This window comes from Mustela lutreola, chromosome 9 (assembly GCF_030435805.1).
Source record: "Mustela lutreola isolate mMusLut2 chromosome 9, mMusLut2.pri, whole genome shotgun sequence".
NCBI classification, from domain to species: domain Eukaryota; kingdom Metazoa; phylum Chordata; class Mammalia; order Carnivora; family Mustelidae; genus Mustela; species Mustela lutreola.
Window position 1 is genome coordinate 105,136,018 of NC_081298.1, and position 115,890 is coordinate 105,251,907.

A 115,890-nucleotide genomic window follows, 5' to 3' on the forward strand; every position below is an offset into this window, starting at 1 on the left:
GTGGGGCTCGATCCCAGGACACTGGGATCATGACCTGAGCTGAAGGCGGAGGCTTTAACCCACTGAGCCACCTACGCGCCCCTCTGCAGCTGATTTTTAAAGGAAGGAGTAGAAACTTACAGGCACAGAGGCCCAAAATGGTATGACCTTACCTTCCACTTTGGGAAAATGGAGGTCATGAGGCAGGACTGTCACAGCTTCCCTCTGTAACCCAAACTGACTTTATCTCCATTGACAACTGTCAGCAGAGGATGAAGTGTGAAGGCAAGCTTCATCTGGGCTCCTCCCACTCTATCCTTCCCCTGCCCCACTTGAACACTGACATGTTGAACACAACATAGGAGCACACCTCTTCCCCTCAGCCTCTAAACATGCTGGTGTCTCTCTGATTTCAAAAACAATCACAATCAGAGCTGTTCGTTTCGCTCTAGACTGCGCTCCACTTACCACCTTCTACCTCTTATTTATTTCAATGACAACCTTTATTTTTTGTTAAGATTTTATTTATTTATTTGAGAGAAAGAGAGAAAGAGCTTGAGCAGGGGGAGCAGAGGGAGAGGGAGAAGCAGACCTCCCACTGAGTATGGAGCCCAACTCGGGACTCAATCCCAGGACCCTGAGATCATGACCTGAGCTGAAGTCAGATGCTTAACTGACTGAGCCACCCAGGTGCCCTTCAATGCCTATCTCTTTTACTAAACATTAAAGGAGAAAAAAGAAACGAAAGAGCAATGAAACTAGTATAAGTTCATTATAGAAAATTTCAAAACTAAGGCCCTTCACACCTGCATCAGGAGCTCTCAAAATACTTATCAGAACAGTGAGTCAATTCAATTAATTTTGTCACCAGAATGTAAATATCTTGAGGATGGGAACATGGTTTTCCTTCTCATCCTTGTGTCCTTGGTGGACATATAAACTCTTGATAAGTATGTATTAAACAAATAACATACATCATTCATGCTATGCCCCCATAACCATATTAAGAATCTGGTATGTATACAGTCTATATTTTTAAAAAATGGCATAATGCCATTTAGAAAAGGATCATATGTTTTTGAAACCTGCTTTTCTCACTGAAAATGTACCACAAATATACTTCTAGCTGCTTTGGGCTTGTATAAAGCGTAATTTATTTAGACTGTCTTCAGTTTTAAATATTAAAAAGGAACATTGTGATAAACTTCCTTGTATCTACTTTGCATGTATCAGTCATGATTCAAATAGGCCAAATGTCTTGAAGCGGGACTGCTGCACCCAAGAATGGGAAAGAGCCTATGGCTCTTGAAATCCTGTTTTGTAATGGTTGTAACAATTCTTATGAATAAATATTAAGAAAAGAAACAGGACTGGCGGGCTTGGGTGGCTCAGTTGGCTAAGCATCTGCCTTTGGTTCAGGTTCTGATCTCAGAGTCCTGGGATCGAGCCCCGAGTCGAGTCCCTGCTCAACGGATAGCCTGCTTCTCCCTCTCCCTCTGCTGCTCCTCCTGCTTGTGCTCTCTTCCTTTCAAATAAATTTTAAAAATCTTAAAAAAAAAAAAAAAGGAACAGGACATTTATTTATTTATTTTTAAAGATTTTATTTATTTATTTGACAGAGAGAGACCACAAGTAGGCAGAGAGGCAGGCAGAGAGAGAGAGGAGGAAGCAGGCTCCCTGCTGAGCAGAGAGCCCGATGCAGGACTCGATCCCAGGACCCTGAGATCATGACCTGAGCCGAAGGCAGCCCCGGAACAGGACATTTAAAAAAAAAAATCAGTGTGTAGGAGGAAGACATCTTCTATGAGATAGAATGGTTGGGAAAGGTTTCTCCAAGATGACCTTAAGTTAAGCCTGTCACAGGAGGAATTAGCTACAGACATGCCAGAGAAGCAAATGTGAAGTCCCTGAAAGGAGAAAAGGAGACCACACTGAGCCAGGGCAACCCACTTAACACTGACTGCGTGGTGGAGAACACCGCCCCTAGGGCGGGAACCAGTAGACCGCTGGAGCAGTGCAGCAGGCCTATAAAGACTTTAGACCTTGGTGGGCATTTGGGTTATCGTAAGAGGGAACATTGAAGGTGAGCCGTTGAAGGCTTTAAGCAGTGGAATATGATGCAGTCCGTGATTCTGAACAATAGCCCTAAGAAGGAAACATCTCAAAATATAATTTTTTAAAAAATCTCTGGGTGCTAAGATTGTATGCAATTTTTAAAATGCTTTTCTGTATTTTCCAAAACTTCTTCAAAGAACATGCATTACTTTTACAGATTTTTGTTTTATTTAAGTGGGCTCTGCTTCCAACATGGGACTTGAACTCATGACCTTGAGATCAGGAGTCACGTATCCTGCTGATTGAGCCAAATAGGCAACCCTTACAGATTTAAAAATTTAGTCAGAAAATGAAAAAAGGCAACTGGAAATGGTATGAAGGACAGTGGATGGGAGTGTGATGAGTGGTAAGAAGTCAGGATCACTCTGAGTCTCAGAGAGGGATGGGAGTGGCCTGCAGTGGTTTGGCCACCATGCGCATGGAAAAAGGAGTGAACCTGACCAATGTTTCATGAGTAAAATCTGCCGGTGACTGATTGGCCATGAGAGGTAAATGGGAGGGAAGTCTAGGAGGACTGCTGGTTTCATCTTGGGTGACTGACGAGGCTGATTGTGACTCTGTTCAACTCAGTAGGAGATGGAGGAAGAGCACGGACATGGCAGGCAGTGTGAGCAATGGTGTCATAGATAAATGAGAGTGACTCACAGCCTTAGACACCCATCAGCCAGATGCATCAGGTGATAAAGTTGAGAAGTGATAGTTCTTCCAAGAAGTCTGACTGTGGAGAGAAACAGGACAGTAGCCAGAGGGAGTATAGCATTGGAGTGTTTTTGGACAAGGGAAATGAACCAGGGAGGCTGAGCAGTTGGAAGTACAGATGTTAAGGGGGTGGCTAAAGGAGAGTGAGCCAAGAAGGGTTGAAGTGGAATCCTAAGCAGAGGTGGGATTGAACCAAGAGACATCTCAGTTCTTCTGGGACAGGAGCGAGGGTGTGAGGCAGCAGGATACACATGGACAGATTCCCCTAGGGGCTCGTAGTGCCAAGATGCTCTTGCTTTTTATTTATTTATTATTAATTTATTAAGATTTTATTTATTTGACAGAGAGAGATCACAAGTAGGCAGAGAGGCAGGCAGAGAGAGAGAGTGGGAAGCAGGCTCCCCGCTGAGCAGAGAGCCCATGCAGGGCAAGATCCAAGGACCCTGAGATCATGACCTGAGCCGAAGGCAGAGGATTAACCCACTGAGCCCCTTCCTGCTTTTTATTTATTTATTCTATTTTTTAAAATATTTATTTATTTATTTGACAGAGATCACAAGTAGGCAGAGAGGCAGAGGAGAAAGCAGGCTCCCTGCAAGCAGAGAGCCTGATGCAGGGCTCGATCCCAGAACCCTGAGATCATGACCCGAGCCGAAGGCAGAGGCTTTAACCCACTGAGCCACTCAGGTGCCACCTGTTTTTGCTTTTTAAAACTTTACTTTGTGATTAGAAGGTGAGGTTATACATTAGGGATATAAATGCATAAGCAACTGAAGGCAAGTGAAGGTTTATAGTAATCTGAGAATGATAGATGGCTGATTAAAGACATGGACTACTGAACAGAGGTCCAGCTGCAGTTGGACCCACTAGATTTTTTTAACAGCTCTCCACCCCACCCCCCCCAATACGTTTCCATCATTTTTTAATGCTATGTTCTACACCCTAATCAGATACAGGCGGGGAGAAATGGAGTCATGCAAGTGATTCAGGACAGGAAGTTTGCAGAGCTGATGTAGCTTGAAAACGAGGAACTAGGGGCGCCTGGGTGGCTCAATGGGTTAAACCTCTGCCTTTGGCTCAGGTCATGATCTCAGGGTCCTGGGATTGAGCCCCACATCTGGCTCTCTGCCTCAGCAGAGAGCCTGCTTCCCCCTCTCTGCCTGCCTCTGCCTACTTGTGATCTCTGTCAAATACATAAATAAAATCTTAAAAACAAAAATGTCAAAGGTCATGAATGAGAATACCTTGAGTTGCAGATAGGGCACCTGCTGTATCAGGAAGAGTTTGGGGTTAAAAGAAAAAATAAGGGCCAAATGGCAAATCTGAGGGTTTGGGATTCTAAATAAGTAAAAGTATACATATAGTGGTAGATTAAGAAAACTGAAAAAACAGGAAGTTATAATAAAACAGGAAGTTGTATATCCAAGTTCCGGGTATGGTCATGAGATGGGACTAGGTGAAGCGTAGGTACACATGGCTAGATTTGAAACCAAGGCATTGCAAGGCCATGCTTGAAAGTACTCAGGATGGCATTATTTGAAACAGTAACAGTAAAGCAGGGTTGCTGGGGTTGCTCGATTGGTTAAACATCTGCCTTCAACTCAGGTCATTATCCCGGTGTCCTGGGATTGAGCCCTAGGTCGAGCTCCTTGCTCAAAGGGGAGCCTGCTTCTCCATCTCCCTCTCACTCCTGCTCCCCCTGCTGTGCTATCTCTCTGTGTCAAATAAATAATAATAATATATATATTTTTTAAAATTGCAAAGCAAGTTCAAGGCCTTAGTGACTCTTGCAGTGACTATGAGGTTAGAGAGCGTACAAGGGGTGAGGTTACCAAATAGCACAAGCTTTTCTGAACCTTTCCAGTCCTCTAAGGAGGTGGAAGAAAACTAGTTAGTAGCAGAGCCTCTGGCACCACAGCGGCTCAGATCCTGGCTCTAGCAGTGACTAGGTATGTGGCTGTCAATTAACTTCTCTGTGCCTCACTTGCCTTATGAGTAAGATAAAGATATACTAGCACCCATAAAGTAACTAAAGGGATTATTTTTAAAAAAGATTTTATTTATTTATTTGACAGACAGAGATCACAAGCAGGTAGAGAGGCAGGCAGAGAGAGAGAGGGGAGGAAGCAGGCTCCCTGCTGAGCAGAGCCCGATGTGGGACTCAATCCCAGGACCCTGAGATCATGACCTGAGTCGAAGGCAGAGGCTTAACCCTCTGAGCCACCCAGGTGCCCTAACTAAAGGGATTTTAACAATGCCTGCTACCCATACCAGAGCACTACTAATCGTCCATATCATTATCTCTCATTCCAACGAGGGGGTTGTAAGAATCTCTACCTTTAGAGATTCTTAAGTGTTTTGGTTTCAGAATCACTTTACACTTTAAACGTATTTTTAAGAAAAATAACAATTTTCCCAAACAAAAACATTTGGAGGTGTGACAATGTTTGCTGGTTTTACAAATATCTTTAACGTTTGGCCTAACTGAAGATAGCTGGGTGACCTTATCTGCCTCTGCATTCAATCTATTGAGGTGTGCTGTTTGAAGTATATAAAATCCAAGCATTTTCACTGACCTTCTAGAAAGGTCTTGAGGACACTGGACCACACTTTAATAAGCATTCTTCTAGTTTTCAATCATTCATTCATTCACTCACTCACTCACTCATTCAACGCTACTGGATCCCAGAGATAGAAATGAATCATATGAGTGCCTACCCTGGAGTTTAGCTGAGAGATGAAATCTAATTAAAAATTACAGCACACAGTGAGAACGGAGCAGAGGAAGGTACTACTGTGCCTAATGGGAGGCAAGGAAGGCTTAACAGAGTACAGGGAATCTGAACTTGGGCCTGAATTTCCTGTGCTCTCTTTAAGTGAAAGGAAGAGCACGTGCAAAGGCTCGGGGGCAGGAATCAATAGAGTATAAACAGCACAGGGTACACTGGCAGATGGAGGATGTTGGGCCTTAAACAAGTTAAATTTCATTCTGATAGGCCATAGGAGGCTGAGGTGACAAGAGCTTGCTTTCCTATTTTTCAAGTCAGTTTTGAGGTATAATTTATATAGAAGTAAACTTTACCCTCCTGGGTGCGTAGTTCTTTAAGCTTGGACAAATGTATTCAGTAACACTAATACAATCAAGACTTGGGATGGCTGGGTGGCTCAGTTGGTTTAGTGTATGCCTTTGGCTCGGGTCATGATCTTAGGGTCCTAAGATTGAGTCCCACATGGGGTCCTTGCTCAATGGGGAATGTGCTTCTCCCTCTGCCTGCTCTGCCTGCTGCTGCCCCAGCTTGTGCTGACATAAATAAATCTTAAAAAAAATAAAAATAAAAAAAAGACAATCAAGACTTAAAATATCCCCATCACCTCTCAAAGTTCTCTCTGTAGTCAATCCCCATCCCAGGCCCCTCAGTGGCAGGCAATTATCTGATTTGTCTACAATTTTTAACCCAATGAGCCACCCAGGCGCCCCTGATTTGTCTACAATTATTTTTCTCTGATAATTACACACACAGGAAGTTGCAGGGAGGGCCCACGTATACTCCCCTGACTCCCTCCAATGGTAGTAACATTTTATAGGACTACAGAAAATTATCATAGCCAGGAAGTGGATGTTAGCACGATACAATTAACCAGACTACAGACCGATTTCAGATTTCACCAGGGTTTCCATGCGTTAGCTTCTTTTAACTGAACAGAATTGGGCCATGGTATGGAAGATGGGCTGGCAAGGTAAGGACCTGGAAGAATGCGAGGAAATACTGGGAAAAGAAAGGACTGGAGGGACCATTTCTAGAGAACAGAAATCATCTGATAGATAGTTTGGTATAAGCACTTCATCTTTTCAGAAATAAAATATCCCATATGGCAGGACAGCAAGCAGGTTGTTTTCAATTGAAGGGCCTGACCTTCAACTGAATTGAGAAAATGTTTCCTGCAGCCAAGAAAACTCTAAATAACTATAATATTCTTGCTTAGTCTTATGCAAAGAACAGCCCTTAGTCACTTTTCTTTCTTTTGACGAACTGAAAACAATGGAGTAACTATCAAAGATCTGATGTTCCCGTGAGTTTTAGACACTTACCTGTTTGCTCTCCTAAACAGAATTAGATAACCCTCCAAACAAAAACTAAATCTCTATACTTACTCTTATTCCTTCCTGAGTGCAATATTTTTGTTCATTCTCCTACCTACTCCAGCATGCTTTGACTGTTATTGACAATGCCTTAACCTCTGTGTCTTAAGATATTTACAGACATCATTCACTCACGAAACTGTAGGGTGGTGTTGTCCTCACCTTTACAGCACAAGAAACAGAAGCCCATGTTTGGTACCAAGGATCAGACACACCAATACTGTAAGTGCTTAGGAAGATGCAGGTAAGCATTCAGTTTAAGTGTTAGCCAGCCCTGTTGGAAGCACAGTTCTCTCTATTCCACTAAACCCCAATTATGGCCTGGATGGACCGCTTTCTTTAACCACTGTGCTGGATTTAATTTAGGCAAAAGCTCCCAAAGTGCAAAGGAAATATTTCTGGTGACAAAGTTTTTGTTTAAATCCTTGTTTGTTTAAACCTTATTTGGCTGATATCTATCACTAGTTACTACCAAATACAGTCCTTGCATAGATCTGAGTGTCCTAATAGCTATTTCTTGACTTAAAGATGAGCTTTTCAAAATGTTTGAAATCAAAAAGTGCCTTAAAACCAAATTTAATTAAATTTGATAACAAACACTATTTTTATTATGTCCTGTGCTAGATATTGCATGTACATTTCAGCACTTAATCCTCCAAATACCTCCTCATTACTATCATTATTAGACACAATATCATCTGTAATCATGCTCAGTTTAAAGATGGGGAAATCAAGGCACAGGAAGGCTGTCATTTGCCCCGGGTCACACAGCTAGTAATGCGGGATTAAGAGTAGTAGCCTTAGCCTAGAGACAGGATTAATTTTACACACACACATGCACACCAAAAAAACCAAGAACAACTTCAAATATAAAAGGATAAATTAAAACCAAACATAGTACAATGAAACGGAGGCTCAGCAAGGTTAAATAATTTGTCCGAGGCTACACAGAGGATATCAGAACCAGAATCCGTTGGCTGATCTGTCTTGACTCCAAAGCATGGGTCTATTCCCAACAAAACCACGCTACCACGAACACGTGTTAAGGGGCAGTATGCATGTTCGTTGAATTAATAAGCCTGAAAACAAAGTTGACAAGAGGGTAAAAGTGTGAAAGAGAAATGAAAACGGTAAAGTGGTTCACGGTCAGGGGGAAAAAAAAAAGGAAAACACCCCCCGCCCCCAACAGTTTTCCAAGCAGCGCACTGAGGGTGAGCCAAAGTGCTGGATCAAACTTTGCGCGGGGGCCGTCGGACACCCAGACTGGCGGGGGCAGAGTCTTCAAAGAGATGGTTCTCGAGGAGCCTGCCTCGGAGCACAGTAGCCAAGCCCGGCCGCCTCCCGCGCCCTCCCGCGCCCACGCCCTCTCTCGACCGCGAGAGACCGGCCGGGCAACACCCGACGACCACCGGAGGCCAGCAGCCTCTCCGTCCCGAGCAGCTGGCTTAAAAAGAAACACAAACACATGTCCCCAGGCAGTCCGCAGCCTCTCCTCGGGGTCGGAGGCCGCCGCTCGCTTCCCCAGCCGGCCGGACAGCCACGCTCCCCAGAACCAGAGCCCCTCGGGGCCCGCAGCTCGTCGCCGTGCAGCGCCCGCCGACCGCGGACAGTCCAGCCCAGCCCGGCCCAACGCAGCGGCGCGGGCGCCCGCTGCCGGGACCCCGGAAGGGGCCAGACGGAGCTGGGGCGGCGGGGCAGGTGGGCGCCCTTCGGGCCACGCGGACCGGCAGTACCGGCGAGCAGCGGGCGCCGGCGGCCGGGCATTTCCTCTTCCTCCCTACGCGCTGCGCGGCGGCGCGCCGGCGGCCAGGCCAGGCCGAGGCCGGGCTCGGGCGCCCGACCGCGGCCTGCTGGCGAGCGCGGGGAGGCGCCGCGCCGCCCCCGCCGCGACCGCCGGCCGCGGGGCCTGCGGGCGGCTGGGCCCGGCGCGGGCAGCGAGAGGCGGGGCCGGCGTGCGGGCGGCGGAAGGAGGCGGAGGAGGAGGAAGAGGAGGAGGAGGCGGCGGCCGGGAGCCGGGGGAGAGGGGCGGGGGGTGGGCCGGGGGAGGGGAGGAGCGGGATTTGCGGAGCGCCGCGCCGCAGCCGGGAGCCGGCGGGCCCGAGAGTGACCGAGTCACGGCGGGCGCCGGCGGAGCCGCGGCGTCGGACCCGCCTCCTGGAGGAGCTCAGCCCCGGCCAGGCCCGGCCCCATTCCCGCCCCGCGCCGCCTCCCCGCCGCCGCCGCCGCCGCCGCCGCCGCCGCGGGAGCGCTCCCCTGCCCACCCCGCCCCCGCGGCCGAGCCCGGGAGTCGAGTGGGAGTCGGCCGGCCGGCGCGGGCAGCGCCGGGACCCCCCCCGGGGACACTGCAGCCGGAGCCCGGGAGGGGCCGTGCCGCCACCGTCTGAACTAGGATGTCCCGACATGAAGGTGAGAGGAGCCCCCGCCCCCACCCCCACCGCCCGGGCCTCGGCCTACCCCGCCCGGGCCAGGCGCCGCGGAGGGCGGCCGGGAAGCGGCGGAGACTTCGGTCGAGCCCGAGCCGGGCCCGAGGCGCCTGGCCTGGGAGCGAGCGAGCGAGGGCGGAGAGCCGCGGCGGCACGGCGGCCGCCGCCGCCGCTGCCGCCGCCGCCGCCACGGCCGCGGCCCTGAGCTGGGCCTGGTGCCGGAGGCGGGGCGGCCGGGCCGGCCGGAGGGTTTGCACTGTCATGGGGCGGGGGAGGGGGAGGGGAGTCGGCGGGGCCCGTTACCGGCGGGAGCCCGGCCCTCGGGACTGATACCGGACGCCGCGGCCCGCCTGGCCGGCCCCGGAGCCGCGGGCTCCGGCGCGGCCTAGCGCTCCCGCCGCCCCGGAAGGGCTCTGTGCGGCCGCCGAACGGGGCCGCAGGCGGCGGCGGGAGACAGAGGAGCCGTCCGTGGACCCGGCAGGCGCGTCCGGTCGCCGGGAGACGACGGCGAGTGCCCCTGCCTGCGGGCAACCGCGGGGCAGGCGGGAAGGCTCTGCGGCCGGGGAGCGAGAAGCCCCCGCCACTCGGAGCCCGCCCCGGCCTCGCGGCTAGGCCTCGGCGCGTCCCTGGGCTCGGGTAACCAAGTTCCCGGGGCGGATCCGGCCGGGCTGGGGCGAGTAAACTCCCTGCTCGATCACCCGGTCAGAGCGGGACTTGCTCCGGGCGGGTCGCGGGCCCCTCGCCCTGCCTGCACTACCTACCCAACCAGGTTTTGGTAAATGACCGTGGTGAGGTCTGTTAATGGTCAGGGGGCGTTTTGGACTTGTTTTTCGATCTAAAAACATGATTGGGGTTCAGTCAGATAAGCAGACAGTTCTCACCCAGTCCCAGGGCACAAAGAGAAACATGTTTAGGACCGATGTATAGGCGTTGAGCCGGTAAAAAATAAGTTAACTTCAATTTAGTGCCATATGGTTTAGAAAAAGGGGGAGGGGGTTGTGTTTTCTTTGTTTCACTACCACAAGTCTTTAAATAAACAAAAAAGTGTTAAGAGACTTGGCGAAAAGTTTATCCTGGTAAGGTTAATGCAAGATTGTAGAAGTGGCTTGCAAGTATTGTGTACTCCTGATTTTAAAATCCTGTATAGGTGATGTAGGAGTGGAGAAAGTTTAAGTGAGTCAGATTAGTGTGTGCTTCACACCACTGCAAGGGTTTTCTTAGAGAAATGCAGGCCTTAGAATTTCGAGGTTGAAAAACTCAGATTGGTTAAAATTATATTTAGAGTAAGTTTCAGAATTTGTATTATTAATTGCAGTGTTGAGATTGACTCAAAGAATATTGTGTTCAAGGATTCTGTATCTTAAAAGGCTCAAAACTAAATACCATCTTCACTTACAGTATGCAAGTGTTGGACATTTTGAGATAATAAGGTACTTAGGCTCATAGAAATATTTGGAAACTATGCCCATTTCCCCAATTTTGCCTACTTAATGAGAATGTATCCTCTATCTCTGGAATTTAAAAGAAGTTGTTACCAAAGCTCCGACCAGATTTTAATTTGGGATCTTAAAGTTGATGTTATATGTAGTTGTATGTACATTGACTACCTTCAAGACAAAATGAAACTGAGCATGGCTGCAGGCTCTTTTACTCATGAGAACTGGGATAGTTAAAACTATAGAATCAGCAGTGGAAGAATGGTTTGAGACCCATTCTTCTGGTTCAGAAAAACATCCAGATAGCTCCATTCTAATTGAATGGTGTCCTGGGAAGATTCCTTTACCCTCAGTAATCTTTTAGAGTAAAATTCTTGAATGTAACACGAATTCTGTAATTTAAGCCCATTTCCCCCTATTTGGCCCTGTGGAAAGGCATATGGTTATGAAACTTACATTACCTTTTAGTTACTTGAGTATTACTGAACCTCAGCACATTAATAGCACACTTGCTGGTAACTTAACATAATGCCAGATGTTTCTGAAAAAGGAACATTCTTATAATTGGTCAGTTGAAGGCCTACAGTACAGTATTTGACAAGTGATTATCTTTTAAGGGGCTACTTTAAGGCCTAAGGCAGGAGTGGCAGCCTCATTAAGAATCACATTTAATTCATTAGATATCTGTTTTGTGGAGTATTGGTTCAGGCTGCCACTATTCACTCTATTAACAAATGTAGAGTTTGACACCCTCACTATTGTAGTTCTTTTCCCACCTTTCTATTTCTCGGGCAAACGAATCCCATTTCTTTTAGCATTTCTTTAGTGGTATGATTTTTGTGGTCTTTTAATCATCTGTCCAACCTCCAAATTCTCTGTGGTTCTTATTTCCTTTCACACTGTGACCCAGAACTCGATGTAGTAGTCTGGTAAAAGAGCTGAAGTGTGATGCCTGTAATGTATTTGGATTATGCTACCTTTTCAGGGCCTTCCGAATGCATGTGATTTGTTACTTTGTCTTTGTGCCCACCCTAAAGAGTTGCAGGATATTATATGTAATGATGTAACTTTGGACAGCACAGCCCCAAGATGGACATCTGTCAAGCTTAGAGTCTCTACCTTGCAAAGCAGTGGACCACCTCTGAGAAAGGAGATGCAACCAGGAACGTAAAGAAATGCTCTAGCCAGGGTTCAGCGTACTTTGTCAGCCAGGTAGTAAATACTGTAGGCTGGATGTGCTGGAAGGACTCTGTCATCTCTGCCATTGTGGTCCAAAAGCAGCTATAGACCACATGTAAATGAATAAGCACAGCGTTGTTCCAATGAAAACCTTATTTTTGGATGCTGACATTTGAATTTCATATAATTTTCATGTGTCATAAAATGTGAGTCTTTGTTTTACCATTTAAAAATGTAGAAACCATTCTTAGCTTGAAGGCCATACAAACACACGTGGTGGCTGAATTTGGCCCAGTTTGGCCTGTGGGCTATAATTTGCCTACTTCTTTTCTCAACTAGAGCTTTAGAGAGTTGATGGAACTGAAATTGTTGGGAGCCCGTAAAGGGCCCACTCTGCTCGGTATTCATTCCATCATTTCCTTTGGATGATGGTAGTGGGGAGTAACTGGTTTGGTCCGTGGTCTGTACCTCAGTTTCTAGCCGCGCTGTGTAGCTTGGTAGAGAAGTAATTGTTCTTCAGGGTGGGATACAGGCTTCCCAACTTCTCAAGACGCTGTCTGAGTGGAGACTTCAGTACTCTATATATATAAGTTTCCTGCTTGCCCAGTATGACTTTTCTAGCCAGAATTCTATTTTTCCAGCTTCTACGTCTCTTTGTAATGTTCTTGTCATGTTAACAAACCTTTTACTTCAGTGCTGGGTCACTTTGTGTTCACCATGCCAACACCGTCTAGTTCCAGCAAAACCAATCATTGCCTTTTTTATTTGTATGAATATTTTTTTAATGTTTCACTACATACTTTCTTTTGAATTTGTTGAAAAATAAGAATGTTACTTAGAGCTTGAAATTCATTTAATAGCTGGGCAAATTTTAAACACGTCAAATTACTCAGTGCTTATTAACTAAAATGAAATTATCAATGTTCTTGCATGAGTTTGAGCCTAATTGATTACCTGCAGTTGAAACACATGTATTGCCTTAATTCAGTCAACCTTTTTTCAGTTGCTACTATGTATAGGGCACTTTGCTAGAAACCGGGGAATGTAGGGGTGAATGAATGAGAGACCCAGCTCCTCATCTTTAGTTCAGTGGCACAACATCCACAGACAAATGTGAGACATGCCTATGGAATGGCTAAATGAATTAATAACAAAATAATTACCAGCTTTTTTCTTAACCAGATTTCTGCACTTCAGAGGGGGAATCTGGCTTTGAGTGCCGTCTTAACTTTCTGGTGGGCTACTCTTAATTTTGGAAAAAATTGAGATTTCAGATAGAGTCCTTATCTTTCCTGGATTTGTATTTCCCCTAGCATTTAAAAAATTCTCATATGTAAAAATGATACCGAGTAAGTGAACAGGTAGGTGGTCATGTTCTGATATTATTCTCCGAAGCATCTGATACTGTTTGTTTTCCAACTGTAAAGTACAGAAGTAGGCAGGCCATTAATCTAGCTTTTAAAAGTTGTACCATTTTTTAAAATTGTGTCACTCTTGTTAGAAGATTTAAATTTTCTCTTCTCTAAAAAAGTTATCTGACACTAAAAGCATACATGCTGACGATCCCAGAGTGAAGTACAATAATTTTGTTTTCAGGATTTGGGAACTCCAAAACTAGGATTGGTAATTGGCTTGTGATTTTAATGTGGTGACTTTTGCCTTCCTGTAAGCGAAGTAAATTGACTCCCACTGAAAAGATTTTTACCAACATGTCAGATCATTTATTTTATTTTAACTATGATCTGTTAAAAGATTATGACATTCTTATTTAAGGCTTTTTCAGTTCAATAAATTGTGACTTATATTTACCTTGACTTTCAATAAAGGATAGATAAGAATGTAAATATTTTAATTTCTCTGGTCTTCAGTTTCATGATTTCATAGAAAGCTCATTTTGGATTTCATTTCCCCTAAATTTTGACATTCATGTTTAAGTTAAAATGTCCGAAAATATAATTTTCTTATTTTAAATTGGAAATTTAATCTGGAAGAAATTCCCTTCAGTTTTAGAATTTTAAGATATATTAGCAGCAATCTTATTTAAAGATTGAAAACTTTTTTTTTTAACAATAAAAATGTAATAAACTGATGTGAAACAAATCCCTAGACCAGGCTTGCAATATCTTCAAAATGAAGAAATCCGTGCACTTATGAGTCATAATTTTCAAAACTTTAGCTTTATAACATTTACCAAGTACATTTGCTGAAGTTTATGGGTTTTTTGGTGTTTTTGTTTTAAACTGGAGGTCCAGAAGCTATTTTTAGTGAAGGTTAGGTATTGTTGGATTATCCTAGAAATAGTGTTTTTTAATTACAGCATAAATATTCCTGGGGGTTATTTTCATGAGCATGAACTCAAAGGAAATATTTCCTACATTTTATATTCATAAAAGTTAAAGGGGTGCCTGGTTAAGCATCAGACTCTTGATTTTAGCTCAGGTCATGATCTCAGGGTCATGAGATCTAGTCGACTCCCTGTTGGACTCCAGACTGGGTGTGAAGCCTAATAGTCTCTCTCCCTCTCCAACCCCCTCCAGTGCGGGTACTTGTGCGGTTCTCTCCCCACCCTGAGTTAAAAGTAAAATGCTGTTCATAATTAAAATCTCTGTTTGTAAAAGATTTGTTCCGTATTCATTTTAGTGTTGTCCTAGCAGCCATGATTTTTTAGTTTTTTTTTTTTTTTAAATGATAAGGTATAGATTTTTTTTGTTGCGGAAGTTATTCATTAAAATGAGGAAAGTGGGGCACCTGGGTGGCTCAGTTGATTAAGAGTCCGACTCTTGATTTTGGCTCAGGTCATGATCTCAGGATTGTGGAATTGAGCCCCTTGTGGGCTCTGTGGCTGAGTGCAGTCCGCTTGTCCCTGCTTGCACACACACATTCCCCTCTTTCTCGCTCACTCTCTCTCAAATAAATAAAATTATCTTAAAAAATTATTTTGATTATTTTAATTAAATTTATTTTTAAAAATGAATTTGTAGAACGAACCCTTAAGAGGTGTACAATCAGAACTTTTTAAAAAATGTAATTTTTATATGTTAGCCATGATGGAGATATGTGATAAGGCAGACCGTTTTCTAAGGGCACACATTACCTAGATTCCGTGGGAAGGAAGTGGGAGATCAAGAAAAGAGGATGTTCTTGGTATGGTAAGGGCAAGAGGACAGGATGGTGTTGGCAGAGGAAAGTTTAGGCAAGTTGGGCATGAAGCTTGGAAATGATCTGTAGCCACAGGCAATTAGAAACAAAAGACCAACTTTCTTGCCTGAGGAAATGTCCTAAGGGCTGAGCACCAAGAGGTGAAAATTTGGTGTCCTGCAAAACTAGCAAGAGATGAATTTTCTGGTTAGGCACCTTCCAGGGTGCCATCCCGATTAGCTCTCTTACTGCCCTCCCACAGTGTTTGCTAATGGTGGTTTTAGTTGTCTTTCTGAATAGTAACAGAGCAGTGTGGGTCCATCCGCTTCGTTTATGTGGTCAGTGTATTTCTTCCATGGCTGCAGTGCCACCCAGCAGTCCAGAAGATTTCACTGCTGGCTGCAAGGAATATCAGAAGTATGGATGGGTCCCTGCAAGTCTATCACTGCTGCTAGAAAAAGTCAGCTGGAATCACAAGAGTGCGTCAAGTCAAGTCACCTTCAGCTAGGAGGGACAGACAATAAATGGGTGAAGCCTCTTGACATCATGACTAATTAGGTTTAGCATTAAGTCCTGCTGAATTGTGTAGGGCTTATTTTTTTTCCCTCTCTTGCTGGTACTCAGTGCCAGTGTCATGAACTTCATTTTTTTTTATAGTAAGAGGATTTTCATTAGAGTCACTTTAGAGTGCTAACTTGAGCTAGTACAACAGTCACAGGCATATTCAATTATAATTTATTTTTTGGTGTTGACTTATTTCTTTTGTTGTTCCTTATTTCTTTTGTTGTTCCCTCCCCTCCCACCCAGTAAAATTAAGGGTCCCTCTAGTGGCATGCCTACCTTATTCTCCAAGCATTTTTTTATGCTGTAATTGTTTGCTGGTTTCCCTCCCCAGGAAGCTCCCTGAAAGGTAGGTATAGTGTTACACTTACCTTTGTGCCCTACCACGGAGCCCAGTGTCCCGCCGTGAGAGGCCAGACATCTATGTGAACACTAGTGTGTGATTGTTGGAGATGTTATTACTCTTGTAAAAAAATGGTGAGACTAGAAACTGCTGTCTTTTTTTTTTTTTTTTTTTTTTTTAATCTGGGGAGCTGGTTAAGAAGGAGGGAGAATGGGGGAAAGGGGATTTGGGACTTTCATAAACGTAAGAGGGGGATAAACTACACAGAACAAAAAATCTTAAGAGGAACTGACTCTTGGGGGAATGGTTTGGGATTAGCCTCAGGTACTGTTTGGTTCTACTTCTAGCTCTAGTTTCAGATTAACTGGCTGTGGGTTCTGAATATTAATTACACCATGCATGAGTTTCCTGATTCATTCAGTTATTCATTCAGTGGCTATTTATGGGCTTCCCACTCGAGTACCACTCAAAGTCATCTCCAGAGCTTGCCACAAGTTGTTGACCCTTGCTGCAGGATGATTATATTCAGTGGCTTTGAAACACCTTTGGGAATTAAATGCTTTCCTGCTGCCCAGGCTGTGGTTCTTTTCCAGTATGCTGGAATTAGTCCTTGAAGTTTATATTTTATGATGGGGTAATTAAATCATGTATGTATTTTAATGTTTTGGCAATATTTATCTCCTCCTCCTTTTTCTTTTTCTTTTTAAGCTTATTTTTATTTAAGTTTCTCAATTACTTCTAACTCTACCTGGCAGTACATTTCTTTCTGTAACAGTATTGTCTTTTGACTATGGTAGTCTCAACACACATCTGTGTATGTTAATCTGTGTTCAAGAAGGTTATTCCTCATAGATATATAAGTATCTTTTTGATGCTTAGAGAGAAAACAGCTCAAGGGATAAAATGTTTAAATTTTGTATTCAGTTTAGGGTTTTTTGGTGCAAAGGCTTAATGGCTATATAGCAACTGTTGAGTGAGTAAGCACACAGTAACTGCTTTTTGGTATTCTTCCTCAACCAGTATTCTCCTTTCGTGTCCTCTATGGTTGTAGAGGTTTGGCACTATAAGGAAATGAGAAACTTTCTAAGTTAGGAGTTAAGGACATTGCAGTAAAACAGGCAGGGATTTGTTTGTTTGTTTGTTTGTTTTGTTTTAAAGATTTTATTTATTTATTTGACAGAGATCACAAGTAAGCAGAGAGGCAGGCAGAGAGAGAGAGGAGGAAGCAGACTTCCTGCTGAACAGAGAGCCCCACTCACGGCTCCATCCCAGGACTCTGGGATCATGACCTGAGCCAAAGGCAGAGGCTTTAACCCACTGAGCCACCCAGGTGCCCCCAGGCGGGGATTATTTATAGGAATTGTTACAGGGGCATCTGGGTAGCTCAGTCGGTTAAGTGTCTGACTTGGGTTCAAGTCATGATCTCAGGGCTCCCTGCTCAGCAGGGAGCCTGCTTTTCCCTCTCCCTCTGCCCCCACTCATGCTCAGGTGCACACACTCTGTCAAATAAATAAATAAAATCTTAAAATAAAAATAGGGGCGCCTGGGTGGCTCAGTCAGTTGAATCTGCCTTTGGCTCAGGTTGTCAAATAAATGAATACAACTTTGAAAAAAAATAAAGGAGTTGTTATAGATGTGTCTCTTCTAGAAGAATGAAATAAATACTGGGAGCTGGGGGTGTTTGAGAATTGGGAACCAGGTAGTTTTCATAATCAGAGATCTTGCATTCAACCTAAAAAGCTAGGGATTCTGATACAGTTAATTGCAACTTGAAATTAATGTAAAGTTTGCAATTTGTGTGTGTGGCTATAGCTATGGATATACATAGTGGTCACAGGGGAGGGACTGATCTTCCCTTCCCTAGGAAAAATGGTTATTAGACCTGAAGTGACAGTAGATGAACACCTGACCCATGGTTTTCCTGACGTCCCATGTCAGCCATACCACATAGCTTCATGTTCTTTTATTGCTCGATATCATTTTCTATAAGCTTTTTAGAAATCACCCAAAGGAAGAAGGAATAGCAAGTCTACTTACAGAATTGGATTAGCCTATCACTATACAATAGAAATCTAATGCAAGCCAGAAGTAATTTTAGTTCTCTGGTAGGGGGGCACCAAGGTGGCACAGACGGTTAAGGGACCTACTCTTGGTTTCAGCTCAGGCTGTGATCTTAGGGTTGTGAGATTGAGCCCTGTGTTAGGCTCCATGCTCAGCATGGAATCAGTGCTTGAGATTCTCCTTCTCCCTCTTCCTTTCCCACTTGCGTGTGTGCACGAGCTCGCTTGCTCGCTCTCTCGCAAATAAATCTTTAAATTCTCTGGTAGCCACAGTACCAAAGCCAGAGAGGTGAAATTAATTTAAATAGTTTGATACTTTAACCTAGTATATCCAAATTAGCATTTAAACATGTAATCAACATAAAAATTATGTTCTTTTTTTCCTTACAAAATTTAAAAATCTAGTGTATATTTTATACTTAGTACACTTCAGATGCTAAATTTGGATTGAAAATACTTGATCTTAGCTGAGAATCATCTTCAGACTCGTGCTTTTGGGGTCTGCTAATACATTTTTTGATCACATACAGTCTCTTTTTCTAGGTGCATATTGATAGAGTATTGCTGTCTTCTTAATGCTCCATTCATTAACATTCTGGATTTTTGTTTCTTGAATTTCTTTTCCAAGAACTTTTTTTACCTTCCTTTTTCACTTTATTTTTATTTATTTATTTATTTTTTTTTTAAAGATTTTATTTATTTATTTGACAGAGAGAAATCACAAGTAGGCAGAGAGGCAGGCAGAGAGAGAGGAGGAAGCAGGCTCCCTGCTGAGCAGAGAGCCCGATGCGGGACTCGATCCCAGGACCCTGAGATCATGACCTGAGCTGAAGGCAGCGGCTTAACCCACTGAGCCACCCAGGCGCCCCCTTTTTCACTTTAAAAGTATTATTAAACCCATGTTAGCAACATATAACCATTACAATAGAAAACTACTTTATAAACAGCTACAAATGTATATAAAGTATAATCCCTCTGTGGGCTGTTAAGATTGGAAGAGTAAATAATGGCCTCGGGGTGATTTTAATGTGAGTTTGGGGGGTTATTTTAAGTCCTCTGTGATGACAAATGTAGAACTTAAAAAAATTGTTACTAGTCCATTGCAAGTCTATTATGGTGGATTCAGGAGGTAGTTGTAGATTCTATCTGGTGGTGATAGACTTTTTATCATTTCAAGAAAGTGACCTCCAGGCTTGGTAATTTATTGGAGGGGTATATTTCATTGTAATGAGATTGGATATCTAGTATCCATCTGGAAAAGGCCTTTAGCATCTAACAATAGAAAAGCAGGCAGTTATGATTCTTCCTCAAAGTAATTTTAAGAAAATTGGGGCATGTGGCTGGCTCAGTCTGTAGAGCACGAGACTCTTAATCTTAGGGTCCTGAGTTCAAGCCCTATGTTGGGAGTAGAAACTACTTAAAAATAAATAAATAAATAAAATAAAATAAAAATTTTTTTAAGACCTGATTATGAGCTAATAGTCCACTACCAAGGTTAGTCAGCCACTGATGATTTATTTCTCTTTTGTACGTGTTTGACGTATCGTTTTAGCCAGTTACAATTGCAAGTAAAAATAGAGCATCGGGTGGTCTGTTAAAAATTAAAGACCTTTTGGTTTTTGCCTTCATTTCACTAAAGCAGCATTTCCATGCAAAGTCAATTTTATGGTTCTGTTTTTTTTTTCAGTCCCCTGCAACCAGATCACTGGAATATCAGGAATTTATGGCTTTCCTTTTCTTACTAGTACTATATAGTTTTGGGGTGCTCTTATGTACGGGTTCCCAGAGAGTACTTGAGTACCAGCACTATTAACATCACCTAGGAACTTGGCTAGAAATGCAGATTCTTGGACCCTACCCTGAACCTACTGTATCAGAGTTTCTGGGGGTAGAGCTAAGGAATTTGTGTTTTAATAGGCTTCTGCCTGGACCCAGTTAGGACCAAAAGCCTATATGTGTGAGATGGTTATTGCTGGTGACAGGGGCACATGATGGTTGCAATACCATTTTTCATGGTATGGTGCTAACCAAGTGGAAATATAGTTGCTGACTTTGGCTTCATTCTTCTTGAACACCATGTTACTGTCACCCAAGGAAGTGGAAGAGAGTTGAGGCTCCCCACTCCAGACCAGTGGACTATTAATTTATTCAGCACATATTTATTGAATTAACTGGATGTGTACTTGGGGCTAGGCACTGTTCTGGCCTCACGAATACCATAATGAGTAAAACAAAAGTTTCCTGTCCCTATGACCTCATACTGGGTGTTTTTGTTTTTGTTTTTTTAATGACCCATTCTATTAGAATTAATATTTTAGGACGGGCACCTGAGTGGCTCAGTGGGTTAAGCCTCTGCCTTCGGCTCAGGTCATGATCCCAGAGTCCTGGGATCAAGGCCCAAATCGGGCTCTCTGCTCAGCAGGGAGTCTGCTTTCCTTCCTCTCTCTGCCTGCCTCTCTGCCTGCTGTGATCTCTATCTGTAAAATAAATAAATAAAATCTTTTTAAAAAATGAAAAGAAAAAAGAATTAGTATATTAGGGGTACGTGGCCTCTGAGCCAAACCTAGCTGGCTGCTTGTTTTTGTAAATAAAGTTTTATTGGAACACAGCTGCATCTGCTCATTTACATATTGTCTTAACTGCTTTTATATTTTAATGACAGAGTTGAGTAATTGTGACAGAAGAAGCTGAAAATATTTACTGTTAGGCTTTTTATAGAAAAACCTTGTGGATCCGTGGGGTAGACCATAAAAGAATCAATGTTAATAGAGTGTTAGGAGGGGACGCCTGGGTGGCTCAGTTGGTTAAGCAGCTGCCTTCAGCTCCAGTCATGATCCCAGTGTCCTGGGATCGAGTCCCACATCCGTCTCCTTGCTTGGCAGGGAGCCTGCTTCTCCCTCTGCCTGCCACTCTGTCTGCCTGTGCTCACTCTCGTTCCTCTCTCTCTCTGACAAATAAATAAATAAATAAAATCTTTAAAAAAAAATAGAGTGTTAGGAGGCGACAAGTGTTATGAAAAACCATACAGTTGGTAAAGGGAATAGAGAGTGGGGTCTTCATACTGTGGTCAGGGAGGGCCTTTTTGAAAATGAGACATTAAAAGAAAAAAAGGGAAGTAAGTGAAGGATATTTAGAGAAGGAAGGGCATCTGCCTTGGGCTCAGTTCATGATCCCAAGGTCCTAGGATCAAGCCCTCCGTTGGCCTCCATGTTCAGCAGGGAGACTGCTTCTCCCTCTGCCACTCCCCATGCTTGTGCATGCTTCTCTTTCTGTCAAATAAATAAAAAGAAGAAAATAAATCTAAAGAAGGAAGGATACAGCTAAGGATATAGCAGGTGCAGAGATGCTGAAACTTGGAATGTTCTGGGAACGCATGGAGGGCACTGTAGCCAGAAGACCATGATTGAGAGGGAAAGGAAAATGTTGCCATAGACAGGCCAGATCTTACATACCCTTGTATTGTGGGCTGTGGTAAGGACCCTTTAACTGTGAGTATTGAGAAATACGTTTTCAGAGCCCTTCTATGGCTCTTCATGGCTAAACAAATGGCAGAGGCTGGAAACTAAATACCTAGTGTTGTAGCACATTCCAACATCTCTAAGAAACATTTCTTTACAAACTTTCCCTTATACTCATTACTCTTTAAAGCTTTGACTTCCTCAGCCCCTGTGTGTCTATGTATTCTGTTTAGCTAATTGTTCTTGTAGGGTGTGGGGTTTGGTAGAAAGCAAATATCTCTGGCTTAAATGTAAAACCTTTGAGCCTAGAAACTGGGCCATCTACATTAGGAGCTTTCAAACTTTAAATATCTATCTATCTATCTATATATATATAAAACACATATTAAGAATCTGATATTATGGGGCGCCTGGGTGGCTCAGTGGGTTAAGCCGCTGCCTTCAGCTCAGGTCGTGGTCTCGGGGTCCTGAGATCGAGTCCCGCATCGGGCTCTCTCTGGGAGCCTGCTTCCTCCTCTCTCTCTCTGCCCACTTGTGATTTCTCTCTGTCAAATAAATAAAATCTTTAAAAAAAAAAAAAAAAAAAAAAAGAATCTGATATTATGATCGAGCAGTTATGTACAGATGTAATGAAATAAGAGTTTCACAAAACAGCACTCATCTTTACTATGAGAGATGTATTCTGTTTTCTGTTGTTTCATTAAGAACAAAGGACTGACCTTTTTGTAGTTCATAAGCATGGTGATTGGCTGTTCACTGTGTATGTGACACGTGCCTCCCTCAGACCTTACTACCACCTCGGCACATTACCCATATGAGGTGGAAAAAAAATTACTAGTTGTGACGTTCTAGATTGACTTCACATTCTACTCGTGGTTTGTGACATGCTATTTGAAAAACACTGGCCAACGCTGTCTAATCCAAAACTTACAAGTCCTTATGTGCAAAGTATTGTGATAGGTACAGAGACAAATAGAAAACTCTAACAATTTTTGCTTTTGGAGGGGGCTGTTGGAAGGCCTAAGTATATTAGATAAACTAGCTATAGTATGACTGGGGCAGTAAGTGTCAAATCAGTTATTACAACTTCCATGGTGTTGGCATGTGGAATAGAATGTTATTGGGTGTCAGAGAAGGCATTCCCAAAAGGGTGGAATTTAAACTGAAGACTTTAAGAAACAACTGTGAGTTTTTTAAATTGAAGTGTAATTGACATAGAATATTATATTAGTTTCAGGTATACAGCATTGTGATTGGATGTTTATATACTTTTTTTAAAGATTTTATTTCTTTATTTGACAGACAGAGATCACAAGTAGGCAGAGAGGCAGGCAGAGAGAAAGGAAGGGAAGCAGGCTCCCGGCTGTGCAGAGAACCCAATGCGGGGCTCCATTCCAGGACCCTGGGATCCTGACCTGAGCACAAGGCAGAGGCTTTAACCTACTGAGCCACCCAGGCGTCCTTATTAATATACATTTTGAAATGATTACAAGTCTCGTTTGTTCCCATCTGTCACCATACAGTATTTTTATAATATGGCTGTATTATAATGGCTGTATCCCCCATACTGTATTACTGTATTTTTATAACAAGAGTTGGGGATTAGGGCCATCTACCAAGTGAGAGAATGGTAGAGGGTAAACTAGAGAGCTAAGAAGACGTGAGGTATATTGGAGAGAGGTGGATGGGACAACACTGAGACTGGAGTTTCTGGAAGAGAAGACTCTTGTGTATAACTGGAGGGAGTGAGGTATTCGGCAGATTGATTTACCTAGGAATCCAAGGGGGGAATGGGACAGGACCCATTTGTTCGGACTCCTAGCTTGGTGCTAGAAGTCTGTTTTCTCATCTATGAAAGAAAGATACTGATATCTGTTTAGCCTCTCTCCAAAGGTTATTTTGGAGATGAAATGCCAGCCAGGTATGAATGTTTACTGAGTAAAATAAAGCTCTGCGTAAATGTAAGATGATGATATTTTTATCCTGTGAATAAGATTAAAAAGGAAGACTGGAGCAAGGTAGTTAGGGAAGGAGTTTAGGTTGCCACACTGAAGCCAATCTCTGCCTTTATCCATATAGATTATGGGATGGAAGAGAGGGTAGTACACCAAAAGTTTTAAGCAGAGAAAGGGCTTGGTGAAAAGTGGTATGTTTTAGGAAGACGAGTGTGGTAGCGCACGCAGGATAGAGTGGTGCCTGTGGTGGGGAGACCAGTCAGAGTTTTTTTCGTGGAATAAGCTTGAAGTTAAAGGGGCCTGAAGTAGTCAGTGGCAGTAGGAGCAAAAGGAAAAAGATGACTTGAGCTAGCCTTATTGCAGGAGAACAAGGACTAAAGTATAATTTTAGGACAGCCAGCCTGTGCACTGGAAGAATAAGAGGCTCTTCTACTGAATGAGGAAGATCGGAGGGGAGAGATGGGGAACTGTTGGGGGGAGAGTAATTTAGAGCTTTTGTCATTTTCAGTTTAAGGTGATTCTGGGCCATTAGGTAGAAATCAGGAGTTGAGAAATACTACCCTGGCACTCAAGAGAGCAAAATCTTGGCTAGGGATGAGAATTTTTAGCTCCCTAATTTGAAAGCCTGGGGATTTGCTAGATTTCTCAGGAAGAAAACATTTAGAAAAGGGAGGATTGGAGATGTAAGAGAACCATGACTGTGATGTGAATGCAAGCCACAGAGACCCTTTCCTGATCACCGGTTTTTCTATAATTGTACTTGTCACGCCGGTATTAACTTACTTCTGTACGTGCAGGCTTCTTTGCATAGGCATGAGAGGTGATGTAGATGTAGGAAGGGAAAAACTAATATTAACCATTAATACTGCTATACTAATAGTGCTTGCTGTCTGCAGGCACTGCTTAGCATTCACTTGTACCAACCCATTTAAGTCTCACAACAGTCCTGTGAAATATATATTATTATCCACGTCTTATTGTTGCACTGAGAAGTTAAGCATCTTGCCCAAGGTCATACAGTCTGTCATAGAGCTGGGATTCCAACCTGGGCCTGGCTTCTCAACATTAAGTACCTCTGTACCAAGCACTTTATAGACTGGCTCCTACAGCAGAGACCCTGATTAAAAGGCTTAGTAAAATTTCAGAACAACCCAGCAAGATATGTTAACCCATTTTACAAATTAGGAAATTGCATCTCAGAAAGGTTAGGTTATTTGTACTAGGTCACACAGATAGTAAGTGGTGAAGCCACTTACTATCTTGAACCAATTTCTGTCAGAAACCAAAGCCCATGTTCATGTATATTTCACTTGGAGGTCAGCAGACTTTTTTCTGTAGAACTTAGAGCAAATACAGCTTTGGGGGCCATATGGCCTCCATTGCTGCTCCTCTACTCTGCTGTTGGCAGTATAAAAGCAGCCATAAGACTAAACATAAACAGGTGAGCATGGCTGTGATCCAGAAAATCTTCATGGACTCTGGAATCGGAATTTCATATAATTTTCATGCAGTACCAATTATTGTTCTTAAATTTTTTTTCTTTTCTAAACATTAAAAAGTGTAAAAATTGTTCTTGGCTAGCAGGCTGTACAGAAACAGGTAGCAGGCCAGATTTGGCCCATGGGCTGTTGTTTGTTGACCCCTACTTGATTTTATTTGTGGTTTGTTTTTTTTTAAAGATTTTATTTTTAAGGGGCACTTGGGTGGCTCATTTGGTTAAGCATCTGCTTTCAGCTTAGGTCATGACCCTGGAGTCCCGGGATCAAGTCCCACATCAGGCTCCCTACTCCCTACTCCGTAGGGAGCCTGCTTCTTTCTCTGCCCTTCACCCTGCTTGTGCTGTCTCTTGCTCTCTCTCTCTCTCTCAAATAAATAAAATCTTAAAAAAATTTTTTTAAGTACTCCCCACACTGAACATGGGGCTTCAACTTAACCCTGAGATCAAGAGTCTCATACTCTACCACCCAAACCAGCTGCCCCTGCTGACCCCTAAACTATTCATTTAATAAGTATATTTTGAATACCATCTCTAAGTGGAAATGTTATATTGGGCTCTGGCTCTTATAAGATGAGAGAGGTGATTATAATTCAATATTGTAAAAGTGTAATAAATTTATACTTTCAGTATATAGTCAATAGGTGATGGAGGCTCTGTTTCTTGGATGAATTCATGAAGGCATTCCAAGAGAAGTTACGCATTTGAACTGGTAGTTGATGGATTTCAGGGTGTTGTGGTATGGGGAGAGTAACCCATGGAGGGAGACTTGAAAAGGATTTTCCTTTGAGGAGAGACCATAAAAAATTTAACATTACTGAAGCAGAAAGGGCTGGATGGGGGCTAATGCCGGGAGATGAACTTTGTCCAGAGGGTAGGGTAATAGAGAGTGAATATTTGGGAAATTCTAAGCCAGGAATTAGATTTTTGTGTTCCAGAAGGATAACTTTGCAGGATTTGCAGGGAGGAGGGGGACAGTTAAATTAGCATAAGATCAGAAAGTTGCTGTAGTGCATGCAAATAGGTTATTGGTCATTAACTAGGCATGGGGCTTGTGGAAGAGTGAAAAGTCCAGGAAAGCTCAGAGTTCTGGCTTGATTAGTTGGGCATTGCTGTCACCAAGACCTGCGAAAGACAGAAAAAACATGCTTTGAGGAAGAAGATAGGAAGCAGGGGAAAGAGAATTGATTCCACTTTTAGCATGTTGGGTTTGAGGTACATGTGGGAAGACCAGCTAGAGATGTCCAGGGGCAGCTGAACATGTGGGTCTGGAATTCAGAAGAGTTTGGACTTAATCCATAATAGTGGAGTCAGTTGCTCAGTGACGGTGAGAACATATGGATTGAGAAGATGAGGGGAGACTGATCACTAAGCCGTTGGAAACATTGAACATTTAAGGAGCAGGAGACTGTGAATGGGAAAAGCCTGGAGAGTGGGAAGAGAACCAGGAGAGAATGCTGGCTGATTTTCTGGAAAGGAAGATTCAGTCAGTATTGCTCAGATAGGTCAAGAGGACAAGGAACGAAGTGTTCATTGGCTGGAGCTATTGGAGTGAGGAAGTTGTGGAACTCAGTGAGCATTTTCAGAGGAGTGGACTAGAGAGCCCAGACTGCAGGGTGTTCAATCCTCAGTGTAGGTAAGAAGTTAGGAACACTACCTAAAGATTTAGCGGTGGAGGGAAGGAGAGATGTCAACAGCTAAAGGTATCTCCAGCACCTAGAACAGGTTTTGGCAAATATTACAAACCGGGAAAGTTCGGGTACCTGGGTGGCTCAGTTGGTTGGGTTTTGCCTTGGACTTAGGTCGTGATCCCAGGGTCCTGGGATTGAGTCCCACATGTGGCTCCCTGCTTAGCAGGGGGTCATCTTCTCCCTCTTCCTGTGCCCCTCCTCCCCTGCTTGTGCTCCTGCTCTCTCTCATAAATAAATAAAATCTTAAAAAAAAAACAAAACTGGGAAACTGGGAAAATTCATTCACTCAACAAATAAATATGTGCCTGTAGGCACTCAGTATTTGAAACTGGGAATAGAGTAATGAAAGATAAGAAGTTCTTATTGTAGGGTTTACATTTTAATTGGGGGAAGAGGGACAGCAAAGAAATCTGTAGTATAATTTTGATTCATGATAAATTCTCTGAAGAAAGTAAAGCCGAGTGAGGCAGTAAGGATTGAATATGATAGATGGTGAAAGAGTAGTCAGGAAGGTCTTTCAGACGATGTGGTCTTTCCTCTCTCCTTTCTTCCCTTCCATCCTTCCAGAGAGAACTAGAGTGAGGAGGGGAGGATGGTTAGGAGGAGATTGGAGGGAGAGAGACTCCCAGACAGGCTCCACACCCAGCACAGAGCCCAATGCGGGGCTCAGTCTCATGACCCTGAGATATCATGACCTGAGCCAAAATCAAGAATCAGAGGCTTAACCAGCTGAGCCACCCAGGTGCCACAGATGTTCTCCGTGCAAGCAGATACTTCATCGAGAATAAAGCCCTGGGGTTGGAATAAAGTAGGTTGTTTGAGGAACAGAGTGGCTGGGAGCTGACTAGGCAGGGAAGAAGAGGAGAGAGGACTTGGTAGGGAGAAATTGAGTCCAGATTATATTGGGCATTTATAGGCCTGGTGAGATATTTGAACTTAATTCTTTGAATGTAGAGCTTCCAGAACTTGCTGGGTGTAGTGTAGCCAAAAGCATGTGGGTAGGAAGAGGGCCACTTACTGAGACAAGGGAGGCAGGAAGAGGGAAGGAGCATTTTGGAGGCGGCAGGGGGTGGGGTGGGGTGGGTGGGGGATTTGGGGGGGTGGGAGGGGTGAGGGGGTGGGGTGGGTAGGAGTTCTCTTTCAGACATACTAGGTTAGAGATGTCTGTTAGATGTTCAGGTGGAGGTGTGTAAGCCGTCTGGATGAGTGACCTGGAGTTGAATTGGCTGAATGAGTGAACAAACACATGCTTAGCAGGTCATCAGAGATCTGAAAGTCAAGAATTGATGTGACTGATGTGATTGTGTTGCTTGTCTCTCCAGCTTACTGTGACTTGAGTTCCCCAAACCTTTAACCAGGTAAATGTCTGTTTCAGGGCCCACAGACCTTGTCTTCTTTTTTCAAATAGCAGGAAAGAGGCAGCACAGAGGTAGAGAGCTTGGTGTGTCTCCTGGGGCAGTGCTGTAGTGATACAGGACTAGACCAGGAGAGCTCACTGTGGGAATTAGGCCAGCTTGGTAGCTGGATAATGAATCAGTTTATTTTTGTTCTCTTTTCTCATGAATAAAATCAAGAGGTAGCTGGAATAATAGACCTTTTGGTCCAGAAGGAAATCAACCTTGCTTTTTTTTTTTTTTCTTTTTTTTCCCCAAATAAAATTGTGTTCTAGAAAGGCTGAGTCATACTACTTGAGATCATAGTTAGGACTAGCATTCAGATCCTATGACTCTTATTCTACCCTATTTTTTTTTTTTAAGATTTTATTTATTTATTTGACTGACAGAGATCACAAGTAGGCAGAGAGGCAGACAGAAGAAGGGAAGCAGGCTTCCTGCGGAGCAGAGAGCCCGATGTGGGGCTCGATCCAAGGTCCCTGTGACCATGACCTGAGCCGAAGGTAGAGACTTTAACCCACTGAGCCACCCAGGCGCCCTCTACCCTGTTTTCTACTGTACATAGTGTTGAGATGAAGTGACCCAAAACTGTAGGCTTAGAGTTTATTTATTGGTTTGTAGACTAATGCTAGAGGCTAGATTTCTGAGGGGATAAAATTCTCCTGTTTACTCAAGTTTTTTTTTTTGAGATGCTGAATAGTAAATTTAAGAATGGGATTTTGTAGCCAAACTGCCCGAATTCAAACCTACCTTGTTCACTTACTGACTGTGACATCAGTAAGTTGTTTATCTCTCTGTGCATCATTTCATGAAATGGGCATAATGCTTACTAGCCTTAGGGTGGTTGGTCAGTGGTTATTATATATAAAATAGGCTAGTACCTGGCATACAACAAGCACTCATTACTTGAGCCATCTGCATCATTTTCATCTTGGGTATAGAAAACAGCTGTTTTATCATACTTCTAAATTCTTTGCATATAATTTGAGTGCTAACAATATGCAAGGTATATTTCCTTATATAAGATATAGTCCCTGCCCTCAAGGAATTTGCATTCTAAAAGAGCAGGAAGGATAAAAATACAGGAGATACCAAAAGGCTTACCTGCTTAAAATTAAAAGGCCAATGAGAGCTACCAATGCCTCTTCATTTTCTGACATTTTGTAAATAAAAGTGTACAGATGAAGGCACGGAGACTGAGGAGAGGGGATTTGAGCCAGCTTTGTGGAGAAGGGACTTGTCTCGACAGAGTAGAAGCATATAGACATTCCAGACCAATGCCATGGCCAGAAATGAGGTTGTAATGCAAAGGCCACGGCAGGAAAACACACAGGAGATTTTGTGAACAGTAGAACAAATCTGCTGAGGAAAAGGCCTATGAAAGATAATAGTGAAAAGGATCCATGGAGAATATACCAAGACCAAACTTAGCTCTTTTTTTGATTAGGCTTCTCAAGTGCTGTATCAAGGGGCACCTGGCTGTCTCATTCAGTAGAGCCTGGGACTCTTGATCTCATGAGTTCAAGTCCCACATTGGGCGTAGAGTTTGCTTAAAACAGAAAGATATATCAAAGCATCACTGTAGACAGTACCTCTCCCACATTAGGGTATATCAAACCAAGACGCTCCTTGCCCTCAGGGACAGGATGGTTTTATTAGATGACAGGACAGATGTATTAGATAATGGTGTAAGAGCTGCTCATTAGTTGAGTAACTCACAGATTGTTGATCCATAGGTTTGTGGCAACCTAAACACAACTAAGGAGATGATTCTGCATCCTTTTTTTCCTGTTCTAGGCCTTTAAAGAAGTCAACTACGATTAACACATAATTAATATATTAATATTTCTGTTACCAAGTTTCAGCACATCCACATTTTGCCATTTTTGTATCCATTTCCAGGCTCCTCCCTTTTTGGGGGGTTTGAAGATTCTAAAGCAAATCCCAGACCTGCATATCATTTCATCCACAAATATTTCAATATTTATTCCTGGCTGGTAGGGATACACTACTGTACACACGCACACATACATATGCACACATACATTTGTAAGTGAAGCTATAGTATCATTATCATACCTCCTAAGATTAACAATAATTCTTTAATATTATCTAATACCCAGTTCATGTTCAGTTTTCCCAGTTGTCCCAAAAGTGTCTTCTTAAAGTTAGTTTGTTAAAATCAGTACTTACAAGTCTACATATTACATTAGGTTGGTATGTCCTTTAAAATCTCTATTAATTTATAACAGCCCTCTCCTCTTTTAAAAATGCCATTTATTTGTTAAAGGAACTGAACTGTTTCCTTGATAGTATTTCCCACATTCTGGCTTACATTTTTGTGAAGTCATTTTAATGTATCCTTTCATTCCACATGTTTCTTTTAAGTGGTACTCTGTTCTAGAGGCTTGATTCAGATGTTTGTTTTCGGTAAGAATGTTTCACAGGTGCTGAATATTTCATAATACTTCTTATTATATCACGCTGAGAGACCCATAATGTCTGTTTGTCTCAGTGGGTTCAAATGTCAGCCTGTCTCTCCGTGGGCTGTCAGTGATGTAAGCTGCCTGGATCTGTTGTTTCAGAGTGGTTGCAAGATGCTGATTTTCCAGCACTTACCATTTTTTCTGTGTTTATGCATTGGGATTTTTCTATAAAGAACTCTTATTTGCATACTTTAAAGAAATCACTGTAATGCTATAATATAAAGGAAAAATAAAAATGAAATAATGTATAATAAAATAATGTGTCTTTCAAGATGTAAATGCTCAGGTGTGAGTATATTAGAGGAAATAACAAAAGAAGTTGTACCTATATACAGGGTCACTTCACAGTGACTGCTTCAGATACAGATCCTTAATAGACATATTGGCAGTTCACATGTCTTAAACAAAGTTGCCTTCAATGCTGTTTCTTTTTGAACAACTCATGGTGTCAAGTTCTAAACAATTTACCCAAACAGTTGCATTACTGGTGATTTCAGTGTGTGTTAAAATCATGCAAAAAGTACTTAGTATCTATATGTAGCACTGACTTAAGCTTCTAAGTTCAAGTCGTTATAGACTGGGTTTTCCATTGGGACATTTTATTTATTTTTATTTTTTAAAGTAAACTCCACACCCACATTGGACCTGAGATCAAAGTCACATGCTCTGCCAACTGAACCAACTGGGCACCCCTCCATTGGGACTCCCCCCACCCCACTGGACATTTTAAAGCCATGGGAAAGGTGGGACAGTTCTTCACTGTAATCACATTGCAAATTTTTAGAATCCCTGGTATCAATCAACCTCCCAAATGCCCAGGTGATATCCAGTCATTGTGATAACCAAATTTTCAAAATGTTCTCTCAGAAGTAACACCTCCAGTTGAGCATCACATATTAAGACAGGAAATCAAATAACTACTGCAAATAAACACTTGGAAATAAGAGATAAAATATATTTCTCTTTTTGCTAATATTTATTCCTAGAAAACTTGAGACTCTTAATAAATTATCTCGTTAATTCTATTCATTTTTTAAGTGTCTAGGTATATACCTAGGAGTAAGAACTGCTGGATCATAGGGTATAACTAATTTTTAATTAAAAATTTATGCTGCACTCACTTTTCTCCCATCACTAGAATTGCTTCTTTCTTTCTGATTATTGTTGGTCTTAGGAATTTTAAACCTTTTTGATACAAGGACTTTTTTCCTAGTCATATTTGCCTTGAATATATATATATATATATATATATATATATATATATATAATGTCTTGGCTCCTCCCAAAGATTTTCATTTTTCTTGTAGACATATCTCTGCCTTTTCTTTATGCTTTCTGGATTCCATGATGTCTAAAAAGGTAACTTTTTAAAAAAGATTTTATTTTATTTATTTATCTTATAATTCTTCTTGAAGATTTATTTATTTATTTGGTGGGGGGCACCTAAGTGGCTCAGTCCATAAGCGTCTGCCTTTAGCTCAGGTCATGATCCCAGGGTCCTGGGATCAAGCCCCATATCAGGCTCCCTGCTCAGCAGGAAGACTGCTTCTTCCTCTCCTGCTCCCCTTGCTTGTGTTCCCTCTCTTGCTGTTTCTCTCTGTCAAAAAAAAAAAAAAATCTTTTTTTTTTTTTAAATAGAGAGAGCGAGCACAAGTAGGAGAGGGAGAGAGAATCTCAGGCCGACTCCTTGCTGAGTGCAGAGCCTGACTCAGGGCTTGATCTCATGACACAGATTAGGGCCTGAGCTGAAGCCAAGAGTCAGACGCTTAACCAACTGCTCCACCCACACACCCCAAGATTTTATCTCTACTGGGTCCCTAACTCATAAGCTGGAGATCAAGAATCACATGCTTTACCAACTGAGCCAGCCAGCTGCCCCTATAAAGGTCACTTTTTTGGCCTTTTGCCATGCCCATAACTTTTTCTTTGTTTATTTACTTGCTTGCTTTTAGGACAGAAAAAAGGTAAAAAATAAATTGAAGGGGTGACTTGAATCCATTCCTGTGGGAGAGAGAGGGAAGAAGACATGGAGATGGGAAATAGATTGCAGAATGCCCAGGAGGGGAAATGACCTTGTAGGAGGATTGTTGACCACTGCTCTGTACAGTTACTGGGGGAGGTGGAGAAGGAAGGGACTTTTTTAACAGAGGCTTGCAAACTTATTTGGCCCTGAATTGTAGCAAGAAACACTTTTTTTTTTTTTAAGATTTTATTTATTTGACAGAGAGATACAGTGAGAGGGAACACAAGCAGGGAGAGTAGAGGGAGAAGCAGGCTTCTTGCCGAGCAGGGAGCCCGATGCTGGGCTCAATCCCAGGACCCTGCAATCATGGCCTTAGCCACCCAGGCGCCCCAAGGAACATGTTTTTCAACACTCAGAAAACACACACATAAGGGAAACAAAAGTTTTATGAAACTACCCTATTTACAGTATACTGTGATAATTTTTCTGTTTTATTCCATTTGCAAGAAATTCTGCTTAAGATCCACTAAATGAGTGATCCTCAACCCTATCAGACCCAGTGCCTTAGTTATTTGTATAACAAATATTTTAATACTCTGTTGGTTATTCCTAAATAAAGTCCATTGAAAAGTCATCAACTACCTTAGATGTTACAGTGAAGTACATCATTGAGTGCCTGCATCTATTTACAGAAAATATGTTTGGATTTAAATAAGATCAGGAAACCTATTCTATAAAAAGTGTAGGAAAATGAAAGAGCTGAAATATATGTAGATAGTAGAATAAAAACTGTTAGAATGAAGAAAAATGAAATAAGAGGAAGTTTTAAAAAGAGGGAAAATGTAAAGAAGGAAATGATCTTACTTGATGTAGGGATAATATAAGATAAATTAGATTGTCAACATATGGGGGCACTTGGATGGCTCAGTTGGTTGAGCAACTGCCTTGGGCTCGGGTCATGATTCTGGAGTCCCGGGATCAAGTCCCGCATCGGGCTCCCTGCTTAGTGGGGAGTCTGCTTCTCCCTCTGACCTCTCCCCTTTCATGGTCTCCCTCTCTCTCTCAAATAAATAAATAAAATCTTAAAAAAAAAAAAAAGATTGTCAATATATGTAAACAAAAGTAGCAGTATATACTCATCAGTGAGTTAGGCCTTGTTTATAAGTGTCGTGTCAAAATATGGGACGCCTGGGTGGCTCAGTTGGTTAAGCAGCTGCCTTCGGCTCAGGTCATGATCCCAGCGTCCTGGGATCGAGTCCCACATCGGGCTCCTTGCTCAGCAGGGAGCCTGCTTCTCCCTCTGCCTCTGTCTGCCATTCTGTCTGCCTGTGCTCGCTCTCTCCCTCTCTCTCTGATAAATAAATAAAATCTTTAAAAAAAAAATAATTCTCTATGAAATGACTTGGTATGGGACAAGGAAGTGATGTCCAACAGAAAACCTTATGGAACCTACCATTAGCAACATCCATTTATTTTCTAGTCTTTAACCCCCCTAGAGAGTGTATCTTGATAGATAATAGGGAGTAGAGTCTAGACTGGAAAAAGAAATAGTGACAGCTATGTGGTAGACTTTGGGAGACATTATTTGAGTAAAAAAGAAAATAACAAACCTAAACAAAATTTAACATTTAATCTTCACAACATAGATTTCTAATCATTCTGCCACAAAAAAATTAAATGTATATAGGGCAAATTTGATGTGAAATACTTTCTTTTACAAGACTTACTTACTCATTTTAGAGAGAGAGTGGTGGTGAGGGGTAGAGGGAGAGTGAGAGGCTCTCAGACTCCATGCTGAGTGCAGAGCCCCAAACCAGCCCCCAGTCCCGCAACTAAGATCATAACCTGAGCAGAAGCCAGGAGTCAGACACCTAACCTACTGAGCCACCCAGGCGCCCAACTGTGAAATACTTTTTAATGTTAATACAATTTGGAAAGAACCCTCTTGCATAAATCCCTACTCAATAATGTTTGGAAATAAATCTCTTCAAAGGAGTCTGTATTACTTATTCGAAAGTATATCTATAAAAGCTGTCTGGTATAGGTATGCTCTACTAGAAATTCAGCTATTACAGCTTCATCAGATTTTCTGAAATGCTAGAGAGCCTTTTATAAAGTTCTGAAAAGCACAATGGTGTTACGAGATAGTGACATACCTGGAAAATAAGTGTTTGCTAAAGCTGCAAAAAATGCTTTGTGTTTATGGGGGAAATGAAGTTTGGTAGTATGATTAGATAATTTTAAAGGTTTATTATTATTATGTTTTGTACTTGAATGTCTAGTGGGAGATTTGGCATATCTTATTGAGATGCTGGACAGTTTTTTACTGCATTTCCAGACACCTAGTATCTTTGGTACCTTTCCTCTGTAAACTCCAGTAGTACCCCCCAGTCACTGTGAGTTCCAGCCTGCCCCCTGGGAGTGTTACCTCCAGGGAGAGCTGTTGTGACTAAACTGATTTCACTGGGTTGTGACCTATAATTGGAAAAACACTTACAGAAGGCTTTGGGGTCTTCTTCAAAACTAGCAGAAGTGAGGTGCATGGGTGGCTCAATCGGTTGAGTGTCCAGCTCTTAATTTCAGCTCTGGTCTGATTTCAGCTCTGGTCTGACTAAGATCAACCACCCCCTCAGACTCTGTGCTCAGCAGAGAGTCTGCTTGAGATTCCCTCCTTACTCTTCCTCTCTTCCTCTGCCCCTCCCCTACTCATGTTCTCTCTTTTTTTCTCTCTCTCTAAAATAAATAAGCCTTAAAAAACAAAACAAAACAAAAAAAACCTAACAGAGTGGGTGTCTCAGTTAAGTGTCTTGCCTTCAGCTAAGGTCATGATCCAGAGTCTTGGGACAAGCCCCACATTGGGCTCTCTGCTCAGCGGGGAGCCTGCTTCTCCCTCTGCCTCTCCCCCTGGCTTGTTCTCTCTCACTAGCATTCTCTCTCTCTCTCAAATAAATTAAATCTTTAAAACAAAAACAAAACAAAACTAGGAGAATCAGTTGCAACATTATTGGAAATCTAAGATTATTTCCCTAGTGTTGATGGATCTGCTTCATTTAGCTTTGTTCTTTACATTCTGGCTTTTGGACTCCAAGGTTAGATATTAGGGGCCCTCCTAAATTCATCTGACCTCCAGTTTAAATGGTAACAGTGTGCCATGAAGTATGCAGATATCCTTTCAAAGGCGCATTTCAGTTTGTCTAATCTCTGAACACAACCCATGCATTGATAAGAGCATTGACTATGCTATTGAAAGTCATTTGTTGAACCATCTGCCTCCTTCTTTCTTTCTTTTTATAACCTTTTAATTTGTCATAATCTCAAATTTATGGAACAGTTGCAAAGGTAGTTAAGACTTTCCATATACCTTTCACCCAGTTTCTCCTAAAGTTAACATGTTACCCTGTAGTATTTGTCAAAACTACTTCCCCGACATTGGTACATTATTATTAAACTGCAGACTTACTTGGATTTTACTAGTTTCTCTGCTAATCTTTTTCTGTTGCAGGATCCGGTACAGGGTAGCATGTTGCATTTAGTGCCTTCTGGTTTTGACTTCAGTGGCGGGAGAACCAGTGCACTACTTTCTTATGGTAGCTCTGTTTAAAACTGTCACATCCCCTGTGCATTACCTACTCCCAGCTCTTTTGCTAAATAGTTCATTTGGTCTTTTAGTAATTTCTCTTGACTTAGTTTCTAGAACCTTTGCCATTCTGTCATTATACTGTATTTGTTTCTCATTTTAAAACAAGACACCCAGAACTAAATGCAGTTCTTCACATATGGTCCAACAGGAGTAAGACGCTGTGGGAATATTACAGTTATGTATCTTACGCGTTTGTTTATACCACCTGAGCTTGTTTATTTGCTGGTATTTTAGCAATCGCATCCCATCTTAAGCTAATACTGCAGCCGAAGTTCAGCTTAGTTAATTCTCCCAGAATTTTTTAGCCCATAGATTGATGTTTAATCTAAAGGCAGGACTTTATGAGATTCCCCTTAAAAATGTATCTTACTGGGCGCCTGGGTGGCTCAGTTGGTTGGACGACTGCCTTCGGCTCAGGTCATGATCCTGGAGTCCCGGGATCGAGTCCCACATCGGGCTCCCAGCTCCATGGGGAGTCTGCTTCTCCCTCTGACCTTCTCCTTGCTCATGTTCTCTCTCACTGTCTCTCTCTCAAATAAATAAATAAAATCTTTAAAAAAAAAAAAAATGTATCTTACTTTGGCACACACATTCACCTTTCTTTGAATTTCTGTTCTGTCACCCAATATTGTAGCTGTTTCTTTCATGCACAAGCTTTATAAGTATATTTTCTGTCATTTTCCAAGTCACTATTAAAAACATTAGGTAGAACAGGGTCAAGTACATGACCTTACAATGGTGCAAGATAAGTGGGCAAGTGAAAAGATGTAGCAAGTATGTAACTACGTGAGGAAGCTAAAATGTTGTTAGCAAAGAGTGAAGGCCTTGATTCGCCTGACTTCTGTGTTGACTGTGGGTGGTGCCTAAGCTAGAGCTCTTACCAAATGAGAGCATTTTAATTTTTTGGAGGAAGGTCTGGTAGGAGGAGGGTCAGTTTTACCTCAGCATAAAACCAGTTTTTGATTCACAGGCATGATAGCTTACTTTTTATTTTGCTGGTCATCCTTGAACCTTCTACTTTAAGATTTTCATAAGCCTTACTTGAATTAGGCCTTTTACTGAATGACATTGAGAATTTTGGAGGACTTTAAATACTTTTCTTATTACCAAGGATATACTTGAATCACATACTTCCTCTTCAGTATACCTGGTCATATCTCATTTCCCATTTTTCTAATTCTTTTTTTCCTGTTGGTCTTTTTCTTAATTTTTAAGAGCCCATCATTGTTTGTTTATTGCAAATATTTCTCATCTGTTGTCATTTGACTTTGTTTGTGGAATCTTTGGCACTATTAAAATTGTATACCTCTCATCAAATTTAGTGTGCTTCCTCCCACCCCATTTATGGTTTCACGTTCCCTGTATTGCTTAGACAGACCTCACTCACCAAAAGGTAATGAAAATATCCTCTTAACAGTTTTTTTTTCCCTCTAAAGATTTTATTTATTTATTTGACAGAGATCACAAATAGGCAGAGAGGCAGGCAGAGAGAGAAAGGGGGAAGCAGGCTCCCTGCTGAGCAGAGAGCCCAACGTGGGGCTCAATCCCAGGACCCTGGGACCAGGACCTGAGCCAAAGGCAGAGACTTCAACCCACTGAGCCACCCAGACGCCCCAGCCCTCTTACAGTTTTTTTTGTTTTTGTTTTTGTTTTAAGATGTTACTTATTTATTTGACAAAGAGAGATTACAAGTAGGCAGAGAGGCAGGCAGAGAGAGAGAGGAGGAAGCAGGCTCCCTGCTGAGCAGAGAGCCCGATGCAGGACTCCATCCCAGGATCCTGAGATCACGACCTGAGCCGAAGGCAGCGGCTTAATCCACTGAGCCACCCAGGCGCCCCCTTCTTACAGTTTTTAAAAGAAGTTTCTAGCTCTTTTTTTGTTTTAAGTCTAAACAATATTAATCATTTTTAAGATGCATGGCCAGTAAGTCAGTCCTTTTCTTTAAAAATGGAGTTTTTACATATGTGAGAAATGTATCAGGCATTCAGAAGGGTATATAAAGTGTGTGTATTCAGTAAAAAGATAAAACAAAGATCTTTGTTTCATCACCCATATTAAAAAGCAGACCATCTCACAAACATGTCCATTACCACTATCTGGACCTTTGTCTTTTTTTTTTTTTAAAGATTTTATTTATTTATTTGACAGAGAAAGATCACAAGTAGGCAGAGAGGCAGGCAGAGAGAGAGGAAGGGAAGCAGGCTCCCTGCTGAGCAGAGAGCCCGATGCGGGACTCGATCCCAGGACCCTGAGATCATGACCTGAGCCGAAGGCAGCGGCTTAACCCACTGAGCCACCCAGGTGCCCTGGACCTTTGTCTTGATCATCTTTTGTCTTTCTCTATACTTTAACCCTCGATATATCTATTCCTGTCTAAGTAACATATTTTTAGTTATGAAACATGGAGTAGGAAACTACAGCCTTGCAGTGTGAGGAGAGGGCAGCTTGCACTATTGGGTGAAGTCGCCGAGGACAGGAAAAGCTGAACAGTCTGCCTTCAGCCTCACTGAGTTTCTGGGAGACTCTTTGGAGAAGTCGTTGAGTGAGGTCATGCTTGAACCCTGGAAACTCAGGGCTGCCACAGCTGGGGGATTCAGCTGGCCATTGTGTGGCCCAAGGCAGATTTACGGCAGAGGTGTGGTAAGAGGATGGCTGTTCACGGTGGCCCACCTCCTGCTCTCATGAACAGGTCAGAGCGGAACACTTGGGGGAAATGAGGGTCCTCGGCTGAATCTCTGCTCTGGTGGGGAGAACACAACTTCATCAGCACACAGTCATGACCAGCCCAGTCCAGACAAGCAGCTGAGCCTCGGCCAAGACTCCCTGGGCCTTGTCCTGTTATCAGATTAACAGGAAAATGTACAATACTCTGTGATTGTGTATGTATAGTTGATTCTTACTACCTCTGGTAGTTCTGTAAAGTTTCCCTGAACACTGAATTAGCAAATACTGAATAATTGCTCCTAGGGGAAATTCAGGGTTAGGTTCCTGTAAGCCTCTGGTCACATTTTCATCAATAGATCAGTCTTGTTTTTTTTAGAAGTGATTCTGTTGAAAGACAGCTTATGTAATACATTTTGTTGATTTATGATCATAGAACTCATAGCCAAGAGCAGTGTAACTCATGCCCAAACAAAGCTTATCTAATATGTATTTTCTCTGTAAGACACATCACAACCTTACAGGGTGTAGGAACACTGGACAGCACTGCAGCCATACTGTTAGGGGCCATCTAAAACTGTGAAACCATCTGTAAACAGTCCAGAAAGATGAAATACATGGGACTAAATAGACCATGAAAAAAATACTTGTTTAAACTGTGAGGGCAGAAAAAAGAAGGGAGACAGTTAACTTTTTTTACCCTCAGCTAGTAATATGCACAAATGCCTGTGAGAACACTGTAAGTATTAATATGTGTGTACGTGTATTTACACATGTATGTCAACAAGATGGAAAATTAACATAGAATGTTAAAAGTCAAGAAAGTCACTTGGGTGGTTACTAGAAGGGGCACGAGGGAGATTTTTGGGGTTCTTGATCTAGGTGTTACACAGAATGTGTTCACTTTGTGAAAACCAGGCTGTGTGTTTATGATTTGTGAACTTATCTGAATGGTGTCAAACTTCAGGAAACAGTGTAAAACAAACACTACTGTGACCTCAGGATCTAGATGATGACCCCTTGGCATACATGGCTTTGAGTGTTACTGCTCTTTGGGGACTGATGATTATGGGGCTTCCCACTTCACCGTCTAGCTTCCTGGTGATTTTTGTTGCTTCTTTCTTTTCTTTTTTCTTATTTTTTTTTTAAGATGTTATTTATTTATTTGACAGACAGAGATCACAGGTAGGCAGAGACGCTAGCAGAGGGAGGAGGAAGCAGGCTGCCTGCCAAGCAGAGAGCCCAATGTGGGGCTCGATCCCAGGACCCTAGGATCGTGACCTGAGCCAAAGGCAGAGGCTTTAATTCACTGAGCTTCCCAGGTGCCCCTGTTGCTTCTTTCTTTTATTGGATCTTCTGATTCAGTCTTCTGATTGCTAGAGTCCATCTCCTCGTTGTTTTCCTCTCTCACTCTTTTGGTAACTTATACTCCTATAGTTTCAGGAGAAAAGATGCATGGGAAGTAATTTTTTAAAGGACTTAATGCACATTTAAAATGTTGTTTGTTATACTACCCGCATACTTGAGTGATAACTTTCCTGGTGTGGAACTTTAGTTTGGAAAGTCTTTCCTTTAGAACTTTGGTGACAATAATGCATCCCCTTTCATTGTCCAGTGTTCCTATTGCAAACATCAGATCTTTGATCTTTGTGTGACCTCTATTCCCCTCTTCCCCCAGCCCCTCTTTGGGAAGCTAACAGAATTAGAGTGTCCTCTGAAATGTGATTGGTAGGTCTCCTTTTATCCACTGTGCTGGGTATTCTGTGGGCATTTTTAGTCTGGCAGCTCATATCCTTTTATCTGAGACATTTTCTTGAGTTATTCTGTTGGTTATTTCCTCCCCTCCATGTTCTCACTTAAAAGGGTATTGAAACTTATAGACAAGTATTCCAGTTTTCTTCTCTTTAATTTATTCTTCCCCTCTCCCCAACACTGCTTCTCCTGAAAGTAATTCAGTTACCTAACTCCCAGCTCTGCCGACTTCAATACATAATGCACTTTACTGCATTGCTGTCAACAATGCCATGAGTTCCCTAGGTTCAAGACTCCCTGGTTTACCTGCTTTAACGAATAAGCTTTTACTTTCCACTTGGAGTATACTGTTGGAGAGGCAACTTAGAAATATAACTGCCTCTCAGGGCATCTGAGTGGCTCAGTCAGTTGGTTAAGCTCAGGTCATGATCATCAGGGATGTGGAATTGAGCCCTGCATCAGGCTCTGTGCTCAATGAGGAGTCTACTTGGGATTCTCTCCCCCTGATCCCCCACTTGAGCTCTCTCTCTCCCATAAGTAATAAATAAAATCTTTTTTAAAAAAAGAAATGTAACTGCTTCTCGACTCTTAAGTATAGAGAGAACTGATGGTTACCAAAACGGATATGGTGGGGATTAAGGAATGTACTTGTGATAAGCAACGAGTAATATATGGAAATGTTGAATCACTATATTGTACACCTGAAATTAATGTTAATTAACTGGAATTTATTTATTTATTTTAAATGATTTTATTTATTTGTCAGAGAGAGCACAAGCAGGGGGATCCTCAGGCAGAGGGAGAGGGAGAAGCAGGCTCCCCGCCAAGCAGGAAGCCTCATGCACACTTGATCCCAGAACTCTGGGATCATGACCTGAGCTGAAGGTAGACACTTAACCAACTGAGCCACTTAGATGACCCAACTAACTGGAATTTAAAGGCTTAAAAGAAATGTAACTGCTGGGCATCTGGGTGGCTCAGTGAGTTAAGCCTCTGCCTTCAGCTCGGGTCATGGTCTCAGGGTCCTGGGATCGAGCCCTGCGTCAGGCTCTCTCCTCAGCAGGGAGCCTGCTTCCCCCTCTCTCTCTGCCTGCCTCTCTGCCTACTTGTGATCTCTCCGTCAAATAAATAAATTAAAAATTTTTTAAAAAGATAACTACTTCTAAAGTCCTTTTACATCTTCCATCTTTCTACAGTTCTCCATCCTTTCACTCTGTTGGTACCCGATGCTGCCAGTCCTGGACATATTGTTGCATCTACACTGTAAATTGCATTGTTTCTTTGTTTTCTCCTTTAACCAGATTAGGATTTAACTGTCTTCAGTTTCCTAATTCTTGTTACCACTCATCCATCTGCTTTCCAGCTTCCAAATTTTGTTGCTATTGTTTACTCTTTATCATCATGAAATTGTTTTTTAAATTCTAATACTAAATTTTAAGAGTTTCAGAAAAGAAGAGAAGTAGATCTTACCTTTTTATTTGTTCTAGAATTTATCCTCAAAAAATTATGGTTTAGTCTCAAATGCCGTTGTCCAATACCTTGCTATACAGTGCAGTAACCACTAGCCATGTGAGCACTTGAAATGTGGCTTGTGTGGAACCGGATTTTAAATTATATTTGATCTAAAGTCACATTTAAGAAGTTGCATGTGGCTAGTGGCTGCAACTGGACAGCACAGGTCCAGTGCTCGTGAAGTAGGATTTAGCAGTAACTGATCTCTATATCTAATCTCTATATCTATCATAAGAGGATTTCTCTTTTCCGATTTCCTACACTATAAGGAATTTTCCCCCCCTATTTCCTTCTCTTTGACTTTCTTTTTTTTTTTTTTTTTTTTTAAAGATTTATTTATTTGACAGAGAGAAATCACAAGTAGACAGAGAGGCAGCCAGAGAGAGAGAGAGAGAGAGGGAAGCAGGCTCCCCGCCGAGCAGAGAGCCCGATGCGGGACTCGATCCCAAGACCCTGAGATCACGACCCGAGCCGAAGGCAGCGGCTCAATCCACTGAGCCACCCAGGCGCCCCTCTTTGACTTTCTTATTTGTATCAGTATGGACACTTGAATTTGTGTTCGGTGGGTTATAATCTAATACTTTTATTATTTATTTTGGTGTTCAGATTATCCCAGATTTGGCCAATGGAAACCTCTTTAAGTGACACCTGGGTGGCTCAATTGGTTGAGCGTCTGCCTTCAGCTCAGGTTATAATACCAGGGTCCTGGGAATGAGTCCTATGTCAGGCTCCCTGCTCAGCGGGGAGCTTGCTTCTCTCTCTGCCTGCCACTCCTCCTGTTTGCACTCTCTCTTTCTATAGCTCTCTGACAAGTAAATAAGTAAAATCTTAAAACCAAACCAAAACAAAAAAACCCTTGACGGTATCTTCTGTATCCTTTGACATGTATCCATCATTCTCTCTGCATCATTCATTGTAGAACTACATATTACAGGCTCATGCACTTGCCCTGACCCAGCCCCTGAAATTATCCATCTTCCCAGGGAGCTTTGGTTCCTGTTCATGGAGGTTAGAAACCTTGGTTTAGAAACCAAGATCGTGGTGCTGTGCGTGCTCATTGCTGCTGGGACATCACTGCTTCTAGACTTTCTCAGCTGACGGTATTTTAATGACTAGTAGCTGTTGCATTGGACAGTACAGATGTAGACGTCTCCACTTTTACAAAAAAGGAAAAGATGGTGTTACTAGAGTTTTATGAGCCGGATGCAACTGGCTGGTGATGAGAATGCTGGGGCCAGAGTCCCTCTTCTGCTGGAGGGATGCTTTCTCTCTCCCTCTAGGGCCTCCCATTGGCAGAATGTAAACATGAAGCCAGCTGCCAAGGGAGTCTGAATAATGGTTAGTAGACCCTAGACATGGTTGCTTAACCTCAGTACCATTGACATTTTGGGCCAGTGGCTATCCTGTGCTTTGGAGGATGTTGAGTAACATACTTGGCCTTCTACTCATTTGATAACCCTCCCTCCAACCCAGACATTTCCATACATTGCCAGATATCCCCTGGGGGACGGCCCCTGGTGAAGAACCACCTCCGAGAGACCCAGCTTTGCAGAGCTGCTCACAGAAGGGTAGGCTTGAAGCTGAGAAACGGCGGTAATAAGCAGCACCCTACTTTGTAATTCACATGCTCTTGATATCCTTGAAATTTGAAGGAAGGGAGGAGAAATTTGTATATGAACATATATATGTGTGAGTGTGTGTCAGCCCTGCAATATAGAAAGATTATTGTATGCTTTCTTCCCCCTTTTATTGATGAAGGAAGCAATCTCCTTGCAGTCAGACAGGATTTAGATCCTTGCCTGTAAAGTTATTTGTTTACCTGCTCTGTAATGTTTGCTCTTGGAGTTATTGCCATTACTTTTTTAAGTGGGTGAACTGCTCCTTTGAGTGTTGCATTTCAAAGTTACATTTGAAACATTGTCAGCCTGGATGCATATTCTGTATGGTGCCCTCCTCAGGAGGGTCGTACTCCTCAGAGTCTTGGCTAGAAGTGTTCATAAGTGGAGGGAAGAAAAAACACGATTAATAATTATATATTACAGCCAATGTTTTTATTTTATTTTTACCTTTGGATACTTACATTTGAACACCAGTTGATTTCTTAGAGACTTACTTCAAACTCTGTACTGTTCATTTTCCTCATTTTGTGCTTTCCTTCTTTCTGTTCCATACTATTATGTCTCTCTCCCTGATACAGGGATGTGTCCTTTCTTAAAGGGAATATCCCAAAGATCAGCCTGACTGTTTACAATATCTTTCTGCTTTCATGTTTCATTATCACCCCAAAGGTAACGTCTAAAATTGGATAAGTATGCTTCCTAAACCAGATGTAAACTGCCTCTTTTCTCCCAGTGCTAGAGCATTCTCTGCACTTTGTGTTAATTATTTCTAGTCCTCTCCAGAGTTTCAAGGCTGCTGTAGGTCCCTTTATTAAAATCAGTAAAGAACTGGAGCAGACATAAAGAAGAATAATGTAAGAGTTGAAGGGAGCATTTTTGAAGACCTGTTAGGTTTTAAATTGGCTAGCCTAGACAAGAGGAGGTAGTGACTGAATTTTTGTCTTAAAGCTATGTGATGGATTTCTTTTTTTTTTTTTAAAGATTTTTTTTTTTTTAATTTATTTGACAGAGAGAAATCACAAGTAGATGGAGAGGCAGACAGAGAGAGGGGGGGAAGCAGGCTCCCTGCTGAGCAGAGAGCCCGATGCGGGACTCGATCCCAGGACCCTGAGATCATGACCTGAGCCGAAGGCAGCGGCTTAACCCACTGAGCCACCCAGGCGCCCCTATGTGATGGATTTCTGAGAATGAGTTTAGAGTTAACTGTTCTGTGTATAGGTAACATGGAAGAAAGGGACCTGAGGTGGTTATTTCAGTGTTTTGAAGAAAAGGTACCTCAGGAACTGCATGGGACAAAGAGTTGTGTCAGAGGGAGGCTAACTGTGGGTTCTCTTGTACCCTTTCAACCGGAAGAGGTCATTTTTTTTTTTTTTTTTTTTTAAGATTTTATTTGTTTGAAAGAGAGGCTCAAGTAGGGGGAGGAGCAGAGGGCAAGGGAGAAGCAGATGCCGAGCTGAGAATGGAGCCTGATGCAGGACGTGATTCCATGACCTTAGACCCAAGCTGAAATCAAGAGTGAGACCCTCAGCCGACTAAGCCACCCAGGCACCCCAGAATAGATCATCATTTATTGTTGTTATTGTTCATGTTGGATGCATTTCCATAGTTCTTTGTCCTTGAGTCACTCTTTGAACTGTAGTTGGTTGTTTACATTTCTTTATTTCTTTAAGCACTGATTGGGTAAGGCAAGTGGTCAGAATTTTTTGTTGATTAAAATAATGTGTTTAGGTAAATCAATGCAAAATTAGCTCCTACTATTGATCCAGGACAAATGTTTTCCACTACAATAGAAAGAGCTGTCATGTGCCTTGCTTGACTAGGAATTTATCACAGGTACATGTGCATGCATTTCTAGCTCAAAGATCATTAAGTAGATACTATTAGACACTATGTGTTCTGCTCCCTTCCTGGTCATCTTGTGGTACATTAAGGATTTCCAGTTTTCTTCCCTTTTCCTTCAAACAGTTGTATAAAATTAGTTTTAAAATATTTAAATGTAGGCCAGGAAGTTCGGGAGTAGGGATGGGGGGGATGCAGTGTGTGTGTGAGTGGGGGGCAATAACTTTAAGTATGTTTTACCTTTTAGTTGTTTGAAGTTACATTCTTTTCTTACACAAGTATATATATTCTGTCTTTCCAGGCAATAAGTCCCCTAAGCTCTTTGTACTTAATTGGCCAAGTATATGATGGGAAAGCATTCTAAACGGTGCCTGCACCCTGCTGTCAATGTCCAGTGGTATGAACGTCACACTGCCTTTGCGTTGTTTAGCCTGCCCGACTCATAGACCGTGCCTGAGAGAAGTCATTCTTGAATGCTTAGCTGGACACTCAGCGACTAATTCATATTTTAGCAGGAATTAACAGGTATAGGATATAGAATCCATCTTTGCCCCCCCAAATTTTATTTCATAATTTCATGAGATCAGCTATTTTACGCATTTATACCTCTGCACAAAACCAGCCACCCTGTGTCTAAAAGTCCTCTTCCATGTTACTTTATAAGTTAAGAGGAGATGGGGAATTTGTCCATGTTGCTTGATTTTTTTTTTTAATTAAGAAAACATTTTAAACATAGAATTAAGGCTTTGCAGATATAGGTGAATTCCATTTTTTTAATTTATTTTTTTTAATGTTATTTATTTATTTGACAGAGAGAGATCACAAGTAGGCAGAGAGGCAGGCAGAGAGAGAGGGAAGCAGGCTCCCCGCTGAGCAGAGAGCCCAATGCGGGACTCGATCCCAGGACCCTGAGATCATGACCCGAGCTGAAGGCAGTGGCCTAATCCACTGAGCCACCCAGGTGCCCCTGAATTCCATTTTATATCCTTTCTTGATTCCATTCTGTTTCCTTCTATCTCTCTACCTCCCCGAGTAGCACGTCTTAGCAATTGGTATGTATCCTTTCTGTTTGCATTTCAGTATGCTTTGCACATATGTATGTGTCCATAGACTTTTGTGTACTTTTAAACTTACGGAAGTGGTTCCGTATAGTATGTATCCTTTTACCACTTGTTTTTTTTGTAGGGATTGGCGCACATTGATACAGGGAAGGATTGTAGTTCATTGGAGCACAGTGGTGTAGTATTGTAGGATGAGATTGTGGCATGTGTCATAGGCTGTCGCTTCCCATGTCTGAAGATGCATGTATCCTGGATTTCCTGACTTGTTTGAAAAGACCGAAAGTGAAAAATAAACTATATATTTGAGAGTCCTATTGATTGTTCTGCCATGATTTGAAGGAGTGAGGCCAGACAAGTTTCCAGCTTCCTGAAATTTTATTTATTTCTACATGGTAGCAAATAAAAACTGCTGAAAAGAGACACTTCTGAAACAAACAACAACAGATTTATTGTCACAAGGCGTGTCCTGGTAGGTTGCCCTGTGTAGCAGTCATTGGTCTGCCACTTAATGGCTGTGTTCTTTTGGAGCCAGGTGCTTAGTGCTTGTGTCCTCTATTTATCTGTAAGAGAACAACAGTTCAGTGACCAAGCCTTTCGGCAGGTGCCTGGGGCATCAAGGTCAGTTAAACACTGATTGGTTATTGCAGGAACCTTGCTGGGTAGAGGTGAGCTGAGGGATTGCCCTATGTCGTGTAATGCCCACTTAAGTGTTATAATTTCTTTATACTAGTTTGAAATTTAGTGTTTTTTACTAGTATTCGCCTTTCCAAATCTCTGCAGAATATAAGCACTAGATATTTTCATTAGAATGGTTGCCCTCTCTCAGGTTACTTGTTTCGGGAGGGCCAAGCACTCTGCCTCGCCTGGTGGCCCTGCCTGGGCAGGGCTCGCAAATGGACCAGTAGTTTCTCTGCAATAATTCTGCTTGTGTGAAAGCAGTTACACCGATGCAACGCATATATGTAAATGCCGGGCTTTTATTTTCTATTTGTACACATAAAACTGTGACTGACCAGAAGTAACCTGTTTCCCAACCCCAGTGACATCATTTAATACAGCTGGCAACCAAGCTCTGCTGGGCCGATGTTGCTGGCTGGTGGCTGGTGCCTACAAGTATTGGGCACAGCATTTTTGTCTTAACTCATTTTCTTTTCTCCTATAGGAAACAAGTACCTGTTGTTCAGTCGCTTTCTCTTCCCCCTCAATTTTCATCATTCAGTCATTCATACATCAAGAAGTCTATTCTAGACACATAGTAATCCCTTTCCCTTCTCTCTTTTTGAGCTCTTATCTAATTACTCTAGGAAAATATCCTCTTCTCTTTTCATTCATTCAACAGATATCTATTGAAATCCTTATATACCTCCTCTTCCTTCATTTTATGTGTGAGTCAGAAAACAGCTGTAATCATGGCTGAATGTAATAACCGATTGAGTAATATAGAAGCCTCTCTATTTCCAGATAAGAATTTCTGAAAGGCTGTTCATCAGTTCATGAGTGAGCAAGTCCATTGTTACTAAGGCTTCCTTTGCAGGCCAGGGATGCAGTTCGATGAAATAAGAGGGTAGACCAGTTCTTTAAAACCAAGCAAGCCAGTTATTTATTCCAGAGTGGACCAACTTCCGCTAATTGGAAACTTTTAGAGGTGAATTTAACTTCCCTTCTTGACAAAATGCATAAGGAACCCAGTCCAACCCCTGCCTCTCTGTCTACTTTTTGGGGCAGATTTGAACTGGCTTTGAATCTCCTTAGCCACAAAAGAAGTTTTATCACACTTTGCAACGGCCTTATAACTTTGTTGTGAAGATTAAGAAAGCAACACATGTCAGCTTTCTGGCACACAGTAGATAGTGGTAGAAGTTGCTACTCATACCAGTGGAGTATTAGCTCTGTGTAGCGGACATTTGTGTATCTGACACATAGTAGATAGATACTCAGTAAATAATGAAAGGATAGATAGATGCTCCTTATTGTTACATATGACAGAACTTGAAGAATTCTACCTAAACAACAATAAAAGTAGGAAAGTTGAGGCTACATACAGAAAAGGTTGTTGTAAATTGTGGGTAATATATCAGTTTCAGGCAGGTCTGTTAAGTGTGAAAAGCACAAGTACTGTGAACCTACTTCTCAATCTTACCCATGTTTTCTCTATTCCAGTGTTCCTCTTGGTCACCCAGTTCTGTTCCTTCTGAATCTTGCCTTCCCTCAGCTGTATACCTCTTTCTCATTTCTTCTCTTCCTCTGCCCCAGACTCTCTTTAACTGTAGGTCTTTTCTTGAATGGTATCTTTATATAGGTCTCTCTACCCAATTTTCTCTCCTTCTGACTTTCTCCCTTAACCATATGGCAGAGATTTTTTAAAGTAAACATGTACAGAGTTACATATGTATTTAATTTTTTTTGGTTTTGTTCCTAATTCTAAAAATAATTAAGTAGGGCTTTTTTTTTTTTTTTTAACTCCTAGAGTTTCTTTACCTTTGCAAGGCATGATTGATTGTAGTTCCTCTGTAATGCTTTAATAGAAAGAGGGAAAGCTTATTGCTCTTGATCTAGGCTCCTAGTTTGTGAAGCATTTTAAAATATATCTTAAATTTCTTCCTGCAGCAGTTTTGCTTGAGATGTTTCTCCAGGTATTTCGAAATATCCTTCGACCCTCTTAAATGCTGGCTCCTTCTGCTTTTCACAGCGTCATTTATTTATTTATTTTTTAAAGATTATTTATTTATTTGACAGAGAGACAGCAAGAAAGGGAACACAAGTGGCAGGGGGAGCAGGAGAGGGAGAAGCAGGCTTCTTGCTGAGCAGGGAGCCCGATGCGGGGCTCAATCCTAGGACCCTGGGATCATGACCTGAGCTAAAGGCAGCCGCTTAACGACTGAGCCACCCAGGTACCCCTAGTTCATTTTTTAAATTGCTTCCATGTTCTTCTGAGATCCTTTCAAAGGATTGCATGATTTTTCAACTACCTAAATGCAGAGTCTGTTCTTGGGAATTGTCCTTATCACCATAAAGTTGTTTTAATGGCATAGTTCTCTGTGCAGTTCTTACTATTAAAATTATCATACAGTGCATATAGTATAATATCCTCTCTTTTTAAAAGTCACACTTATTAGAAGTGCATAGGCTTATTAGAAATGCATGGTATGGGGCACCTGGGTGGTTCAGTGGGTTAAAGCCTCTGCCTTCGGCTCAGGTCGTGATCTCAGGGTCCTGGGATCAAGCCCCGCATCAGGCTCTCTGCTCAGCAGGGAGCCTGCTTCCTCCTCTCTCTCTGCCCATTGCTCTGCCTGCTTGTGATCTCTGTCAAATAAATAAATAAAATCTTTTAAAAAAAATGCCTGGTACTTAGGTGTTTTGTTAAAGTAAAAAGGTCTGCTCTCCAAATTACATGGCACTAGAAGTCAGAATAGATTGTCATTGACAGGAGTGCCTGAGTGGCTCACACTTGTAAGCATCTGCTTTCAGCCCAGATTATGAACCCCGGGTCCTGGGATCAAGCCCCGCATCAGGCTCCCTGCTCAGCAAGGAACCTGTTTCTCCCTCTCCCTCTGCTGCTCCCCCGGCTCATACTTTCTCTCTCTGTCAAACAAATAAAATCTTTTTTAAAAAATTGTCATTGACAAATACTGTATAATCCTAGGCCTTCAAATTCCAGGTGGGGTCAGTTTCCTTCTCTGTTCTTTTTCACTGTGATCCTTGACACATCGCTGCCCTTTATTGACCATCCCTTCCAATCAGCTCTTCCCTACCGAAAAATTTATTCCAGTGAAATGGGTGTATCACCTTTTGGGTGATAAAAAGTGAAACTGTAAATAGGGGTGCCTGGCTAACTCAGTTGGTAGGGCATGTAATTCTTGATCCTCAAGATTGTAAGTTTGAGCCCCACATTGGGTATAGAAAGTATTTAAAAATAATCTTTAAAAATAAATAAATCTCTGTGAATAAACAACTGTAAAAGCCTTTGTTTCATTTTTATTATTAATTTTTTTTTTAAGTATTTATTTGACAGACAGAAATCACAAGTAGGCAGAGAGGCAGGCAGAAAGAGAGAGGAGGAAGCAGGCTCCCCGCCAAGCAGAGAGCCCAATGTGGGGCTCGATCCTAGCAGCCTGGGATCATGACCTGAGCCACCCAGGTGCCCCCTTTGTTTCATTTTTTAAAATTAAGGGTAAAAAAGACGTTTAACATAGTACTTCAGTGGTTGGTTTGTTTTGTTTTAACTTATTTTGTGTTCCCACTAGAGGGCATTCTTTCCTTTGATTTTTTTAGTTCATAGCTTTTGTGTATTTATTTTACAGAACTGTTAAATAAAAAGGTAAATGTTGACCATGTGAATGTGCTCAGATATCCCTCTTACAGATAGCCGTTGTCAGATACACACATTCTCTTCATTTAAGTTTCACTAGGGCTAATATCATAATTGAGGTTAAACTGTATTTCCTAGCATTTTTATCTTATAGCTTGGTCAGATGGAGATCACAAATATCCCACCATATCATAATGATGTAGCTTGTGCAGTTACCATCTTATAAACCAGTGCTTACCAAATTAATTTATGATACACTATGGCTAACACTAGATTATTCAAAGATCAGTTGCCTGTTTTGTTATGTGGTTAATTCAGTTTTTGCAGGATATATTTAGTGTAGGGTAGATGAACCTAAATAATGTTTTTAATCCAGTAGATCTCAGTGCTACCACCCAGTGGTCCCCCAGCCTTGTCTTATAAGGCAGTATTTTGTTTGACAATATTTGAACTCTTCTTTCTTTTTTTTTTTTTTTTTAAGATTTTATTTATTTATTTGACAGAAAGATCACAAGTAAGCAGAGTCAGGCAGAGAGAGAGGAGGAAGCAGGCTCCCCACTGAGCAGAGAGCCTGATGTGGGGGATCATAGGCTTTAACCCACTGAGCCACCAAGGCTCCCCGAACTCTTATTTCTGTTGTAACATCATACTATTCTTTGGGAACGTTAATTCTTAACATCTAATTAGAAGCAAGTCCGTTCTTCCTATCAGGGAATTGGTAATTTTACATATACCTCGTATATGTTCTGTTTCAGATTTTCCTGAGTCTCCTGGTAACAAGTAGGACCACAACTGTTAACCCAAGGGACAATGCAGCAACGAGCTAACTTATTTTCTCTAATAGAAACTGTAGATTACCTGTAGTTGACGCTAAGGGAGCAAATTCTGTTAGTCTGTGTTACACAATGAATTCAGACAGATATACTTAGAAGGGACTCTGTTTTAAGTGGGAAATCTGGGCTCCTTTTCAAAGCTAAATGAGGCTTGGTAATTCTAAGTGGGAGTGGGGGAAGACGTGGCTGCTGTTAAGAAACTGCCGCAAAGCCCATGCCTGCTTCTGTGCTTTGCTTTCCAGTCAGAAGGTGGTATGGAATCTTCTGTAAAATTAGATATTGACTCATTAGGTATTGATTTAAGCTTATGTTGACAGATTAGAAGTATTAAATTAGAAGTGTTAAATGGCAGAGTTAATACAATGAGAAGGGCAGGCTGTGTGGAGAACTATGTGGTAATGAAACATTTTCACCTCAATTTTTTATTCATAGTCCACTAATCACACACACACAAAAACCCTCCCTTGAATACTTGCTACCATAGATTATTATAAAGTAACTCTTGGGTTTTAAGAAACCCTGCTAGGAACTTACCCTACATAATGTTTGGAGATTTGGCTGAAATAAGTATTTGTGTTTGAAATAATAACTTTGAATCCTAAACATTGTTGAATGTCTTAAGTGTTTAAGAAGTTAGAAAACATATACAGGTCGCCTTGATGGCTCAGTCGAGTAAGCATCTGCCTTCGGCTCAGGTCGTGATCCCAATGTCTTGGGATCGAGCCCCTAGTCGGGCTTCCCGCTCAGTGGGGAGTCTGCTTGTCCTTCTGTGTCTGCCCCTTGCTTATGCTCTCTCTCTCTTTTTCTCTCTCAAATAAATAAATAAAATCTTTTTTTTTTTTAATGTTAGAAAAGATACATTTCAGAAATGACTCCATCATGGTCACATCAGCAGCACATACACTGAAATTAGAAATGACTCCCATCAAAAAACAACAACAACCCTACTTCTTAAGATTTTATTGTTTTTAAGTCATCTCTATACCCAACATGGGGCTGAGACACAATCCCAAGCAAGGGTCACATGCTGTACTAACTGAGCCAGCCAGGCGCCCAGCAACCCTTTTTCTTAAAGGTCTGATAGTTACTGAACTGCAGCTGCGCTGTGGGTGAAGCTTCCCACCACCCCATACCCTCATCCTGCAGGAGAACTATGGGCATTTAGATTTAGGTAACTTAGAATTATATCAGAAGAGTGAAATAGGGAAGGGACGAGCATCATCAGACCTTCTGCTCAAAGTGGTGGTTGTGGAGTTTGGTGGGTGTCGCCATGCACAGCTGCCGAAAGTTTTGTTCTATTATACTGGTCAGCAGGCGCCCCCCACTATGGAAAGAAAAGCCAGGCCTGCAGGGTGACCTCAGACGGGACACAGCAAAAAGTTATTGTTCAAAGCTCGGTTTTCCTTTCTGCCACCTTTTTAGCTCAGTTCATGCCACATATGTTTGGCAAAGTTACTGTATCCAATTACATTGAACTTCCGTTGTGATCTGAATAGTTATTTACCCCTTTTCAGTATCTTTAATGTTATGTTGGAAGCATTGGCCTGCCTGGCAGCTGTTTTGAATGAGCAAATTTTGAAATATTCCATCTTTTTGCTCAAATACCATCTTTTCTGTGAAGCTTTGTTGCCCACACAATTTTTCCTTTTCTGTTTTATTTTTCTCCATAGCACTTTCTCCTGATTTGCTTTACAGCTTCATTTGTTTCTATACCTGTCTTTATCCAATAAATGTTAGCTTCACAGGGGCAGAGCTCTGTGTGTTTTATTGCTCTAGCCCCACGGCCTAGAACATGGTAGGCACTCAATCAGTATTTACTGAATTTGCTGAAAAACTGTTGGCTTGATGCCATCATTGGCTTTCAGTGTAACTTTGTGAGATCCCAGTACAACTTGGAAAATCTTAACAATCTGGAAGGGTGTTTTGAGGGCTGATTTTTTTTTTTAAGATTTTATTTATTTATTTGGCAGACAGAGATCACAAGTAGGCAGAGCAGTAGGCAGAGAGAGCGGGGGAAGGGGAGGCAGGCTCCCTGCTGAGCAGATAGTCCAGTGCAGGGCTTGATCCCAGGACACTGAGATCATGACCTGAGCCGAAGGCAGAGGCATAACCCACTGAGCCACCCAGGTGCCCCTTGAAAACTAATTTAAAAGGTTGTATACACTAGCACTTATATTGAATATTAGTATACTAGAAAATGTGATAACATCATCTTAATACATCCGAATGAAATAATGCAAGACCTTCAGGGGCACCTAACTGGCTCAGTTGGAGGAGCATATGACTCTTGATATCAGGAGTTCAAGCTCCATGTTGGGTGTAGAAATTACTTAAAGGAAAAACAAGAGTGGTACTACAGACCCCCTTTACCAGATCTAAAAATGTGTCAGTCCTAACCTTTCAAGATCACTGAGGGTACCCCTCAGAGGGAACCACTGCCCAAAATTTTAACATTCCATTTTCCTTTTATAGTTTCATTACATGTTTGATTTCCTAAACTAGATAGTGTTTTTGGACTTTAAACTGTATATATCCATTTGAGACTTTGTTTCAGTCATGTGAGATTCTTGAAGTCCTTGCCTGCGGCTATGATGCATTGTTGTCTTCTTTTTTTTTTTTTTAATATTTAATTTACTTATTTGACAGGGAGTTAGGAAGCACAAGCATGGGGAGGGGGAGAAGGAAAAGCGGAGCCGGATGCAGGGCTCCATTCCAGGACCCTGGGATCATGACCTGAGCTGAAGGCAGTCGCTTAACAACTGAGCCACCCAGATGCCGCTATGATGCATTTTCTAATTCATGCTATAATATAGACTGTTATGGGACCTTTGGGTTGTTCACACCCCACCTCCCCCATGCCTGTTGCAAAAACTGCTGTGAACATTCTTCTACATTCTTCTGATACACATAGACAAAAGATTCCCCAGGGAATCTACTTACAAGTAAAGTCTCAGACTCTTAGGAATTGCACAGATTTAACTTGAGTAGAATGTGAACAAAATTTTCCAAGTTGTTGTACTGATGTATGCTCCCTCTAGCAAAGTAGAAGTGTTTCTGTTGTATCTTCGCTAGCATAGCCTCACTAGCATTTGAAATCCTCAGATTTTAAGTTTTTGCCAGACTGGTAGTTGTGAAATGATAGCTTGTGAGTTTGTACTTCTTTGATGACTGATGAGATTGAGCATATTTTCATGTATTTCCTAGTCATTTGTATTTATTGTTCTTTGTAGTGCCCACTCAAGTCTTTGTTCATTTGCCCATTTTTCTGTTAGATGTTGGTCATTTTCTTACTGATAATGTCAGAATTCTTAATGTATTCTGAACCCCAAACTGTTGTCTGTTGTGCATGTTGCATGTGTCATCAGTTTTAGGGCCTTCTCTTTCCATCGCTAGGAATGGAAAGAGCATTTAAGGGCTCTTTTTAGGGCATTTAGAGCTTAATGTAGTTAAACTCATGGTTTGGACCTTGTTGTGTGTGTTTTAAGAAATTGTTTCCTACTCTGAGCACATAAAGATATTCCCCTATATTGTCTTCCAGAGATTTTTTTTTCCCCCATTTTCCTTCGGCATTTGTCTTTAAACCATCTGGAATTGATGTTTCTGTATGGGATCTGTGGTGGAGATCTGATTTTATTTTCCCCACATACGGATAATCACCTGTCCTGGCACCATTCATTGTCTCCTCCTTCCTTTCCCCACTAATCTTCTAGGGCCTTTGTTGTCATAAAACAGATTTCAACATGTTGTCCTAAAATAGATTTCAACATCTGTTTTGGGCCTTCTAGTCTGTTTCATCGGTCAGTTGATCTGTCTCTGTGCTAGTAGTATCCTGTCTTAATTACTGTACTTTTGTTATTTTTTAGTTTTTTAAGTCTTTATTTGTGAGACAGAGAGAGAGTGCGCGCGCTGGTGAGCAAGAATTCACAGAGGAAGAGTGAGGCAGGGAGAGGGACCAGCAGACTTCCCAATGAGGATGGAGCCCCATGTGGGTCTCCCGTCCCAGGATCCTGAGATCATGACTTGAGTCTAAACCAAGATTACGAGCCTTAACACTTAACCAGCTGAGCCACCCAGGCACCCCTAACTGTAGCTTTATAATAGCTCTTGATATGTTAAGCAGATCCCTCCATCTTATTTTTCTTCAGGAACATCTTGGTTATTATTGGCCTTTTGCAACTTTCAAAAAATTTGAGTCAGTTTGTCCTGTTCCACAAAAAGTTTTTTTGTGATTTTGATTAGAATTGCGTTGATTCTATCAATCGATTTAGGGAGAATTGACATTTCATTTAATTGAAGCTTCCCATCTGTGAACCTGATACTTTTATTTTTTAAAGTCCTTTAAATGTCTTTGAGAGTGTGTGTGTGTGTGTGTGTGTGTGTATTTATTTATTTAAAGCTTTTATTATTTTTTTTAATGTACTCCGCATCCTTCATGGGGCTCGAGCCTACAACCCCAAGATCAAGAGTTGCACACCCCACCCACTGAACCAACCAGGCATCCCTGAATATATGTGCACTTATTTGCTTCATAAAGAGCTGCCTTTCTTTGGTTAGATTTACTGATAGGCATTTTTTTTAATGCTGTTTGCAAATGCCATAATTTTTTAAAGTTATTTTCATTAGGAATGTAAATCAGAGTAACAGATCCACCATATTGTTGGAAATTCTTAGAACATTTATGTTGTTTCTAGTCCTTTTGGGAAGGAAATATGGGGTTAAATATGTATCTTAAAAATTTTATAAAAATGAAATGGCGTGTGGCCTATTACAGTTGCTAATTAATGATATTTCTTTTTTTAATAGGTGTCAGCTGTGATGCATGTTTAAAAGGAAATTTTCGAGGTCGCAGATATAAGTGTTTAATTTGCTACGATTACGATCTTTGTGCATCTTGTTATGAAAGTGGTGCAACAACAACAAGGCATACAACTGACCACCCGATGCAGTGCATATTAACAAGAGTAGATTTTGGTATGTATTTAGTTCACATTCTAATGGGTTGTCATCTGGAAATTTGTGTGTATGTGTGTGAAAAAGGAAAGGCAAAATGTTCTAAGACTCTTGCCAATAGGATACATTAAAAATAACATGAATCTTACTTCTATATTCTGAATAATTCTCTTAATCATAGCTTAATTGTTCATGAAAGCCATTCAGAGATCTGTAAAACTGACAAGGTCTGAGATGGAAAATTGCCTCAGCATAGAAGGATTAAAGCCAATGGACTGTTCTTGCCAACAGCTTACAGTATTCTTGCTCTGATTATCAGAAAGCAGACTGTTTTCTACAGTTGATTAGAAGACCTTATTAAGCCATAAGAAAAGCTATAAATGTTTCATGCTGTAATTTCTTACCTAGTCAGCACTTGTTATCTTTCTGTTTACAGCCATCACAGTTGCTGTGAGGTAGTATCTCATGGGTTTTTTTGTTGTTTTGGTTTTTTTTTAAGACTTTATTTATCTATTTGATATAGAGAGAGAGATCACAAGTAGGAAGAGAGGCGGGGGGTGGGGTGGGAAGCAGGCTCCCCGCTGAGCAGAGAGCCTGATACAGGCTAGATCCCAAAACCCTGAGATAATGACCTGAGCCAAATACAGAGGCTTAACCCACTGAGCCGCCCAGGCACCCCTCTCATGGTTTTTTGGGTTTTTTTGTTTTGTTTTGTTTTTCTTAAGATGTTATTTATTTGAAAGAGAGCGATCACAAGTAGGCAGAGAGGCAGGCAGAGAGAGAGGGGGAAGCAGGCTCCCTGCTGAGCAGAGAGCCGGATGTGGGGCTCCATCCAAGGACCCTGACCTGAGCCGAGGGCAGAGGCTTAAACCAATGAACCACCCAGGTGCCCCTCTCACAGGGTTTTGATTCATGTTTCTCTGATGGCTAATGATAGTGACCATCTTTTCTTATGCCCACTGGTCATGCAGTAGATACGCGTTGGAGAAATATCAGTTCAGATCCTTTGCCCATTTTTTAATTGGGTAATATGTCATTTTTATTATTGAGTTTTAATAGTTCCTTGTATACTCTTTATACAAGTTCCTTATCAGGTGGATGATTTGTAGAAATTTTCTTGCATTCCATGAGTCTTTTCACCTTTTTTTTTTTTTCAAGATTTTATTTATTTATTTGACACAGAGAGAGGGGACAAGTAGGCAGAGTGGAAGGGAGAGGGAGAAGGAGGCTCCCTGGTGAGCCTGATGCAGGGCTCCACAGCAGGACCCTGGGATTATGACCTGAGCCGAAGGTAACTTTTTAACTAACTGAGCCACCCAGCCCCCCAACCCCGACTTTTATTCATTTATAAAACTAGGCTCCCCGTCCAGTGTGGAGCCTGATACAAGGCTTGAACTCAGGGCCCTGAGATCAAGAGTTGGACACTTGACTGACTGAGCCACCCAGGCACCCTGTGTCTTCACTTTTTTGATGTGTGTTTTGAAGCACAGAAGTTTTAATTTTTTCTTTTTTTTAAAGATTTTATTTATTTATTTGACCAACAGAGATCACAAGTAGGCAGAGAGGCAGGCAGAGAGAGAGGAGGAAGTAGGCTCCCTGCTGAGCAGAGAGTCCTATGCAGGGCTCGATCCCAGACCCCAGGATCATGACCTGAGCCGAAGGCAGAAGCTTTAACCCACTGAGCCACCCAGGTGCCCCAGAAGTTATAATTTTGATGATGTCCAGTTTATTTTTTCTTTTGTTATGCTTTTGGTATCACATCTAAAAAACCATTGGCCAATCTAAGATCACAAAGATTTAAAACAATGTTTTCTTCTAAGAGTTTTATTGTTTTAGCTTTTACCTTTAGATCTTTGATCCATGTTGCATTAATTTTTGTACATGGAATGATGAGGTAGACCATTTTTTGCATATGGATACCCAATCATTCCAGCATCATGTGTTGAAAAAGACTTGTTTATCCAACGAATTGCTTTGTCATTCTTGTTAAAAATCAGTTGACCTGAAGTGAGGTTGGGGAGACGGGGTGATGTTGGTCACAAGGTACAAAGTTCTATTATGCAAGATGAATAAGCTCTAGAGAGCTGATATATTTGGTATGATGACCATAGTTAACAATATTGTATAACTGAAATTTTTGGAGAGGATAGGTCTTAAATCTTTTCAACACACACATACAGGTAACTGTGTAGAGGTGGTTGTTATGTTAGCCTGATTTTGGTGATCTTTTCACAGTATGTACATGTATCAGAACATCAATTTGTATACCATAAGTATACACAATTTGTATGTGTTTAAGATATGTTCGTAAAACTATTAAAAAAGAAAAGTTGGTTGACCATAAATGTGTCTATTCCTAGACTCTCAGTCTATTTCACTGATTTATATATCTTTCTTTATGCCAGTACTACACTATCTTAATTACTATAAGCTTATAGTAAGCTTTGAAATTGACAGGCGTGAGTCTTCCAGTTTTGTTTTGTTTTGTTTTTATTTCTTTCAAGATTGTTTTGGGTATTCTAAACCCTTTGAGTTTCTATGAAAGAATTTTAGGATTAGCTCATCAAATTTCTGCAAAGAGGCCAACGGGGATTTTGATGGGGATTGTTTTGAATCTGTAGATTGCTTTGGAGAGCAACGGTATTAAGTCTACCAGTCCGTAAACATGAGATGTTTTTCCATTTATTTAGGTCACCTTTGATATTTTTCAACAAAGTTTTGTAGTTATCAGAGGATAAGTTTTATACTTCTTTCATTAAATGTGTTCCTAAGTATTTTATTCTTTTTGTTATTGTAAATGGATTTTAAAAATTTTACTTTTATCTTTTTTTTTTTTTTAAGATTTTTTTCTTTATTTATCTGACAGAGATCACAAGTAGGCAGAGAGGCAGGCAGAGAGAGAGGAGGAAGCAGGCTCCCTGAAGAGCAGAGAGCCCGATGTGGGGCTTGATCCCAGGACCCTGGGATCATGACCTGAGCTGAAGGCAGAGGCTTAACCCACTGAGCCACCCAGGTGCCCCCAAAATTTTACTTTTAGATTGTTCACTGCAAGTGTATAGAAGAACAACTGGTTTTTGTACATACATTTTATATCCTATAATGTTTTTGTTGTTTATTCTAGTAGTTTTTTTTTTTTTAAAGATTTTTCTTTATTTATTCAACAGACAGGGATCACAAGTAGGCAGAGAAGCAGTCCGGGGAAGCAGGCTCCCCGCTGCAGAGAGCCCGATGTGGGGCTCGATCCCAGGACCCTGAGATCACGACCCGAGCCGAAGGCAGAGGCTTAACCCACTGAGCCACCCAGGCACCCCTATTATAGTAATTTTTTAGTGGATTTTTTTTTTTTAGCATTTTCTCTCCTTTTCTTTAATTAATTATTTTTATTAGCATATCATGTATTATTTGCCCCAGGGGTACAGGTCTGTGAATCATCAGGCTTACACATTTCACAGCACTCACCATTTCACATTCCTTTTAAAAAAAATATATATATATATATATTATTATTATTATTATTTTATTTATTTATTTATTTATTTATTTATTTATTAGGTTTTATTTACTTATTTGACAGACAGACCTCATAAGTAGGCAGAGAGAGAGGAAGGGAAGCAGGCTCCCGGCCAAGCAGAGAGCCCAATGTGGGGCTCAGTCAACCTAAGCCAAAGGCAGACGCTTTAACCCACTGAGCCACCCAGGCACCCCAGTATTTATTTATTTTGAGATAGAGAGGCAGGCAGGGGCAGAGGGAGAGAACTTTTGAGTTCAGAGCCTGAAGTGGGTCTCAGTTCCATGACCCATGAGATCATGACCTGAGCCAAAACTGAGAGACGAATGCATAACTGACTGTGCCACCCAGGCATCCCTAGGATTTTCTATATGCAAGGTTATGTCATCTGTTAATAGAGATGGTTTTACTTCTTCCTTTCCATGTAGCTGCTTTTCTTTCTTTTTTTCTTTTCTTTAAAGATTTTATTTATTTATTTGACTGAGAGAGGGAGTAGAAACGGGGAATGGGAGAGGGAGAAGCAGACATCCGCCGGGGAGGAAGCCCAATGCAGGGCTTGATCCCAGGACATTGGAATCATGATCTGAGCTAAAGGCAGACACTTAACAACTGAACCACCCAGGCGCCCCATCATCTAGCTGCTTTTCATTTTGTTTCCTTGCCTAATGATTAGATCCTCCAGAAAATAATGAATAGAAATGGCAAGAGTTGGGCTGCATGGGTGGCTCAGTTGGTTGAGCTTCTGACTCCCGGTTTTGGCTCAGGTCTTGGGATCTTGGCTCACATGGAGTCTGCTTGAGAGTCTCTCTCCCTCTCCCTTTGCCCCTCTTTCCTGAATGCATTCTCTCTCTCTCAAATAATCTTTAAAACAATAATAATCTTTAAAATAATAATCTTTTAACAAGTGGACATCTTTAAAAGAATGGACATTTTTATCTTGTTCCAGGTCTTAGGGAGGAAGACATCCAGTCTTTTCACCAATAAGTATGATGTTAGCTATGGGTTTTTTGTACAGGCCCTTTATCAGGGGAACAGGTTTTATTCATTTTTATATATTTATCCCATCAACCCCAAATCTACCTGGCAAGTCTTATGCATATAATAAATGGGTAAATATTTTTAAGATAGTCTGAATCTTCCTAAAAACAAATGTGAACAAATCTGTCATATAGTGAATACTCTTTCATTTTCTCTTCTCACAAAAATGGTCGTATCATTAAGCATTTATGTCATGTTACATATAGTTATTTATAATGGAGGGACGTAACATACTAAATATACTTGCAATTGTATTTCCTTTTGTACTACTAATGGAGAAAAATAGAACTTGAAATGTACTAATGAGGCAAACAAATTATTTGCATGGATTATCTTTAATTGGTTGGTTCTTCAGTAACCAATTTGAACAGAGTATATTGTGGTAGTGCTCCATTCACATTAGCATTTTACAAGAACTGAATGCTTTGGGTCCCTCCTGCTGTAGGAATGGTGTGTGCTTTAGACAGATAACTGTATCTGGGAGTTGGCATATTGATCGCAGTGGCATACTCTGAGCACTTGTGTTCTTGTATTAGGATACACCCTGCTGATTGTTTTTTTTTTTTCTTTTAAGATTTTATTTTTAAGTAATCTCAACACTCAGCGTGGGACTTGAACTCACAATCCCAAAATCAAGAGTCACACATACTCCACCAACTGAGCCACGAGGCACCCCTCACCCTGCTAATTCTTTGTGGTGAGATTGGCTACACATAAGAGATAAAGAAAAAATAAATTACAATAAAATTAGAACTAGATGTGAAATGAGAGCTGTTTCAAAATTAAATGAAGGGAGAGGGTGCCTGGCTGGCTCAGTCAGAAGAGTGTGTGACTCTTGATCTTGGGGTCATGAGTTTGAGTCCCACCTTGGGTGTAGAGATTACTTAAAGTCTCCCCCCCCAAAAAAAATTCAAAATTAAATGAAGATATTAGAAGTTATTTGCTTTATTTTTCTTAAGGCAATAATAGCTATATGAGTAGAAAAGAAATTTTGGAGAGGTGTCAGAGTCCAGGGAGAATAAGGATATTGTGTAAGTAAGCAGAGAGGTTCCCAAGCACTCCTTGACAAAGTAAGGTTGTTGGAGATTTCAGGCACACTTCTGTGTTACATTATTGTACCTTCTGTTTACATTTTTATGTAGTAAAAAAAAAAAAAAAAGAAAAAGGTAACAAAAACAAAAAAAATACAATAATTATTTCTTACTACAACTCCACATTATTTTTCAGATTTATACTATGGTGGGGAAGCTTTCTCTGTAGAGCAGCCACAGTCTTTTACTTGTCCCTATTGTGGAAAAATGGGCTATACGGAGACATCTCTTCAAGAACATGTTACTTCTGAACATGCAGAAACATCAACAGAAGTGGTAAGTGAAGCAGCCTTGTGTCTAAAAGGATGTGTTGAAGTACATTATTTCTACAAAAATAAAGCTAGGTCACTGTCAGCTTATCTCCTGCAAAGTGGACTGATACTGTTGGCATAATAGTTATTAAAATTATCTTTTAACAGCAAGTTTTACACATCCTAGGAGGCTGCACATGTGCAAGATAGCACGCTTCATTTGCTCACACTAGCCTTTCTTACCCTGTTGCCAAAAGTGCAGTGTGGAATCTTTTTTTTTTTTTTTTTTTTTTTTTTCCAGTGTGGAATCTTGACCAAATTCAGGAGCCCTTAGCAAATACCCTGTGCACAGGGTGAAAGCACCCCAGCCTGCAGCATAATTCTTTCTAGAGTATTCTTGCTACCTGCTTCATTTCTCTTCGATGAGGAAACCTTCCTAAGAAAATTTTTAAATCTTAAGTCATTAAGTACAGTAATCCTTTGTCACATCTCATTGTAACAGATCACTTACTCAGTTTTCCTCAGATCAAAGCTGTAAGGTCCTTAGAAATTCCTCCTACTCTAATTTTCCCCTTTGGCTAAAAACCAAGGACTTAGAATAATGCACAAAGAAAATCCTGCCTTAAAAGCCTTTTGGATATTTTATTTGACGTCTGAGTCAGCATATATTCAACTTTTAAGAAATGATAAGGTACACCCCCCTTTACCATGGGTAATAGTAAATAAAGTGAGAGATGAGAGCTGTAACTCTGGGTCTGGAATTTGGAGAATTTTGGCACAAGCAGTTGCACATTGCATCAACTAATAAGCCCCTAAGTGTACTCAAACCAAATTAGCTGAAAACTCAAGAGAAATAGTGTGTCCAGGGACACACGGCTATTAAGGGGCAGAGCCAGGTGTTTGAACTCAGCCAAAGTCCCTCCGGGTTGTAGAGTCCCTACTTAACCACTGTCCTCTTTTCTCTTGGCTACAGCTCTACTGTACACTTGTGTGTAATTCAGGTTCACTTCTATTCCCGTTTACACTGCTTAGCTGGATGCTTAAAGTTGCTCAAGAGATTTATAGTTCAAACATTTGGTAAATTTACATTACGTTTGTCCTGCAGCCAAATCTTACTACCTAACAGCTCAGAACTGCTTTCGTCTTGCACCATCTTGCAGCCTCAGAAAACTGTTGTCACGTTTTACTACTGTTCTTAATCTGTTCTTATTCTGTAAAGGTGACTTGGCTTCCTTCGGGAACAGTCCCAGGTACCAGTCTGAGGAATGTGGGCTTGATTGCATCTCTGTCCTGGTTGTTAGAGGAAATTGGGATTAATTTCTTTTTTATTTAATTTCTTTGAAGTTTGGGTACTTTAGTTATCTAGATACAGTAGAGAGGGGTGTCCCCACTGAAGGAGGCATTCTTAAAATCGTTACTAGCAGTAGGTCCTGGTACAGTGCTTTCATCACCCCACCCAGATAGGAAGGCTACTCGGTATTCTACATCTGAAATGGGAGAATCTAGCAGAAAGTTAAGTCCTTTCCATGAATGAAAGGCTAATTCTTTTGAATCAGTAGGTCTGCCTCAGCAGCTTTGCCGTTATTTTTCTCCTGAGAGTAAACACTCAAAATTTGTTTACACTCCTCTATACCTGATCCATGGTTTGAAAATTTAAATACTTGCTGTCTACAAAAGGTTTCATGGTGTGTCTCTCAGAAATCCTGTTCAGTACGTGCCTGGAAAGTTGGCAGGCTCTCGGTACATAGCTCAAGACAGTGGCCTTACTGTTTTTCAAGTGATGTTGGTAGAGTATTTTAGGGATTGCTGCCTCCTCGTCAGCCCCTAGTCTGCATGAACACTGCATCTGCCATGTGTTTCCACCCAGGCATTTCAAGTGAAAAACGGCAAGTAAGCAAGAATCTTTGATATGAAGGACAGGGTTTTTTCTTCACGTAAGTCATGTCCTCCTCAATCCCAGGCTGCACCGTGTATGGCTTCCTGACTACTCTCCATTGCTGGAGGACTGTTGCCTGTGCCACCACAGTTATTAAATATTTTCAGTGGCTCTCTGTACGCATTTGGAGCATATTATCAGCTCTTGTAACGTTATAATTGTATAAATGTCTGGGTGATGTTACTATGTGTCCCCTTGTTAGGTGTACTCCATCCCCCATTGCAGTGTTTTGCCAAAGTCATGGTTAGTCAAACATGGAAAAGTTCTGGATTTCAAGAATGACTTGTCATTTTGGTAGGGGACTGTATTCATTTAACAACTAACTGTCCCTCCTTTTCTCTTCCTGTTGTACAGTTTTCTTTCTGAATGCTCAGTGCGCAGTGTGCTGTCTTCTTTTGCCCCTGTGTTCACTGCATGTGTCCTCTAGGCCAGCTGTTTGTATCTTCCTAGAGGACTTAAGGATCTCACTCCTCTAACCAGTATCCATCTGGAACATTTAGGGGCAAGAGGCTATGTCACTGCAGATGTCATTGTTACCAGTAATAAGCATTTACTGATACCTGACACAGCTAGCAAGAAAGTCTACTGAAGGTTAATTTTCAAAACAACTTTGTAGACAACTTTGTAACCTTGTCTATATTTTTGTTTTCTTTCTCAAGTAGGGACTCTAAGGCCCCAACCTCTGATTTCCCTCCATTCTTAAGATTAATTTGCAGTTACTCAAGAGATTTTTGATTTTGAGGGTATGGAAGGGACCTTTCAGAGCCAGATACTGTGAAAAACAACATCTGATATAGAATGCATAGTGAAGGTGATGACTAGTTAAAAGTGTAAGAAGCAGATTGGGTATAATCTCAGGAATTACACCAAATATGATCAACAGTTTGATTTTGAAATTAAGCATGAGTTCTTAAAAATCCCTGGGAGTTGGTAGATGGGGCAACTAACTGGATTTTGGTTGTGGGAAGAATTAAGAGGGGAAGGAGCACAGTATGTAATTTTAAATTCCATCAATCTGGTAGTAGAGGTGAGCAATCATGGTCAAATGGGATTTGCAAATACGGATTATTGAGGAAGTGTTAGGATGGTGGAAGAAACATGGTAGGTAGAAAAACTTTTCTTTGGACGTAGGAAGGAACTGAGAAAAAACTCCTGAGATTTTCCTTCAGTCTTCCATTTGAGCTTGCACTGCCCCTAACTAGAAAGCCTTCAGGGATTTTGTTGTTGCTTTTAGATGAAACACGCTGCAACGTTTCATTAATGATACGTAGTTAATCTTCTTTCACTCCTTCCTTTGGTAAGTCTCTTCTAATTTATCTGTAGAATATTATGCTTAAAAGAGAACAGCACTTTTTTGTTTACCAACATTTTCTTCCCACTTCCAGAAATTAAAAACAGAACCGAAGGGCTCAAACAGGTCATTGCTGGGAAATTTTTGCTTTCTGTTTTTCATTTGATGTATCTATTCATTTTCCTCGCTCTCTAGAATGGGGGTTTAGGGCAGTGGCCAGCATTTGAATTCTCTTCCTTTATGTGAATGATACATTTTCCTCCCTTTTTTATGAAGACCTAGATGTATTCATAATAGAATGGAATATATTTGAAATAGCGTGGTTTTACTGTGTTCCACTTATAAGAAATCAAATTCAAGGAGAAAGAATGGTTTTTGGAAATTTCCCACAGTCTGACTTGAGACAATTTTATTTTGAGTGATAACTCCTGTGGCACTGGCTGGCTGGGTTGGAAGAGCATGCGACTCTCCATCTCAGGGTGGGTAGTTGGGGCAGATCGCATACGTAAACTTTAACAGTGACGGTTATTGTGGAGAAAAGTAAGAGCATAAAAGGACCTTTAAGTCATTTTTAATGATTCAGAATAATCGGTATTAGCTGGCATTTATTAATATTTAAATAGTTGTTTGAGTGTCATAGAGCACAAAATAGAAATTATCATCACTGTTGTGGCAGTTTGTGTATAAACGATTATATGCATTTGATCTCTAAATTAAACAAGCAGGAAAGTATTAGATCAAATCTGCAAACCAGATTAACATTGGTAGCTATGATTTATGCATGAGAGCTCTGAGAAGTACTACATGTTTTAAATTGTCTATAGGACTTTTGAGACTTACTATCAAAATATCTGTATTTCAGGGGCGCCTGGGTGGCTCAGTGGGTTGAAGCCTCTGCCTTCGGCTCAGGTCATGGTCCCAGGGTCCTGGGATCGAGCCCCGCATCGGGCTCTCTGCTCAGTAGGGAGCCTGCTTCCCCCCTCTCTCCCTCTGCCTACTTCTCTTCCTACTTGTGATCTTTGTCTGTCAAATAAATAAATAAAATCTTAAAAAAAGGGCGCCTGGGTGGCTCAGTGGGTTAAAGCCTCTGCCTTCAGCTTGGGTCATGATCCCAGGGTTCTGGGATCGAGCCCCACATTGGGCTCTCTGCTCAGTGGGAAGCCTGCTTCCTCCTCTCTCTCTGCCTGCCTCTCTGCCTACTTGTGATCTCTATCTGTCAAATAAATAAATAAAATCTTTAAAAAAAAATCTTAGAAAAGAGAAAAAAACTTTTAAAAAATCTGTATTTCATTGAGAGACCATTTTATTTTTGTTATTTTTTTAAAGATTTTATTTATTTATTTGACACTGAAAGAAATCACAAGAAGGCAGAGAGGCAGGCAGAGAGAGGGGGAAACAGGCTCCCTTCTGAGCAGAGAGCCTGATGTGGGGCTTGATCCCAGGACCCTGAGACCATGACCTGAGCCGAAGGCAGAGACTTAACCCACTGAGCCACCCAGGTGCCCCTATTTTATTTTTTTAAGATTTTATTTATTTGAGAGAAAAGGGGCAGAGCAAGAGAGAGAGAACACAAGCTGGGTGAGGGAGTGCAGAGGGAGAGGGAGAAATAGACTTCTCTCTGAGCAAGGAGCCCAATGCGGGGACGCGGGGCTCAATCCCAGGACCCTGGGATCATGACCTGAGCCAAAAGCAGGTGCTTAACTGAAGTGAGCCACCCAGGCACCCCAAGAGACTATTTTGATATGTACGTATATAGAACTAATTTCCTAACACCTTTATTTCTTTATTAGGGGCAATAATGGTGCAGTGAACCATAGTTTTTATAAATCTTCTAATTTAATTTTATATACTTTCTTAAATACTCTAATTCACATTTACCCTTTTAATTAGATAATCAGAAAAGGTAAGCATTTAAAAGCCAAATATACATTTAAAAAAAAAATAGGCTTTGTCTTCTACTGCTTGCATTCTTTATCAAAGAATGCAGTTGGATGCTGTCTGCTTTTGTGTGAACTAACAAGGGTATTTTATTTAATAATAGTGGAGAAATACATAGGATTTGAGAAATACAGTTGCTATAGGCAACCATGTTGTCACTGCTCAGCTGCATTCAGCTAGAGAAACTGTAGAAGATTAGGATTTGGTACTTTTTATCTTTTGTGCTTTTTGTTGGTTTTGACCCAAAACACTTTCTGTTTTATAAATCACCTTTTTCTATCTTTAGTGTTTGGCTGTCTTTGCATATTTTGAAATAATAGTTATTTTGAACACATTTATTTGTTTAAAATCAGATAGATCATGGTACTTTCCATTTTAAGGGTGATACAGCCATTAGCATCCCAGCAGATTTTGGGGTTGTGAATCGGGGAGGAATGATAGGAGACACCTATCTGGAGACAGAGGTTCCAGGTTTGTTCTGGGATAATCCAGTATGCATATGTTATGATGTTTTTAAGAGATGTTTCTATGAGAAATCAGTTTCTCAAGATGATATGAAAACCAACAAGAGAATTATGAAATTATTGAGAAAATGAGATAATAGCTTTTCTAGGAAGGTATCTGTGCCTGGTATTTGAGAGGCTTTTCATTACTTTCTACTTTCTCCTATGTTGAAGTTGAATTAAAATCCTGTAGGGGAAGAGAGACCAGCAGTTTTCTGAATGGAAACAATGCCTAACGTGCAGGGGGGCATTGGCTAAGACAGCAGCTGTCAGACACATTCATTTTGAATTCATCTTTTCTTTAGCCACTGATCTGGTTTCTTCTTTGTCCTCTGAAGTGTTGGTTTGTCTAGTTCAGTGTCCAAACAGCTAATTTCAGGCCAAAGAAATGTTCTGCAGGATTTGTAGGAAGATTTGTAGGGAAGATCGTATAAAGATAGAGCTCTCTGGCAACTGTTGGCAAATTATAAGGTGGCTCAGAAGAGTTTTTCAAGCAGGTTTCAGCTTTGTCTCTTCTCCCCTCATTTCTTCTTTTCCTGACCTACCCCTCAAATTTAAACAGATAAAAACAAAACAAAACAAAATAAAATAAAAACAATAAAACCACAAAAACTGATTAAAAAGATTATTTGAAGACAGGGCACTTGGGTGGCTCAGTCGTTAAGCATCTGCCTTTGGCTTAGGTCATGATCCCAGAGTCCTGGTATCAAGCCCCACATCGAGCTCCCTGCTCAGCAGGAAGCCTGCTTCTCCCTCTCTCGCTCCCCCTGCTTACGTTCCTTCTCTCGTTGACTCTCTCTGTCAAATAAATAAATAAAATCTTTTAAAAAAAAGTTATTTTTGTAAATGCCCTTTGGACACCTAACTTGAAACCAGAGCACAGTGAGCACATAGGTTGGTAGAACACAGCATGTGGTGAAGTTGATTTCAAAGCTAGCTTAGGGAAAGCCTGTGTAACTTTATGTTAGAAAGTGAGTATGGTATTAAAGAACAGAGGGAAATTCTTTGACTTAAAATAGTGTTTTGGGGCACCTGGGTGGCTCAGTAGGTTAAGCCTCTTCCTTTGGCTCACGTCATGATCTCAAGGTACTGGGATTGAGCCCCATATTGGGCTCTCTGCTCAGAGGGGAGCCTGCTTCTCCTTCTCTGTCTGCCTGCCTCTCTGCCTACTTGTGATCTCTCTCTGTCAAATAAGTAAATAAAATCTTTAAAAAAAATAATAAACTTGTGTTTTTATCTTCCTTGTGATCACAGTGTGTGTGTGTGTGTGTGTGTGTGTGTGTGTGTGTGTGTGTGTGTGTGGCAGGGAGGCAGACTTGCATAAGGATGAAAAAATAAATAGCTTTTATGAAGGTAGTAGAGCTGTGGCATGATTCTTCACTGTCTTTTTTTTTTTTTTTTTTTTTTTTTAGGATCTTATTTACTCATTTATTTTATTTAGAGAGCACATGGGGGAGGGTCAGAGGGACAGGAGAGAGAGAATCTCAAGCAGACTCGGCAGGGAGCCCAATGCAAGGCTCAGTCTCATGACCCTGCGATCATGACGAAATCAAGAGTCAGACGCTTAACTGACTGTGCACCCATACTGCACTACATCTTAATTTTGCTCCAGAACCCCTAACTCATCAGATACAAGAGCAGTACCTTTCATCTTTTCAACCATGATTAATTTCACACCTTGACCCAGAGCTATAGTAGAGGAAAAAAACAAGGAATGGGGGAAAGGAGAAGGAAAGTTCAAGTGATGACTGGACAAAAAGCAAAGAAACAGGAGAATGGGGGCTGTAGAAAGGTGTACATGAGAAAAGGTGTGGGTACCTGAGAAAAATTAACGAGTTGTTAAAACGGGAAGGGGGTGAGGGGAACACAACATTTACCCCACTTCTTTGCCTTCAGAAGGATAATGTCAGAAGAAAGTCTGTTTTAGATCATTCCTGGGTCAGTTACTCAAGACAGCTTGGAAAGGGAGATCTTTACTGGCCTTTCTCAAGATTTAATGTTCATGACTCTGAATATGTCTCTCCAAGTATTAACCAAAAGCATTATAATATGTAAAGTGTGAAATACCGTTTCCTGAAGTACCTAAATCGTGGAGTAAGGCACAATGGCTGTTACCATAACAACCTCAAAATAGGGCCTCATCCCACATGAAACTTTATGGGACATTTTTTTTTTTTTAAGATTTTATTTATTTATTTGCCACAGAGGGAGAGATCACAAGTAGGCAGAGAGGCAGGCAGAGAGAGTGGGGGGAAGCAGGCTCCCTGCTGAGCAGAGAGCCTGATGTAGGAGGGCTCGATCCCAGGACCCTGAGATTCATGCCTGAGCTGAAGGCAGAGGCTTAACCTACTGAGCCACCCAGACACCCCTTTATGGCACATCTTAAGACCAAACTACCTGATTTGACAAAACTGGAGAATGACACAGAAAAAGTCAGAGGGCTTAATGACTTTACATAGGCTTTGAAAAATGGATATGATTTCAAAAAGTGGACAAAATGGGAAAGAAAGGCATTATTCAGAGGGAAGAGACAACACGAACTAAGATGGGGTGTTGAGAAAGAAATGTAGGAAGTAGAAGGGATGGTAAGGCATTGAATGTTGTGGAAAATAGTGAGAAATAAAATGGAATCAGCTGAGCGAGGCCAGATAATAGAGAACCGTTAAAACCAGAACATTTGTCCACTTGGGTTGGTGGACAGTCAAGGGAAGGTTTGGCATTTGTACAGAGGAATAACATTATTTTCTCCATCATCATGCCACACACGTGGGCTGTTATTTGGGAGTGGAGGATGGTAGAATATGAGTGATTCTGTAGTTCTTTTGAGACAGGATGAGCCTATTCAGGATGATTGTGTGGATGAAAATGAATCCAGAAAAGGGCCCAAAAAGAAATGACAGAGAAGCTGTGCTACCATAATAAGATCATGGTTGCCAAAGAAATGGTGCATCAAACATTCGCTGTTACCAGAAAGTAACGATAGAATACGATAAAGGGAAACTACTGCCTTTTTTTTTTTAAGGTTTATTTATTTATTTATTTGACAGAGAGAGAGTATAAGCAGGGGGAGTGGCTGGCAGAGGAAAAAGCAGGCTCCCCACTGAGCAGAGAGCCCTAATCGAATAGGGGCTCTGATCCTGGGACCCTGGGATTATCACCTGAGCCAAAGGCAGCTACTTAAGCAACTGAACAGCCCAGGTTAAGCAGCTGAAATCACAGCTCTTGAACAAATACTCAAAAGAGAGTGTTTTTCATTGAGCTCAAATTAGTCAGATAAAAGAAATAAATAAGTTTATCAAGTTTGTGATCCAGAAACTTAGTCGAGAAATACCAATTGGCAAGGTAGTTGCTTCTCTTAAAGTGTTTGCTGTTAACAAGAAGCGTCGTCTCCCAGAATCTGAGTTCAAGGGCAGTTTCAAGTGGTCTGGGAGGATGATGCTTCCAGGTGGGTCGGTCAGCCTCTCGGTAGAGAACCGGTCTAGCCCTTCCCCAGCACCTTGAATGGTTTTAGTGTGAGACCCATCTCACTGTGGTGCTGCAGTCTAGCTTCAAATGAAGCCATGTGGTATGTGGGGCAGAGAGGCCGGTTTTTTAAATGCATTTTTCTTTTTTCCTTTTTTTTTTTAAATTTAGGATTTTATTTATTTATTTAAGAGAGAAAGCCTGAGAGGGGGGACGGTCAGAGGGAGAAGCAGGCTCCCCACAGAACAGGGAGCCCAATGCGGGACTTGATCTTGGGACTTCAGGATCATGACCTGAGCCGAAGGCAGCTGCTCAACCAGCTAAGCCACCTGGGTGCCCTTAAATGCATTTTTCTGTAGCAGTGAACAGAGCAGGCAAGAAACTTGTTATGAGACCTATCCCCCCAAAAAAGGAAAAAGGGAGAAGCGCTTACCACATCTTTTATTTTTGAAGTGCTGCACAGCGGCCAGAGAGAGAAGCCCTCCACGTGAGTGTATGAGCTCAAGAAAGAAGCTGCAGGGAATGTGCACTTGCTTCAGACTAGTTGGCGGTTGTATGGGGAAGAATGTGTGGAGTTCCTGTTGAAAAACAAAAACCAAGCATGCTGATTTTAGATTTTTTTTTTTATATAGATATAACCTGTCACAGGAAAAATGTTCTATAAATGTAGTACTCAGCTGGTGTGTATGAAGTAATGGCTTCTGAGGCTGTGGGCTGGACGTTGGTGACCACTGGTGTTAAGGATCCACGCTGGCCAGGGCGCCTGGGTGGCTCAGTCAGTTAAGCATCTGACTCCTGGTTTCAGCTTAGGTCTTGATCTTGGGGCTGTGAGACAGAGCCCCACGTCAGGCGCTGCCCTCAGTGCAGAGCCTGCCTAAGTTTATCTTTCCCCACGCTGACAATGGTTGCTTGCTGGCAATCATGCACTGGAGCCATGTGGAAAATTGGAAACTCCATTATGGTTTTGGCATGGGATTTCATCTCAGTACATTGATGGAAGCTTCCAGAGGGCTGCACATAAAAAGCAGGACTGATGGTGAGCTTCAGTAGTGATGAAGCAGAAGACGAAGACTCAAACAATAGCAAGGACATTTGTGATTAAAAATTTGAGCAAGGTGGGGCGCCTGGGTGGCTCAGTTGGTTAAGTTGCTGTTCTTCAGCTCAGGTCATGATCCTGGAGTCCCAGGATCAAGTCCCACATTGGGCTCCCTGCTCAGCAGAGAGCTTGCTTCTCTCTCTCCCTCTGCCTGCTGCTCTGTTTACTTGTGCTATCTCTCTGTCAAATAAATAAATAAAATCTTAAAAAAAAAAAAAAATCCGAGCAAGGTGATATTAAGTAAAGCAGCGTACCGTGTTTTGTTCCATAGGGTAAATATTTCTTACTTTTCAGTACCATTGTACATTCGATCTGTATTTGCCAAATTGATCTAATTATAAGATAATTGGGACCCTTGTCAAAAACATAGATTTTCAAATCTCCTAGAATCAGTTTTCAGGCATGGGCCTAGGGAACTGTATTTTTAACAAATGCTCCAGATGAATTTATATACTCAGCCAATTTCAGGAAGTACTGAGTTATGCCAATTCAGTGTGCCTGAATGTTGGCAAGTTGTCAAACGTTAAGCTCATGTGTTACATGGAATTTTCTTGTTCAAGTAATAGATGTTACTGTATCATGTGGCAGTAGAAGTACGATAAATATTAATGTTGACGAACTCATTATTTTAGAGTTTAAGATAAGGAGTTTTTAGAGTTTAAGAGAAGCTTATCCTTTTTGTGGAATTTTCCTGTCTTACAGAGGTATTAGGTATCACCATGTGGAAATAAAGACACACACAAAACTAAACAGAATTCCACATCCTAATCTCAATTATGCTTTTCTAGTTCATAGGAGACTATCGATCCTGTTAAGGGCATTCTTAGTATGCTTGGTGTCTGTACTTTCCCATTCCATCTTCCTTCCAGGAATGCAAATCCTCAAGGAGGCTTTTCTCATCTAAGAACACTTGTGTGTGTCTTCAACGTACTGAAACTTCTATGGCGATATTTGTGCAGTTAAAGTTGTACATAGATTTTATCCAAAGGTCAGCCTAAAGGAAATACCTTAAAAGGAATGTAGCTTTTCCTCTTAATGGTTATTACTTTCTTTGGATAAAAATCTTACAGTTGCAGTCTGTGGGGTTGTAATAAAACTGTACATAGTCCAGTACCTGTTAAGTGTTGCAAAAATATCTAAACTGGTTTATTTGTTTGATTTTTAAATAACTAGTGGTGGTTTCTGCTACTCCAAACCCGTTGGTCTTTTTTTTTTTTTTTTTTTAAGATTTTATTTATTTGACAGACAGATCACAAGTAGACAGAGAGCAGGCAGATAGAGGAGGAAGCAGGCTCCCCACTGAGTGGAGAGTCCAGTGCGGGGCTCGATCCCAGGACCCCGAGATCGTGACCTGAGCCGAAGGCAGGGGCTTTAACCCACTGAGCCACCCACGTGCTCCCCTGTTGGTCTTTTTGTTATAAGTAAGTGTGGTCACAGTTCCCAAACAAGAAACAAATCACACTGTCTTGCATTTCTCAAAAACTATTGACTATCCAGCCAGGCAAGACAGAAACACACAAGAAATAAGTGTACCAGACACTGCCTTGCAATGTCACAGCACAGGATAAAAACTAAATTCCTAGGAAATAGAGTTGGGAAGTGGTAAACTTATGAACAGTTACAGTTGCTTTTCTCTGACAGAGGAAAGAATGTCTGACTACCTTTCTGGCATCTTCTAAGAAAGGCACACACATGTCCATCTACTTTTCTCTTCATTTCCCCCACAGGCACCTTCCTTTGTGATACCCCTGCCCCCACTACTTCTTTCTCACTGTCCTGCTAAACCTAAATGTTATTTCTCAGGAGCATCTTTAGGTTTTCTTGAGGAAATGTCTCAGACTCCTGAGGCAGATGGCATCAGGACAGCTGACTGGGCATAAGAGGAACTGGGATCAAACCAGAGTCAGAATCTCAGGGACTCCTGCTTTCCGATCCCGAGAGGACGGGGATTTGTGTTGGCTTAGGCTTTTGCGGTCAGTTTTCCCTTCCGTATCCCAGCGTGGGCTTTCCAGTTCTCACCTTGCCCACGCCTCCTCCTCTCCAGCGCTACTCTCGTCTTCCCTCTGCCATGAACAGGCAGCAAACTCAAGTGAGTGCCTGAATCTTACTCCAGGGGGAAGAATTGAGGTACAGAACACATGTACTGGCAAGATGAATCACATCCCGTCCTCAGCTCTTCCGTCCCTAGAGAGACACAAGCCTAAAAATCTGTACATTTGCTGGGGCTTCCTTTGGTTGTGCTCCTTTGATTCAGATGTTCTTCTTGGCTCTGTTCTCTAAAGTTCTTCCTAACCCAAGGCTTGGCTGCCACTCTTAGAACATTATCTGCCCACTTGGATTTCTAGAAGAGAAAGGGCCTTTCCACTGAAAGTGCCTCGGTCTTTCAGTCCTTCCCCTCTTCTCCTTATTTCACCGCTTCCCTTGAAGCTGCTGTTTCCAAACCAGCATTCCCAACCTGTCAAGTCTCCCCTGAGCTCTGCCTCTGTACGCACCATTTTATCCCTCCTTTGTCCTGTCCCTTGCTTCAAGGCTCACGGGAAGTTGGTCTTCCAATCCTTGGCCTTTTGTTATACCCCCATTTTCCCTTGGAAGTCCTGTTCATGAATGTATAGAGCACATTTGCTTGTTAGTAGTAAATATTGTCTTGATATTTGAGTTTGTGTAGTTGTGTTTTAATAAGAGCTTTGCTGTCACATTCGGAGATTGGTCCTCTAATCTAGCTTACTTTGGGGACACGTATGTCTCCGTCTTTACCATTTAAGACCAGACTTAGTCAGATGAGAATGTGCACTAAATAGCACATCTTAATTTTTTTTTTTACATCTTAAAATTTTTTATGGATACTGTTTTACTAGACCATGCAAATGCATTGGCCAGGCTGTTAGAAGGCTTTGCCAGAGCTCATGTTTGAGCTGTTTGTTGAGAACTGTTATTCTGACCCTGAGAGGTGGTCTGTTTGAGTTGAAGGACCAGCATGGACTGACTGTAGTCCAAAGGCCTCTAGTGCATCTGACGAGTTCACGGTCTCTACTGCGTTTGTGCCTGGTTGAAACTCAGATTTAGTAAAATATTAATCCAGAAAGATGTCTGATCATTATTCATCTATTAAATCTGCTTTCTTGTCTTTTATTTCAGATTTGTCCAATATGTGCAGCATTACCTGGAGGCGATCCCAATCATGTCACGGACGACTTTGCAGCTCATCTTACGCTTGAACACAGAGCCCCTAGAGACTTAATATCCTTTTAAGAGGCAAGAAGGAATACAGTTGTTTGTAATGTTTGTTGTTTTGGTTATTTTTAAGGACAGTATCCCTGAAGAGAAAAAGTAACCTCTGAATTATGTTAATTTGACCTTTCCTAAAAGTGACTCAGTGTTGAGGTGCAGTTTACTTGTCTTGTTGTGTGCTGTGACTGTCACTTGAGCAGTGCTTATTAACTGAAAGTTGCTCATCATCTTTACTTCATTACAGGCAGTTTTTTTTAAGACCATTTAACTGGGTTTAAGTTTTCAGCAGGGTGTTTTCATACAAAAGAGGAAAATGCTAAGCCAAATTAGAATGTAAGTAAATATGAAGAGAATTTACTTGCTTCCCCTCCATGTCCTCTGTTGCCTTATCCTGTTACCAGCGGGCGGTATGATGAGCAGGGGTGCATGTTGTGGCTGCTTTCCCTTTTGGAGTCCCCTTCTCCAGAGACCACCATTCCCCACCCAGTCTCCGAGTAGGACAGCATAAGGTCACGACCAGCTCCAAAGTCCTTTCCCACTTTCCTTCCTGCTTCCGCTTTGCAAATCTATCTCAGCCGTTGCTGGTGATGTTCCCTGTAATCCAAGAGATGAATGGCCTACCAGAGTAATTAAGATTGTACATTCTGTGCTTCTTGTTTCAAGTTCTGAATTATTTTTCTTTGGTTATTATCTATTAACTTAGGGATCTGTTTTCATGTAAAGGTTTCAGTGTTCATTGCAGTTTGAAACAGTTCAAAAGCTAATCACTACTTTTCTCTTTGCCAGACTTTATTCTGATTTCCTTTGATTGCCTCCCAGCAATCATAATTCAACCTTAGTCCTATTGAGGAAGAAACTGGTTTAATGGTTTTCTCATTCCACAGCCCCCATCCTGTCCTTACAGTTCCTAATTTTCTAATTGGAAGTATGGTCCCTTAGAGTTAGGGGAAGATGGGAAAACTAATGGAAAGATAAAGACCTGGAACCAGCCTAAGAAATTAGAATGTCAGCCAGACCTGAGCCAATCAAGGGGCTAGTACGCACTGAACAGAGGAAACCACTTTTCCTCTCTCCTAAGTGCCGAGAGCACTGAAAGCATAATGAAGAAAGTGTGTGGTTTGGTGGTGGTGGTTTTGTTTTTTTGTTTTTTTTTTTAAGAGAATAAGAAAACCCAGATGGGCCAAGAATACTTAAGTCTTTGAGTCACTTCACTTCACATTTTACATAAAAGAACCTTATAACAATACCCGGAGGGTTATGCTTGATTGCTGTTTCACTCTATCTTCATGAAGAAGCTAGGCAAATAAGCTGTTATCCTGAACTTTTTTTTTAATCCTGAGCTTTTTCAGCAAGTTCAGGGGCTTCTAGTGAAATTGGTTTCCATTCAGTAGAATGTCTCACATCACCTACATTCATTTTTGTGCAATTTTTACAAGAATCTGTGGTTATCAAGAGATTAAATTATGCAAAATATAAGAATAAGAGGAGGCATATATTACACTTTAGATTCCTAATGAGTATTACCATGAGGTTCTGGAAAACAGAATGTTGACATTGCAGTTATCCTGGAAATATACTGATTTTTCAGGTACTTCAAGTGCTGCTGTGGGGTGACTTTATTTGTCGTGAAGGCGCAGCTTCTCTTCAAGCCTCATAAGCACCAGAGCTTTTTTCTTTTCGACTGTTCTGATGGAACTCTTCCTAAAGTGTACTTTTTACACCTTGATGCTTTTAAAGGACAAAATACAGTGATCATGACATCACTTTTTTAGAACGTGAGCATGGTCCTGAATACCATGGTAAGACAGTGCGCATTCCCGTGGCCCCTGAGGGCTTCCTAGAGCCGCTCAGCCTGTCCCTCAGTGACTCCACAATCATCAGCTGAAGACTGGGAAGCCAGCAGAACGTTACTCTGCACGATACAGATGTTCTGTGTGCTGCTTTGAAAGAAAAGTCTTATGATGAGAACTGTCTTTTCCCACACGTCTGCCAGCATGGAAACACAAGATTGTCTTCATGAGTTTGGGCGGCTGTGTGCTCTTCGGGACGTTCTTTAGTTTGAGTCAGCTGCAGAAGACTGGGGGGCAGGAGGCTGCTGGCAGTGGGACTTGTTGGGAACTGTGGTATTACTCGATGTCCACTTCTGCAAGAAAATCAGCTCTAATTATCTGTTTTGCAGCAGTGAGGACAGATTAAAACTAGTAACCAAAAGGAGTCTTTTACTCCTTAATTTAAATTATTCCTACTGTTCTTTTCTCATTATAGATGATAACTGAGATCTGATTAGCACAACTCTCCTCAGGTATTAAAATTGACGCCTCTTAATTCTGGTTATTTCCATGTGAACATATATGAAATTCAGTACTGAGGTCACGGTATGGAGACGCCTCACCTGGGTGTCTTTCGCCCCATCTGGTTATTATAGCTGGAGCCTAGGAAGAAATTTCTTCTTGCCTGGAAAGCCTTTTTCCCCTTCAAAAACATACACACACATACAGTATATCTACATTCACTCATTGCTTTCTATTTGAGAGTCTTTTTTTAGAGTTAATAGCCCTCATAGATATGGTTGTGACATCTGCATTCTAAATTAAATGTGCTATTTTTAAATGTTTACAATTTAGGAAATCTGCATATCTACCTAGCAAAGGCTCAAGTGATTTTTTATTTTTCTTTCTGTGAAACATTTGGGTTCTTTTCTTAACTTTGGAGTTATGATGAATCGAGTGGTGTTCGACATGTACGTAGAATGTTTCACCCTGGCCGGGGATTAGGAGGTCCTCGTGCTCGTAGATCAAACATGCACTTTACTAGCAGTTCTACTGGTGGACTTTCTTCTTCTCAGAGTTCATATTCTCCAAGCAATAGGGAAGCCATGGATCCTATAGCTGGTAAGTTAGTTGCACGTTCATAAAGGAAATGGCCTTTATGGGAGGGGCCTCGCTTTAAAAGTTTTTGTTGGAATTTGTGGGTGGTGGTGGTTGTTGTTGTTTTTTAGATTTTATTTATTTATTTGACAGAGCGAGAGACGTAAGCAGACAGAGCAGCAGAGGGAGAGGGGGAAGCAGGCTCCCCACTGGGCAGGGAGCCCAATGCGGGGCTCAATCCCAGGACCCTGGGGTCATGACCTGAGCTGAAGGCAGTTGCTTAACCCACTGAGCCACCCAGGCGCCCCTGGAATTTGTGTTTTTAATTTCTCATTATGCCCCTGTATTCCTTTGCAAAATTCCCCTGCTTTTTTTTTTTTTTTTTTTTTAAAGATTTTATTTATTTGACAAAAAGAGATACAGCGAGAGAGGGAATACAGGCAGGGTGAGTGGGAGAGGGAAAAGCAGGCTTCCCACTGCACAAGGAGCCCGATGCGGGGCTCAGTCCCAGGACCCTGGGATCATGACCCGAGCCAAAGCAGATGACTAACGACTGAGTCACCCAGGCGCCCATAAATCTTAGAATTATAAAATACTGTAAAAGTAGACAATGTAAAGTAGTTCATAATATTCTGGCATTTCCTTAAGTATATAGAGCAGAAGATAATAAGAAATGGTTCTGTTTGTGGCCTCTGTTGAAACCCAAGAAAGTGATATAAGATTTCAGAGTTGAAAGACCACCAGAATCCTATGGTTCAACCTCCACAAGCACACAGATAATAAGACTAATTGACACAACTAAAGAATTAAGCTCTTCTCATAAAAGAAAGTAAAGTAGGAGTTTCTCTGTTCTTGGCCTTGGTTTGAGAACTATATTCTTAGGGAACATACTGTTAGTAGCTTAGAAAAATCTTATTTAAAAAAACAACATTTGAACATGTAGTTCATAGCCAAGTCCATCAGGTCTAATACATGGCCAACCTGGGAAGCCAGCAGCAGAGCAGAGGGGTTGGGAGTCAAAATGCAAGGTCAGAAATCACGGTAGCCTGAGACTGTTAAGACACAGGAAGGACAGACAGGCAGTAAGACCTTGGCAAGCCTGTACAAGTACTGAAATGGGTGCACGTGGTGGAATATGCATCTGGAAATTGTGATGCACCTTGCGGGACACCCTGAAACACTGGTGGATGTAAATCTAATGGCAGCTAGGGACAGTTTTACTCATAAAGTGTTCTGAAAAATGTACAGATGTACAGATATAAAATCTGAATTCTGAATGTGCTGTGGGCATTTGCACATGCGGTAAGCCCTGTAAACTGAGCTTTGGGAATTTTAAAAAATACTTCTTCTTCCAAAGGGAATATTTACCTGCTGTTCTTGGTAGCAGGCTCTAAAAGTTAATTTCTAGAAGCAAAATTCAAAAGAAATTCTTTCCATTCAGTTTTCTTTGTCAGTGAAAATCAGTTTATTTTAGTGCTGGACTCTATGAAAGAATGATGTAAGAACCCTTGGGATAGAACAACAGCAAGCAAGAAAAAACAGAGATGTAGCCTGTTAATGAGTTGTAATGATGGAGAGCATTTGCCAGTGAGGGAATGTCTGTGCAGCAGACGTCGATCCCATGTAAGCTAGGGAGAACCTCCCCCCTCCAGAACACACACACACACACACACACACACACACGTGCCCATGCAAGCAAGGCGATTCCTGCACCCAATTTAGAATGAAAACTCAGGGGCAGAGGTCCACATTGCCCTTGATGAGTACAGCCTTATTGAAACAAGAGTCTGGATTGTGGCAGGCCACTAACTAAGCTAGTACAGTCAGGAGCCCGTCCGCCTCACTAGGCATTGCCAGTGCTACTCACTGCAGTGGTACGCTGGTACTCTGAAACGAGAGAAGGCAGAGGTGAGTGGTGCAAGGGGCATGGATAGAATGATCCAGGCCTCTTGGATACAGTTCTGACCATCATTCAATCATTGCATGAATGTTAGAGGCCGACTGTGTGTCAGGCACTGTTCCAAAGGTTGGGAGTATCACAAATGATAGACTCAATCCCTGCTTTCAGGGAGCTTGTGTTGAGAGGATTTATATTGTAATTGCACTGGCAGATGATCACTTTAATTTACTGAATACGGAGAGGAAGTGTAATTAAATTAGTCCATTAAGCAACAATCTGTTATGTTTTACTTAAGACAAAAATAGTTGTATGTGGGCTAGTTGTATTTGCATTCCCCATACACAACAGCTCCTACCTCTGGGAGGCATTCTGAAAGATACTGCGGGGCGCCTGGCTCACTCAGTCGGGAGAGCATGCATCTCTTGGTCTCAGGGCTGTGAGGTCGAGCCCCACGTGGGGTATAGAGATTACTTTAAAAAATAAGCAAAAATAAAAGGTATTGAGCTCTAAGCTGAAACTTTATGTTGCCATGGATACCTGCCTATTGACAGTCATTTCCATGTTCCTCTGAGTGATCTTTAGTGTTTTGTTTTCCACACTATTTTAAGGAGACATTAATCACCTTCATTTCCATTGGCAGAGCTTTTATCTCAGTTATCAGGAGTGAGACGTTCTGCAGGAGGACAGCTTAATTCTTCCGGCCCTTCCGCCTCTCAGTTACAACAACTGCAGATGCAGCTGCAGCTGGAACGGCAGCACGCCCAGGCAGCGCGGCAACAGCTGGAGACTGCACGCAACGCAACCCGGCGTACTAACACGAGCAGTGTCACCACTACAATCACACAATCCACGGCAACAACCAACACGGCTAACACAGAAAGCAGTCAGCAAACTATCCAGAATTCCCAGTTTCTTTTAACAAGGTATTTCATTTGTCAGTACAGCTTCGTTTGAGAAGTTAATGTTTCATTAAGCACTACACAGTCTGCAGTGATCTTTTATCTTTTTTTTTTTTTAAAGATTTTATTTATTTATTTGACAGACAGAGATCACAAGTAGGTAGAGAGGCAGGCAGAGAGAGAGAGGAGGAAGCAGGCTTTCCGCGGAGCAGACAGCCTGATGTGGGACTCGATCCCAGGACACTGGGATCTGACCTGAGCCAAAGGCAGAGGCTTTAACCCACTGAGCCACACAGGCGCCCCATGCAGTGATCTTTTATCTTTCGGGCCTTACATATGTTCTTGGAGATTTGGCCTTTGATCAGACCCTTAAAACTCCCAAATCTGATTGAAACTGCATATTCAGATTTCCCCAAGAATATGAAAAATAATGATTATTTTAGAGAAAGTGGGAATGTTTGTGGTCTTGTTCCAATAATAAATTATTATCGAATGTGAATTTTTCCCCCCATGTTGCCTATAAAACTGAAACCTAGGAAAAAACTGAAAACCAAAACACCATATCATTATGTTTTGGGGGCATATTAGGTCCATTTATTGTCATAATTAACCATGCTTTTTTTTTAATTGCCCATTTTAGCTGTGAAATATTAAAAGGTACAAAAGAGGATTTCATAACATAGTAGTTTTTTTCTGAGAATTTCCAAAAAAGCAGGATTTAAATTCTTATAGTTGCCACAAACAAAAGTGGTTTTAAAAAACGCTTCACCATGGTGTAAAAAATAGTACACACAGTAGATGGTTTTACTGGATCGAACAGTTACCTTCTTCTGAAAACTACCATTAGTCACCAAATACGTTCCTTTCTGTTGTCATTTTATGTCACTTTTAAGAATATAAAGGATTTTATTTTAGAAGAAGCGGTGATGAGTAGACTTAGGCTCAACAGGTAATGAACTTGGACCTATCTGGGTCTTTAATGGAGCAGAGAAGAATATAAAGTATAAACTATGAAGTGAGGGAGAAAATTCATGTAATGTATCAGTTATCTCCAGACAGCAGAAGACAGTATTATTTCTCTGTGTATTTATTTTATGTTATACCTTTTCACATCTCTGTTAGTGCAATGGCACATATGCATAGTTGTAAGTAATCTGTTGTGGATGCAGAATAAAAAGTGTTTGCAGACCTCTGTATGGAGCCCCAGTTTGCCACTCACTAGTTTGGACCTTAGGCAAGTCACTTAACTTCTCTTAACCTAAGTTTTATCATCAGTAGCCCCTGAGTTTGGCCTCTTGAGAAGGAGGAACATTTTGAGGATGAAACAAAATTTCAATGTATGTATGGTCTGTCTCAGTATCTGACATATAATAAAGGCCCAGTTAATGGTTCCCATTATGATCATTGTTACAGATCTAAGGAGGAAGTGTCAAGTGGGGGAATATACCTTTGGGTTATGTCTGCACAGTCAGTAACTATGCTGAGTTATGACCAAAAGTGTTGCTTCAGCTTAAATCACAGAGCCACCCTGCTACTATGTAACCTTACCTGTAAGCACCTACCAACTTGCCAGAGCCAGATACTGCCCACAGACAGCAGACCTAACTATGTGTATCCACTGATAGTTCACAGAGCTGTGGATGGAGTGAACGTCTTCAGAAAAGACATCTTCCCACCCTTGACCTATTCTTTTTTTTTTTTTTTTTTTTTTTTTTAAGCCCCAAACTCAGTGGACTTGATTTGGGATTTTTCTCTCTCTAGTTACTCTGCACCAGACACCCCACTCCCAGGGGATGGGATGGGTAGCCTTTGGGTTTCCTTCCTTGGACTCTGGTTGTACCTTCTTAAAGAGTCCTCTCAGTCATCTGGTACAGGACATTGCACAGTACCTTGCAGTCTGCAGACTACTTTCCCATTCTTTCATTGTATCATTTGATCATGACTCACATGATCTATTTTAGGCAATATTTCCCAAAAATGTCTTCTGGGACTTGATATGTTATTCTGAGGAACATATATAATTATTTATGTTCAGTTTTTGGTTGTTTTGTTTTTTTTTTTTAAGATTTTATTTATTTATTTGACAGAGATTACAAGTAGGCAGAAATGCAGGCAGAGGGTTGGTGGGGGGAAGCAAGCAAAGAGGCCCAATGTGGGGCTCGTTCCCAGGTCCCTGGGACCATGACCTGAGCTGAAGGCAGAGTCTTAACCACACAGGTGCCCCTTATGTTCAGTTTTTTCCCTGATGAAGAATTTTGGGCAAAACTAAGTAACAGAAGTAGTTTATTTATTGTTGAACTTCTCAGAACTTTAAATATATTAACATGCATTATGAATCTTCAAGGCAAGAGAGCTTCCAGGCTGCAGCGTTTCCAGAGAAAAAGCCTGGTCTCTGGTTACATAGCCATTACATGATGTATGTAGAGCCCAGGCCTTATCTTTGGCCCCTTTGACCAGAGACTGTTCCTGTTCATATTGCCTTGGAGCTCCTGGTGGGGAGATAGTTTCTTTTCTTTTCTTTTCTTTTTTTTTCTTTAAAGATTTTAATTATTTGGGAGAGAGAATGAGAGCATGAGAGGAGAGAGGTCAGAGGGATAAGCAGACTCCCTGCAGAGCAGGGAGCCTGATATGGGACTCAATCCTGGGACTGCGGGATCACAACCCAAGCTGAAGGCAGTCGCTCAGCCAACTGAGCCACCCAGGTGCCCCGGGGGGATAGTTTTTTTGGATCCAAAGGGTGACAGTATCGCAGCATAATGAAGGTGACAGCTTAAAGTCAGGCGTTCCAACAGTAGGTTTCAGAGTTTGGCCACCTGTAAAGCTTGCACGGGATCAGAAATCGTCGAAATTGACCCTGCCATCATTCTTTGCCACTTTACCAATAAGATCTTTTCTTTTTAACTCCTGCAGGTTGAACGATCCTAAAATGTCAGAAACAGAGCGCCAGTCCATGGAAAGTGAGCGCGCAGACCGCAGCCTGTTTGTCCAAGAGCTCCTTCTGTCCACTTTAGTGCGTGAAGAGAGCTCGTCCTCCGACGAGGATGAACGGGGGGAGATGGCAGATTTTGGTGCTATGGGCTGTGTAGATATTATGCCTTTAGATGTTGCTTTAGAAAACCTAAATTTAAAAGAGAGTAATAAAGGAAATGAGCCTCCACCACCTCCTCTTTGATGACATCCCAATTCGCAGACAATGTCCTCTGTGCTGTATTTGCCAATGAAAGTGGACAACAACTATCTTGGGTTTGTTTGGTGATTGTAATTTCAGGTCTGTCACTCTTGTTACATTGTGTACATTCAAAGGAAGAGAGAAAATATATATGATAATCATTTCCACTTAACTAATTTTTACTTCTAGCAGGTAAATGTAGGTAGCAGTGCAGGGGTGATCTCTGCTTCCTGTACCTTGACATGCAAAAGGCTCTCCTAATACTCCACATTCAAACTGAAGAGGAAAATTGAAATCTCTAATGAAGCTGCTGTGTGTATTTATGAATATTAATGAATAAAAACTGCTTGGATGGTTTACCTTAACTACTGCATGAGGTTTTTTGCAGCGTGCATGAGTTTTAGTGACCTTGTTATTTAAAAAATTAAATACAAGGAGTAAAACTTAAACAAACATAAAAAGCCCAAAGCTTTCCTGAGCATTATTCAATGGTTACGCGGCAGAAGAGTTACACGGCGAAGTAGCTTTTGAATAATGTCCGCCCGAGTCACCTTTCTTGTGTGCCTCCTACGCACAAAGCCAGCTCTGCAGCCGAGTCTGGGGTTCGTAGCCAGGGGTCGCACTCTGCCTTGTGTGGCTGTCCTGTCGCCCTGTTAGTCATCCTACCTGTGTGGAGCTCAACCTGTCTCTTTTTAAACTCATCTGTAGAAGACACACCAGTAAAGCGACTGTCGGAATCTGCTGCGGGGTGCCCGTGTGCCCTCAAAACAAAGCCTGTTCATATGTGTTTAAAGTTTTTACTTGTTGTGGTTGTTGACAATTTTTTTCAATTGTTAAATATGTTTTATTCAGGTGTAGATGAATTTCATTTATTCACTGTTCAACGAAGTTAACCTGAATTATGTTGTCTTTGTTTTTGAAAATCTCACATTCTCAATCATATTTTGCGTTATTTATGTACTTGCTTCATAGTTTGCTGAGACAGATCAGATCAGGGGAGCTTTGAGGATTTGCCTTCCCAGATTTTGTCAGTATATCACAACCAAATTCTTAATGCTAACTCTAGCACCTTTTATTTATTGGGTTTTTTCTGGCATAAAAAGTAAAGCCTTTTAATTGAATCATGCCACCTATATGCCTATATTATTAATCCTATGTGTAAAAAAAATGTACAGCTTTTTGGGGGTTGTTTTGGGTTTCGGAGGGGCCGGGATATTTTTTATTTCCTGTTTTAGTTTTTGTGCATAGACTTTCACAATAGCTCCAAGGCAGGGACAGCGGGTTTGGGGGTTGGGGGGCAGTTTTTGGAATGTAAATTTAGGACTTTTAAAAAAGGTGCGCACAGCTTCTGATAAATTTATAACTAGACTTAACCTAATCATGTCTTGTTCCAGTTCTCCTTTCTCAAGTCTCCTCTCTCTCTCCTGTCGTCCTTTTCCTTTCCCATCTGTGTCTCTCCGTTCCTCCAACACGACAAGCATACAGACTTGAACACCCTCCGGTGTTCTTCCGAGAACTGTGAAGTCCATGTTCGTCCAAATGTAACCAAAAAAGAAGTCACCCCACATGTCTAAAAACTGTTGCTTCTCCTCCTCTGAAACTTCAGACTCCAACAACTTCCAGATATAATAGCTTTGTTTTCTTTAGTTTCTGTGATGGAAAATGTTTTCAAGGAAAATTTTACACCAGGCTTCTAGTTATACTAGAAGTCAAGTCCATTAGGGATTTTCTTTTTTTTTTTTTTTTTTTCAATTGGTTGTTGAGACGTTTCAAAAACCAGTTTTCAAGCTGTGGTCTTTTCAAACACATCTTATGCACATAAGTCACACATTTCAATAAAGCATTTTCAAGACTGTTGACCACTTGAATTTCTTTGCTGTTGGTGAATTAGCCTAACCATTATGCAGGGACAGTATTGTATCTCTAATCCAATAGGTTTTTTTTTCCTTTTTATGCGAAACGTGGAGGTCCTCATTTTGTGTGAATGCATTGCTTTGGATGTGAGAAACAGGAATTGCCAATAATGTGCTTTCCCTTTTCTGCACAAGTCCTGGGAAAATGTAAGATCCTTCCTTTTTTCACATGGTTTGAGGGAACAACTGTAAGTCCATTCAGGGCAGTTTAATTTAAATGATCAGTTGAACACTTCAGCAGACCTAAAGGTTCATAAGATTCCATCTCATGTAGAATACTGTATATTAATTATTTTTTACCAGATATTTTACAAATACCTCACCTCGTCCTGTATGTAATCAATAATAATGTATTTTAGGCTAGAAAGACACAGACTATCAATATAAAAAATATATTTAAGCCCTTCAAATTCTTGTGTCCTTTTTCTTCAGTTTCCGAATTAACATCATGCTGTTGGATTTATTGAATAAAAATAATTATGAAGATTTTGAGATACAGGGGACAAAATTCAGTATACCATTGTTTGTTACTACTACACCCTCAAATTTCTAAGGACCAGATCCTGATTTTTGCAGGGTTTTTGTTGAGTTTTGAATATGTAGGGCATAAATTGGAAGTGTTCTTTCTGTAGTGCTTGTCTCTACTTCCTGGTTGGATATAATTTAAGTCTTTCTGCTCAGGGTGTTCCAGGAGTTTAATGTCATGACTCATAGAGAACCCCAAAAAATTGATAGTGAAGGAGAAGACCTACAGAGAATGTTGGAAACTATACTTCTTTCTATTTCTGTGTGAATTATGGAGTAGAAGATACAGTGTGTTTAAGAATCCCAAATTAATTCCTGCTAAACCATCATTGTGTGTAGGATAGCAATAGACATTACACTCCTGGATATTTCATCATGGAGAACGATGGAATTTGGAATTTGAGATGTAGAATCTACCTCATTACTTCCTCAGATTGTTTTTCATTCATATTTCAGCTATTTTGAACAAGTAGAAATACCTATGCTTTCATAGCCGCAGTCATAAGATTCCATTTGTGTGGTTGGCTACAGTGAGATACGTGGACGTGTATTTAGTTTGTATTGTTATTTATTTAATAGAATTGGAGCCTAGGTTTGTTACTAAGGAATAGTCAATTCTTCCATTTACTGGACTCAGGTTATATAATAGCCCTTCTCCCTATGGCACTTCCCCCTCACACCCCCCACCAAAGAAATGTAGCTTAGGATAGCAGGTACCTTATTACCATAAGAGAAGTAACAAAACATTCATCCCATTATCTATTTAAAGCAAATAAAAGGTGACTGAGAGGAAGGGTAGCAGAAGGAGGTGGTAGGAGGAAAAGGGTCTTCTGAATGGGATCCCTGCCCCTGAAATAGATTGAGTAAAATTCTAACGTAAGTGGAGGCTAATCTGGGGAGCTCTGCCCTGTGGGCCTTCACTGCATGAGAACAGTATACCAGAGGAGCTGGCACTAAGAACTCTTCAACAAATGCATCTGTCCTTTGGAGGAAAGCCTGCAGCGACTTTCGTAGGAAATATCTTGGGTTTTCAAAGTCTATGCTCGCAGAGTCTAAGCTCGCAAGCTTCATTCCATGTACGGTAATAGGTAAACATTAACTCTTGGTTCTATTTTTCGGCCTATCTCTGCTTAAATATTTGCTCTAGAAATAAAATAGATGAGCTTGGGGAGTTCCTTATGTAAGGAACCCCACAGCACATCTCAGATACAGACGTTCATTGTCACTCCCTCAACTTCGTTAACATTCAAATGTTCAAAGAGGACTGAACTCTCCAGGATGTGGGCCCAGATCAATCCCACATGGCATTTGAGGCCCCTGTTGCCAGGTGGGTTGTGCCCTAGTCACAGTCCTCAAATTACATGGTAGGGTGCTCCCTGCAAGCCTGCAGGTCTTACCAAGTCAGCTGAACTGTACAGCAGTGGGTAAAGGGCCAATCAAAAAGCCCTGCAGTATGATTTTGAATCCCCAAGGCTGCTCCTTGGCATACAGCTCGTGCACAGACCCTACTGAGTGCGCATGGGGATTTGAAAGGCCTGTGGGCCATGTGCACAAACCCCTCGAAGGACTGCCTTCCTCAGGCCTAGCCTGACCGTTTCTCTCTTCTGGTCTAAGAGGCCTTTAGTAATCCTTTACAAAGCACCAGGGACCTGGTCCTCACTTTGTTTCCTGTGTAGACAGTTGGCTGTGGCCTGTGGTTTGATGGCTGCTCTGTCTCCAAAAACCAGGGGCACTGTCCTCCCGATCTTACCACTTTTTGAGTTCTCAGGGGGTACAGAGCTTTGGGCTAAGCCTAAGCATCATTGAGAATTTGCGATTTTTACAGACATTTCCCCGCAAGAGAATTTTTCAGAAACAATTTCCTAAAAGAGCCCTTCTCCCTCTCCCAGCTGGGGGGTGTCTCAAGGTCACCAAGCCTGTTGGATTTGGTAGGTCAGGTGTCCAATCGGATCTGGTGTGTGAGCTACTGCTTTAAATCTTGCTGCCGGATTTGAGCATGTTCAGAATTCTGCTGCACACAGAAAAACATCAGTCTGCATTTAATAGCAAAGCTGGCACAAAACAGTTGGGATGTCCTCTTCTGTAAGTTGGATGGAATCCCAGCTCTCCCTTAAGATGTTCTGACCGCACCCCGCATAAAAGGTTTACTTCAGGTGGAAGCAACCATATTCCTAGGATAAGATTTTGTAAGCCTCCTAAATCAGCAAATGGACCAGGTCACCGGGAAGCAGGCCTCAGCCACTATCTCTAGGGACTGAAGACTTCATTGTTATACCCTAGTCCCATAAACTATTCTGACCAGACTTGAATGCCTTTAATCTTGCCTATGACAGACTCTCATGGCAATTAACAAGACACTAGTTTCACCAATAAAGACTCATTTTTGGGGGGCATGTGGGTGGCTCAGTCAGTAGAGCACATGACTCCTGATCTTAGGGTTATAAGTTTGAGCCATGTTGGGTGTAGAGATTACTTAAAAATAAAATCTTCAAAAAAAAAGAAAAAAAATTTGGATATGCAGTATGCTAATTAAAGTCTGTTGAATTGCAAAAGAGCATGTTGGAGCTGCCATTGGAGTATGGCCCAGTTGGATGGCAGCCACCTTGTTAGCTGACTTCTCTCAGAATTAAAGCTACCTTGGAAAATATCACATTGAGTGTACAGTAGAAATTTAGAATAAATTACAGACATTACAACAGGCTCCCAGACTACACTGAACCTTATATGGATTATCTTTTATAACATCATCACTTGGCCACCCAGCCTTTCTGTGTTTTCTGATTTGAATACATTCTTGGGTACATATATAAATAAACTTCGTGCAATACACATCACTTTCCATTTCATTCATGTGGATAACACAGCTTGACTTCAATGTCTAAATTGTATCATCTTAACATATAAGTAGTGCCCAACAACAGACTAGGACATCTGTGTACGAGGGTCTTAGCTGTTCCACAAGGAATTTCTGTAGTTTGAACCGCCCACCCCCCCACCCGTGAATATCTTATTTCTCCTTTTTGTCCCTCCCTGCTTCCTCTCCTGTTTCCTGTCTTCTGTCTATGTGTGTGTTTCATTAATGCTGACATTTTTAGCTACATTTGCCCACAGAATTTTCGGGACCTGCCCAGGTTGTTTCCCACCCATTGCTGATGTCATCTGGGATGACCAGGAAGATCAGGCGGGGCCTGATAGGTGAAGGTGTGGCCTCAGTCCTCAGTCCAGAAAAGGACTTTGAATTACTTATTACACTTACTTACTTACACTTACTTACAACTTCACAGGACAAGTTAGACTAGAAAGAGAAAATCAGGAAGAACCTTTAGAATTTCTTTGTCTGCTTGGATAGCGTTCCCATTCAGGACCAGAGGGGGTACAAGGCTTTGCTCCTTATTAATCTTTTTTTCCTCTTCAGGGTCCCTATTGGTGTCTTGGTTGTTGTCAGTTTTCCCTTTTTATTTATTTATTTATTTATTTATTTATTTATTTATTTCTTTGACAGAAAGTCATCACAAATAGGCAGAGAGGCAGGCAGAGGGAGAGGGGGAAGCAGGCTCCCTGCTGCGCAGAGAGCCTGATGCGGGGCTCAATCTTAGGACTCTGAGATCATGACCTGAGCTGAAGGCAGAGGCAACCCACTGAGCAACGCAGGCACCCCAGGTTTTCCCTTTTTGAACACCCAACTGCTTCCAGATAATAACAGCATTAAAAGTGTTAGTGGAGGGACATCTGGGTGGCTCAGTCAGTTGAGCCTCCAACTCTTGATCTCAGCTCAGGTCTTGATCTCAAGGTCATGGGATGGAGCCCTGTATCAGGCTCCCTGCTCAGGGGGAGTCTGCTTCTTTCTCCCTCTCTCTCTGCTCCTCCCCCCAGTTCATGGTCTTGTTCTCTCTCTCAAATAAATAAATAAACCTTAAAAAAAAAATTATGGCGGAGGGGTGCTTGGCTGGCTCAGTTGGTAAGACATACGACTCTTGATCTCATGGTTATGAATTTGAGCCCCACACTGGATATAGAGATTACTTAAAAATAAAATCTTTAGGGGCACCTGGATGGCTTCATCAGTTGAGCATCCCATTCTTGGGTTTCAGCTCAGGTCATGACCTCAGGGTCCTGGGATCAAGCCCTGAGTAAAGCTCTGGGCTTAACCAGGAGTCTGCTTGAGATGTTTTCCCCTCTTTCTCCCTTCCCGCTGCTCCACCCCTTCATCACACACACACACACACACTCTCTCTCTCTCTCTCGCTCTCTTTCTTTCTCTCTCTCTTTCCCTCTTTCTCTCATAAATAAAATCTTTAAAAAACAACATAAAGGGGCGCCTGGTGGCTCAGTGGGTTAAAGCCTCTGCCTTCGGCTCAGGTCATGATCCCAGGGTCCTGGGATCGAGCCCCCCATCGGGTTTCTGCTCAGCAGGGAACCTGCTTCCTCCTCCTCTCTCTCTCTCTCTCTCTGCCTGCCTCTCTGCCTGCTTGTAATCTCTGCCTGTCAAATAAATAAATAAAATCTTTAAATAAATAAATAAAATCTTTTTAAAAAAAGAAAAAAAAGGACAGTGGCAGAAATTACAAAAGTTTGGCATTTAGCCTGAACAAGCTCTTTCACTTTAACCTGGAGCTATAGGGTTTGAGACTTATGAAGTGTGTCTGGGAAGGAAGGTGGAGTGTACATTTTAAAAGACTTTAAGCATATTTCAATGAGTCTTTTATTTATTTTTATTTATTAGAGAGAGAACAGGACGGAGGTATCATCCTAGGTCTGGCGACACAGGTGTCAAAGAATCAACACTGATAAAGGCCTTCCTGAGGATCCCACCACCTTCTCATGTACTTAGTTGACTGAGCCCCATGCGGGGCTCTGCCTTGAACGAAGCGAGGAGGCCCCTGACCCTCTAAGTAACACGGCCGTCTGTCCTTGCAGCTGCTCAGGCCAGAATGTGTTGGGATCATTTTCTACTTTTCTTTCTCCTGAACTTCACATCCATTTAATCAGCAAATCCGGCCCGCTCTCTTTCCACAATTTGTCCAGGCACTGGCCTCTTTCCACCACCTCCAGGGTCGCCCCTGACCCAGGCCACCATCACCCGCCAACAGGCTCGTTGCCACAGCGTCCCCGCCGCCTCCTCCCCTACGCCTCCTCCCGCGCCCTCCCCGCACAGCGGCCGGACGATCTCGCGAGAACCCAGGAAGCTCCCGTCGCGGTGAGCCTCGGTGCCTCGTGATGGCTGCCACGTCTCCCGGAGGGAAGCCGGAGTTCTCCCCGTGGCCTGAGGCCCTGCAGGTTGTGGTTCCTGTTACCCTGCTGGGCTCGGTCCCTGCTGGGCCCAACCCCTACTGCTCTTTATTCCCTCCTCGCTGGCCTCGCCGGCCGCCATGCTGCTCCTTGGACCACAGCTTTGGGACCTCGGCCTTCGCAGCTACCGTTTTTTGAAGGACCACGTTCCCTCACCTCCTTCCCTTTGTCAGCGAGGGCTTCCTGACCATCCGAGTCAAACCAGCCATCCCAGGCCCACCCGAGGCTCCCCAGCCCCTTTCCCGTTTACCGGTAATTCCATCAGTGTCACCTCCCCAACATACACACACACCCACACGCACCCACACGCACACAACACACAGACACGCAGACACGCAGTAACATACACACTTACATACACATAAAATCATACAGCTATGCACATATATGTGCACGCACACACGGGTGCCTGCTCTGTTTTTACCACTCTATCTACAGCAGTGTTGAGCGCGTAGGAAGTACCCCACAACAATCTAAGGGGTGAAAGAATGAATATTGTGGACCAGGCTCTGTTAAAAGTGGTTTTATTATTTTCGAAGTACAGAAAAATATCAAATACACAGCCGCGGTGGAAAAGAGTCTGGCTAGAGTCTGGCTGTTCCTCAAAACATTAAGTATGGAGTCATCATTTCCTGACCCAGGGATTCCACTGGGTGGAATGGTATGCACCCAAGACACTTAAAAACATTGGTTCACACAAAAATTCCCACATGAATGTTCACAGCAACATTACTCATAATAGCCAAAGTGTGGAAACAACCAAAACACCCTTCAAGTGATGGAGGGACAAACCAAACATCATGTAGCCCCACAATGGAGATCACATGGCCACAGAGAGGAGAGGAACATGGAGCCATGCTACAACTTGGAAGGGCCTTGAAAATCTCATGCCAAGGGTAAGAAGCCAGACATGAACCATCCATTACAGGATTCCATTCCTTTTTCTTTTTTTTTTTTTTTTAAGATTTATTTATTTATTTTAGAAAGCATGAGAGAGAGAGCACACCCATGGTAGCATGAGAGAGACAGAGGGAGAGAGGATCCCAAGCCTCCCCACTGAGGGCAGAGCTCCATCCCAGGACCTGACATCATGACCTGAGCCGAAATGGAGAGCCAGACACTTAACCCACTGAGGTACCCCTGTCTATGACTCCATTTAAAATAAGTGATCAGGGGCACCTGGGTGGCTCAGTTGGTTAAAGCCTCTGCCTTCGGCTCAGGTCATGATCTCAGGGTCCTGGGATCGAGCCCTGCGTCGGGCTCTCTGCTCAGCAGGGAGCCTGCCTCCCTCTCTCTCTCTGCCTGCTTGTGGTTTCTGTCTGTCAAATAAATAAATTTTAAAAAATAATAATAAAAACCTTTAAAATAAGTGATCAGAAGAGACAAATTGAGAGAGAACAAAAGTGGACTCATGCTCCACAGGAGCTGGGGGAGCAGAGTGCAGAGTGACTGACTGCTAATGGGTAAGGATTTCTTATTTGAATTGGTAAAATGTTCTAGAACAAATAGCAGGGAATATTCTAAAACCTACAGAATTGTACATGTAAAGTTTTTCCGGCGAGATAAACACAACACCAGGCAAAGTGGGTGCAAGGCAAGATTTATTAAAAACACTCTCTGGCAAAGTTTCAGGACTCAGGAGAAGGGGAGCCAGGCAAGTTGTGCCGGGAGGAGGTGGGCACCCTCGGGCAGGTTCCGCGACTCTGGAAAGCAGAGTGGCGGAAGTCATGCCCAAGACAGGAAGAAGGGGACTTTTAAGGGGCCTCAAGGGGAGTTCAGGGGTCTTTTGGCAAGTTTCCCTTATTTGGATATTTCGCCTGCTCATGGGGTCCCTATTGGTCCACTGGAGCCCAGGGCGAAAGTCTCAGATTCCCGCTTGTCAGGGTCCCATTGGTCCACGGGAGCCCGGGACGGGAGGGTTTTCAGATTCCTGCTTGGGTCTTTGTTCTCCTGTCCGAGCTCAGGTTTTGTGGCGGGACTTTTGCCATCTTAAGTAGCCCTTTCTTTCTGCCAGCCCAAGAGTACACACTTTAAAATGGAGAATTCTATGTGAACTTTTTTTAAGGCTTATTTATTTAAGTAATCTCTACACCCAACATGGGGCTGAAACTCATTCTGACAGAGCCAGCCAGACACCCTTATGGGAGCTTTATCTTTAAAAAAAAAAAAAAAAAAAAAGGTTGGCGATTCCTTTAAAAAAAAAAAAAACCCAACCTTTTTTATTTATTTACTTTCTTTATATAAATTGAATTTTTTTAATTAACATATAATGTATTATTAGCCCCAGGGGTACAGGTCTGTGAATCATCAGGTTTACACACTTCAAGCACTCACCATAGCACATACCCTCCCCAATGTCCATAACCCAACCACCCTCTCCCTACCGGCCCCCCCCCCCCATCCCTCAGTTTGTTTTGTGAGATTAAGAGTCTCATGGTTTGCCTCCCTCCCGATCCTATCTTGTTTCATTTTATCTATTTGTTTTTTTTAATAATCTCTACACCCAACATGGGGCTCAAATTCCTGATCCCCAGATCAAGAGTCCCACACTCCTCTAGCCACAAACCCCAAAATGTGAGACAGTCTGAATCTCTCCATCTTACAGTGGATGAAAGTAAGTTTCAGGGAACAGCTCTGCCCCAGAGGGCAGCAACCTTACACATCTTTCCCCATGGAGCGGGACCCAGATCCTGGTAGCCAGCCCTGCAGTTCCTCCTGGCGCAGCAGGAGGTAAGCAACCTTGGGAGTTGCTGCCCTGGGGCTGATTCACCCACCTCCCTGTCTGTAAGGATCCTACCGTGAGGCCTTCTCCTCCCTCTACCCAAGGGCAGCACTTGCCCCTTCTCCCTGCTTCCAAAGATGTCTGCAGGCCTCTGCCTTGCCCATGAAGCCACTGGGCTAGAGGTGACAGCTGGCTTCTCCGTACAGCACGGTGGCTCACTGCCTGGGCCATCTGCTCTGGGGACCCCCTGCTCGGCGTCATCCCAGGGGACTCCGGACACAAGATGCTGACACCATGCTGACTTTGGCCGCCTGTGTAGGTGACATCCTGTCTGTCTAAACCCATGGGCACTCAGTGTGTGGAAGCGTGGCTGGCCAGCCCAGCCACAGCAGCAACAGTCCTCACAGTCCCGTTGGCCACCACAGAGCTGCCTAGAGAATGCTTAACACTAAGATGTGGAAATAAAATGGATTTTCTGGGTCTCGTCCCTGTCAAAGCCAAGCCCCTGACCCAGGTGGTCTGACTCAAATTGGACGGAATAAAATCCATCTGACATGGTATGTAATATGACAGTAAACTAAGATGAGGACACTCCTAGAAAACACAAGATGATTTGTTCTTCGAACGTTCTTCTCAAACCCCGTCAAGATTTCTGCCTTATCTTTCCAATGGGAAATTCAGAGGAGCCGAGAATTCAAAAAAGTCTCTCTGGGAACATTTAGAAAGTCATCCTTGGGAAAATTTTTGGGTAGACACTTAAAGCCACTTAATAACTTTTACAAACTGGTCCAGCCATACACATAAATTTCTTTCTCAAAATTAGGAATTAAACTGGTGGCCTTTATGCCGTATTTGAACATTATCTCCAGAATTGGAGCATTCTACAGGCTGGAGGTCATCACCCATAAAGAACATTTAAGTGAGACACCTCCCCTAGACTTTCATCAATTACCAGCCCAATTTTCCAGCTGCCTCTTACGTCCTTCAGATAGACAAGCCTAGCTAATTGCTGGGAAGGAGAGGCCATGGCTCCTGAACCATTTCTGCTTGTGTTAGTGGTTGAAAGAGATCCCTTCAGCAAGGATGGGCGCAGGGCTCCCTTTCTTGGTATGTGAGGCTGGCGATCAGTCTTCATGAATGGGCTCCATGTTGACTAGGAGGCCGGGAGGTGTTGCTCTAGTGACCCAGGGCCAAGCATGGGAAGAGCCAGATCTGGGACTCAATCCCAGCTCAGACCCAGGCTGGCTATGTGGAGCTGGAGCAGTTCATCATCCCTGAGCCTGCCTCTCCTGCTCTGTGAGACAGGGGAGACAAGCAGCTTTCCCCCCAGGCTGCCTGTTTAAGGGCAGAAATCCTGTCCAGGAAGGCACCTGGCAGTCTCCCCCCTGGGGGGCTCCAACGACTGGGGCAGGAAGGAGAGGCTTGAGGAAAAGACATACTTCCCTACCCCAGCCATGGGGATGAATATCCTTTTAGCATTACGAGCAGCAGACCCTTGGCTTGTGACAGACTTCTCTTCCTGAGTCTCAGAATCAGGGGTCTGAGCCAGGCCTCCCATGATCTCAGCAACTTCTGTGCCTTTTATTCAACAGTGGTTTGGGTAAGCCAGCAACAACCAAACTAGTCTAGCAGAATGTTTCTTAAGGAACCTTGAAAAGGGGGTGGTGGGGCGCCTAGGTGGCTCAGTGGGTTAAAGCCTCTGCCTTTGGCTCAGGTCATGATCCCAGGGTCCTGGGATCGAGCCCCACATCGGGCTCTCTGCTAAGCAGGGAGCCTGCTTCCTTCTCTCTCTCTCTGCCTACTTGTGATCTCTGTGTGTCAAATAAATAATTTTTTTTTAATCTAAAAAACAAAAAAGAAATAAGAAAAACGAAAACGAGGTGGCCTCACATTGAACACCGCTCGCCAGCTTTGGCAGCTGACTTTGCAGCTCCCCGACTGCAGCATGGGTGTGAGGGTGACAGCTCCCACCCCTGATTGATCGATGGATCAATCTATTATTCTTTAAACTTTTGTTAGTAATCGCTCTACCCAGCATGGGGCTCAAACTCGAGACCAGGTGATCAAGAGTCACATGCTCCACCCACGCAGCCCGCCAGGTGCCCCCAACTGTGCCTGAGTTAGAAAAGAACAGCCTTACAGCACCAGAGTGATGTTTACTGGGCCTTATGGATCCAGGAATTTAGCTGTATTATTTTATCTCATCATTCCATTCACTTTGCTATCATCAACCCATTTTATTATTTTTAAAGATCTTATTGATTTGAGAGAGAGCACGTGAGGGGAAGGGGCAGAGGGAGAAGCAGACTCCCCAACCAGCCGGAGCCAGTCGCGGGGCTCAATCCCAGGACCCCAGGATCATGGCCCAAGTGGAAGGCAGACCCTGAGCCAACTGAGTCATTTAGGCAACCCTCATCACCCCATTGTAGAAAGGAGAGAACTGAAGTCCAGGAGAGTTAGTAACCAGTCCGAAGTCACACGGTGCTTTCTGAGGCCCGCGGGCGTGTGCTTCCCAGCAGGGTGAGGTTGGAGGGTCTTTACAGCAAGGATCGGGAACCTGGAGGGCAGGGTGTTGGGAGACAAATGAGGGTGAAGTTCGGGATGTGGCCACATGGGGGCAGTGCATCAACACGAAACGGAAAGGCAGCCCCTTGCCCAGCCCTCAGCCCTTGAAGGGTTCCAAGAGGTTATTTTAACATTTATTTTTAAAGGTTTGGCAGGCTGTAGTGGGAACTGGGAAAAGTGTGGTGTCTGGGGCCAGGCTGCCTGGTATGCAAGCCGTCTCCATCGTTTACCCTTGCAGACCTGTTCTCCTCTGCAGTGGTTCACTCAGCAATGGCCAGAGAGGACTCCAAAGCAACAGGGGACAGGTGACGGTGCCTAACTAGTTGAAGCCAGGTGGCTGCAATGATCATAGTGTGCGGTAAGACTGAAATGGCAGCCAACAGGGTCAGCACGGAGGAGAGTTAGAGAGGTTGTTAATAGAACTTGTCCCAACCACCGGCAAAATAGTTGGTTAGCCAACAAGGGTACTCTTCAAATTGAACCATCAAAACCAAACCAAAACAAACAAAATGAGGATGATGATGATGATGAAGAAAGAGCGGTTGCTCTGGTGAAAAGTCACACCTCCTTGCCCAGTGTCTACACAAAGTCACTTTTCTTTTTTTTTTTTTTTAAGATTTTATTTATTAATTTGACAGAGAGAAATCACAAGTAGACAGAGAGGCAGCCAGAGAGAGAGAGGGAAGCAGGCTCTCTGCCGAGCAGAGAGCCCGATGCAGGACTCGATCCCAGGACTCTGAGATCATGACCTGAGCCGAAGGCAGCGGCTTAACCCACTGAGCCACCCAGGCGCCCCACAAAGTCACTTTTCAAACCCAGAACCCACTGATTGAAGAAGAAGCTGAACTCCAGGATTGAAGGACCCTGCTGCACATGGCAATTGAACTTGGTAAGGATTTCTTCTGGCCTTCTCACAGAGGGACTTCAGTTATTTACTTGGGTACTTGGGCATTGGGAAAAGGAAAATACCTAAACATTTTGAGGACAATTGGCTACAGACTCCCAGCTGACTTTGATCACCTGAGACCAAAGTGTAATCAGGGGCCCTTGTTAGAATGGGAGCATGTAGAGGGTACCTGGCTGGTGCAGTTGGTGGAGGTTGTGAGTTCAAGCTCCACATTGGGTGTAGAGACTCCTTAAAATTAAATCCTTTTGGGGCTCCTGGGTGGTTCAGTAGTTTAAGCGCCTGCCTTTGGCTCAGGTCATGATCCCAGGGTCCTGGGATTGAGCCCCACATCAGCCTTCCTGCTCAGCGGAGAGCCTGCTTCTCCCTGTGCCTGCTGCTCCCCCTGCTAGTGCTCTCTCTCTCTTTCTCTGTCAAATAAATAAATAAAACCGTAAAAAGAAGATGAAGAATAGGAGCATATAGGGGCCAGGTAATAAATGGCCATAAATGGAGTTCTGGCCAAAGCCCAGGTCAGAATAGATGCGTTGAGGCTTGTGTTACCCAGCTATCCTTTCCCCAGGCTCCCAATGTCTATTACTAATAGACATCCTTGAAAGTTGGCCTAATCCCTGCCGTTCTTTTCATTATAGCCATCTGGATAGGTCTGTAATGGTATCTCAATGTGGTTTTAATTTACTTTTCCAGATTGGCTAATACTATTCAGCATCTTCATATGCTTATTCAATATTGCTTATCTTCTTTGGTGACAGGCCTGTTTTGCCCATATTTTAATTCGGTTGTTTGTTTGTTTTTAATTAACGTATAATGTATTATTTGCTTCAGGGGTACAGGTCTGTGACAGTTGTTTGTTTCTTGAGTTCAGTTCTTTATATATTCTGGATACACGACCTTATCACATATAGAACGTGCAAATAATTTTTCTCAGTGGCTTATCTTTTCATTTTCTTAATTGCGTCTTTTACAGAGCAAAGGTTTTTAATTTTGATGAAGTTCAATGTTTTTTTCCTTTTATGGATCATTCCTTCAGTATCATGGCTAAGAATTCTTTACCTAACCCCAGGTCACAAAGATTGTCTCCAGCATTCCCTTCTAAAGGTTTTATAGTTTTACTTTATATATTTATATCTATAATCAAATTTATTTTACCACCAAGTTCTATTACATCATCCAAGAACTATACAATTAATTTTTATTGGGTTTAAATTCACATAACATAAAATTAACCATTTTAAAGTATACAGTTCAATGGCTTTTAGTACATTCATATTATTACGAAACCACAATCTCTATGTAGTTCCAAAACATCTCACTTCTCAAAACAAAACACAACTCTGTACCCATTTTTCCCTTCCTGCAACCCCTGGCAACCACCTACTTGGTTTCTGTTTCTGTGGATTTACCTATTCTGAACATTGCATGAAATGAAAACAAATAGTAAGTATTCTTTTTTTTTTTATTTTTTATTTTTTAAGATTTTATTTATTTATTTGACAGAGATCACAAGTAGACAGAAAGGCTGACAGAGAGAGAGAGGAAGGGAAGCAGGCTCTCTGCTCTGCTTGGTTGGATCCCAGGACGCTGGGATCATGACCTGAGCCGAAGGCGGAGGCTTTAACCCACTGAGCCACCCAGGCACCCCTTTTTAATTTTTTTTAAGATTTTATTTATTTGGGGCGCCTGGGTGGCTCAGTGGATTGGGCCGCTGCCTTCGGCTCGGGTCATGATCTCAGGGTCCTGGGATCGAGTCCCGCATCGGGCTCTCTGCTCAGTGGGGAGCCTGCTTCCTCCTCTCTCTGTCTGCCTCTCTGCCTACTTGTGATCTCTCTCTGTCAAATAAATAAATAAAATCTTTAAAAAAAAAAAAAAAAAAAAAAAAAAAAAAGATTTTATTTATTTACTTGAGAGAGTGAGAGAGAGCACAAGCTAGGAGAGGGACAGATGGGGAGGGAGAAGCAGGGAGCCAGATGTGGGGCTCCATTCCAGGAGCCCAAGATCATGACCTGAGTGGAAGACAGATGGTTAACTGACTGAGCCACCCAGGGGCCCAACACGTGTTCTTTTACTTAACATGTTTTCAAAGTCTGTCCATGTTTTAGCAGTTGTCAATATTTCATTCCTTTCGAGGCGTCTGGCTGGCTCAGTCAATGGAGCGTGGGGCTCTTGATCTCAGAATCGAGAGCTCGAGCCTCACACCTGGGGGTAGAATTTACTTTAAAAAAATTTAAAACATATTTAATTCCTTTTTCTGACTCATTAATATCTTATCACTTATATATGCTGCAAGTTAGTAATCTGTTCATCCACTGATGGGTACTTGGTTTGTTTCCATCTTTTGACTATTATGAATAGTGCTGCTATGAACACAGTACGTATGTACAAATATTTATTTGAGTGTTTGTTTTCAATTCTCTTGTGTAAATAGCTAGTAATAAAACTGCTTGGTCATGTGGTAATTCTGTTTAACTTTCTGAAGAACTGATAAATTGTTTTTCCACAGTGGTTGCACCATTTTACATTTGTACCAGAAAAGTATAAGAATTCCGATTTCTCCGCAGTCTTACCAACACTTGTTACTTCTGTTTTCTTTTTTTAAGATTTTATTTATTTATTTGACAGAGAGAAAAATCACAAGTAGACAGAGAGAGAGGGAAACAGGTTCCCTGCTGAGCCGAGAACCCAATGTGGGGCTCGATTCCAGGACCCTGAGATCATGACCTGAGCCAAAGGCAGCGAGAGGCTTAACCCACTGAGCCACCCAGGTGCCCCTACTTTCTGTTTTTTAAATTATCTTCATCCTAATGGGTGTGTAGTGCTATTTCATTACACGTTGGATTTGCATTTTCCTAATGACTAATGATGTTGACCATCTTTTCATATCATTATTGGCAATTTGTCTGTCTTCTTGTCTTTTTTGGAGAAATAGCTATTCACATCCCTTGATGCACACATGTTTTTAATGTCTCTAGAATCATATTTGACTTAATTTTTTAAAGTAAGGCACAGGGGCACCTGGGTGGCTCAGTGGGTTAAAGCCTCTGCCTTTGGCTCGGGTAGTGATCCCAGAGTCCTGGGATGGAGCCCTGCATCAGGCTCTCTGCTCAGCAGGGAGCCTGCTTCCTCCTCTCTCTCTGCCTGCCTCTCTGCCTACCTGTGATCTCCGTCTGTCAAATAAATAATAAAATCTTAAAAAAAAAATAAAAATAAAGTAAGGCACAAAGAGGGTGCCTGGCTAGATCAGTCAGTGAAGATGCTACCCCCAATCTGAGGCTTTTGAGTTCTAGCCCCAGTGTGGCTGTAGAGGTTACTTAAAAGATAAAATCTTTAAGATAAAATGAAATAAATAAGGCAAGCCCTGGGTGTGAGGGTGGGTGTCTTTATCATAATCACCTGTGACCAAGAAAGAATAACCAGCCCCTAAGAAGGAAGTAAGCCACTGAAGGTTTTATCAATAGAGATGTTAAAAGGATTTAAGTTCCCTGGTTAGCTTTCTGTAAAAAGACCAACCCTAAAGGCCCTTATTGGCAACCCTGTCAGGACCGCTCTCACTTCTAACAGCTTTTTTTATATCCTTGCTTAATAAACTTTTATCACTTTACTCAAAAAAATAAAAATAAATAAATAAAACAAAATCCTTAAAATAAAACAAGGCATGAAGTTTAAGCCAAAGTGAGGTTTTTTGGTATATGGATATAGAATTGTTCCAATATTATTGGTTGAAAAAATTATCCTTCCTCCATTGCACCAATGTTAAAAATCAAATCTCCATATTTCATTGGTCTGCATATCTAAACATTCACCAATAGCACATTGTCTCAATTACTTTAGCTTTAAAATGTGTTGTGTAATTACCTCTGTTTCATTCCTCCTTTGCAAGATTGTGTTAGCTATTTGCCTTTTCTTATCAAATTCATTTATTTTACTATTTTTTTTAAGATTGTATTTTTAAGTAATCTCTACACCCAGTGAGGGACTGAAACTCACAACCCCAAGATCAACAGTCACATGCTCAACAAACTGAGCCAGCCAGGCACCCCTTCATATCAGTTTTAGAGTCATTTTATCTATGTCTATAAAAAATCCTTGTTCTTAAGATTTTATTTTAATTATTTTCAATTAGCAATAATTGCGCCTCGGATAAACCTCATTGGCTACGATACTGCCACTGCAGAGGGCTTATTTTAATTTATTTTTTTATTAAATTATGTTAGTCACAGGACAGTTAAGATTTTATTTTTAAAATGTGTAAACCTGATGAATCACAGACCTGTACCCCTGGGGCAAATAATACATTACATGTTAATAAAAATAATTAAATAATAATAATAATAATAATAATAAATGACGATTTTATTTTTAAGTATTCTCTACTCCCAATATGGGGCTCAAACTCACTGCCACAAGATCTAGAGTCACATGCTCTACTGACTGAACCAGCCAGCCAGGGGTCCCTATGCTTATAAACAATCTTTTCTTTTTCTTTTTTTTTTTTTTTTAAGATTTTATTTATTTATTTGACAGCGAGAGATCACCAGCAGGAACCGAGGCAGGCATAGAGAGAGGGAGAATCAGAATCCCTGCTGAGCAGAGAGCCCAGTAAGGGGCTAAATCCCAGGACCCTGAGATCATGACCTGAGCCAAAGGAAGAGGCTTAATCCACTGAGCCACCCAGGTGCCCCATCTATAAACAATCTTGATGGGATTTTTGTTGTATTGAGTTTAATGAACTTAGGGAGAATTAACATCTTTACTATGTTAAGTGTGCCAATTCATGAACATGGTATGTTTCTCCATTTCTTTTTAAAATTTTTTATTATTTTTTAAAGATTATTTATTTATTTATTTGACAGACAGAGATCACAAGTGGGCAGAGAGGCAGGCAGAGAGAGACGGTGAAGCAGGCTCCCTGCTTAGCAGAGATCCAGATGTGGGGCTTGATTCCAGGACCCTGGGATCATGACCTGAGCAGAAGGCAGAGGCTTTAACCTACTGAGCCACCCTGGCGCCCCTCTCCATTTCTTTTTTTAAAGATTTTATTTTTAAGTAATCTCTATATCCAGCATGAGGCTCGAACTCACAACCCCGAGATCAAGAGTCTTGCGCTCTGCCAGTTGAGTTAGTCAAGCACCCCTCTCCATTTATTTAGATCTTTCTTGATGACTTTCATGTGAGTGTCATAATTTTCCTATGTGTATGTTATTAGGTTTATAATTAAGAATTTCATTTTTTAGTATCATAAATGATACTAATTTTTTTAAAATTTTGGTTTCCACTTGTACGTTGTTAGCATATAAAAAGAAATATGTTTTGTTTTTGTGTGTTGGCCTCGTATCCTGTGACCTTGCTAAATTCACCTATTGGTTTAAAGAGTGTTTTCTGTGGAGACCCTGGGATTTCCTATGCAGACAATCACGTTATCTGATAATAGGAACAGTTTTATCTCTTTCTTTCCGATATCTGAGCCCTTTATTTCTTTTCCCTTGCTACCAAGATTAGATTATGAGCCATTTTTACTCACAATATTTCTGACACCAAATGTGTGAGTTTTTTCCACACCAGCAATTGCTCTGACCAACTGGGTATCCTACAATTTAATATAATTTTTTAAAAGGTTTTATTTATTTATTTATTTATTTATTTATTTATTTATTTAAGAGAGCTAGCACACACAAGGGGGGCAGCAGTTCACAGAGGGAAGGGGGAGGGAGAGGGAGAGAATCCCAAGCACATTCCCTCTGAGCACTGAACATAGAGCCAGATGTGGGCCTTGATCTCAGTACCCCAAGATCATGACCTGAGCCAAAACCTAGAGCCAGATGGCTAATTGACTAAGCCACCAGGTGCCTCTAACTCCATTCTGACACTAAGTACCCAGAGTTAGCACAGATTACACAGATTAAGGGCTCTGTCCCACAAAATTCACCCTCCCCCTGACCCCAGATTCCAGTCCCAAGTCCAAGTGGTCACCTGCCCTTGTGATAAACCAGCTTGTCAGTTTGGATAATTTATGAGAATGGCTCACAAGATTCACGAAAACACTTTATTCACTATTGCCAAATTATTATTAAGGATACAACTCGGGGGTGCCTGGGTGGCTTAGCTCATTGGGCATCTGCCTTTGTCTCAGGCCTTGATCCCAGAGTTCTGAGATTGTGGAGCCCCATGTCAGACTCCCTGCTCAGTGGGGAGTCTGCTTCTCCCTCTGCCCCTCAACCTGTTCTCATCTTTGCTCTCACTCTCTGCCTCTCAAATAAATAAATAAAATATTTTAAAAACAAAACAACAACAAAGGATACAACTCAGAAACAGCCAACAGAAGAGATGCCTGAGGCAAGGTCTGGTGGAAGGTTCTCAGAGCTTCGATGCCTTCTCTGGCATGCCACCTTCCTGGCACCTCAATGTTTTCAGCAACCTAGAAGCTGAACTCTGAACTCTGTCATTTTGGAGGTTAATGGGGGTTACATCATGTAGGCATGGTTGATTAGATCATTGGCAGTTGGTGATTGACTTAACCCTTAGCCCCTTTCCCTTACCCAAAGGTTGGGGGGTGAGGATGGGGGTAGGGCTAAAAGTTCCAATCCCCTAATCATTCCTTTGTCTTTCTGGTGAACAGCACCCATCCTGAAGCTAACGAGGGGCATGCTAAGAATCACCTCATTAGAGGGGCTCCTGGGTGGCTTAGTTGATTAAGCATCTGACTTTGATCTCAGATCTGATCTTGATCTCAGGGTTGTGAATTCAAGCCCCACACTGGGCTCCATGTTAGGTGTGGAACTTATTTATTTATTTATTTATTTTAAAAGATCTTATTTGCTTATTTGACAGAGAGAGAGTGTGTGTGTGTGGGCACAAACAGGTGGAGCAGCAGAGGGAGAAGGAGAAGCAGGCTCCCCACTGAGCAGAGAGCCCCATGTGGGGTAGGGCTTGATCCCAGGATCCTGGGATCATGACCTGAGCTGAAGGCAGTTTCCTAATGACTGAGCCACCCAGGCGTTCCTATGTGGAGCCTATTTAAAAAAAAAAAAAAAAAAAAAGCCTCCTTAGAACAAAAGATACTCTCATTTCTCCCACCAGGAAATTTCCTGAGATTTAGGAGCTCTGTGATTTAGGAACTCTATCTCTGAATGGGGGTCAAAGACCAAATACGTATTTCTTACTGTATCACAGGTTACAGAACAGCTCTGACTTCCATCCTGGGGCTCCCTCTGGTGTTCTCACTTGCTTACTCTAGTGAAAGCCAGTTGCCATATTACAAGCTGCCCTGTGGAAAGGTCCACAAGGCAAAGAGCTATGGTATGTCGCTTCACTGGTACAGCCAGTGAAGAACTGAGACCCTCAGAACAACAGCCTGCATACAGCCACTTGCGAGAGGTCGGAAGCAGACCCTTCAGCCGCAGTCAAGTCCTGGGTGAGTCTTCAAGTCTTTCTGTCCCAAGAGAAGCAGAGGCCTGAGGGGGTGGGTGGGGTGGGCAGGGCACAGGTGGGCACGGCTGAGAAATGGTGATGTCAGAGGTGGGCCCCCAGGAAGGAGCTGAAGCCTTCACCAGCAGGGAGGGGTGGCCTTCAAACTCAGCAAGGCAAGAAGGCTGGGACTGGGTCCTAGACTGTCGTGCCCCATGGTGAGTGGTCAGCATCACTGGCTGGGCTAAAGGACCGGCGTGGTGCTGTTGGAGGATCAGGTGGTTCCAGTGAGGCTTCAGGGGCAGAACAGTCCTGTGGCCCTGGAGGGACAGGGAGGGATTCACTAACACTGGGAAATCAGGGAGCCAGGTGTGGCTGGCCAATCCACAGGCCCTGATGGCCGTCAGGGAGGAATTCACGGGCAGAGGTGGACAAAGGTGCCCAGGACCTGCAGGGCCAAGGGACTGGCAGCATCCTGGGCCAATAGCTTAGAGTAGGACCTATAGAACTAGCATAAACTCTGACATCTAGGCCCCGGGGAGGAGGAGCCAGAAGTGGATAGGGAGAGTCAGGAGCAGTGGCTGAGATGGGAGCCATCGAACCTATGACTAACCTACTTTTCATGGGCAACTGAGCTGAATATCCTTCCCTTCCTTACCCTTACCCTTTCCTTTCTTTTTCTTCTTTCCTTCCTCCCTCCCTCTTTCTTTCTTTCTTTCTTTTTCTTCCTTCCTTTCTTTCAAGATTTCATTTTAATTAATTTTTCTACCCAACATGGGTCTTGACTTTACAACCCTGAGATCAAGAATCACATATTCTACTAACTAAGCCAGCCAGGTGCCCCATGAATTTTCCATTTTTATTTAACAATTATTTATTTAGGACTTTTTTTTTTTTTAAAGATTTTATTTATTTATTTGAAAGAGAGACAGTGAGAGAGAGAGCATGAACGAGGAGAAGGTCAGAGGGAGAAGCAGACTCTCCATGCAGCTGGGAGCCCAATGTGGGACTCGATCCCGGGACTCCGGGATCATGACCTGAGCCGAAGGCAGTCGTCCAACCAACTGAGCCACCCAGGCGTCCCGATACTTAGGACTTTTTATGTATCAGTAAGCACTTTCTACTCATTTATACTCAGAGAGATTAAGTATGTTGGTCAAGGTTCCCCAAGACAGGGATCCAAATTCTGTCTGTTGTCCTCTGGAGTACTTGGCCTTGATCATCAGGAGAGAAAATAATGATCTTCCACATTGGAAATAGCTATTGTTTTCCGTGATTTTTGAAAGTAACTAAAGAGACATAAAAGTATCTGAGCAGCATAAAAGGGTATAAACAGAAATGGAAAATTAACCCGTGTTAAGAATAGAGATATAGGGACGTCTGGGTGGCTCAGTCACTAAGTATCTGCCTTTGGCTCAGGTCCTGATCCCAGGGTCCTGGAATCGAGCCCAGCAAGAAGCCTGCTTCTCCCTCTCCCACTCCCCCTGCTTGTGTTCCCTCTCTCGATGTGTCTCTCTCTGTCAAATAAATAAATAAAATCTAAAAAAAATAAAATAGAGATATAGACAGAGTCTACATCTAGTATTTTTAAAAGATTTTATATATTTATTTTATTTTATATTTATTTTAGAGAGAGATAGAGTGTGAGTTGGGGAAGAGGCAGAGGGAAAAGGAGAAAGAGAATCTCAAGCAGACTCTCCGCTGAATGTAGAGCCTGTTGGAGGGCTCGATCTCACAGCCCTGAGATCATGGCCTGAGCTGAAACCAAGAGTGGGATGCTTAACCAACTGAGCCACCCAGGTGCCCCTACATCTAGTTTTTAACGCTACAGATCATAACCAGCTCTTTGGAGATTAAATCAGCAAATCATAATGCTGAGAGCCAGGCCCACTGTGTCATAAAGCCCAGGAAGTAGGGGAAAAAGAGGGTTTGGACCAGGAGAAGAAATAGTTGACAGGGGTTCTGAGTAGCTTGTGGGGCTCCAGAATGGAAGGCAGTGATGGGCATATGCCGGGCTCTGAGGGGCCCCACAGGAAGAGGCATTGGCACTTCTGAATATTCCAGTCCATCTGCTGGGCCCTTAGGAGTGGAGCCTCTCCTTTGGCCATGGGTACAACTGGGTCCTGAGCTGGCAGGAAGCAGAGGACACCCAGCCCAGGGGGATCTGCCCGCCTATCCTCCCTGCTCCCAGCCTACTGCCTGGGTCTGGGGTTGGCAGGGAACAACTTGCTCGTCTGGATCCCCACCCAGCTTCCCTTAATGAGCCCCAGAGGAGCTCCAGCTGTCAATCACCCTGCTCCCAGCTGGACTTTGTATTAGGACAAGCATATGGACCAAGATGCCAGGGACAGCAGCAGCAGGTCTGGCCGGGAGGGCGGTGACTCTGGGGATGAGGATCCTGGGCTCTAATGAGAGCTAGGGCCCTGGGAAATCAGAATTTTTTTTTGCCCTGACACTTCCAAGATGGCCAAGCCTTCTTTTCTCCTTGGGGTCCCTACGGAGTGTGAGGTTTCTGGGGGGAGATCACCCAGCTTGCTGCTGAAGGAGGTAGTGTTCTCACGGGATGAGCAGAGAGAACCTAAAGGAGGCATGAAGCTGCAGACGGAGAGGCTGGGGGAAAGCCAGAACAGAGCAGGGTCTCAGGAGCCACCCAGAGACCTCACCGCCTGCCCTCTGTCAGCCCTTCTCAAGGAAACTGCTACCACAGGTCTGGAGTGCCTTGTTTGAGTGCTCTTGGTTTCAGGAAGGGAATTAAGTTCTGCAATCCGTTCAGGGAGGGAGACGTGAATATTTGTAGAGCCTTTTTAGAAGCTGTGGGCCACAGTCCATGTTTGGACCCCCCAAATTCATGTCCCTATCCCATGCAAAATACATTTGCTCTTTCCTGAGGTCCCCCAGAGTCTCCTTCCATCACTGCTCAAAGTCCAGAATGTCCTCACCAAAGTTAGGTCCAGGTGCGGATGAGGCTTGTCAGGTGTAGTTCACCTAGAGCAGAACAAATTCATAGAGCAAAACTGCTCTGTGAATTTGTGAAATGAAAGAGAAAAGACATTTACCCACCCCCACCCCCACAAGCACAGGTAGACAGATGGGAAAACTGCTCTAGACATCCCTGTTCAAACCCCCCCCCCCCCAAAAAAAAAAGAGAGAGAGAGAGAAAGGGAAAAAGAAAATCATTGGTCCACAGAAATCCTAAAATCCAGCTTGCTTGACATGCAAGTTTCTTGATTAGGTTTCAAGGCCTGGCAATAATTCTGCATGACTTTTGGCTTTGCCTTCTGGGCTCCTGGTTCTGCCTCTGAGCCCATCCTCTTATCCAGGAGAGGTAATACATATTTGCACCTGAATAGTTTTCTCAGCCTGCTTCCCCCAGTAGAATTTTAGAGATCTGATAGCCTTTCTTAATTCTGTACATCTCTCTTTTTCAGTTCGAGCTGGTAGTGTTTCTCCTTATATAGTTTCCTCAAGAACTTTGTGGGTCTTCTGAGAATCTTACTCAGATTCACTCTATCCACCAAAGTTAGTCCCACAGGTCTCTAAGATAAGGGCTCCTGCTGGGGGCAGCACTCTTAAACTTTCTAGAACCCATGGTTTGGTTAGAGAGGATCTATGAGGGACATCCTTAATCTACTGAAAGGTCTTTTCATGTGACTGAAAACTACTCCGATTGCTTGATTTTTCCAAGGTCTTAACAAACCGTAGTATAATCATACACTTGCCTTTAATGACCAGGCTGTGTTTCTTTGTTTGTTTCCACAGTGCTCAGAAATAATTTCTTTTTTTTAAACCATTATTTATTGATTTATATTATATATATATATATATATTTTTTTTTTTTAATTTAACATATAATGAATTATTTGTTTCAGGGGTACAAGTCTATGAGTCATCAGCCTTACATATTTCACAGCACTCACCATAGCACATACCCTCCCCAGCGTCCATCACCCAGCCACCCCATCCCTCCCACCCCTCCTCCCTTCCAGCAACCCTCAGTTTGTTCCTGACATTTAGAGTCTCTTATAGTTTGTCTCCCACTCTGCTTTTGTCATTTCATTTTCCCTCTCTTCCCCTATGATCCTCTGTCTCTTTTCTCAAATTCCTCATATCAGTGAGATCATATGATACTTGTCTTTCTCTGATTGACTTATTTCACTTAGCATAATATCCTCTAGTTCCATCCATGTCATTGCAAATGGCAAGATTTGGGGGTTTTGATGGCTGCATAATATTCCATTGCATATATACACCACATCTTCTTTTTTTTTTTTTTTAAGATTTTTTATTTATTTATTTGACAGAGATCACAAGTAGGCAGAGAGGCAGGCAGAGAGAGAGAGAGAGAGGAGGAAGCAGGCTCCCTGCTGAGCAGAGAGCGTGATGCGGGACTGGATCCCAGGACCCTGAGATCATGACCTGAGCTGAAGGCAGTGGCTTAACCCACTGAGCCACCCAGGCGCCCAACACCACATCTTCTTTATCCATTTATCTGTTGATGGACATCTAGGCTGTTTCCATAGTTTGGCTATTGGGGACATTGCTGCTATAAACATTGAGTGCACGTGTCCCTTCGGATCACTACATTTGTATCTTTAGAGTAAATACCCAGTAGTATGATTGCCGGGTCATAAGGTAGCTCTATTTTCAACTTTTTGAGGAACCTCCATACTGTTTTCCAGAGTGGCTGCACCAGCTTGCCTTCCCACCAATAGTGTAGGATGGTTCCCCTTTCTCCACATCTTTGCCAACATCTGTCATTTCCTGATTGGTTATTAGCCATTCTGACTGGTGTGAGGTGGTATCTCACTGTGGTTTGACTTGTATTTCCCTGATGTCAAGTGATGTTGAGCACTTTTCATCTGCCTGTTGGCCGTTTGGATGTCTTCTTCACAGAAATGTCTGTTCGAGTCTTTTGCCCATTTCTTGGTTGGATTATTTGTTCTTTAGGCATTGAGTTTGAGAGTTCTTTATAGATTTTGGATGCTAGCCCTTTATCTGATATGTCATTTGCAAATATCTTTTCCCATTCTGTCGATTGTCTTTTGGTTTTGTTGACTGTTTCCTTTGCTGTACAAAAGCTTTTGATCTTGATAAAATCCCAATAGTTCATGTTTGCCCTGGCTTCCCTTGCCTTTGGCAATGTTTCTAGGAAGAAGTTGCTGCAGCTGAGGTCAAAGAGGTTGCTGCCTGTGTTCTCTGCAAGGATTTTGTTGGATTCCTGTCTTACATTGAGATATTTTCATCATTTTCAGTCTATTTTTGTGTGTGGTATAAGGAAATGGTTCAGTTTCATTCTTCTACGTGTGGCTATCCAATTTTCCCAACACCATTTGTTGAAGACACTGTCTTTATTCCACTGGACATCTTTTCCTGCTTTCAGAAGTCATTTCTTCACATTAGCATGGGTTGCCATCTACAGAGACTTGAAACTTTCAAAACCATCAACTCCTGGCTCCTTTGTTTTTAACAGTCTTTCCTTCAATTGATCTCTCTCCTCTTGGGTTTTACTGTAAGCAGCAAGAAACTAGGAGGCACTGTCAATGCTTTGCTTAGAAATTCTCCTTGTCTAGACCTCCAAGTTCATCAGGTACATATTTTGCCTTCCCTGTAGTTGCAGAAGATAGTGTCTTGAGGCTTTCTGTCATTATGTAACAACTCTATCTCACTTCCTCTAGTTTCTTCTTCTTTTTTTTAAAGATTTTATTTATTCATCTGAAAGAAAGAGAGAGAGCATGATTGGGGTGAAGGGCAGAGGGAAAGGGACAAGCAGACTCCCTGCTGATCACAGAGCTCAAGTCAGCAGTCAGTGTGGGGCTCGATCCCAGGACCCCAAGACTATGACCTAAGCTGAAGTAAGACACTTTTAAAAAACAATTTTTATTTATTTATTTGATGAGAGATACAGCAAAAGAGGGAACACAAGCAGGGGGAGTAGAAGAGGGAGAAGCAGGCTTTCTGCCAAGCAGGAAGCCCGACGTAGGGCTTGATCTCAGGAACCTGGGGTCATGACCTTAGCATATGGCAGATGCTTAACAACTGAGCCACCCAGGTGCCCCACTTCCTCCAGTTTTTAATAATATTTACCTCTTTTCCTTTTGAAACTTCACTGGTAGTCTCTTCAAAGTCCAGATTTCTCCTAACAGCCTGCTCAAAGCAAGTTAGGCTTTTTCTAATGTGCTCCTCAAAACCTTTCCAGACTTTGCTCACCACTATGATTCCAAAGCCTCTCCCATATCTTTAAGTATTAATTATGGCCCCCCCATTTCCAGGTACCCAGAATCTGTATGAGTTATTTATTGCTGCATAACAAATTACTCAAAACATAGTGGCTTAAAACAAGATTTATTACTTTCCGTTTTGGTGGGTCAGGAACTCAGGCATAGTTTTGTTGATCCCCTGGCTCAGGGCCTATTGCATGGGGCTATGGTCTCATCTGAAGGCTTGACAAAGGAAAGATCCACTTCCAAGTTTATTCAAGTAACTGTCAGTGGGATTCAGTTCCTCATTGGTTGTTGGACTGAGGACCTCGGTTCATCTCCAGCTGTTGGCTGGCAGTCACCCCAAGTTCCTTGTCACATGGGTCTCTCCATAGGACAACTCACAACATAACACCTCACATCATCAGAGCAGGCCAACAGATGGGCAAGAGAGAGAGTGAATTTGAGCAAGACAGAAGTTACATTCTTTTGTAACCTAAGCTGGAAAGTGACATTCTATCCCTTTTGTTGTATTCTATTTGTTTTTTGTTTTGTTTTGTTAAGAGGGGAGGGGGAGGGAGAGAGAGAGAATCCCATGCCCAGCATGGAGCCTGAGCCCTGTCTCAATCTCTCAACCCTGAGATTATGACCTGAGCCAAAATCAAGAGTCAGATGCTTAACCAACTGAGCCACCAGGTGCCCCACTGCAGTCAAATTGTTAGAATCAAGTGATGGGTTTAGCCCATGGTCAGTGGGAGGTTAACACACAGGACATGAATACCAGAGATGGGGATCATTGGGAGCCATGTCAGAAACTGCCAACCCACATTCTTGAAATTCTCTTCTGTGGATTTGTTAAGCACCATACCTGCTAAGTTCTCCATGTTTCAGCCTTCAGAGATGTTGCTGGACCTCAGCAAAACTTCTCTCTGACTGGGCTTAATCTCATTTCTACTGGTGACTCTGGGATTCACTCCATTAGAAGTATTTAAGGGGTAGCAATCTGGCTACCCCTTAAATAACGAGGCAAGACTTATGAAAAGATACAAGAATAATATAGTGAATAGCCATATACTCATTGCCCAGCTTAAGAAATAAAACAGTATTAAAAAAAGAAGAAGAAGAAGAAGAAGAAAGGGGCACTTGGGTGGCTCAGTCATTAAGCATCTGCCTTCAGCTCAGGTTATGATCCCAGGGTCCTGGGTTTGAGCCCCACATCAGGATCCCTGCTTAGCGGGGAGTCTGCTTCTCCCTCTCCCACTGCCCCTGCTTGTGTTCCCTCTCTCGCTCTCTCTCTCTCTCTCTTTGTCAAATAAATAAATAAAATATAAAAAAAGAAAGAAAACAATTGAGTTGAAGCCCCTGGGTCCACCTTAGGCCCACTTATATCCCTATTCTACTCTTTAGAGGCAACTGCTGTTCTGGGTTTGGTGTTGATTGCTATTATGCATTTCTTCAACGTATGTATATATGATATATAAAAATAAAAATCCTTAAGTGGTATCCACTTCCTAAGTCATATTTACTATTATTTTCCATGTTTCAATCACTATGCAAACTTAATCATGTTATATGTATTTTTCGGCAACTTGCTTTTTTGGCTCACAATATGTTTGAGAAATTTATCCATATTAATACACAAGGCTCTGGTTGATTCCTTTCCATTGCTGCATGGTATTCCATTGCGTAAGTGAACCACGATGTATGCTTTGAAAGAACAGTTAGCCTGTTTCCAATGAGTTCTCTCATAAACAATGCATGATGAATATTCTTGTATGTGACTATCAGGACATCTGTGGCAGAGTTTCTCTAGAATATGTACCAGGAATAGAATGAAGAAAATGTGCGTCTTCAATTTTTCTGGATAATAACAACTAGCTCCTCAAAGTGGTTTGTCCCAGTGTATGTTCCAACCAACCATGCGTAAGGGTTTAATCTGCTCATGCCCTCAATGTTTGAGATGTTGGGCATTGAAGTGTTTGCCATTCTGTGAAATGGCTTGTGATGTGAAATGAAATCTCATTCTGTTGCCAGAATGCATCATGAACTAGAGAGGCTTAAAGGACCTCCCACAAAAACCATTATATGTGTTGTTTTGCCGAGTTTGCCAGAAATAAGAGTAATCTTCAAAGGGGAAGAGTCCTTTGAGGTAGAGTTGCTTGGACAGTAAATGCTTACAGAAGCCTGATGTTGGGAGATTGAGTCTTTGGGCCAGCAGCAAAGGGTGGGGTTAGGGAGCTAAGCCTGAAACTCTGGTGGGGAGAGGTGCAAAGGGGACTGAGTTGCCCTAAGCAACTGGCTCTGCAGCAGCCAGCAGAAAGAAATGCAAATCTATTCGGAAGAAACCATACCCAATGTAAAGTCTTGGGATTTTCCCAGATTAAGATAAACCAAACACGAGCTAATGATCTGTTATCACCATAGAAACACAAAAATGAGGGCGCCTGGGTGGCTCAGTTGGTTGGACGACTGCCTTCAGCTCAGGTCATGATCCTGGAGTCCCGCAATCAAGTCCCACAGCGGGCTCCCAGCTCCATGGGGAGTCTGCTTCTCCCTCTGACTTCCTTGCTCATGTTCTCTCTCACTGTCTCTCTCTCAAATAAATAAATAAAATCTTTAAAGAAAAAAAAAAAAAGAAACACAAAAATGAGAAAGTGACAAGGGTTGGTCAATAACAAAACAGTTTTTCAAGTAAACTAAGTAGAATGTTTAGAAATTAAAAATACAATTGTTGAAACAAAATATCAACAGACAGACCAAGCTCTCTCATGAACAGAGACATAAAAATCCTTAACAAATATTAGCAAATAGAATTTAGCAATATATAAAATTATATCCCATGAGCAAGTGGAGTTGCAGGGATGCAAGGCTGGTTCAATATTCAAAAATCAAACACTGGTATCCACCATATCCACAGACTAAAGAAGAAGCATCATGTGGGCATATCAATTGAGGCAGGAAATGTATTTAACAAAATTTAATACCTGTTCAGAAAACTAGAATAAGGAGATGAATCTCCAGAGAACTATGCTAGTGAAAAAACATTAATTCAAAAAGATTACATGCTGGGACGCCTGGGTGGCTCAGTTGGTTGGACGACTGCCTTTGGCTCAGGTCATGATCCTGGAGTCCCAGGATCGAGTCCCACATCGGGCTCCCAGCTCCATGGGGAGTCTACTTCTCTCTCTGACCTTCTCCTCGCTCATGCTCTCTCTCACTGTCTCTCTCTCAAATAAATAAATAACATTAAAAAAAAAGATTACATGCTGTGTGATATCATTTATATAATCTTAAAATGACACAGTTATAGACATGGGGGACAGTGATTAGGGATTAGTGATTGCCAGGGGCTAAGGAGGGGGTAGAGGTGAGAGGGGAGTGGCTAGGAGTTTAATAGGGCCACCAAGGGATCCTTTTGTGTTGGAAATGTTCTATATCTTGACTGTATGGATGCTAATATCCTGGTTATGATACTGAAATCCAGGTGTTTTATTTATTTTTTATT

General features: G+C 42.2%; 1 protein-coding gene, 1 non-coding gene and 1 pseudogene across 3 annotated transcripts; 2 read left to right on the forward strand and 1 right to left on the reverse strand.

The window, feature by feature from the left end:
- Nucleotides 1-9,174: 9,174 nt before the first annotated feature.
- KCMF1 (potassium channel modulatory factor 1) lies at nucleotides 9,175-86,726 on the forward strand. 2 transcript variants are annotated; one of them, XM_059188237.1, is made up of 7 exons: nucleotides 9,175-9,340; nucleotides 56,546-56,713; nucleotides 62,466-62,605; nucleotides 75,942-76,043; nucleotides 78,751-78,925; nucleotides 81,442-81,724; nucleotides 84,611-86,726. In XM_059188237.1, the coding sequence occupies exons 1-7, from the start codon at nucleotides 9,325-9,327 to the stop codon at nucleotides 84,870-84,872; spliced, it is 1,146 nt and encodes a 381-aa protein (XP_059044220.1). In that variant the 5' UTR covers nucleotides 9,175-9,324; the 3' UTR covers nucleotides 84,873-86,726. The 2 variants fall into 2 exon arrangements, with proteins under 2 accessions (XP_059044220.1, XP_059044221.1); XM_059188238.1 differs by lacking the exon at nucleotides 9,175-9,340 and adding an exon at nucleotides 46,048-46,064.
- Nucleotides 22,250-22,352, forward strand: LOC131808756 (small nucleolar RNA U13). Its single transcript, XR_009344955.1, has one exon. It is a non-coding gene; the product is annotated as a small nucleolar RNA U13 (small nucleolar RNA).
- Nucleotides 86,727-102,843: 16,117 nt separating the features above from the next.
- On the reverse strand, nucleotides 102,844-102,964 carry LOC131808628 (U4 spliceosomal RNA; annotated as a pseudogene).
- Nucleotides 102,965-115,890: the final 12,926 nt, after the last annotated feature.

Bases quoted from the DNA above. Each gene is read 5' to 3' on its own strand.
- KCMF1 (XM_059188237.1), top strand. The intron at 78,926-81,441 runs GTAAGTTAGTTG...TTCCATTGGCAG, and splicing joins AGCCATGGATCCTATAGCTG to AGCTTTTATCTCAGTTATCA. The intron at 81,725-84,610 runs GTATTTCATTTG...TAACTCCTGCAG, and splicing joins TCCCAGTTTCTTTTAACAAG to GTTGAACGATCCTAAAATGT.